The sequence below is a fragment of the Lemur catta genome, chromosome 8, assembly GCF_020740605.2.
Source record: "Lemur catta isolate mLemCat1 chromosome 8, mLemCat1.pri, whole genome shotgun sequence".
In the NCBI taxonomy this organism is placed as follows: domain Eukaryota; kingdom Metazoa; phylum Chordata; class Mammalia; order Primates; family Lemuridae; genus Lemur; species Lemur catta.
The window spans coordinates 81,866,050-82,010,228 of record NC_059135.1 but is presented as its reverse complement, the minus strand read 5'-3'; the positions used below and the strand labels follow the sequence as shown (position 1 = coordinate 82,010,228).

The window sequence follows — 144,179 nt, the reverse complement described above, 5'->3', positions numbered from 1 at the left end:
TTGCAGCCCTGGCATGTGCACAAGCACCAGGTGTGCAGTCGGCACCGGATACGCCCCCTTGGAGCCCCTCCCCAGGACTTGGCGTGCGGGGATCTTCTCACCGTCCTATCTCAGCTGTCACAGTCCTGGCCTCTAAGACCACTTCCGGGACCACCCAGTTCAAAAGCAGCTCACCATTCTCCACCACTTTCTGGCCCGTCACTTGATTTATCTTCCTCACATCTCTCATCACTACCCCAAATTATCTTTTCCTTTCTTTGTTTATTTCTCTACTATTTTTTTTCTTCCCATCAGAATACAAGGGTCAGGGACTCAGGAAATGTGTTTGTGTTTTTATTTGTTGTATCATCATATCAGGGCCCAGTATCGTGTTGGGAACATAGTCCAGTAGTTTCTGTTCATTTTTTATTGTATTTTAAGAAAGTATCAATGAACAACTAATTGATATTTTCTAAAAAGTGAAACACAAACATGGTCCTTCATCCAGGTAGTCTGAGACACTGGTTCAATGGGGCTAATTTACTATTTTCACATGTACATAAACTGAGCCACAGGGCCATTCGGTGACCTTCCCGGAGGCTGACAAGTGGTTACAACATAGGACCTGAATAAAACCCAGGTCCATGGACTCCTGGTCTGGAGTTCTCTACTCTCCTCCTGCCACTAAATCCCTTGCCTTGCAGGATAATAAATACATTGAGCTTCTCAGACTGTATAGATGTGTGAGTGGTTAAAATTTTTGATTGCAGGTGACTGTCAATGTGCCTCTTATTCTCAATGTTTTCTGATACCAAAACAACAGCTGACACCCCACAAAGTTGTGCTGAAACAGTGGGGGTTCCATCCCTGACTCTGCTGGACAAGGGCAGGATTTTCATTAGTACTGACTTTGCCTTGCTAAGTAAACATGCTTATTTGGTTTTAATATATTAGGCTTTGCTATTCAGAACTAGATTAAGTTGTCAATCATCTCCCCCATATTTCATATTGTTTCCTCTGGGCAGGGGCACGTGTGATGTTACACATGTCTCGCCAATAAAGTAGCCCTCTGGATTGAAATCTGTTCAGGACATATAGCAAGATGTCAAATTAATTGTACCGAAATAATGAGTTAGCACCAAATGCTAATTAAATATTGATGAAAGTCATACTTTCAATTATCTTCATTATGGCCCCATGTTTTATGTTGGCATTAAATGCTTGCAGTACGGCTACGTCTGGTAATTAGCTGAGCACTATAAAAAAAAGCCCGAGTTATTGCCCTGCATATTAAAAGTGCTTAGAAACCACTTGGAAAACGGAAACTCTGAAAAGAGGCAGTACATTTTTTCTGAAAATGTTTGAAATTCTATGAACTTAGTATTTCTTATTTGTAGTGCTAGATATTCCTTTATTTATTTACTTATTTATTTATTTTTCAGACCTGGTAGATTAGAAGTCAGAAGGCCACTGAAGTTCTGGGTGAACTCTGCTGATTCATGTCTTTTCCTACACAGGTTAACTTTTGGCATCTTTTTAAACACCTGTACTGCCTTCTACTTTTTTCCTGCCCGTAGGCCAGATAGCTGCCTCTGGCAAATATGACTGTTATCACCATCGACTGAATTGTGAGCACGGATGCTTCTCACAGCACAGTCCCTGCACCACTAGCCTAACCGTCACCTGGGTTGCTCCTTAATGTGCAGATTCCTGGGCACCCACAGGTGAACCGACAAAGTAGGAGGAGGCCAGGGATATGGACAATAAAGTTTGACAACCAATGTACAACCCAGCATTTTCAATTCTGGCTGTATATTTGAATCGACCTGGAGTCTTTTAAAACATGTTTATTTAATTGGTCTTAAATGAGGTCAGAGTACACACACAGACACACACACATTCTTAGGTGAGTCTAACCTTCAGGTGGGTTGGGAAATCACTGTAATGGGTTTGTTAACAGCATGTGTAGGAATATTATTCAGCCTTAAAAAGGAAGGAAATTCCAGTACTTGCTACAACATGGATGAAACCTGAGGACATGATGCTAAGTGAAATAAACTAGTCACACAATGACAAATACTGTAGCATTCCACTTATATGAGGGAGCTAGAGTCATCAAAATCATAGAGACAGAAAGCAGAATGGTGGTTTCCAGGGGCTGGGGGCAAAGAGGAATGGGGAGTTTTTGTTTCATTGATACGGAGTTTTCAGTTTTACAAGATGAAAAGAGTTATGGATATAGACGGGTGGTGATGGTTGTGCAACATTATGGTGGTATTTAATACCACTGAACAGTGCACTTAAAATGATTAAAATTTGGGCCAGGCACAGTAGCTCACACTTATAATGCTAGCATTTTGGGACGCCAAGGTGGGGGGATCACTTGAGGTCAGGAGCTTGAGGGTACAGCGAGCTTAAATCACATCAGTATACTCCAGCCTGGACAATAGAGCAAGACCCTGTCTCTAAAAATAAAAATAATAATATTAAAGAAAATTTTAAACATTGGATAAAACAAAAATAAAACAAGTATATTGCCCTCTGCTGTTCTTTCTGCTTGGAAGGTTCTTCCCCCAGAGAGCCACATGGCACATTCCCTCAGCTCCTTAAGATCTCAGCTTACATGTCACCTTCCCAGTGCGGCCTTTCCTGACCCCCACCCTATTTAAAACTGCAGCATCCTCCACCTGACTCTGGGACTCCCTATGCCTCTTCTATGCTTTATATTTCTTCTTAGCACTTATGACCAATTCAGCTGTGCCTAAAATGGTAGATCCCATTCCATAATAAGGAGTCAATAAATATTTGTTGAATGAATGATTACATCATTTCATTTTATAGTAATTTTACAAGGTAGGTATTACTATCATTATTGTAGAAATAATCTTAGAACATTTAACTGCAATTATATGATAGAGCATAGACTTAAACTCAAGTGTGTCTGGCTCCTAATCTATGCTTTCCTCACTCATGATGCTGCTTCTTCAGTCTCCCAATTGCATCTTCCTTTGGCTGACACTTGGATCCCCAAAGAAGCTGGGTTAGCTTGTTGTGTACTTTGAAGGGTCAGCAAAGGTGCTTATGATCACCAATAACTCCTTCATCTGTATGCTTGCAATGCTCATGACCACCCCAGCCAAAGCTTTTCATTCTAAATAGGCCCAGATATCTTCTTCCTAAGAGCAAAGCTTGGGTAATGCATTTGATTTGCATAATTTGTTATCTGGAGATGACAAACGAGGTAGGATTTATCAGTCAGAATTAGTGACTGAAGAGGGAGGTGATGTCACCTTTTCTAAGGGTTGTTCTTCCAGATTGAGTTATGGCTGAAAGCAAGGAATGGACATTTCTCATGTAAGTGTTCTGGAGTCCTTGGAGGAGCCAGAACCTTGTCCCTCCCTTGCCATATATCCATTGCCAGGTAAACTCAACTTGGGTGCACCTCTGGCTATGAGTTGATGTCCATCACACGCTGAAGGAAGATATTTGCTTGACAGAGTCTAAGTTTCCCTCTAATCCTGGGAAGTTGTATCAGGATGCAAAACAAATGGATCTGGCTACAAGTAACTATCTCATTAAGGAGACTTCTCCAAATTAGTCACTCAGAGAGGAGTGTGATTAACAGTGAAGCTGCAGAAAGGGGGAGTTGCAGACCAATTCAAAAGTGTGGAGGGCCTGGTGGCTTATGCCTGTAATCCCAGCACTTTGGGAGGCTGAGGTAGGAGGATTGCTTGAGGCCAGATGTTCCAGACCAGTCCGGGCAACATAATGAGATCCTGTCTCTACAAAAAATAAAAAGACAATCATTTGAGTGTGATGGCACACACCTATAGTCCTAGCTACTTAGGTGGCTGAAGCAGGAGCATCACTTGAGCCCAGGAGTTCAAGGTTACAGTAAGCTATGACTGTGCCACTGCACCCCAGCCTTGGCAACAGAGTGATACCCTATCTCAACCAAACCAAACCAAAACAAAAAAAATGTGGGGTATCAGCCCAGTAGGCAAGGGGTCTTTGCAACTCAAGTCTCCAAATTTGTCCTACCCTAAAACATCACAAGGCCATAAAATCAATTCTGGGTGTTTGTTCCTCTAGGCTAAGTGTTGCTCTCAAAATCTCTACTTTTAAGCTATTCATCTGTGTGATGTCAGAAACAGTACAGGATCATGAAAAGGGTATCAGACAGACTGGAGTGAGAATAGCAAAGTGACCTTTGGAAAGTTATTTACGGTTTGTTTGGGTGTGTGCCTTGCTTTATTTATTTGTAAAAACAAAAACCAAAACAGTTGAGTTATGTAAAGGTTAGGGTCGATGTATAAAAAGTGACGAGTACATCAGACACATGGTTGATTCACATTACGCAGTAGTTGCTGCAGTCATTGTTATCCCATTTGGACTTACATTGTGTGGCTCTGAAAAGCAACCTCTGCTGGCCTAGCACACGGATGGTAACCCATGCAAGATGAAGAAATCCTGCCGGAAGAGATGTCTAACCTCAAATCCCAGCCCTCCATTCACTGTTAGTGAGGCACTTTTTTCTGAGGGGCAGTTAGCAAGCATCCTCTTTAAAATGTGAGTACACTCATGTGCTGGTCATTTGCCTGCTGGTTCTCAGATCCATTCCTTTCAATACAAAACAAGCTCAGGGGGAGACTCAGGTGTCAGTAGGACAACTCGGCATGGAGTCACGGAAAAATATGGACTTGGAGTCCGGAAGCCCTGGGCACATCTGGTGAATCCTGACTCTGCCACTCATCGGCTGTGTGACTTTGAGCAAGTTACTTAACTTCTCTGAGCCTCAGTTTCCTCATCTGTAAAATGGAGGTAGTAAAATTCCCTTCCTAGTTTGTGGTGAACTCTAAGTGAAATAATGTACAAACATGCTAACACCGGGGCTGAACTCCAGCAAAGGCTGCTATGGGAATCAACTGCGATATGTGAAAGGGCTGGCAGAGACTCATCGTAAATGCTCTATAAATGTCATTTTAAAAAATTAATTTGATTCTACAGCTGTTGTATACTCACTTGTTGAGTTGAGATAGAAATAGAAGAGAAAGAGAGCATTAGAGAGAGTTGGTTCTGTCAATTAAGGCTTCCAGCTTCAGGCATAGACTAAAATATTCTGTGCTTTAGATACGGCTCTTGTCACTCCTCAACTCAATTCTGGAGTGGCATCTGTCTCACGCAGAGAAAAGCCAAGTCCCCATTCAGTCCATGCATGACCCAGCCCTACCTGCTTCTTAGCATCAGCTCTACCTCAGTCCCCTGGCTTGGTGGGTTCCAGCCTCACAGGCCTTTGTGCCATTCCTGGAGCAAACGCACCTCAGTGGCTTCATGATTTTCAGTTCTCTCAGCTTGGACTACTCTTCCTCAGCCCTAGCTGGCTTCCTCGCTGCACTCAGGCCCGCATCACCTCCACGGGGAGGCCTTCCTTGACACGCTGTCTCTGCTACACTCTCTCACCGCCTCGTGCTGCTCAGCTAACCTTCTGGCACTTAGCCAGAGCATATGGCTGCTTGTTTTATTACCTGTCCACCCCTGTTGGAAAGTAAGCTCCATGAGAGCAAGGACTCGTGGGTTCACTCAGGTATTTAGGAGAGTACTTGATAAGACGTCCGTGAATATGTGTTGAATGAATCACTGAGCCAGGACAAGGGATGAGAAGGGAAAGGGCACCGGCATTGCTGAGGATTCACTGTTCCCTGGGTGATGCGCCAGGCTTCATAACCGCTCGGTAGGGTAGTCACGTTCTCACCACCACACATGTGGGTTCAAGACTCACAGAAAATAAGTAGCTTCTTTCCATGCAAAGTGCAAATGTCCGAAACCACAGCCACGCTCTTCCCCTTCGACCTGCCCTGCTTCCAGTGTAGCCTAACGCAGCGAACGGCAGCAGCATCTGCCCAGTTACCCACACCAGAAACCGAGGCATCCGCCCGTGTGCACGCCCCTCCCTCGCTGCCGGTACCCCCATCCGCCACGAAGTCTTACTGGTTTTGCCTCCCAGATAACTCTCAAGTCCATCTGCTTCTCTCCATCTTTATGGTTAACATTCTAGTCCAAGACATCATTATTGTTCTCTTGGATCTTGCAATAGCTTCCTAATTGACTCCTTTTTTCCATGATTGCCCCTCTAATAATCCATTCTTTTCACAGGAACCTGAGCAATCATTACAAAATGCAGAACTGATTATGCCCTGCCCTTCTCTCTTGCTTAAATATTTCAATGATTTCCCGTTGTTCTAAGCATAACACCAAGGTCCTTAAATGTGGCCCGCCAGGCTCTGGACCATCTTGCCCTTGCCTCCTTTCTAGCAATTTCCACTCTGCTCACTGTGTACCGGCCACACTGGCCTTGTGCCTTGTTTCTAAATACTCCAGGCACCTCTATAGTGCAGTCTGCACACTCTCATTGCTCACCTCTCTTGCTGTCCAGCTCTGTTAGTTAATTTCTCGTCCTTTAAGTTTTATTCCAATTATATTTTGAAAATGTTTCCTGATCCCACAGACTAGACTGATGTGAACCATTAGGGAACAAGTGGCTTCGACTTCAGAAAATTTATCACAACTGTAACCAAGGAATTATGAAATTATGCCTGTCTCTCCTACTAGACTAGAAGCTTCTTGAGGTGGCATCCTCTACATTTATCTTAAGGATGTTTTTCTACCACTTAGTATAGTGCCACACAAAGAAAGCACTTGGTAAATAGTGTTGAATTAATGAATGTGACCCTATTTTGAATGGTGGACCCAGTGGGTTGAGACTCTGGCTTTGAAACCAAAGCTGTCTGGCTCTTTACAACATCAAGGCCATTTCCAGAGGTACCCACCTCAAAAGCCTGCCAAAGGGCTAGAAAGAAGTGGAGCATGGAAGTTCTGGCAGCCTGCTAAGTCCTGTCTGAAAGCCAGGCCTGTGGGGCCAGTGTCAGCCCAGGCTCATGGTGGTGCTATGTTCTCCCCTTACTGCCCAGCTCCTCGACTGGTTTAGATTCTCATTGTTGAAGTTCACCGTTGTTTTTTCACTTCTCTCAACTTTTGAAGCTGTGACAGAGTATCACCTTTCAGGAGGCATGCTGCCTCATTTGGAGCTGTTAAGATAAGGGAAGTAAAAGCTTAATTGGCAAGATTGATGCTGCTGTACATCTGAAATGAGGTGTGCGAGAGGACATTGGATTGGTGATGGTGGCAGCTGAAACAGGCCAGTCTACGCAAGAACAGCCAAAAGTCATCATTCATTCATTCATTCATTCATGTGTTGATAGAACTACTAGGTACTAGGCACGGGATCTAGCATGAAATGTATAACAAGGAGAAAAAAAGAAAAAAGAAAGTAAGAAAGATCTGGCACTGTCCTCATGGATCTTATGTAACAGTGTGAGACAGACAATAAACAAATAATAATTAAATATATAACAACATTAGGTGATGATAAACACTTTGAAGAAAAATAGATGAGGGGTATCGAAGCAAAGCGAGGTTGTTTTAGATGAGTCATCAGAGAAGGCCACTTGAGGAGGTGACATTTAGGCAAAGATCAGATGAAGCAGGCCCTGTGAAGACAGAAAGGTTTCAAGCAGAGGGGTTCAGTGACAGAGAAAGGAGTTTGGTTCCTGCTTTAGTTAGGAGAGACTATGCTTTAACAAATACCATCCACCCCACCACCAAAACTCAGTGGCTTAATACAAAAGGAGTTTCTCTCTTGCTCATAGCACAGACTAGTATGGTTTAGTGGATGTGCTTCCACGTATTGCTTCAGGCATCTAGACCCTGTCCCTCCGGTGCTCTACAACCCTCTGGTGTCCTGAGTCCTCTGCCGGATCCTCTGCACCCCATTGACAGATGAGAGAAATGAGTCATGGAGGAAGTTTCTATCATGAGGTCTGCAAATGGCATGTGTCATTTTCTTATTCCATTGGCCAGAACCCAGCTACACGCCATGCAAGGGAGGCTGCAAAATGCAACCTGGCAGTGTGTCCATGAGGTGGAGGATCCAGGATTGATAAATAGCTAGGCAGTCCCCCAGCATATGCAAAGACTATTCAGAAGGCCAGATGAATTTGAGAGGTTGGACAAGTGCCAGGACAGGTAAGGCCTTTAGGTCACAGTAAGGATTTTGCATTATTTTCCTGAGTAAATTGGGATGCTACCGGAGGATTTAAAACAGAGGAGTGGTGCGTCTGGATTTAAATATTTTAAAACCATGAGCTTGGTGGCACGTGCCTGTAGTTCCAGCTACTTGGGAGGCTAAGGCAGAAGGATTGCTTAAGCCCAGGCATTCAGATTTAGCCTGGGCAACAAAGTGAGACCTTCTTTCTAAAAAATAAATAAATAAATAAATAAATAAATAAATAAATAAATAAATAAAATATTTTAAAACCAACTTGAGAGTTCTTTGGTCACTATACAGTAAAGGCAAGAAACTCTATAGTAATAACTCATGGGAGAAAGGACAGCCTGGAGTAGGTCCCAGCTGTGGTGAAGTGTTGAGATGTGGTCTGACTTGGAAGATATTTTTGGAGGAAAAGTCAACAGGAATTTCTGTTAAATTGGATGTAGAGAGTGAAAGAAAGAGAGGAATCAATGAAGTTCTAGAATCAATGAAGTTTGCTAGATTTTTTTGTCTGAGAAACTAAGTCAATGGCTGTATCATTTACCTGGTTTCAGAGTGTCAGATAAGGGAATTATAATTAATGTCAGTGGAAAGCTAATAGGCCTGGTGAAGACTGGAGGAGGTGCAGGGACAGACATGAAGGATTCTCTTCTAGATGTTGGTGTGCGAAGTCTATGGAGTGGCCAGCTGAGGATATCAAGTGGGCAACTGGAGATGGGGAACTTGCAATGGAAGGAGAGACTGGGCTGGAGATATAAAATGCATAGTTATCAGTGTGTTGGGATACGAAACCAAGAGACTTCATGAGGTCACCTAGTGTCAGTAGAGAAGAACCTTGAGGACCATGCCCAGGAGTACCCCACTGTTTACAGCTCAAATCATAGACCCATGGACTCAGAAATAAAAAGGCTCTGAGAGGTTAGTTATCAGGTCCAACTTCTCATTTATTCAGTAAAGAAAGTAACTGGTCATTACAATTAATGACAACGGAATGCTAATAAGCCTGGAGAAGACTAGAGAAGGTGCAGATAAGGGAATTAAGGTGCAGATAAGGGTGGAGATAAGGTAAAAACCCAAATGCTTAAATTGCTCACACAAGGTCACATAATTTGTGCTGGCAGAATCAGGCAATAATCCAAATCTTTGGGCTACTTGTCTCCTGCTTCTTCATCTATCTTGTAATCAAAGTGATAATTCCTGGGGTGAAGGATAAGAGAGGAGGTCGATGGGATGAAAGAAAAAGAGAGGGGAACAAACTGTGCTGGACAATCTGCCCTCTGCATCTGCTCTCCATCCTTGTGTTTGGTACAGAACACACCTATGTGAAGCATGGGGTCTCCAATGAGCTTTGTAACATTTCAACTATGAGGGGCCTGCGAGAGTGCTGAACAGCAGTCAGTACTGCAGGAGTATTACAGGAAGCACATTTCAGACCAAATGTGGGAGAATATGATGAACCTTTGAAAGAAAAACAAGGGAAAACTTCATGAACTGTCCTCATATCATAAACCAGAAGTTAATCTGTGTTGGCGTTTGTCTGAGGGCTCTAGATTTGGGGTATGGTTGGGGCTGAGGGAAGGTGAGGCCGGGCAGAGACAGGATGGAAGAATGAAGGAGGTAGAAAAGGTAGTATAGGTCCCGCCTAACCGAGCTGGGAGGAGGCCAAATTCTGGGACTGAAAAATGACTATAGGTAGTGATTAAATCAACAGTATGCCAGGAAAATATTCAGAAGGATAAATAAAATGCACGTAGGAAAGAGAAAGATGAACCTTGCCAGGGCAGAGAGGGAGACTATTCCCATCTGCTGTCTCTGGTTGATGCAATGGTTGAACCAGGCAATGACAAATGATTTTTTAATTCTATCATTCCTCCTGCATTTATTAATTGGCAATCTCTTGCAGAGTGGAGCTTTCTTTCTCCTCCACCCCTCCACTTATTTATTGATTTACATCAGCACATACTCATGAGTTCCTATTCCACTCAAGGGTTACAATATGTTATTATTTATTTTTATCCTCTAATTGTCCTGGGCTTTGCCAATGGGAGCCCCTTTAAGCTGGTTCCTATGCCTCTTTGCTGTCCCCATGATTTTTAAGCCTTCATTACTCTTTGGCACAAAAAGGTTTTAGTCTCATTATGAATTTTCTTGCCCTAGCCTTGGGGAGTGCCATTTCACAAGAAGCCTTGGTTCCTCTTAATGAGCCATGGTATTAAGAAAACAAAGATCTGACCTCCAGAGTGTTGTTGCTTCTAGAGTCTCTTCTCGGGCAGTGCTAGAAAATCTAAGCATGTCTGCACACATATACACCTATATCTATCTATTTATTTATCACAAGCCAATTCTATCTGGCACTATGATGTTTATTAGCATTCCATTTGCCTTGATTATAACTCCCTTATCTGACAGTGAAATACCTGACTCCCATTATTCACAAAGTATTTATTCATCTGCTCAATCTCCTGGCCATGCCAGCTGAAAATATGACACTGAACACTCTGGTGGCTCCCGTCACAACCCCAGCCCCACTGAGCCGAAAGCTTGGACCCAACGATGGGGAAAGGGAAGGAGGACACTCCTATTATTTCAGGGGGTTTCTCACATGTGTTGCCAGCTACATCTGTCCTACTCGTCCTCTCTGGTTCCTCCTCTATTGTCCACTCCCACGGCCTGCAAAGCCACTTGCTGAGTCCTCGCTGTTACAACAGCCACGGGATGAACACAGCTTTGCTCTCAGGAGCCAGTGCCGCTCAGCAACCCTGCAGCCAAGGGACAGGGCGCCTCACCCACACTTCTCCTTCTCCTTCTGCCCCTCTCTCCAAGAACGCTCAGCCTAAGCTCAGAGGTGCAGCTTCCATCAGCTTCTGGCTCTCACCTTGTCCTGATGTCTCTCCAATACTTTCATTAAATAACAAACACACCGGCAAAAACAGTTGCAACCGTTTCTGGCTCTTGCATTTCTAGTCATAGAGACTCAAACCTAGTTTACTGGGCACATGAGGAGTGAGGTCATTCTGCTCCTATTCTCTCAGCGCCCCCCTCAGGGTTTCCTGTCCCCCTCCCCCTTGTCCCTGAATAACAAAGCGGTGCCCTGCCAAGCACACTGATGGCTGTCAGCAGGTCCTGCAGGAAGGAGGGTGGAGGGAAGTGTGGCCTAGGGCTCAGCCAAGCCCAGGTCCCCACCTCCCTAACCTGATGATCTTTTGCTGCCTTTAGTGACACCTTTTCACTCAGCCATAAAAGGGAATAAAATAACATCTTTTGCAGCAACTTGGATGGAACTGTATGGAGACCATTATCCTAAGAGAAGCATCTCAGGAATGGAAAAACAAACACCACATGTTCTCACTAATAAGTGGGAGCTAAATGATGGGCACACATGGGCACAAAGAGACATAAAGGACGTTGGAAACTGGGAAGGGTGGAGTGTGGGAGGGGGTGAGGGATAAAAACTTGCCTATCAGGGACAATGAACACTGCTCTGGTGACCTGCACTGTAAAGTCATGATACAATGTGACCATGTACAAAAACACTTGTGCCCCTTTAATATTTTGAAACAAAAAGAATACAACTGATTCTGAAGTTCTGACCTCCAGAACTATAAGATTAAAAAACAAAACAAAACAAAACAAAAAACAGTAGATTGGGTCACCTTGCATAACCAGCAATGCCCTTGGGAGCTCCAGAGCTGTGCCAGCCACAGTGACTCACGCGGAACCCGGCTGACCAGGACAACAAAGCTGCGGGGACTGATGGGATCCACTGGATCACACCATGGGGGTGGTCAGCTTCCATGTCTCTTTCATGTAAAACACAGTTCTGAGTACTTTCTGTGTTTTAGACACAGTGCTTAGTGGTAAAGTTATAGAGTTGAATATTAATAATCTTAATCTTAAAAATACTAAGTAGTTTCTTTCCTCTAATGACTCACTGCCCAGCATAAGAGACACAAATGAACAAATGCTTGCAATGTGTTATATTTAGTGGGATGGCAGAGGTGTGATGAAAACAGAACAAAGAGAACCTGGCAGAGATGGTGAGGAAATGCTTTCAGGACGAGCTCATGAGCATTGGAAGGGGAGCAGGAATTGGCCAGGCTGAGTGTGCAACGGAAACAAAGGCGTGGAGCGGACAAAAACTTGGACACTTGGAGACGAGGCTTGTGTCAACTAGCAAGAATGTCAAGAAACCAGCAGAGTCATACACCGAGGGTCGGCCTGTACAGTACAGATTGGTACAATCCTTCTGGAGGACAATTTATGTTTCAATAATCTTGGCCTTTGACCCATTAATTATACTTTTACAATTTATGCTAAGACGCTAGTCGGTGGGGTAGAAAACAAAATGTATGCACAAAACTGTGTATCTCAGTATTACTTATGATAGCAAAACATTGAAGATAACTTCTTTGTCTAACTAATAAAATTAGGATGGCATATTCATGGGGTGGAACATCACACCATAGTGACTGCAAAGACTTTAAATGTAGTGTTTTAACACATGATTAAATAAAATGGGAAATGTTCACATTTTATTACTGTAGTGCACTGTCAGTTGCTCTCCCAGCATCCAAGTCTCGGCTCCTTCTGCCAAAGCAGCCTGATCTTCCACTTCAGAAATGGGATTCCTCCCGTGGTGAAGCAGTCATGGAGTCTGGGAGGAATAGACCCCACCTCCCCGATGCCCCAGCCACCAGCCCTAGGATGGGCTCTGACTGGTTTAAGCCCAACGGCTCGTCCTCTTCCTCCCGAGGGAGGGACACTCACCTCAGTGGGGCCATGAGAACAAAACCCAGGGCTTCCGGTGCATGAATCAGGGAGGTCTTCTCTTGGTGCCTTTCTGGAGGGAGTGGCGCATAGGTAGGTACCAAACCTGCAATTAACACAGCTGCTTTTGCTGCTACAAATAACGAACGGAGGCTGAGAATGACATCAACCCATGGGAAGGGCAGAGGTGACAGAATTGCAGAGAGAGGGGGATGGATTCCAGAAAAAGCTCTATTTTTGGAATTTTCTATTCTATGAATTAAGATATTTGTTTGATGGCTTAAGCCAGCGTGATTTGGAATTTTGGTTACTTACATTGACAATGTCTTACGTGATACAATCAAGTGACAATAACAGTAAATAGCAGTAAAAGAAACTGGAAACACACAGTTAATTCCCTACTGTTGTCCATAATATATTCCTCAAAATGTTTTCAAAAGTCAAATAACAGGGGAGGTGACAATTGCACTGAAGTTGGAAGATTTAGTATGAGTTGAGGAAGGGAGTGCAGAGGACAGAGCGTGAGGGTGGATGGAGGGGGCGTGAGGAAGGCCTCTGGCAGGAAGGGGCCTGATGATTATAAGGGACTCAAGGACACCTGTGGTGGCTGAAGTGGCAGAACAAAGGGAGGGTGGGGCCAAGTGGGGCTGGGAAATTGGGAGGGTCACATCAGGCAGCTGCTGTCTTTTATGTCAGTTAAGGAGAGGTGTTTTCAGTCTAAGCAGTGGCAAGTCGGTAAAGAACTAGGGAGTTGGGGGACCCAATACTGGAAGGGTAGGGAGGGAGGATCTGATTTACATTTTGAAAGAGAAAGAGAACGATTACACTGGCTGCAGAGTGGAGAATACATTCAAGGAGAGGGTTAGGAAGGAATGAGGCGGACACGTAGGGCCTATGTCCCTGCACCCAGGGGTGGGAGACGGTTGGATCACACATGGCAAGTGGCAAGGGAGAGGTGTGGGTGATGGCCTGATGGACGGGCTATGGGCTGCAGGGGAGAAAGGGATGAGAGCCACCTGCTAAGAATGGCACAGCAGAGAAAACCTGGTTCCTGTTGGCAAGATTATATCACAATGCCTCCATAATCCCCCCCCCAGACAGCTTACCTCCAGAGTTATTTCACATGAAAAACAGAAAACATTTACTTGCATAAGTCATTCTAAGTCGGGTTTTCTATTAGGTGCAGCTGGTAGTTAATTGTGGAGACCGTAATTTGTTTATTGATGGAGAAGGAGTCTTTAGACTTAAAGGGTATGAAACATTTTATTTAATGAGTGCTGCCAAACACTTTCCTTTTCGATGTTTTTTGTGGTCTGTTTTGATATTTTAAAAATTTAATTATCAAATTTATCAGTCTTTTGTTTTATGCCTTATGCCTTAGTGTCATATTTGGAAAGACCTTTTACAGTACATGATTATTCACTTATATTTTCCTTAAAAACTTGGTTTCATTTTTTACATTAACAAACCAGCATGACATATCCACTGTTTCCCCTCCCCCATACTCTCTGCAGATGTTGCTAATTGATCGTGCCACTCATCCTTAGCAAGCATCCACGTAGGCTACAAATCTATGCCCACACGCCACCTTAATTGCTTTCTTGGACAAGAAATAGAGAAATGGAATGATCTACTCTTACCTTTAACAATATTGGTGAAGTACTACTGAGGGCAGACAAGCTGCTATTAATATTTCACATACTAGAAAAGAAGCTGAGAGGAAACATTTTTCTTTAATTGTGTAGCTTCTAGTCTAAAGAGAAAGTGCAATTCAAATGATGATAACTCTCAAATGACAAAAATCACCGATCCACCTAAAGGAATCGATAACAATTACGTAGACAGACACATATATGCTTTCTTTTGTCCTCTCAGTTCCACAATACAGGGTAGTGTTTGGGTACTCTAAGTGTTTATGGAGGATAGATGCCTGTGGTTTTCAGAACCATGTCAATTTAACTGGAAGGGCTTAAGGATGAGATGAGTGTCTCTGCAAAATAGCTCAGATACAGGCAGTAATTATTCATGAATTAGAAACATTTGTGCAGATCTTTAGGCAACAAATGTTCTTCATCAGGATTTGAAGAACCCTAACCCTAACCCTAACCCTAACAGTAAGAGGAATATCAATAGAGGACTCCAAAGTAAATTATCAAGAGCATGGCATTTGGGGGGGATACAGATTTTCCCTTGACCTTCAACTTGGCCTATTCCCTTCATTCTCCCTCTTGTAATCTACTCATCCCCTATTTAACATCCAATATGCTGATGCCTATTATGATTTCTTCTTGCTCTCTGCTTTGAGTGACAAAGGGGCGCTACAGGTATAGCTGCACATAAAATTTAAAAGAAATAATTTTTTAAAATATGTATTGCGTAGGTGCTTTCAAGGCTTACTTTATATTATTGAGTCCTGAAAGGAAATGCCTGGACAACCTCTAAAAGCATCCCTCTAGTCTGCCACTTTGCTGCTAACTGAAGATGAGTGGCTGGCTGCTCTGATGTTATCGATGGTCATACCGCAGCGTAAAGTAGGAAGAAATAAATGGGACTGGGCTTCATTGGTTTAACCTCCAGAAGAATCATGGAGCTAAGAAGAGAGGTTGTGGGAGGGGATCAATAGTTGACAAATGAAAAGAGTCTCAGTCAGTTGGAAAGGGCATTTATTTTCCCGTGACGTAGCAGAATAAATCACTTGTAGAATACAACAACTCAGGATTGTCTTTTGCAAAATAACACTCTCTGTCTTTTCTTTACCTAAAATCTTTGAGAACTATAGCAGAAAGTTTTTTTCTACATTGTATTATTGGGAAAGTAGAAATGTCACTACCCAAATGGATGCTGAAAGAGATGCACATCTATCATCATCGTCATTATCCTGATAAGTATTTAATGTAACTTACAAATACATGCAGCAGTGCTGGGTATCCTGAGTCTGTTGAGTGAAACATGATTTCTCTTCTCATTGAGCCCCCCTGTCTCCCCAGTCAAGAAGCTTGTAGCTTACTAGTATATGGTCTGTATGTTGATTTTTCTCAAATTGTTTCACTCATTCTTTGTGTAAGTCTAATTTATCTTTCATATTAGGAGATCTCTCACTTGGTTGCATATAACATAAGCCAATTTGAAATTTTTTTTTGTTATTCTCCATTTACCCTTCTTCCCATAGTCTCCATCCATTCTCTGCCATCTTGGCTAGTGTCTGCCACTGTGTTGCTCTATGCCCTGGGATGCTGAGCCCTGTGGACTCATTCTCTTGGGCTACCATGTTGGTTGACCTCTGCTTGGGCTTGGCAATGGGAGGCACTGCCAAATACGAGAGCAAGAGGAGAAAGAGGTCGAGTCATTCGTTTCCTTCTTCCCTCTGCTCTCATTTAAGCAGTGGTTGCATTCCCCTGGACCACAGCTCCCACTAGGCTACGCAGCCCTTTCTTCACTACTCCAGCTCTCACTGGCTCTCAGAATACTGTTTCCTTCCCTTATCTTTGGCCTAAGGATGGCAATGGCTTCCAGCTGTTGCTAATCTGTGGGCTCATCACTGTATTTGTCAGCTGTCACTGTGGCAACAAACACTGCAAAATCTCAGTAACTTAAATCCACAGACAATTGTATTTTTCTCATGAAACATGAGAGCTCAGGTCCTATGTGTCTTCTCATTTTGGATCCCAGGCTGAAAGGATATGATGTTCTCATGACACCAGGCAGAAACTCATGAGCGAGCCCAACCCAAACTGCACAATTACATGTGAAGCTTCTGCTTGGACAGGGCAAACGTCAAGTCTACTCACATACATGTGGCCAAACCATGTAACTTGGTCAAACCCAAAGTCAAACAAGTGGGGACACATACCTATCCCACAGGATTATCAGTCCATCTAGGTAACCTCTGTTTCCTGTTAGAACTCTGACTAATACAGTTATCTATAGGAAAAATATCTGTAAAATGGAAAGCTTATTACAGTGATATACAAAGCTGCTTGCTGAAAGGTAGAGATTGCTGCCAGTCTTCAGGAATGAGCCAGAATGAGAAACTTGAGTACTTTCAGGACTTGCCTTTTGTCATCTCTGTTCCTTTCTGTTTGCTTCCCTCTTTCTCTTTTGGCAGGACAGTTTCACTTGCTTCTCTTACTTACGTATTGGAAAACATTGTGGCCAACAACTCCAAAGTATAATGTTTCAAGATAAACGGTCTGCTTGTTCTAACTCTAAATTCTCAGAGAGGGTTTCTGATGGGCCCGTGGGGGTGACATGCTCATTTCCAGTGCTATAGACAGAGCACAGTGGGGAAGGTCACACTGCACAAAGCTGCTACTGGGACCCAGAAAAGTAACTACGTCAATTATGCCAAAGTAGAATTAACCGGAAAGGGCAAGACCATCCACTAATTGCCCACCACACCTGGACATCGTTTTCATCATGGGTTTTCCTTTGATGATGGTTACTTTGTTAAATAGCATTTATTAACTCAGTAAAATTAGTGTTCTTTGTTTTACTTTTTTTGTTTAGTGTGATATTTATTTTCTACTTAAAAGAAATCTGGGTTTTATAATATGAAGTCCCTTGTATATTTTATTTTATCTGTTTTTATTTTTGAGAAATAGAGTCTCACTACGTTCCCCAGACTAGATTCAAACTCCTGGGTTCAAGCAACCTTCCCATCTCAGCTGCACGGTAGCTGGGATTACAGGCATAGGCCACCATGCTCGGCTTTGTCCCTTGTTTTTCAAATCTTGAACTTTTTTTCTGTACAAGATGTTATGTATAAATTTTCGATTTCTCCCCAAAACAGTTAGAAAGAAAACATTTTAAATAGACATCTTTCTGAAGATATGTGAGAAGTCCAATTATCTGTCTAAGTCCAATTATCTGTCTTTATTACTAGCTTTGAGACTAGTAATAAAGATATTTTCAATGATATACCAGATGATTTTGGAGGGAAAGATTTTGAAGAAAAACAATGAAGTCTAATTATTTACAATGGACTTGGTATGTTCACATTGTATAAAATTATTGGCAGCAAAAATAATAAAAGTATTGTACTTTAACATTCTTGTCATCTCTTACTGCTCATAATCCATGTGATATTTACTTCCACCTAAACAACAGTATGAGGCAGGTATTATAACTGCATTTTGCAGATAAGTAAACTGAAGCTCAGAGAAGCTGAGCAACTGGCTTAAGGTCACACTGCTATTAAATGGCAGACTCAAGGCAGAAATCCAGGTTGGACTAACTCCAAAGTCTATGCTCGTTTGTAAGGTATCTAGGATAGTGGCAACCAGAGAAGGCATCAATAAACATTAGCTTCTTTTCCCTGCAAAGGCTCTTTCACTTCTGTAGTGCTATGATTTACATGGTTCTTTCCTAAAGTGAGTGGAGTGGGATTACGATAATGACAGGCTCCATTTGCCACAATGGATGCCACAGGGGCTCTGAGAATGAGTTGGCCTCCACGATTCTATTGGGAGTAGGAGCTGAGCTTAATCCTCTTAAATAGGATTTGTAATTTCTGCTTTGACCAACCAAGTTCTGCAAAATTATTTTATATTTCAGGGACCAGAATAATTTTATTTAACCTCTGTTTGTCATGGGGTAAATGACAAGAAAGAGAGAAAGTAGAGGGCGTCCCATTACTCACATAACCCTGGGGATATTCCATTCATAACTTCATATCCAGCCATGTACTATTTTCCACATGGGTTGCTCAGGAAATGTTCTTATTGTCTTTTTCTTACAGTCGAAAGTTTTATGTATCAGATATAATGGTGTATTTCTTACATTATCATACTGTACACGATTGCAACTCCACACAAACTATATATGCAAACATATATGTGCATATGTACATTCATCTATATGTTAGATTATATGTATAAAAATGAGAAGGAAAACATAGAATAAATATATTTAATTTGTTACCAGTGGGATTATGGGTAGTATTTTTTAATTAAGATTTTTTTTAACATTTAAAAGTGGTGAATTAAATTCAAAAAGGGAACAATTAACGAATACATCATAATGTTTCAGCTAATCAGAATGCACAAAAAATGTGACATCCTGAATAACTGAAGGAAACATTCTCAATCATCTAAAATACTTAAAAATCAGACTAATTTATCTCTGCCAGGACACACACGAAATTTATACTCTGATTCGTCTCTGGAGAAGGACACAAGGTAGCTACAGAAAAGGAGTGGGAGGGAGGGTCTTCCACTGTACACCATGTTGGCATCTTTTGGATTATAAATCCATGTAAGTGCATTACCAACAAACAATAAAGACAGAAAAGAAAATGTATACCCTTTTTCCTTGCCTCAGTAGGTGAAGTAGAATTAGCAGGATTCTTGAGTGTTTTTTTTTTTTAAATCTTTTAAGAACACTCTGCCTCTATTTTATATGAGCCATTTGTAAAACGAATGTTTTTAAGTAAGTAACTTCCTATGCAATTTAACACCACATATATATCACTTAAAAGGCAACAGCTTTATGTGGGCATTGTGGAACATTCAAAAAAGTATAAAATGTGAGCTCTGGCTTTGGAGAACCTATTTTTTATAGGATGATAGAACATATGAAGAAGTATAAGTAATAAGGCAAGCTCAAAGTTGTCCATATGAAGTAATTACTGCAAATCCTAGCATAGACTGAAAGAAACAATTCAAACAGACAAATATCAGAGTGGGCTAGAGTACACAGAGGATATTTTATGCAATGTTTGTATTAGTTAGCTCATGCTAAGGTGCAGTAACAAATCCCTAATAATTCAATGACTTAAAGAACAATGTATGTATCTCTCATATAGCAGTCAAGGGTGGGCTTGGGGTCAGTTGAGTGACTCTCTTCCATGATCAGAAAAGCACTCAGACTGGCAGTTGCTTTGCCTCTTCCAATGTGTCCCTCAGGGCAACTATCCCAGCTGGTGGTAGGAAAAAGAGCACAGAGAAGCATGTGTGTACTCATATGTGGGTCCACTCCTCCAAGTGGAGTGTACCCATCCCTTCTTTTCACACTCCATTAACTGAAGCTCAGCAAGAAGGCCACACCTCACCATGTGAGAGGCAGGGGAATGCAATCTAGTTGTCCAGTCACATACTTGACCCTTCCATTGCAATGGGAGAAGTGAAATGCATTTTGGTGGGCAGCTGAGAGTGTCTATCACAGACACAGAGCATCAATGATTTGGAGGATGAAAGACCGGAAAGAATGGCTTTACCCAGGCAGGAAGAACAACAAGTATAACTAGGCTGTTAAACCTCATCAGGCCTCCATTTCTTAAGCTGATAAACAAAACTTACTCTAGGTGATTCCTAACATTGTTTCTATCTTTTAAATCTCAGTGGTTCTGGAAGCTAACATTCAGCAGGTGTTGTGTTCAGCTGGAGCAAGGTGTTCACGTTGGAAATGGTGCAAGATAACACTTACATTATGTGAGCAGAGTGAGTCTTGAATAATCACTGGATTGCACTGGAGATTTAAAAAAAAATGAAGTGACAAATATTGACCAAGTATCTACATGTGGTGTTTAATTTTATGTGTCAACTTTACTGTATGAGTGATACATAACTGGTAACACATTATTTCTGGGTATGTCTGTGAGGGTGTTTCTTGAAGAGATTAGCGTTTGAATAAACAGACTAGGAAGACCCACCCTCACCAATAGGGCATCATCCTGCCCATTAAGGGCCTGAATAGAGCACAAAGGCTAAGGAATGGCAAATGTGCTTTCTCCCTTTCTCTTTCTGAGCTGGGACATCCATGTTCTCCTGCCCTTGGACATCGGAGCTCCTATTTCTCATGCCTTTGCCCTTGGCCTAAGTTACACCACCAGCTCTCCCAGTTGACATGCTTGCAGAGAGCCAATCATGAGGTTTCTTGGCCTCTGTAATAGTGTGAGCCAATTCCCATAATAAATCTCCTTATATATTTATATATTAATATATCGTATTGGCTCTGTTTTTCTGGAGAACCCTGACTAACATACTACTACATACGGGACACTCTACCAGGTATTATGAAGGACACAAAGAAGTTAACTCATTCTTTCAGAAAATAGATAGCGTACTGCAGATGCTCCTTAACCTATGATGGGGCTAAGTCCTGATAAACCCATCATAAATTGAAAATAGAGTAAGTTGAAATGCATTTAATACACCCAACCCACTGATCATCATAGCTTAGCCTAGCCTACCTTAAACATGCTCAGAACACTTACATTAGCCTACAGTGGGGCAAGATCATCTAACACAAAGCCTATTTTATAATAAAGTGTTGAATATCTCATGTAATTTATTGACTACTGTACTGAAAGTGAAAAACAGAATGGTTGTATGGGTACTTGAAGTACAATTTCTATTGAGTGTGTATCACTTTCCCACACCATCGTAAAGTGGAGAAATCATTAAGTCAAACCATTGTCAGTAGGAGACTGTTTGCATTTATGCGACAGCTGAGTTGGATGAAGAAAAGGAAAGATTAAAAATCAAGCAGAATGAGCTATGTTTCCAGAGCTCCAGATCTCAAAATACAGGGTAGGAGACTGGGGTGAATTTTAAATGATTTTGAATATTTTTTACGAGATTTTTCTCAAGGGAAAAAAAAAAATCTCTAATAGGAGCTTGTTTTCCTGTGATTTGTCTTTTGCAATTGGCAATATTAATTGCCACTCAATTAAAGTTCTGATTAATTAACTTTGGGTTAACTATAGTTTTACTGCAAGTAAAAATGCATGACTTCATCCTTTATTTTACAGGCTAGTTAATTTAATATTCTTTATGAGGTAAAATCAGACCTTGAGGCAATCAAAGTATTCCACACAATTTACCAGTTTCTATGAAAATATATTCTCAGGTGCTACAACCACTTGAAAACTTTGCCAAATGTAGTGTTATGCAATAAATTCTTAGCCAGTCATATCTTTAATGTATTCCAGGACTCTTTGGATGTAATGGCTCTATCCTGACTTTATTTTTCTACAGTTTTAATTTTAAAAAGGGTAGGGTTTGTGGAATTCATAGATAAATTACAATGCTGAGTATTTTGGAGGGAGAGCATTTCCACATTTTCCTGTTTAGTTTTGGCTTTTGCCATTTACTGCTGGGCACATCCTTTGCCTTCATGGAGTCTTGAGTTTGCTTGTCTGTCAAATGAGGGGAATGGAGAAGATAATGTAGGTTGCACTCCATTTGAAATGCTACTTTGTATATCTAATATTGGGCTGATCAGTTTTCTTTATTCGATTATCAGTCTGCCTATGTAATTTTAAATTTTAAAAAGTCCTCGTTTTTTAATTTTTGAACAATTTGTGATTGGGTGCAAAATTAGCTTACATGAATGTTCTTTTCCTCAACTGCAGTACTAAAAAGCAAAAAAGGTTTTCTAGAAATGTGCATATTTGCTTGTTAAACTGCGGTCTGATTTATATTGTGCCAAGTACTATTACTGACAATTATGTAGGCTTTGAAATGAAATTATGACTTAGAAATATATGTGGTATATGTTCTACCCCAATTTAAAAGTGTGCTTATGGAAAACTTTAAAAAAAAATTCCACAGACCCTACTAAAATCTAAGAGTTGCACAAATCAATTTACAGGGTTTTTTCCTTTGCATAGAAGTAATGTTCATATCTCTCAACTTCTGAACAGCAGACAGTTTTAAATCTCATTTCATGTTGTAATAATGATAATAACAACCATAATGGCAGCTCACATTTATAGAGTTCTTACTGGATCCCAGGCTATGTCCCAAATGCTTTATGTGAATTATCCTTTTACTCTATAATCTCCACAGCCAGGCCGCCCCATTTTAATACGTATGTAAGGAAAACCTAATGCTCAATTGGTATTTAACACACTAAACACACACACACAGAACAAACCCTTGTGAGGAAAAGAATCAAGGAGAAGAGAGTCCAAAAAATAACCACTCTGAATCATGTGACAGATCTAGCAAATTCTTTTTATTTACATAGAAATGTGTACACATACTTTCTCTGTACACAGAAAATTCTAAGTTTATATACATATATGGTTCCCACATATTTTACAATAAATAATATTTTACTCTTGTTTCTAGATGAAAATAAAAAGATGTCTCAAAATATTACTCACCAACCACAAAGTTACAAAAGCACCTGATGAACTCAAAGCAAACACTTCAAGCCTGTACTACCACACACTAAGCCTAATACAATTTTTACAAAAGACAAAATTGAACACTGTGCAGGTATTACAAGTAAAACAAAAAAAAAAGGAATGGAGATGTAAAATAGAGAATAGAGCTATTGGCTTTTGAACAGTGTGGTAAGAGCATTTTTGTTGCTCAGGATTTAACTTCCTTCAGTCCTCAATTTAATGTTTTACTTTAGTTGATATTTTACAGAAAAGAAGGGGGAAAGAAGTTAACATCTATTGTAAAAAAAATGACCATTCCACAAGTGTCCCGAGTTCCAGAAGCCCTTTTCCTGGCCAACTAGACCCTCTTTTGTGCTAATTCAATGATCATCCATTCCACCACACAGGACTGCTGTTCACCCCTCTGAGAAGATGACAAGGGCACTGATTGTGAAGTGACATTAATTTGGAAGTAATCTCAAAAGCCTGGCAAGGCAGGTATCTTGGTTGTCAGAACTTAATAATTAGAAATGTTCAGATATAACTTTTAATTTCCACAGAGAGTTTGATTTTTCATTCAAGTCATTAACTAAATTCAAGACCTTAATCTGGAGGCTTGAAATAATGAATCCATAATCCTGGAATTTCCTCCCTCCACTTCCAATTTTTTTTTCCCCATTCTAGCCTAGGAAAGAATTTCAGAGTTATTCTACACATGTTATAAAATCACGCTATCAAATGACTGGGATTAGGTTCTAAGCTATAGGGTGGGGATACAAATTTTACATCATTTCTGATAATCTCATAGCATCCAATTTGGCAAGAGTCTAAAAATATCCTGATCTTCATTGTTGTTAAACTGACTTACACACAGATTTGTTTTTCCAATGCACCAGTACTATGACTCAGATGAGAGTTATAAAAATGGTGGCCAACACAGGGCTAAGTGCTTAAATCACATTCCACTCAACTCTAGCTCAGAGGATAATGTACTCGGTTCCACGGTAACACTGAAACTTCACACACAAGTTTTGAAACGAATTTTACCCTTTCATCTCTCATATCAATAACAGCACAGATGTGGGGAAAAAGACAGTAATAAAAAAAGATTCCAACATCAGAAACAATTCATCTATCAAGTACAATCTTCTCAGTTCCTTTACTGGATCTGCTATTTTTAAGATAATCTTCCAAAACATATTTCAAAGGCAGGCTCATTTCAAGAGCAATGTTTACCACGTGCTTACTCCAGTTCCTTCTTGTCACACTTGGCTACCACTGATGTTTCTTCTAGAGCAAAAGTAATATTTCTAGAACTTAACCACCTTACATGAAAGTGATGGTTTCATAAACAGTTTGACTCTTTAGATAAAGGGACTTATGACCAAAACAAACACATTTTACCTTTAAAGATATTTCTTTTTTTTTTTTTTTAATTTGAGAACCTGATAGGGAACTACAGTTCACTGCCAGAAACAAAAGGGATCCTTTACCATGAAGAGCTGGGCTTATTTCTTGGTCATTATAATTAAATATACACATATATATATATATCCATCCCTCATTTCCATCACCATGGAAAGATCAGCCAGAAGATAAGTATGGGGTCTCACTATGGTAGTTGTAGTCAGGACAGACCTTTTGCACAAGTTTATAATCGACACTGTAAAAGGCGATGTAAATGCAAATGACCTTGAAGGGCTTGGAGCACAACCAAGACACATGGCTCTGAGTCTGCTCCTGGTAGCAGATCTTGGACGGGTCAAAGTTGCACAGGGCAGTCTTCTTTGCCCGGTCTGTTTTTTCATACTCAATGCGACAATTGAAAGATTTGGATTCCTTCGTCTCCAAGGTAGACTGGGGGGAAACTTCAAATTCCACCACCTTGGAGGGGGGTACCAAGCTCACCGAAACATTGCCCAGACCCGTTGAATTATGTCGGAAATAAACACTGAAGGTTCCATTTCCGTGGTCGACAATTTTCCCTGTGATGAGGAGGTTGAGTTTGACAGTTTTAATGTTGGAATGAAAGTCACCCCATCCAAACATTTTCTTAAATTTTCCCGTTTTTACGATTGGCCTCCGTTTAGTTCTTGTCAGTGGCTCCTGAACCTCCGTGATGTTGGCCAGCCAATCCCAAAAGTTTTCCATGCTGTCTGCATATGCCATGGGACCCGGCTTGGGCACTGGAGACTGTTTAACAAACAGGCGCAGAGGACTGATGATCCTTGAGTGCACCACGTTGCCCACCAGTGTCCCCGGAGCATCTTTGTCTTCCCAATCCAGCCCCTCCGTGGCATGCACCGCTTCTTTACCATCGCAGAACAGCTGTTTGGAAAGAAGAAAGAGAAATAAACTTTAGGGTAGGCTTTGAGCTGTACACAGACCCAGGTTAAAGCACAAGGGAAATTCATTCAATATTATTTAGATTCTCACTAAATAGCATTTCACACACACAGCTGAACTCAACAGTGTAACAAGATGAGTATTTAATTTAAATGATGCAAAACTGTGAGTATAAAAATTAAACTGGTGAGATTAAGAACAAAGTATTTCATTTTAATAGTCTGATGTGTTTTTAGTCTCTTTTTCCTAATCTTCACAGTTCTATTTTTCAGATTGGGAGAAGTAGAATATTTCAGACTTTTATTTGATAATACCATTAAATTTGTTAAAGTCTTTTCTTTCAGGTAGAAGACAACTCTAGAATGCTGAAGGTTTCTACCAAGAAGCTAGAAACCATCTGACTATGATAGTAATAATTCTCTTAAATATAATTGGAAGTATGAAGGGTATTATTATGTTCAAAGGCTCATAACATATAATTTCATAACTTTTGATGTAATTCCATCTCAAACTCTATAACAAAACAGGCATGTGATTAGTAGTAGGAAGTTCTACAAAAAGTTTTAGTCGAAAAAATATAAGTACAAATTTAGCTGCCTTTATAGAAACAGAAATAATGTAGAAAAGTATATTTTGAATTAATTAATAGGCTATATATATGATTTAATGAATTTTATTATAATTGAATTATATACTGAAACATAGAACTGCTAAGAAAGTGTTATGTGCATGTATTTTATGGGTTCCACAGTATTTTGGTTCACATCAAAGCCACTGAAACATAAGACTTTATTTCCATTTGGTTTTCCTTTTTATTCTTTTTATAGTATGAGACTTCCCACGATTTCTAAAAATCATTTAGTTAAGTCAATATGGATGTTGAAGGACAGAATCGTTATATATGAAACTGTTGCCTGGAGTGAATATTTATGGATGAGTTATAAAGTCGGGAAAATAGAGGTTTCCAGTAGGAAAACAGATAGCTTCTTATCTATAATGGCACAAACCACTCCTGTAGCGATTCTACGGAAAACTGTCAGTATGATGAAAAGGATGAGGAGAGAAGTGAGGCTATGTTTATGTACTGTTTCTCCCCTGTTCAAACTTGGCAAAGCATTTGGTAAAACTAGTCTCAGATTGTTCCAAAAATTATTGCTTTTAATCCAATTTTGAAAAAGACATAACCTGGATTATAAATATTATTCAACTCTGTGGTCTAGTTTGATAACATGAAGTTATCTTCTGTATGTTCTTAAATGTTTACAAGTTTAAGTCCTAACAGAGCTTTGTGAAAAGTGTTTTCACTTATATCTAGTTCCAAGACCACTTTAGAGTAGGAATCCAAGGACTCAAAATGTTGAGTAGGGTTTTTTGTTTTTTTGGTTGTTGTGGTTTTTTTTTTTTTTTTTTTTTGTGGGAGTTACATAATATACTTCTTCCTTTGATTAATTTCCTGAAGGCTTTTCTTCATTTCTGGAGTTTTTAAAAATTATTTTCTCTTCATTTAAATTATTGAGGTTAGTAGAAAGGCAAATTGATAAGATGCATATTCCTACTTTTTGAGAACTTAAATCCATATTACCTCTTCTTAGGGTCTTATACATCCTGAATTGATACTTCTTTCTCTCTCCTGGTGTTGAACGGGTGGCACATTCCCCAGAGTGAGAGGGATCATTACTCTGGATTTCCGGCTCAAAATATTTCTGGTACTGTAACTACAGTTTTCTAATTTTGAACACTCTTAATTATAAGGTACACAAACTTCATTCTAATCAGCTGGTCATAGTCCATGGAGTTCAGTACCTTTCCTCTACTTCTGACTTCAGTCTCCTGAAAATGGAGGCAGAGTGGTCCAAGGTACGTGTCCCGGCCTTTCTCCAGAGAGAGGGCCAAGGACACAGGGGCAGAAAAGGAGCCTCTTGCTTATCAAGGTCCAATTTCTCTTCTCTAGGATCGTGATTCTTGTTGCCCCCAGTCTATTACCTAGTTTTCACCTGTTTTCAGGATTTTATGAGATTCACCTTGCTCGGCAAATGCTGACAGACACACCTACCATTTGCTGAACATCTGGTGTAAAAGAAATGCTCCTTCTTTTCCTGATTCTCTACTGCCTGATCCAGTACAGCTCACTCCCACTTTCCTTTCTTTCTTTCATGGGGTATATTCCTTCTGACATTTTCCTCTTTAAACTTGATTTTTTAAAAAAAAATCTTGATTCTTACTTTTATGTACCAAGCTACAAATAAATTTTGTATTGGCAGAACTAAAATACATTTTCCATGCAAAAATGTTTTTCCACCCCAAGCACAGTCTCTCCTGCCAGCAGCAATATGCTCTTTTTTGTTTCTTGAGGTGTTTGTTTTAAATCACACATTTTCCTGAATTTTTTTCTAACTGAATCGTTTTCCTTGATTTAGCGCTTTGCCCAATTTTCTCCTCACTTTTTCATTATTGAAAAACTATAAACATTGAGCCCATCATTTAGTTTTGCAATCATACAGCATCTTAGCTGATAATGGTGGATTGTAGAATACATGATAGACACCAACACCTTCTGAGGTTCTTCTCTTATCTCTAGGACTTCCGTTGTGATAGTTCTGAGATCGCTCAATGATAATAATAAATGGCCATTTACTGAGACTTTTTAAAGATCTGAAGATTTTCCTGGTAGTAATTTATGTTGTTGACATAAAGACAGAAGTTGACTCAAACCTATGTAACTCACCTAATAAATACGAGTACATAAAAAAAATCTAAGCTTTTCAAACAGACAAATTAGGTGTGATTATTTGCTTTTACAAAGGTCCTTTCAGAAAAGATTCTCCATGTGAGAATGTAAATTGAAATTTGAGTTCTAAAAAATTCATTCTAACAAACTACTTTTGAGGTCTAAACTTGCTCAAAGAGCCCTTGATTTTGAGATTGGTCTATATAAAAATAATACAATTTAGCTAATAGTACAGGTCTATAGTGTTTCTCTCTTCCAGTGACAAAACTCATTGACAGTACCTTAGACAAAATGTACAGATACATATTTATACATAACATTTGTATATATAAATATATATGAAATAATATGTATGAAATATTTCATATATTTATATATACAAATGTTGTTTATAAATATATATGAAAGCAGATATATTTTTATATTTTAAAAAATTTTGTTGCTTTCCTTAGACCATCATATTTCTAATTTGTTTTGACAACATTAATCCAGTTGGGAAACTGTGTGCAACATCGTCTGTTTATTGCTTTAAAGTACATGGACAGTTCTCACCAGTGCTGATTTCCAAATCTAAGCCCAAATCTCAAAAAGCTGTCAGATAATGATGTACTGGTAGAGGAGTATAATTAAAAGGGTAAATATATTTCTCTGTGAATTTAATAAGATGACAATCGTGTCTCCTCTCCCAATTTTCTCTCCCTTTAGGGTAACTTGTTCAGCCTTCCTCTTGTTATAAATCGTCACTTTATAACATCACTGGTGAGAGGGCAACCTCTTCTAAACCAGGTTTACATAGAAGGTTGTATGACCTAAGTCCCCAAGACTCATGCTTGACCTCAGAAGACCTAATCAGGGAAGACTGGGGGCTGATGAGCAACCCCTGCCCTGTCTCCCACTCCACCTATCCATATACTCCCAATAGGGATGCAGCATGATATGGCGGAAACAGCTCAGCATTTGACACCTGATGACATCATCACTCCTTGCTTACATGTATGACCTGAACCCCAGTTTTCTCAACTATATTTCCTCTGCTGGTTGGCTGTAAGGACTAACTGAAAGAATGGATGGAAATTACTGAGCCTAATCCTTGGCAAAAAGCATTCAATGACTGATGGCTCCTCCATGGTCCAATGGATAGTCTCGTGCTTTCTACTCAGAAGTGTCTCCAAAGGGTTATATGAATTCTCAGACCTCCAGGAAACTGATTAATGGTTAATTGAGCAACTTGTTCAGTGCCCTGTGATAAATTAATGACCAAGTAGAAATCAACCCTCTCAACCCCAGAACATCAATCAAATATTTCCCTATGTTCCCAGTCTCACTGGCATCCAAATTACCTCCAGATCACAGGCACAGGTGAGCTCTCTTTGACAACAAAATGTATTTGTGGATCTTTGATTCCAACCTACCACATGAGTCAGCAAAGGGAGCTGAGTGTATAAAGTGTCTGGCAGGTGCCCTCATTCCTGAACAGATCACTTCTGTGATGCAGCATGGTGGGAGAAGACTGTAGGTGGTTCTGAACCTGTTGGCAAACCACTCTGTCCAAGGCAAGACTGTTAGATGTTATCTATAAAACCCATGGCTGTATCCCCCTGGTTACTTTTGTACTTGCTGGGGCTCTTCATGCTAATTTCAGAATCACTGCTGTCTTTCATCCCATCATATTACAATAGCAATGCAAAAACATTTAACCTCAAGCACAAAATGGAGCTTTAAAAAGGTGAAGAAAGAGGAATTGCTGTGTTTTATCTGTTTGAACATTCCTTGATTTCAACACATTTATCAAAGCTTAAGTAATTTATGTCTTGGCAGGGTGTATCAATTTCACAAAGCACACACATTAGCTAGATACAATGATATCATATTAGCTTTTTTCTGCATCTTACAGAAGAGCTCAAAAAGATTAATAAAAGCTCAAACCTCCATCAATTAAATGGAGCAGGTAGAAGGAAGGGAGTAGAGAAATAAGACTGTGTTTCATTTCAGTTCTTTTGTTTTTTAGGGGGGGAAAGCTGACAGGTTCAAATCATTCATCATAGCAAGCTAAAGTTGAATTTCACTGATAATTAAATGCATTTTTTCCCAGGAGGCAGAGAAGTTGCAATGAATTTTATAGTAGCAGATGTGAGAACTGTCAGGAATTATGGAAATAATTTATAAACTAAAAAGCATCTTCCTCTGCAAACATTGTATCAGAAGAGACCTTTCTTTCAGCTGTACCTGCTATGTGTTTTTTAATAAACATTTTATTTTGGAATAATTTTAGTTTACAGAAAAGTTGTATAGTACAAGGAGTTTCCACACACCCTGAACCCAGTATTTTCTATTGTTAACATCTAACACTATGGTACACTTGTCACAATTAATGAACCGATACTGATACCTTGTTATTAGCTAAAGTCCAAACTTTACTCAGATGTCCTCAGTTTTCCCTTAATGTCCTTTATCTGTTCCAGGATTGCACATTACATTTGGTAAATGTGAAACCTTTAGTCTTGGCTGCAACAGTTTCTCAGACTTTCCTTGTTTTGGATGACTTTGAATGTTCTGAGTAGTACTGGCCAGATATTTTGTAGAATGTACCTCAGTGTGGGTTTGTCTGATGTTTTTCTTGTGATTATAGTTGGGTTATGGCATTTGGAAAGAAAGAACATAGAGGTAAAGTGCCTCTTTCGTCCTTTCCTCTAAAGGGTACGTGCTAAGCAACTTGTCACTGTGATGTTAATCTAGATCTCTTGGCATAGGTAAAGTTTTTTTCTTTTTAAAGTTTTGCTTTTAGAATTCTCTTAAGGCTTGTAAACTTTTGTTAGCATAACCTTAGTTTAACTTCCCTTTAATTCAGTAGTGTTTGGTTTAGGATTGACTTTTTTAAAGTCAGAAACTTTCAAATATTTCAATTTATAACTCTGTTAGCATCACTAAATTATCTGAAATAACCTTAGAGTTGTTTAGGAACTCACAAACCATTTCTAAATTATTCTGGCAATTTTATATGCTATTAATATGTTTGTCATCATTATCATTAGGATTGCTAATTTATTTCATACTCATTCCTTAAACACTGGGCCCACTTTGACAATTGATAGCTTGACAAAGAAGAGCTTATTCCATGAATATCTTTTATAGCTTTGGAATTACTTGCTGACTACATTAGATCGAATGGCCCTTCTCAGTTTAGGAGCCAGTCCATTGTACTTGATTGTGGACATCCAATGAGAAAGTATCAACCTTTAAGTGGGGCATTCTTTGTGGTTATACCTGCTTACCAAAGGCAATGGACCTAATGAAAGAAACCCTCACAAAGGACTGTTCTATAGTCCTAGCACTCTGGTGGTGCAGGAAAATGAATGCTACTTGGTTTCCTTTGGGTTCTATGACAGTCAAATCTTTGCCAGAATATATAGAAAAGGATATCTTTTTTCTATATATTCATCACTGTGATAGCTTTGCTGCTTCTCTGGAGCTACATATCTGGTCCGGCTGGGTCCTAAACTGCGAGGGAAATGATTTCTCAACACTTAGTGAATAAAAAGGAATTGAAAAGCACTTTAAACTTAAGCTTCTAGGGTTCAAATTCCATTCCATATATATATTATGCCAGTATCGGAACTGTCCTAACAGGTGGTATTTTTCTTACTTGAAGAGACAAGGGAAGAGATATTGCTACCTTCCTTGCTGTCCCAGGTGAGTGTCTAACAATTCTAACAGATGCATTTATTTAGCACACATACTGACTCTTCACTTACATGGCACTAGGGGAGTAGGAGGGGCCTGAATTTCCTAAGTAACTGAAGCTGAGCCCTTTAAAGGGCTTAACCCCATTGCCTCGAAATACATCTCTCCTGACTTAGCAAGAACAGATTAGATGACATTAGCACGCCCTGTTTAAGAAACTGAGAAGTCTAAAACAGTTTAGAAATATTTCTGTATAAATATTATTTTATTTTCGCAGGATCAAGTTAATTGCTTTATTGCTTCACTGACTTTTGCCTATACCTGCAATCACAGGAATGCTACTATACTCCCATATTGCACTTGCAAATCACTGGACTGGGAGAAAAAGTAGAGTGTCCCAACCAAGTCTTGTAGCAAACAATCTGTTGCCACATTCTCCAGTGGCTGAATTTACCCCATCAGAAAAACTGTTGCCAAGAGCAAAAGAATGAATGAAAACACCAGTGGCAATGAACTCAATCAGGACAAGTAAGACCAAAGCAGGGAAAAGCAAGGAGCAGGAATAGTAGTGCTTCGATTTATTAGAAGCACTTGGAATCAGGAACACAGACGTGGAAATCTGGCACTGTAACTTAACCATCCCAGCATTCTGTCCAAGCCACGCCCTCTCTCTGAGCCTGCTTTTCTTAATGGTAAAATGGTAAAAGACACAAGGTAGGGTTGCACATCAAAGAGATGAAGGAGGCTGTGACGTGGATTGAGGCTAATTAGAGTGAGGCTGGTCTATACGCAGGGACACTGCAGGTGAATCTTGCAGTATAGAAAAGTGAGGGGACCCTCAACCATGCTCACAAATGCATTCATTCATTTTTAAATTATTTATTCAATAAACACTTTTAAATGTATTCCAGGGGTCCACATCTGTGCTCCGGGCATTGGGAGTACACTGCTGAATAGATCAGACACAGTTCTTATCTTCATACAATTTGCAGAAGAGCAATGAAAAGAAACATTGAAGAAATAATCATACATAAACTATAATTCACTTATTTGTAGTTGTCATAAGGGCCTCTGTCTCTCTCTATATTCGTATATATGTGTGATATATATATGAATATAATCTTAGTATATCAGGAGGTGGGAAGTGCTAATCCTAATTAAGGGAACAAGGTAAGCAATAGGGCAGGGAATGAACAGAATTGAGCAATTAATATCTTTATTCAGGTGAGGGAAATGCAATCCAAGATTTACTGGTTGATAGTTGATAAAGACTGAATTTGTGACAAGAAAACGAATCAATCTTTGTATTTATATTCTTTTATCTCTTGTTCCAAATTGTATATTGATTTGTTTATAATTACTAATAGGAGTGTGATAACATTATAAGACAATAGTTATATTTTTTCTAGTGAAAGGATAATTTGGGTGATTTTTCTCAAAACCATAAACAGCTTCTGATGTTCAGTCTGTGCTGAGTTCCTGCCTTGTAGCTACAGTGCTCGGAAGTGACAGCCTCCACAGATCTTGTTTTTCACCCTTTTACCTCCAAAGAGCTGTCGAAGGTTTATGATATATACTTTTGGGTTCTGGGGCCCTGTGTCATGATTATGGTATAACCCTCTTCTATAACTGTACATAATTAATATGATATATATTAATGCTACTTGATAATTACCTAAGTATGCTCTGGATACATAAGAATATTCTGAAACAATATAGGTTTGTCTTTATGTTTATAGGGATGTTAAAAATATGTTAACAGACAACAAATCTAGCTAATGTCCATGATTTTCATGAGGATTGATGAATGTTTTAAATAAAAGGCAAAGCAAAATAGCCCAAATTTCCCCCATAATCATAATGTTGCAGAGGCATTATACTTAAAGAGAATGTTTTCAGTTTTCTGTTGTTTATGCTGAATATAAAATATTTACAGTCTATACTGGTTTACTATTAAAACACTTGCTGTAACACATACAATACACAATGTATAGACTGCATAGATCACCTACCATTAAGAAGGAAGATCATGACTATCATATAGTACATCAAATACGTAGCCTTCTACCTGACAAAGAAGAAAAATTTGACTTTCCTGACTTAGGCAGAATGAACCGAACGCTCCAAATGTGTGGATTTAAAACCAGGTGAGACAGTTGGCTTTTCCTTGATAACAAGACTGGCATATGCTCCAAGAGATAAATTGATACAGATCTGTACAAATATTTTTAAAAAGCAGCTAGTTTGTCCCTCATGGGTACCCTAAAAGCATTTATTATTGTTCTTTCAGAATGATGACTATTGCTAAGTGCCAGTTTAGAAGAATAACTGTTTTGATCAGTGGATTTGTTTATAGTGTTGTTATTGATGGAATCTATACAGCTGGTCATTAATTATTTCACTGGGGTTATTAGTAAAAGCCAAGAACCCCAAAGTGACCACTGTTCTACAATCTAAAGGTGGCTTGTAGATCCCTTTACAGCTGAAGAATTAGGGAACCAATAATGAAAGGTGGTCCAAAACCTCATTTCTGTTGCTTACATATAACTTGTATAATTAGATTGCTTCAATAATTCTATCCTGTAACTTGCAATTAAAACTAAAACCGCAACCTTCTCAGCAGAAAAATCAAACAAACAAAAACCCCTAAAAACCTTGTCATGCTCAAACTCAACATACCATTAAGTTTTTGCTTGTAAACGAATCTTGGAAAGCATTTACTCTGAGTAGAAATTCTACACAATATCATCGCTGCTGACAAAACAGGAGCACGTATCTGCTGGACAACATACAATGCTATATTGATGATTAGTAGTGTGGCTTGCCCAAGAGTCATATTTCTGGTGCTCCATTACAGAACTGTCACAGCAGATTAAAAGAAGAATGACAAAAAAAGGAATGAAGAATAATAGAATCAAACATATATCAATCTGTTAATTGTACCTATTAATATTTTGTGGCGTAATGTGGCATTGTGTCAAAATTCATTTTGCAAGTTGAAAAACAAATGATTGCTTAGGAGAAGAAAGCTAAAAAGTGGACATCTTTTCTGCTGAGAGTGGCAAATTCATTTTACCTTCCAGATATCTTTTAATAGCTACCCTTTACATTTTTCTAAATTGATACAGGAACTAACAGGAAACATAAATGTGAAGACAGAAATCTTAACACTAAGAGCCAAAAAAACTAGATTGCAATGCTTGGCAGTAGTTTTATTGCTAAGGTTAAATATGGCAATTCTTATTTTATCTTGATGACAGTAATCTGAAAAATCAGTGACACAAGCTTCTGCAAAAAAATCAGTACAAATATACATGTGCACACACAATCTAGACACACAGAAATATCATGTGTGCATGCACATACCATAGTTCTCTGTAAATATTTAAGGAAATGGTGTCAAAGAAAACTTACATCATATTTTGTATTAGAAAGCTTAATTAAAAGAGCTCTTTAGCAAGTTATGAACAGGCGGGAAGCAAATATTAAAGATGCTTTGTTGTAAAGGGCTGCTAAATATGGTATGGTCATATTTCCTGAGTAAAATAGGGTCAAATTGCTGTCTCATTTAATGCAAGTTTTGCAAAGTCAAACAAGGTATTCTTTTGATAATGTAACAGATTGAAACAGTCCTTTCGTTGCTAAGGAGTAAATGACTCAGCATGGTAAGTAGCACTTCTACTTTCATCCATGTGTTTCACTACTTACAAACCCCATCCAAGTTTTCAATGAGAGAGATGAGCTTCACATGGTAAGAACATAAAAATGCTTCTGAAATATTATGGCCTGGGAGAGACAACATGAATCTGCGTCTTGACCACTAAAAGTTGGCATTTTAAAAAGAACACTGCAACAGAGGGAAGAGCAGTCAAATGAGGAGGGTACATGCCAGATGATTCTATTTCCGTGTCACTTTAGGCAGGGTTTCAACGAGGGATGAGGAAATTTATGAGGGGAAAAGGGGAGAGGCCATAGGAGGTGCAGGTTAGGAGTGCATGTGGGTATGGCTTTGTATTTTACCGTCAAAACCATTTGATATTTCAATCTTCAGGTACCAATTTGGAAATTAGCACACACTAGCTGTGCTGGTCAGTTTTATGTGTCCACTTGGCTAGGCTATAGTATCCAAACACTAGTGTAGGTGTCACTAGGAAGGGATTTTGTAGATGTGATTAATATCTACAAGCATCTGCCTTTTTGTTGTTGTTGTTCACCATGTTAGCATTTATTGGTTACATTCTTTTACCAAACATGATATTGGTTAATTTAAAATAAATTTTCAAACTGTCTTAGATACATAGTATAAGAGTTCACTTAAATCTAAATATTCATAGTGTGTTGGGGATTTTTACAGGATCTTCCATAAATGTGTTACTTTATCATGATACAATGGAAATATGTTTTGTAAGATCAGTGACAGTTTACAAACTATAAAATATTTATTTAATAAAAAATATAAATGCATATTACTTGTGCATATGAAATTGATAATTGTGTTAAAATTATTTTTGCAACAATCATTGCTGACATTTATTCTGGGAATTGCAGAGCCTTCATAAATAACCTCATTTGATTCTTACACCTACTTTGGGGAGGTATGTAGGGCAGGAAATTGCCTTAGAGAGGTTAAGTGGCTTGTCCAACGTCCAAGTATTGAGAGGCAGCAATAAATCTAGAAATCAGGTCTGTGTATAAGGTCATTGCTCTTTCCACACGAATACTCTAATGGACCTGACACCAAAAACAAACCAAAAAAACTTAATTAATATGATATATTTGCCTTATAAATAAAAATATTTTTTCTCATACAGTAAAAAGTTTACTCTAGCAAATGAAACTAAGAAAACTGGGAAAAATTAAAGTCTGATAACAGCTGTCAATATTTTAATATTTAATTCACATTTTCTCCCTGTGTAATATAGATAATACATATTTTATATATTATCTTTAATTATTTTTCAGGAAAATATACTGCATTCAGTTGCATAAATAATACATATTTTATATATTATCTTTATTTTTAAGGAAAATTTGTTGTTTTCAGTTGTGTAATAGTTTAAATGCTCTGGAAAAAAAAAAATCTTACCATCACTACAAATAAACTATAAATCCAAACCAGGGTCAATTTTCTCTAGACTTCTCCCTAAATCTGGAATGGCACTTTCCTGTTCTAGTATTTGTCATCAAAGTCCAAATCAGAAGGATCTTGCACTGTTCTGGGCAGGAGCAAGCCCACTGTCCTCTGGGCCTGCTGGGCTAGCAGCCCTGCCCTGTCAGCACAAGGAGTTCCCATCAGCACAGGTCTCTGCGTCCATGGCTCTGCCCTCAGAGTCATGCTTTATGTAAAAAAATATTTTATTTATTTATTTATTTATTTATTTTAGAGACAGGATCTCACTATGTTGCCTAGGCTGTTCTCAAACTCCTGACCTCAAGCGATCCTCCCTGCCCTCAGAGTCATGCTTTTTTTAAAAAAAATCTTTTATTTACTTATTTATTTATTTTAGAGATAGAGTCTCACTATGTTGCCTAGGCTGGTCTCAAACTCCTGACTTCAAGTGATCCTCCAGTCTCAGCCTCCCAAGTAGCTAGGTGAGCCATGGCGCTCCACCATGCTTCCTTCATTTCTTTCCTTCTCTGTTCCTTTCAGTCCAGGCTGGCAACAGTGCTGGTGCTATAGAATTCTAAAAATGTTGTCAGTCTCCCATGAGATTCATGGGAGTCCACGCCACAGACAAGAGGGTCCTCCGCACGTCTTTTCTGGATGACCGTATCTCCACTGCAGGATTCTGCTGAGGTGGCAAATTAGATCCATACATTGGCAAAAGTTGCCCAGTCACACTTTTGGTGTTTTTTACAGAGCAATCAGTTGACCTTAAGTAAAAGAGATTATTCTTGATATGGGGGTGGGCCTCACCCAAGCAGCTGGAATGCCTTAAAGCAAAACTGAAGCTTCCCTGAGAAAGATGAAATTCTGCCCCAGAACTGCAGCATCAGCTCCTGCCTGGGAGTTTCCAGTCAGTGGACCGGCCTGTGGATTGTGGACTTGCCAACCTCTATAATCACGTGAGCCCATTCCTTGAAATACAGCTCTTTAGACGTCTCTCTCTCTATCCTACTGGTTCTGTATCTCTGGAGAACTCTTGATTTTAATAATTATGCTCATGTGTGAACATCTTATTTTCATGACCCAGTTATGCCTCTTGAGTTCTTGTATCCTCTACAGACCCTAGCAAGAGACGTTCCTCAACTTATGATGGGGTTACAGTCTGATAAACCCATCATAAGTTGAAAATATAAATTGGAAATGCGTTTAATACACCTAACCTACTGAACATCAAAGCTTAGCCTAGCCTATTTTAAATGTGTTCAGAAAACTTACATTAGCCCACAGTTGGGCAAGATCATCTAAGGCAAAGCCTATTTTATAATAAAGTATTGAATATCTTACATAATTCACTGATGTTCTACCAAATGTGAACTGCTTTCACACCAGTGGAAAGTTGAAAAATGTTAAGCCAAACAATAGTAAGTTGGGGACTGTCTATGTAGGAGTGCTTGATGGTGACTTAACCACAGGTTTAGATTCAGGGTCAAGTGTTTCTCCATGTTGCTCTCAGAATAAACCATCAAAGTACAGTCATTGTACTTGCCACACTTTTTATTATTATCACTTTTTTTTTACTTGACTGTTCCTCTTGTCAAGTTCTTGAAGGCAGCTACTTTACCTTATCCGTCGTGGGTCCCTAACCCCTCTCACAGTGCCTGATGCATAAAGTATCTACCCAATAAAAAATTGAAAAAATAAATCTGACTGGCAGTGTGTAACTCTCTGGACCTTTCACAATTCTTATTTCCTTAGACTTTACTCTTAGACCGCTTGGGGAAATGTTTTAAATCCTAATTAAAATTTAGTCGATAAAGCAGTCAAGTAGGAAAAGTAATGGAAATGGGGAGTGAGGAGTTAGAAGTTTGGGAGAATGGAACAGACTAATAAGTAATGATAATTTAATAAAATAATGAAACCTAAATCAAAACATTTTTTCATAATATTGGAAAAGGTTGGTAATAACTATTAAAAGGATTAATTTACAGAGTGTATAAGAAATAACAAATTCTATTACTTTCAAAGGATAATCATCCACCACCCATAGGCCAATGTTAACTCACAGTTCTCTATTTTTAGTTCACACTTCATCCAGAGTTTAAGATCTATTTTATATATCTAGCTTTCTAATAGACAGATGCACTTTAATTGAACCATGAAAAGGACACAATACCAGTTTCACACTTTGCAAAACATAACAAAGTTCCTCCATGATAGTGTAAGTAGTAATTAAAAATGAGGAGGGAAATTTTTAAAAATGGAGAGAGAGGACTGTGAGCCCTTTGTTATAACCCAGGTGACTGCAACACTTCCTCATACACTCTCTCCTGAGCTGCCATTCTGCTTGCACAACCTCACGAACCTTGCTGACAACTCACACAGCTAAGGTATTCATGCTGGGAGCTCTCTTGCAATCATCTGATATTTGGCTGAGATCAGTTGGGGCTTCTTTCTTGGCGTCTGCAATTATTCGCAAACAATATCAAAATCAAAGTCTCTGCTGTCCCTCCGGCAATCTCTAGCAGCCTTCCCGCCCTTCCCACCCAACAATGCCTCCTCCCACACCTGGTTCAGAAGTCATGGGAAAGGTCCAACAGGACAGTCCTGGAATTAGGAGATGGTTCAGAAACACAGGCAGGGACACAGGCTCTGTCTTGCCAGCATTTCATGCCAAGATACACCCACTGGGCATATGGCCCAGTGAGTTTTCTAAACTGTAAATCTGATTGTGAGACTTCCCTATTTAAGGTCCTTAAATAGCTCCCTATTACCTGAGACAGTGTTTTCACACAGAGCAAGTCAACCCTTTTCCCCCGATAAAGTAAGCTTTTGCAGAATCCCAATATATACGAAAGATACAAATGCCAGTTATTAATGCACAATTATATATGAGTTCAAATGTGTAACAATTGTTATTATAAGCTTCATGAATAAGAGAGATAAGGATCTTGTTACAAACACCACACTGGAAATCAGAGGTTACAGATGATAGTCACAGTCAGATCAGCCTCAAAATAGCTCATGGCAGCATCTCTTCCACAAAGTGTCTCGCGATGACTTGATAGACCCGGTCGCCCATCACCTCTTGGGACCCTGCCCTTATACTCATATAATAGCACCTGAATTGGTTTGTGTCCCTTCATTAGGCTGAACTCCCTGAACATAGGGACATTTTCTTATTCTTTATTTTCAAGGCCTGCACAATAACGTACATGTGTTTAGTAAACACGTGTTGCTGAAAATGTGTAACCCTCCTTGCGAAGCTCCAATATCATTTCAATATTAATTTAATGATTCAGTGGTTAAATTTTGCCCTGAGATTTTATGTATTTATTGTCTTTTCTCCAGAGAGTTCCCTTGAGCTTTTATGTACCAGAAAATCATGCTTTGCACGCACCCAAATGAAGCTTAACAGAATGTGGTTTTCATAGGGCAACTGGAGAGAAGAACCATGTGGGAGGACGGAACAAAGTGAGATGCTGCAAGCAATGCCTGATGGGGTCCTGGTAGCTCTGGCCCTTAAAAACTTAAACATGATCCCATCCTCTGGGCTCCAGAGGAGAAGGGGTGTTGGGCTTGGTTGAGGGGCTTGGTCAGATTCAGAAAGAGTCCTGGAAAAGGGAGGCTGTGGCTCCCCACCCATGAAACAGGGTGGGAGAGAAAGATTACAATGAGCAGTATCCTCGGTGCCCAGGGGAGAATTAGCACAGCATCCACTGACTGGCCAAGGAGTGGGTAAGCGTATCGAGGAATGTCCATGCCAAGGCAAAGGACTAAGGAAGGACTTATCCAGATAAGTCACAGCATATTGTAGGGAGATGTGATTATTTTAGACTAAAAGTTTTCTGGACCTAAATCACAAAGGTAAATGCTCCATTTCTCACTGTACTGCATTTGGCTTTTGTAGACAAATTTAACAGTCTATTAAGTAAGCCAGAATACTTAATATCCAGTGGAAACCTCCCCAGTGTGTTATTGGGCAGGGAGGAGCAACCAGTGATTCACTAGGTCTTTATGTACAGAGAAATATTAAGACACAAGCTAATCCACTTGCTAATGAAACTCAGTTCACTTTGGTGCTCACAGTGACTATGATGTACCAGCCACAGTGGTGACACCTGGCAACAGGAACGTGCAGTGGAATGGATGAAGCTGGGCATGCAGGGAGTAGCTCAGGGACGGGTACTTGGCAGAGGGAAGAAGTAACCAGAAAACAAGGTTATCCAGCCACTCAGAAGCAGTCTTGAAATGTGAACTTCTCCTTAGGAATGTCCATCTCTTGTGCCCTTGTGCGATGACAGAGTCCTTTGTGCTTATTTCCCTTTTGGCTTCCCTCTCGCCAACATCTTCTCTTCCCTTGGCACTTTCCCATTGAGTGCCTCTCCACCCGCCACTGGCTCAGCCCAGAACCTCGAGTTCTTCTGGAGACCTCTCGTATTCTCACCCTCCCACATGGAATTCATTACTAATTCTTATATTCTGTTTTTTTTTTTTTTTTTTTTTTTTTTTTTTTTTTTTTTTGAGACAGAGTCTCACTTTGTTACCCGGGCTAGAGTGAGTGCCGTGGCATCAGCCTAGCTCACAGCAACCTCAAACTCCTGGGCTTAAGCGATCCTACTGCCTCAGCCTCCCGAGTAGCTGGGACTACAGGCATGAGCCACCATGCCCGGCTAATTTTTTTGTATATATATTTTTAGTTGGCCAGATAATTTCTTTCTATTTTTTTTTTTAGTAGAGACGGGGTCTCACTCTTGCTCAGGCTGGTCTCGAACTCCTGACCTCGAGCGATCCACCCGCCTCGGCCTCCCAGAGCTAGGATTACAGGCGTGAGCCACCGCGCCCGGCCTAATTCTTATATTCTGTTCCAATCCATTTTAAATCCATCTACCTCTGTCTCCTTCAATGTCAACATGACCTGTCTCCTGGATGCCTTCAAAAACACTCATGTCCAATCTTGCCCTTTCAATCTCTCCCCACACGACATCCAGAGTGAACTTTATACATCAAGGGCACAGCGTTTGGACATGAAGTTGAGTGTCTCACTTGTAGGAGGTGTTTAATAAATATTTGCTGAGTTTCCAGAATTTCCATGTATCCCAACTGCAAAATTATACAAGTTATGAAACTGAGACAATTAAAATTAAGAGAAAAGTCTAGAATTGAGGTCTCTGCATTCTTGGTTGAGTGCTCTTTCTAGTATTGGTAGAATGGTAGACTGGTAAGTATCAACAAAGACATGGGTGCAGAGGTGAGATGTGAGTGTACAGCATGTGAAGATGATGGATGGTACAGCTTCTGTGATGCACAGACGGAATGATGGATACTGATAGTCTTTTATCAGAATGTGTGAATGCTCCTGATTGTTTTCCTGAGTGTGTCTTCATTCCAAAGGCAAATACTGCTCTGTGCCTGAATGCTGCTTCTTCCCTAATGTCCTTTTGCCTAATTACCCCCTTGTGTTTTCTACATCAGGGAAGCTATTCCTCACTATTAGGACCAAGCTATAATTCTCTAATACATACACTCTTGGATCCTGTGAGGTAAGAAGTTTAATCACTCTGCTGGAGAGACCACGTGTAGAGACCCTGAAATTCCATGAAGATGAAAAAGGCCCAGCTGAGTCCGAACTGCCAGCCCTTGCTTCCAAGGCTTGGGCATGTGAATGAAACCATCTTGATCCCTCCAAATCAGTTCAGCTGCCACCTGAGTCCTAGGGGGTGATCTCCGTCAATGCCCCAAGGAGCAGAAGAAACAGCCAACAAAGCCCTGTCCAAAATTCTGACCCATAACATCATGAGATATGATAAAATTGTTGCTGCTTTAAGGCATTAAATTTTAGGGGTAGTTTTTTATGCAGTCTGTAATCAAAATATAGAGGGTATGTGTAACTCTATTAGATGAGGTGATAGAGTAGTAGCCACAGTGTGCAGATGCTAACCAGGTGATCAGAGCTTTGCTCTGTAGATGAGATTGTCTGAATGTGGAGTGACCTACAGAATTAGTTTGCATAGTTCAGTCCTAAGTCATTCTGATTTATGGAGCCCACAAAAAGCCCAGGGTCTGCCTAAACTCTGCTTCCAAGATTTCATGGTCCTTGATGAGTCAGGTTCTTGAAAAGTCCAGACCCCAATCCCTGGGTTTTCCTGAGCACTGTCACCCAACTGCTGGCATGAATTCCACAAGAGACTAAGGGCATTTTTGTGCCACTAAAGAATTGATGCTCATTTGTCATCAGCCACTATAGGGTTTTGGTCAATTTATATATTTCAATGATAGACAATATAGGTATAAGAGAAGTTTTAAAAGTATCCTCAAATGCTAAGTAATCAATAATATATTTAATATGCTCACAATAGATATTATTTTTAGACATAGCATATTTGGTCTTTAGATATATCTCACTTCTCATCTGGCTACAATCTAATTCTAAAAAGTATGTGCCGCAGGATAACTAGATATTTGTAATATTTATAAAGGAACCACATAAATAGCAGAGGATAGCAGAGAAGAAAGTAGTTAGAATAGGCTTGGTTTCTTAAGTCAGTTGTCAGAGCTTCAAGAAAGCCTTTTTTCAAATAAACTGAACTTTTTTTCCATTTTTGTACACTGCATCCAAGTTATATTTCCATTTCATGCATATTCTTTTTAAAATGTAAGTTTCAAACAAGTAATTAATGGATTATTAACCTCTAACACCATGCTTTCCTCTTTTCCATATTGTCTTCTTTATAATGTTTTTGCCTGATTTGCCTTCGCAGTTTGCTCCATGAACATGCTGTGCTTCTCAGGCTACGTCTCCCAACATAACTGAGACACTTAGGAGCAGCCATCTCTTCTGGCCACCACGGTCAGTTATAAGGGGGCTAAACAGTGTAACTGCTGATCACCCATTTCTTCACCAATTGTGCACCTACAGGGAAAAACTCAAAAGTGTAGGAGTCTCTCCATTACCGGCCTTTGGTCAGGCTGAAAGGTTAAGTTATGTCTAGGAGTAGGCTGGACTGGGTATGCTAAAGATCAACCCAGATCCTCTGATGCCATGTGAATTATGGTTTAACTTCTGAGACAGTTTGTGAGAATCAGGAACAGGATATTCAGGACTCACAAGCCTTATAGCCTGGCTTTATTGTGTGCATTTCTGAAGTATCCTCCATGAATTAACAGTAGAAATTTGCCATATAAATTATATATTCTAGATTGTGGCCATTTGTTGACTTTTTTTTTTTTTTTTCCCATCAATGATGTGACTACCTCTAAGCAGTGAACTACAACAGTAGCCAGGTGAGATTTGTAGTGGTTCGCCCTGTGTCTAAGTATGGAGATAATAGGTAGGCAGACCGTGGCTTGGAAAAGGGATGAAATTTCTAACCATGAGGACTGCCCATCAACACAACAGCTTGCTCCAGCCTGTTCCCTCTACAACAGTGTTAGGGGTTGAGCTGTGTCCCCCCAAAACTCTGTTAAAGCAAAATTAAAAGGAAGACTAGGACTGAGCAAACAAAATCAAGCATGCCTTAAAAGCAGCTTTAATTTTGCTTAAACTGCAACCATGAGTGAAACTTAACTTGTGTCATTTCTGGTAAATGCTTGTGATAAAGAAAAACAACTTAACCTAAGCCAATCAAATGTAGCCAAATAACATACAACTATGTGATCAGAGCCTAGCAATGTAAAACAAAAAAAGATAATTCACAATTTTATGATTTTTTTTGACTTTAGGATGGTGTAAAAGCGGTAGGCATTCAGTAGAACATCAATAAATTACATGAGCTATTTAACCAATCAGCCATGTGCTCATGAGGGCAAACAACTGATACTCTACGGTACACTGTTGCTAGATGATTTTGCACAACTGCAGGGTAATGAAAGTGTGTTGAGCATGTTTAAGGTAGGCTAGGCTAAGCTATGATGTTTGTCATGTCCAGTAGGTTAGGTGCATTAAATACATTTTCAACTTACAATATTTTCCAGGAGGTTTATGAGGACCTAACTGCATGATAAGTTGAGGAGTGCCTGTACTTCGTTATGGTGGCCCTAGAAAACTGATACAGATAGTGAATTTCCTTCTTCATCACTCAAGATGTTAAAGCAGAGTATCTGAGATTTTAAGGGAAATTCATAAATCCATTAACAGTTAACTTAGGGCCGGGCGAGGTGGCTCATGCCTGTAATCCTAGAACTCTGGGGGGCCAAGGTGGGTTGATCTCTCAAGGTCAGGAGTTCGAGACTAGCCTGAGCAAGAGTGAGACCCTGTCTCTACTAAAAATAGAAATAAATTATCTGGCCAAATATATATAGAAAAAATTAGCCGGGCATGGTGGCGCATGCCTGTAGTCCCAGCTACTCAGGAGACTGAGGCAGGAGGATCACTTGAGCCCAGGTGTTTGAGGTTGCTGTGAGCTAGGCTGATGCCACAGCACTCTAGCCCAAGCAACAGAGTGAGACTCTGTCTCAAAAAAAAAAAAAAAAAAGAGAAGAGTTAACTTAGGAAATCTCTATATTTCTTCCGGTCCCAAATTACCTTCATTTTTAATATGGCTTTGCATGGTCTGTAAATGATACTTGAAGTTTTAAGAACATGTATCTACTATTAGTATTATTATTTAAAATTGTTGCAGAAGTTCTGGCAAATTCAATAAAGCATATAGATCTTGTGACTCCACTTGGGGCAAAAAAAAAAAAAAAAAAAAGCAAAAACCAATAAAGCATAAAGAAAAATAAGTGGAAAAACTTCCGGCAAAAAAATGACTACATTATAATCATGCATCACTTAACTACAGGGATATGTTCTGAGAAATGTGCTATTAGGTGATTTTGTCATTGTGTGGACATTACAGAGTGCAGTTACACAAACCTGGATGGCACAGCCTACTACACCTCTAGGCTCTATGATACAGCCTATTGCTTCTAGGCTACAAACTTGCACTGCATGTTACTGTACTGAACACGGTAGGCCACTGGAACACAATGCTAAGTGTTTTTGTATATGAACATATCTAAACATAGAAAAGGTGCAGTAAAAATACAGCATTATAATCTTATGGGCCTAATGTGTATGCAGTCCTTTGTTGACTGAAATGTTATGCAGTGCATGACTGTATCATTACCTGCTAAGAAAAATAAATTGTATCAATATGAAATCCAAGAATATCAAATGCAAAGAATTCCAATTGATAAGAGTCCAACAAAGTGGTTAGATGAAAGAGCAATAAACAAAAACAGTTTTCTGTATTTTAATATTAACATTAAAATGTAGTTGAAAAAAATGTTGTTCATGGTGGCAACATAACATTTAACATATAGGAATAGATTTGACAAATGTTTAGCACCTCTATGAGCAAACTTACAGAATTCTGCCAAGAGAAACACAGGAAGTCTACACTAAATGAAGATATACTATATGCTTGCCTGGGAAGAATGAATAGTGTGAAGTTCACTTCCATCCGAATAAATGTATATACATGTAATTTGATTCAAAAATACTAACAGGATTTTTTTTCAGAACATTAAAAATGATTTTAAAGTCCATTCAGAAACAAAAGAATAAATATTAAATATCTCCTGATATCAGAAACCTGACTAATGAAATTTTTTTTTTGTTCCAGAGTATTATGGAGGTGCAAACGCTTTGGTTACATAAATTGCCTTTGCACCGCCTGAGTCAAAACTACAAACATGCCCATCCCCCAGGCAGCCTGCACTGTACCCGTTAGGTGTGAGTTTACCTATCCCCTCTACCCCCCTCGCGTCTATCCAACACCCGATGAATGTTACTTCCATATGTGCGCATAAGTTTTGATCAATTAGTACCAATATAATGGTGAGTACATGTGGTGTTTGTTTTTCCATTCTTGTGATACTAAGAAGAATGGGCTCCAGCTCCATGCAGGATAATACAAGAGGTATTAGTTCACCACTTTTTTATGACTGAGTAGAACTCCATGGTATACATATAATGGTATACATATACCACATCTTATTGATCCACTCATAGATTGATAGGCACTTGGGTTGTTTCCACATCTCTGCAACTGTGAATTGTGCTGCTATAAACATTTGAGTGCAGATGTCTTTTTTATAGAATGTCTTTTTTTTTTCCTTTGGGTAGATACCCAGTAGTGGGATTGCTGGATCAAATGGTAGTTCTACTTTTAGTTCTTTGAGATATCTCCATACAACTTTCCACAGAGGTTATACTAGTTTGCAGTCCCACCAGTAGTGTATGAGTATTCCTATCTCTCTACATCCCCACCAACATTTGTTGTTTTGGGACTTTTTGATAAAAGCCATTCTCAGTGAAGTTAAATGACATCTCATTGTGGTTTTCATTTGCATTTCCTTGATCATTAGAGATTCTGAGCATTTTTTCATATGTTTATTGGCCATTACTGACTAATGAAGTTAAAATGCAAACAATAAACTGATAAGCTATCTGATATAACTATGGTAGCAAAAAGCTTCATATCCTTATCATATAAAGAGATTTTACACATCATTAAGAAAAGAAGCAAAAGTCCAAATGGAAACACAGTCAAAAGATAAAACACACAATTCACAAGAAAAGACACACAAATAGTCAACGAATACTGTGGTAACCAGAGAAGTATTCAATTAAAAATAATGACACAATATTTTCCAAAAATTAAGTTGACATAGATTTTTTTAAGTGAGAAAACCAGTGCTGAAGGTTGGGAAAGTGACTGGAAGAATAAACAGCTACAGTCTTTCCAGAGAGAAATTTAGGCATATGAATCAGTAACCTTAAAAAGCATGATACCCTTGAACACAATATTCCAAGTCTAAGAATTTACCCTACGGCAAAAATGATGTCCAAAGGTATTGACGTATGGAAAGATATATAGACTAATGGAACAGAATACAGAACCCAGAAATAGACCCACATATTTCAATATAATTTTGACAAAACTGCCAAGGTAATTAAAAGGGTAAAGAGTAATTTTTTAACAAATAGTGTTGAAGCATCTGGATATCCACATTGAATAAAATGAACTTCTTATACCAGACACAATGATGAAATGGATCATAGACCCAAATGTAAAAGGAGAAACTGTAAGACTTCTAGAAGAAAAAATAGGAAATAACAATCAAGATTTCAGGATAAGCAAAAATTTCTTACATGGGATACCAAAAACAAACCAGAAAGAAAAAAACCTGACAAAATTGACAATGTCTGCTCTTTAAAAGATGCAGTTAACAAATGACTACTCGGGGGGCTGAGGCAGTAGGATTGCTTAAGCCCAGGAGTTTGAGGTTGCTGTGAGCTAGGCTGATGCCACAGCACTCACTCTAGCCCGGGCAACAGAGTGAGACTCTGTTTAAAAAAAAAAAAAAAAAACAAAAAACAAACAAAGACAAGTCAAAGACTGAGAAAACTTATTCACAATACATTTATCTTGTATCTAGAATATAATAATTCAATAAGATAATCTAATTTCAAAAAATGGAAAAAACAGTTGAGCAAAAGAAGATTTAGTTCACTAAAGATATACAAGTGGTCAATATGCTCATTACAAAACGCTCCACCTCATTAGTCATCAAGGAAATAAAAATTAAAACCACATGAGATAGCACTATATACCCACTATAACGACTAAAATTAAAAAGACTGGCAGTATCCAATGGTAGTGAAAATGTGGATTAACTAAAACTCTTACAGACTGCCGGTGGAAAAGTAAAAGCAAAAAGCAACTTTGGAAAACAATCTGGCAGTTTCATATAAAGTTAAAGCTATACCTCCCTTAAGACCAAGCAATTTTACTCCTCGGTACTTATCCAAGAGAAATGAGTATATATGTCTAAACAAAGACTTTGACACAAACATTTATAGCAGTTTTATTCGTAATAGTTCCAAACTGAAAGCAATCTCAAAATCCAAATAATGGGCCATCAACTATAGATTATTAAATAATGAATAATCAAATGGAAACTAATAGATAATTAAATTAAAAATAAAAACAATAAAACTATTAGATAAAAAGTAATTATAGAGAAAATATAAACAGATAATTTCATACAATTCACTAGTATTCAGCTTAAAAAGGGACAAACTACTGACAAAATGCAAAGACATGAATGAATACCAAAAGGACCTCACAAAATAAAAGAGTATATACTGTATGATTCCACTTATATGGAACTCCAGAACAGGCAAAACTCATCTACAGGCAACTCAGTGGCTGCCTTCCAGTGGGGGTGGAGGGGATTGGGGAGGTAGTATTGACTACAAAGGGACTTAAGAGAACTTTTTGAGAAGACGGAAAAGTTTTAAAAACTTCGATTCAGGTGGTGGTTACACATGTGCATGCATATCAAAACTCTGGGAACTAATTCTTAAAATAGTTTAATTCTATTATATATAAATTATACCTTCTAAAAGTTGATTAAAAGTTTAAAGAAAAGATGCCCACAATTTATGTATAAGCATGTTAATTATAGCATTATTCATAATGATAAAAATGTACAGTATATACATTTAATGGAAACATTAAATACAATTTGTATAGTGATCTATTAAATTATGTAAATAAAGATCATTTAATATGAAAAATAAGATACTGTTAAGTGGGGAAAAGTGATATACTTTTGTAAAAAAATAGTTTATTTACACACTAAAAATTATTGGCAGGACATACACCAAAGCATTAACTGGTTATCTTAGTATAATGGATTCTTGGTATTTCTTAATTTCTTCTTTGTACTTATCTCTATGCTTCATTTTCTACATGAAACCTACACTATTTTCTTTAATTTGAAAAAATAAACAATGCAAGCTATTTGAGAAAAACAAAATAAAAATAATAAACTAATAGATAAATAATTCTCTTTAGAAGAAATATAAATGGATAATGTTAACATTTAACGAAAAGTTCAACTTCACTACTAATCAAATAAGTACATAAACAACAGATGCTTTTGTGACTAACAAATTAGCAAATATGTAATGTACAAAAACAACAAATATTTTTCAGAATTATATGAGAATATTTACTACTTGAAAGGTTATCTCTCTCACTTTGTTATAGCAGTATAAATTAGTAAAGCATTTCCAGAAAGCAATTTATAATATGCACAAAAATCTAAACTTCCTCATTCCTTTTGATGTAATAATTGCACTTCTAAAGTGTCCTTAGGAAATTTTCCACAGTGTTAACTGTGACATATGCACAATTACATTCACTACAATGTTATTTATACTATGATAAACTACAAACAACCAAGATCTCTAAAAATTGAAGAAAATTCTTAAATGATTTTGATACATTTACTTAAAAGTTTATTATGCAGTATTTTTAAATGATATGAGTTTTAATAACATAGAGAATGCTTATTTTTATAATATTAGGTTAAAATAGTTACAAAATTGTATATAAAGTATTACTTCAACTGTACTGTATATTCAAATGAATGGAGAAAAGTTAGAGTGAAGATCCTAAAATACTTATAGGTTATAACTTGGCAGAAAGGTCCCTGATAAGTTTTAATAGTCCTCTTATTTTTAATATATTTCTATATTTTGAAAATAACAATAAGCAGGTATAAATTTAATAACTTCTCCCAAATAAGATTTTAAAATTAAAATATGCCTAAACTCAGGTAACTTGCTATCTAAGGTAGGATAATTTAGTCTTCTAGTTTCTGGTGAAATTGAAAAGGGCAATGAATTTTGGGACTCAAACTACTTCCATGCCTAAGATGTAAACAATTAGGGATTTAACAAATTTAGATTTGCATATCTGATGCCTAGCACCATATCTAGAAAATGATGATCGGCAAATGCTCATTACAATGAACATAAATGAAAAAAAAAAACCCTGTAATTGTATATATTAAATAAATGTGCATATGTACGTAAATATATACACACACAATATAAAGCAATCTCCCCAATTGATCAACAATATGTAACAAAGTTTCAACAATATAGGTAGAGAAAATTGGAATGAATGCAAACCCATTTTGCAGTTGTCAGCAAAGTGCAAATCTTAATCTTCCGTGGGCAGAAAGAATACAAATGTCTACTGAAATGAAATGCTGTCCTGTAGCCCTGGGAGAAAAGAGCAAAGGGTTTTCCCCCCCTTATAATCATGGCTGGCCCCAGGGAGGCACTGTGAAAAAAGAGAAAGTAAAGAAACAATACAACCTGGGTTACCAGTTGATACCTTGTGAATAATTCATTAAGAATCACCCTTAATAGAGCTGGGGAAGAGAAGGCAAGGCATTTTTCTCTCTCGGCTTTGTGCATTTTCTAGAAGCTACTACCAGTTAAAGCAGCATCCAGTGCAGGGGATGGCGGAGGTGACCTAGGAGCAGCAGCGAGACCAGATGAATAGGAGTAAAGAAATAGGTTAATGGAGCTAGTCTGACTCAGGGGTGGGAGGGAGGGCAGCCCTTACTGGGCCAGGCCTCTGAGCTGCTAGCATGATGGTGTTTTCTGTAAGAGTTAAACTGAGGCAGAGCTTGGGGTGAGTAACTTTCTTACCTGATCCCAGCCAGGCTCCACAGAAAAGGACCAGCGGCGGAAACGTGCTCATGCATATTTTCTTGTTAATAGCAATCTTTAATTGAAAATGCTGCAGGAGGCCAAAATATAGTAGGACATAAGCAGAGGTTTGTGTGTTAATATGTGTTAGGGCTTCCTCAATGCATGCTCAATGTAATAATATAATGTTGTTCCATTCATGTGCCCTTGTGCTGGCCTGTGCAGTTTGTGGGCAGCACCGAATTCTGTTTCCCTATTTCCCAGTAAGCCATGTAAGGCAAATAGTAATAACCTCATTTTGCAGATGAGAGATCAGGGCACAGAGAGTTTAAGCAACTAATCCAGGTTCCCTAAGCAAGTGAACCCTGGAAAATAAACGGAGTCAAACTCCCTTTATTACCCATATAAGGGATGTATCTAATAGTCCATTTTAATCCAGCATTCAAACCATTTTAAATATTACCTGTGGGTTTTCCTTTAATTGTATAAGCTGTATAATAACTAATCCGTTAGTAAAATACATACTTAGCATTATAAACATTTAAAAAATAAACCTTAACAGTTCAACGATCCTTTCATCAACATCTGGTTTCTCAAATTTCTATTTTGCTGAAACAGTTTATGGTATTGTTAACAAGTACTGCTGGATATCAGGCCACATAAATATTTAATACCACCATTAATTTCTGAAAGGAAAAAAGAGAACTTTGACATTAGGTTTAAATGGATAAGGAATTTATTTCCCCATATTTTGCACTGATAATTAATTTGAGGTTCTTGCATTGAGGCCTCTCGTCTATGACTGATTAGAATTTTTGACATGGCTCTTTAGGCCTTTCTGTTCACCTTTAAATATAGGCTTCCCTCCCCCTCACGCAAGACATAAAAATGGGAACATCTAACTCTATCAGACTAGCACCTGCTGACCATCCGTCTGTTGGACTTCTTAGTTAATGTCCTCCCTCCTGCTTGTTTCTTGGATGCCTGGGAGATTTCACTTTACATTTGCTAAGACTGGTTCATTAAAATACTAATTTTAAACTGTAATTATCTGCTGGTTCATATCGGTGGTTGAACCACAGTGGCGCTGATATCTTCTAACTGCAGGAGAATTTCACATCTGTTCTCATCCCCTGGAGCCTCAAGCAAGACGTGGTGCTGGAAAGGAGGCTGTTTGAAAGAGATGTAGAGAACTGTGTTTTAAGACAAGCAACAAAGGCAGGCAGGGAGAATTGTAAATATGGTAAATAGACTCCATTGTAAAACTATTCATGATAATACCTTCTGGGTGAAAAAAGCAAAAGCAATCAAATAGGAAGCATGCAGGTAATAGTCCTGCTGTCAGGTTGGGAGGATTTTAACTGTGGAATAGCTAATCTAATTCCAGGAAAATGTGCAATCTGCTGGCCCAAGTGGGTGGGCAGTGGGGTGGGGCGGCTTATTCCTTGTTTTATGATAAAGGTCAATGATATCATTAGTCTGGAGTGGCATGGCCAGCCTAGGGAATGCCCACTGGTTGCAAGAACTGAGCCCAATTCTCAGATTTAAGGTGTAAATATGTGAGAAATCAAAAAGAAAAAAAAAAAAGGCAAACTAAGGAAAATAGAAATGGTAAAAAGGGGAGTGGGAATAAAAAGATGAATAGGAACAAAGAACAGAGCAAGGGGAAAAAACCACCTCCAGGGGAGAGCAGCCACAGTTTTTGAGCACCAGCTGCATACAATGTACTGTAGGAGGGAGATTCCAGAGGAGGGCCATTTACTGCCTGATGATTTGGGTCTTTGGGTGAGGTGGCATTATTTGCATGGTGCAGATGAAGAAACTGAGGCTTGGAGGGATCCAATTCTGGGTTTGAGACCCTACTTGTCTAATTACATACACTACCTCTTTTCCATTATATGACGCTGCTTTTCAATATTTCAGAAAGATACAGAGATGAATACGACACAAATCTTTCCTTCAAAGAGCTCAAGGTCTGGCATACAAATCATAAAGCTGTGTCATCCGTATGCTATAGAAACTCATCTCATCCGACTGAGGGTCTGGCCGGCTTACAGAACCCGCCTTATGGCAGGTGGGGAGATGCGCTAGATAACGTTTCACTTCTACCTGCCTGCCGCGCCCCGGCGCCGGCTTTCGGAGGGGGCAGGCCCTGCTGGCTGCCTGTCACAGGAGGGATCTGTTACTCTGGTTTAAGGCAAAGCAAGTGTGGAGGAATATTGGGAGAAGTCTCTGCAACACAAAAGCCATTTGATCACTTTTTAGATTGTTTCTTTATCTTTTAATAGATTCCATACTCAGGTCCTGGCTGACACAAAATTTTAAAATTGGCCCATAGTATCTTATCACCTCATGGCTCCCAGCCCTACCCATCCACTACCAGGAATAACTACAGAAAATTCAAAATTTTTTCTCGAGTTACCATCGCACCCTCAACCGCCCCTCCCCCCCCAAATAGCCTGAATAAATTAACCTGAAGAAAAAAAAAGTAACGATAGAAGCATAGCAACAAATGAGGCCAGAGGGGCAGACTGTTTTTTGACAGAGAATATTCAATGCTTCAAATACAGTCTAAAATGCTGCTGCCTTTGTCTACACTGTCTAAGAGAAGCAAATTGGCACGTGCTACAAAGAAAAATCAAGTGAAAGACCTTTAAATCTTTGAGCAGACTAATAAGAGCTCTAACAACGGCCAAGGCAAAGGGAAGATAGAGAAGTTGAGGAAGGAGAAAGGGTAAAAGAAATTCTCCTCTATCCTGAGTGGACAAAGAGGTGTAAAAAGAAGTGGGAGTAGAAAGCAAGTGAGAGCTAAATCAAGCTTAATGAGTGAGAGCTCAATCAAGGGATGTTCTATTGGCAAATTAATTTGGATGTCATTTAAGAAAAATGGTGCTTTGGCTTTTATTTATATCTGCTGGAGAGAATGGACCATGTTCTCTCCCCTGTGTTAAATAACAAGTATTTAACCCAGGAACTTAAAGTCCATTTTTCTTTTATATCTCCAGGACCCAGTGACTGAACTGTTAATAATTTAGCTAATTGAGTAAAACCTAATGCTTCAAGTGTTGAAGCAGGGAAATAAAAATTCAAGATTTCCTGTAGACATGGGATGCATAATATTTAATGCTTCAGAGATCATTAGTAAAAGAAAATATTACAGCCATACACACCCTCTGAGAGTCTAATGAACGTCTCCCAGCTGCTGTTGAAAAATCAGCAGCAGCATCAGTACCAATTTCAAGACAAAGCACAGCTGACAGATGTTTGAAGGGATAAATCAGGCTGTACAAGGATTAAAATAATAAGTCCCCAGTGCCTTTTAAAGGCAGAGGTGCCACAGTAAACTATTTCTAGCCACTTGAGTACAAGTGAAAGATGGATCCTGAGGGTCATTATCCAGCAACCCAGTCAGTGTCTGAGTGGCTGGTTTGTTACTAAAACCTAGCAAGGCTTCTGCCCACACCAAGCTTTAAGGAAGAACAGCTTTGACTCTTACCTCTCTGTTTTAAGGGAGTCTCAAGGATTCTGCTTTAGTTACAATGTTTGAGACATGATGTGACTAAATGTGAACTGGGCCAATATAATGGAACATGATGGCAGTGATTCTTTACGTACATGTGAGCATATGCTAGCATGATGGTATGGTTATTATAAAAAAGTATGGTAAACAGCCTCCTAGTCGAGAAACATGCTCTTACTGAGAATACATTATGTGTCTACTCATCTACCCTATTTATCCTTTAACAAGGTGGGTTAAGGGGGACCTTTACAAAAATACACACGGTTAAGCCTCATTCAAAACTTATGGAAACCCTGGGACTCACAGGGCTTTTCCACACCCCCACCGTGGACATGACTTTATCACGGCACTTACTAAATTGCACCGTAATGGTTTGAAGGCATGTTAGTTGCAGTACCCTCGTCCATGCCCAAATGTGAGCCCATTGAAGACAAAACCTGGATCTGAGTCACCTTTTGTCCCTGAGACCCTTAGAAAATGTCTGGGATACAGGATATTTGATAAAAGTCTCTAAGCCTGTGGTTCGTCACTCTGGCCTTGTGTTAGAATCAGTGCTTTTTAAAGTACAACCTACAAACTGTCAGGAGTCCAAGGTAAATACTTCTGTGTTTAGAAACTTTTATAGTAACTTGACATTGCAACGCTATCCAATCGTGTCATTTTGAATTTTCCTAGAGCACCAGTCTGGAAATTAAAACAAACAACAACAACTGGCCATTTACACAGATGGTTTAAAAAACACTGTCTGAGAAATTTGATGCCACCTCAGACCAATTAAATCAGAAGACAACGGAGAGCCAGCCCATCTCTAGGCTATTTAGCTCCTTTAGGAGATTCTAAGGTGGTGACACTGAATCAATCTAACAGCTGGTTCAGCACAGGTGCTAACCAACCAGAATGCAAGCTGGCCAGCACCTACCAATCAGAACGGAGGCAGGGTAATCAATCATTACCACATCCCAGTACCAGCCGAAGGCCACCTTGCCTGTCAGAGCATCCCAGCGGTATGACTTGCTCACTGAAGATGTCTGAGCTCATTTGGATAGGTGCAAATGCATACACAATGGTCATGAAACAGAGTGAAGCTCCATCCTGGAAAGGATTAAAGATATACTGGGGTTCAAATTACATCTCTCAAAAGGTGGCAGCCATCTAGAGTGAAAGACTACTGTGAGCAGTTACTGTGTCTTGTCTCTTAATATGAAAATAAAGGATGTCTACGCCATCAGACTTCTATACTCTGAGAACTACAACTATAGCAAGCTGATTTTATTCAACAATTGAGGACCTATCAACTTATTTTTGATATTTTTCAGGGCAAGCACTATTAAGCATTACCAACCTTATATATCTCTTTTTAGATTTGTAAATCATTTGAAATTCATGTAACAAACCTCCATGTAGTAAAGATGCAAAATAATCCTATTCTAGATAATTATAGTATTAATACTAATATTAATAAGATCTTTGTCTCTTTCTTCTTGATTTGAGATATGAAATTCTCATACTAAATATATATGTACAATTTAAGTAATATTTCTGACATCTTGAGACAATAAATAATCATTTTTAAGAGAAAATTTGGTTTCTTAGAGTTAAGATAAACCAATGACATTTAGGACTGCCCTTACTTTGGCAGTCTAAAGGCTCAAGAACCATCTCCGTCTTAGTAGAGTTTCCTCAATAACTGATTTCCTTGTGCTGCCATTACGATTTGAGAAAAGTTTCCATTATCTAATTGAATTCCCCATGATATCTTGAATTTGTTCTACACCATCACTGCCAGGTTGGTCATCTTGCCTGTCTTTGAACACGTTGTGACAGGGAGCTAACTACTTCCCAAGGGAGCCTATTTCATCTCTAAATTCTCTATTAAAATTCATACTTCTACTGAGCTAAAATCTGTCTGCCTATAACTTTATTCTGTGGTCTTAGTGTTCTTTGTCTCTCTTTCTGGAGTATTAAGGAACAAGCTCAGTGATTCTTCCACTTAATCAACCTTTATATAGCTGCAAATGATTTTATTATTGAGTCAGCCCCTCTTAAGACCAAATGTCTCTACTTCCTTCAGTCATAAACCATCCCTCAATTCCAATAACCGTCCTGGTGACTTCACTCTGATTGTGATCCTGTTTCTTTATATTCCCCATAAAAAGTAATGTCATCAATTCATTCCAGGAACATTTACTAAAAGCTTACAATGTGGCAAGGATGGAGAGTTGAAAATAAGGAGTTCTGCTCTATAGGATACAGCTTATGTATCAGAGTGTTTACAAGAAAACAATCTACTCCTGTCTAACAATCACAGAACACATTGTCTATTAATATAACAATAACACACATTTACAGAAATTTTTCTCCATGTCACAGACCCTGTGGACCTCATTTGGACCTCATGACCACCCTGTAAGGTAGGTATTATTATTCTACTATCCTTATTTTCCAGATGAGGGGATTGAGGCTTAAGGGATTAAGCAGGAAGTGTGGGCTAGAAAGTAGCAGAGCTACCGTAGTCTACATCTGCAGTCCTCAGTCCCCAAGCTATGGACTGGTACTGGTCTGTGGTCAGTTAGGAACCAGGCCACACAGCAGAAGGTGAGCAGTAGGTGACCAAGTGAAGCGTCATCTGTATTCACAGCTGCTCCCCATCACTCCATCCCTGCCTGAGCTCTGCCTCCTGTCAGATCACCAGTGGCATTAGATTCTCATAGGAGCATGAATCCTACTGTAAACCGTGCATGCGAGGGATCTAGGTTTCAGGTTCTTTATGAGACTCTAATGCCTGGTGATCTGAGGTGGAGCTGAGGCGGTGATGTTAGTGCTGGGGAGCGGCTGCAAATACAGATTATTTAGCAGAGAGGTTTTACTGCACAATAAATGTAATGTGCTTGAATCATCCCCCCTCCTAGCCCCCTCCTGTGGAAAAATTGTCTTCCATGAAACCTGGTGCCAAAATGTTGGGGACCACTGGTCTACACTAACATGCTGTAGAAAAGTTAAGAAGTTGTTTAAACCTGCTAATCAACTGACCAGATTAACCAATGCTCTCCACTGGGCCTGGCTGATGCCAGAGTACCCAGAATCTTCACTAGGATCCAACCACCTCTCTTGGTTTTTATGTGAGACAACTATTTGTCCCCCTCCTGTTTATGCCAGTTATATTTTTCATTTTAATTATGTAATTGAATAAAATATTATGGAAGCCAATACAATATGACTGAGAAAAGAAGTTATCATTTTTATGAATATTAATTTGAATGCTTGGAGAAAACTTGTTGCAGGTGAGACTTAAACAATCACTGTTGAAATAAGTGAGGGCAAGAAAACTGTAAAAGGAAAAAAGGAAAAAAAATGCAAAAATTCTAGAAAGATTTAGATGGACTGAAAGATGCCTTTAGGTACTTTCTCCATCATAAAAAGGAAGCAGCAGCAGTGACAGCTAGAAATCTTTGATGATTCATTAAGGATGGGGTTTATTTAAATGAAAAAATGAAAAACTCTAGTTAGGGGACCCATATTCAGAGGGATGGGATTTCACACATTGTTGTAACCAATCAGAACACACACCAAACAAAGGAGAACAAAGGCCAGACGTGAACCACAGATCCAGCCATACCAATGTGTACTGGGTCCACCCTCAAAGGAAATGGCTGATCCATCATCAAAAGATTAGTGAGAGAATGAACCTTCAGAGTTTAAGTCAAAATGTTTCATGTACATTGGATATTTTTATGAATCACTCATGGTCCTGATCTGGGGGGATGAAAGCTACTACACTAGGAGGTGGAGTCGGGATCTAAAACAGGGTTGTCTGACCCCAAAGAGCATCTGCTTGACATCTGTGTGCACTGCCTCCACATGCTTTATGCTATCACTTTCTTCTTACTAAATACCACAGTCTATTAATATAGTCTAGGGTTGCATAAGCATTCTGGGAAGCTTATGCACATTTGGAAAGCTTGCGCCATATTGATGACTCACAACTTTAGTTTATTTTCAACTAAAACTTTTCTATACTTGCTAACCATATATCCTTTATCCTCTGGTGGTGGTGTTCTTTTTGTATCCAAGTGCCAGGCCTTAAAATTATCCCTTGTAACTTTCTTCTTTGTGGATTTGGCCCATCATTCTAGCCTGCTGAGATCCTTTTGAATCCTTGTCAGCCAACATCGTCCCTCTTGTCTCTGAGCCTCATGTCATTAGCTAATTTAATAAGTAAGACTTGTGTCTGCCCTTTTAAAATCCGACCTTGTCAGAAGACTCCCTGGACAGTCAAGCTGATTATTGTAGATACTTGCTCCATTTTTCTCTTGCTGGAATAATTTTTGATGGCAGTCACAAATCTGACTGTCCCAAGATGCCAGAGCTGTCTTCTCTCGAAGAGTCTCACGTGTGGCACTGTGCCTGTCCTATATCTACAAGTGCACTTTGCCTATCACATAAGGCATGTAATAAATACATTTAAGTCAGAGAATTTCATTGTTTTTCTGGCATAGGACAATGAGGAAGACCTATCTGGAAAACAACAACAACAACAAAACAGCTGTTGCTTCCCCAGTCGTTATATACATTAACCGCTTCACAACTCTCACCAAAGCCATGAACTCAAACTTGAAAGAATGAGCGAAGATGAATTAAGATATTTTGGAAAGTATCTGAAAATACAATTGAGCCAGCACTCTTTCTTACGTCAGGATTTGAATATTGCAAAAGACTGTATTGATTGCCTAAATCTAAAAATAATTCCATTAATGGAAGCAGATGTAATGTGATTTAACATGCAAATTAATGCTGCATTCACTGAACAATATTAAGCCAGCCTATTAGCAATTTGACTGAAAATGGCTAATAAATTTCTAGACAACTTTTCTTCTTCCTCTACAATCTTACTGAAAACTCTTGAAAAACAATAAATGTCTTTTAGTTCTGAATATTCTACATAGCAGTCTAGAAATAGGCCAAAGCTGATGTGAGGTATAGTGCTTATTATTCTTTGAATGTTGTTCTAAATTAAGGAGACAAGTTGCAGAAAAGTTAACTACTGTGAACTGGAAAACCTCCAATTAAGTAGTTGGATTCCAACCTCTCCTTGACTCAAAGGCTGGAGGACATTTATCAAAGCATAAGGACATCAAGACTGAAAACAAGGGCTGTTTAAGACAACAAAAAACTCTGATTCACTCTCTTCGTGTTGACAAAATATACTCTATGCCCACAAACTGAAGCTGTGTCCATGCACACACAAACCAATTTAAAACAAAAACAAGTGAGCATTTAAATTTAGACCAATTATGACAGCAAAAGCTGTGTTCTCTGGCATTCTACCAAACAAAAAGCTTCAGAAACCAGTGCTTCAAAAATTCCCCTGGTCCACACACGTATGCTAGCAGCAGGGACTGGCAGCAGAGCTAATTCCAATCAACGAGGAAGCTATTTAGGTCCCACAGAACTGACTCCAAGAGCCCCTGGGGGGATGCTGGGGTGCCAGCTCACAGTGCAGCTCCACGTGTGATGGGACAGCAGCCCCTTCCATGCTCTCAGGGAACAGAGGCAGCTGCTTGAGGAGGAGACCAAGGCAGCAACGGGAAGGCTCAGACTGCATCTTCTCTCTCACCCTTAACCCTCCAAGCAGCCTTTGCAGTTTATGTTTTAAAAATTTTCTTTTATTGTGGTAAAATAGATATCACAAAATTTGTCATTGAAACCACTTTTAATAGATTTTACTTTTTAGAGCAGTTTTGAGTTCACAGCAACATTAAGCAGCAAGCACAGAGATTTCCCATATATTGCGCCCCACCACCACCACACAGGTGGTCTCCCCCCATTATCACCACCAGTGTGGCACATTGGTTACAATCGAGGAAGCTACACTGACCCATCATTATCCCCCGAAGTCCATTAGGGTTCACTCTTGCAGTTGTACATTCTATGGTTTTGACAAATGTATGACATGTATCTACCACCATAGTATCATACAGAATAGTTTCACTGCCCTAAAAATCCTCTGTGCTCTGCCTGTTCATCCCTCCTGTCCCTCTAACCCCTGACAACCACTGCTCCTTTTACTGTCTTCCTAGTTTTGCCTTTTCCAGAATGTCAGCTGATTGGAATCAAACAGTATATAGCCTTTGCAGATTAGCTTCTTTCACTTAGGAATATGCCTTTAAAGTTCCTCCATGTCTTTCCATGGCTTGATAGCTCATTTCTAATATTCCATCGTCTGGGATGTACTGCAGTTTATTTGTCCAGTCATTTACTGAAGGACATCTTAGTTGCTTCCAAACTTTAACCGTTTTTACTATGCAATTCAGTGGCATTAATTGCATTTACAATGTTGTGTAACCATCACCACTAACTATTTCCCAAACTTTTCCATCAGTCCACACAGAAACTTTGTTCCCCCTGGTCCTTGGTAACCTACTTTTTGTCTCCATGAATTTGCTTATTACTGATATTTCACACATGTGAAATCACACTATATTTGTCCTTTTGGCCTGGCTTATATCACTTAGCACACTGCTTTCATGTTTTATCCCTGTTGTAGATGTATTAGAACTTCATTCTTTTTTTATGCCTAAATAACATACAATGGTCTGCATGCACCATGTTTTGTTCATCCATTCATCTGCTGATGGACGTTTGGATTGTCCCCACCTTTAGCAATTGTGAATAATGCTGCAACAAAGACTGGTGTACAAGTATCTGTTTGAGTTCCTGTTTTCAGTTCTTTTGGGTATATATCCAGAAGGGGAATTGTTGGGTCATATGGTAATTCTATGTTTAGCTTATAGAGAAACCACCAAACTTTTCCACAGCAACTGCACTATTTTACATTCCCACCAACAACACACAAGGGGTCCAATTTGCAGCTTCTCTTGAGGCCCCAGCAGAGTGGTTAGCTCAACCGAGGGGTGCACTGATGTTACCTGGCCTATTGATTAATTGGCATTTTTACTCTACCCCAGACTCTATACGATAAATTGTACCATAAGCTATTATAATTTACCACCCTCAGACCTACAGCTCTCCACTGGAATTTCCCTCACTTAAGATTTCTGTTTCTATGCTGGGGCCTCATTTACTCACCTACTAACATAACCTCGATCCACTCATCCTCTGTTTCCCACTCTGCTGAACCAGCCCAATTCATCTCTGACTCCCTAACTCCCCAAGCCACCAGTCCTAACACTTGTCCAAGTTGGCGTCCACATCCACCCACTTCCTCAGCCTTTGCCTGACCTTACATGGGCCACTCGGCATTTCTTACTGATATCTTCCCTGCTTTTTAGTTAATATTTATATTGCTGCCATATTCCTAGAGCCAGCTCCCCTCTTATGAAAATGAGATGAGATGCTTCTTTGGACTCTGATATTGCAAATGCTGTCTTATCACTGCACAATTCTATTTAGAAATCTTAGCCAGAGAAAGAAGGTGGACTAATTAATGGAGGTTTTAAGGGAGATTTCCTTCCTTTTTTCCTAGTACTTATACCTTCCTTTCATTCATCTATCTGCCTCCACCCTACTTGATTATTTGCTGCCATAGCTGTCTCATGACAACAGCTTCCCAACTTGTGTCTTTGCCTCTAAATTGCACTTCAGTCAAGATGGAAAAATCCATCTTGTTGGCTGCGATCATAGTATACCTTTTTCAGTGCAGATTCTTTTACTCAAACCTATCAATTGTTCTTTAGCTCCTACTCAGTAGGATTCAAAAGCCTGATTCAAGCAGTTCCGGCCTCTCACAATGGCTGAACCCACATTTCCCACGGGATCTTCCACTAACTCTTCCCTCCAGCTCCTGCCTGCCCGTGCTGGGCACATCCCTTTGCATTCTGGCTCATGACTTGGTCTTTGTGGTTCCCATTCACCGCAGTCCTTTGCCTAATAACTTCCACCTTTTGTTTAAGGATAGCATTTCTATAATCACTCTAGCTAGAAGTGAAATGTATATCTTCTGCTGGTCCCGCACAGTTTGCACCATTTGGCTTACGTTTAGCTTGATCAGAAAAGTATCCAGGGAGTTTGGGGTATCACTAGAAGAAGGCAGATGGGTGGCTGCTAAATGGTCTCATATCAGGGCACCTTGGGGCGTTCACCAAGGCCAGGATCTGATCCTCAGTTCAGTAGGCTAGGGAACCTGACTTTGAACACTACTTTCTGGGCAAAATTGTCTCGCAGGAATACATTCGCATTACATCAGCTTATGGAACTGATGTGTGTGTGTCTGTGTGTGCCTGTGTGCACACACACATTGCAGAATGCCATTGAATTAATTAATTTACAATGACAGCTATAACCTACAAGGAGAGAAGCATGTATGTCACATGAATAGAAGAGTCTCTCCCCAGTGGGTAGACTTAAACTAGAAGCCAATTATTAATAAGAATATTTAGTGAGTGCAGAATCAAAACAAACTGCTGGCTCAGTGAGCCAAAATGGGGATTCCTCTGTCACAGGGGCTGAACTGCTCATAACCTGAGGCCAAAGATCACTTCCTGCTTCTGGACTTTGGAGTTCCCTCCTCCCTGGGCTGAACAACTTCTGTTGATTGACAGTTTTACTCAGAATGGCCAACAAAACCAATCACCCTGACATTACCTTCCACCTTGAAACACTGAGGAGCCTTTGAGTGGAGTTTTGTGTTTCCCAAATTCTGCAGCAGCACTGTGCCTTTGGTTTATCCCCTGGTTCAACCACTGTAGATACGTCTGAGTGCATCTTCTTAGTTTACCTCCCAGAAGACAGCACGCCCCACACCCTCCCCTTCTGCCCTGCCAGTGTTCTTGGAGTAACTTTACTGTCCCCTCATGTACTGGCTGCTCTGTGCTACTGACCACAAACTCTGCTGCACGATAAATGGCTGGGCCAGGCTCTCATTTCCAGGTGAATAGAAAACTCCACGAAGACGAGGCCAACACCTCATAGGACTGTCTGTACCATGCATGGCCTGGCACGTAGCAGGTGCTCAGCCAGGACTGTTGAGAAAAGCAGCACACAAAGGCTTTACTTGTAAATGCTCTGTGATAAATTCCCTCTAGTCCTTCCTACTCTCAGATATGTCTACCATCGGTGATTGCCTTGAGATAATTTTAAATGTTGGTTGTTTTCAAGTTAATGTTCTGAATGAAAAAATAAGTTAAATTAATTATCCAGTGCTCCCAGGTCTTAAATAGTTAATTTTAGAGAAACAGCCCTTGCTAAGTGCAAAGGAGCTTCCTTCTGGGAGAAAACTAGACTGAGAGGCCATTCGAGACCTGCTTCCACCCTGCCTGCTGGCTTTGTTCACTTGGAGCTGTGACCGGGCTTTGACTGCTGCCCTTAATATTTGGGTCTGACCTCCCTTGATTCAAGCAGCAAGCCTCAGCAGTCACAGGACAGCATGCTGAATTTTCTGGGAGGATTTGTTGTTGACCCAAATGGTCTGAAGAGGGGCCCTTCTATGTTGGGAGCTTCCAGAGGAAGGGAGACAAAACAAAAGCCGAGTGAACTTCCGCTCACTGCTGTGCCGCGTGGTGCTGGGTTATCTTGCATGCTCAGTGTTCATCTCCTGATTTCAGTGAGGGACATGGAAGGCATAGGGAAGGAGAACATAAGAAATATCAAACCCTTTCTAAAGATTGGCTTTAACAGCACTTAAAATCAATTATAGAAACCTTTTTTTAAAAATTACAAAATTAGTGTACAGAATCTCCATTCACCCGAGATCCCAAGAGACTGCCATCACGACGTGTGCTCTGCGATGACGCTGTGGGCCCAGACGACAGGACTGGGGCAGGACAGTGGGCACAGGGGAGCCTGCCCAGCCTTTTGTTTCACACCGAGTCACAATGTGCCCGCCTGGGGAATCCAGCGTGTTTCTTATCAAACCTTTCTGTGTTCCGTGTAAATTACTGAACAATCCTCCAGATACTGATTTTTATCTCCTCACAAGATAAATATTAGTTTCTACTGGCACATTCTTATTCAGTGCACCACTCTCAAATTATGTAAAAAAACAAACTAGCAAAAAAGGCAAAAACACCCCACTACAATTAATGGAATAAAACAGGCCAGAGGGATCAGCCAAAAGAGCATCTTTCTTTTTTCTTGTTGTTATAAAAGTGTAGGAGCTTAAATATATGTCCTAAGGCAATAAATCACTCATTTGTACTATAATTATTGCTTATTTCAGGTCTCAAAAAATTCATACTGGAATAAATTAAGTTTAGTTTTTATCTCTGCTTCTCTCTGTTGCTGTGTGTGTGTGTGTGTGTGTGTGTGTGTGTACACGCTGGGGCAGAAGGCATACTAAGTAAAACAGCAGATAAAATCTCAGCATCAGATCACTACAGTATGATTTTTGTATTATTGGGTCCCTATTTTAAAAATCATTTATTCCTTAATTTTTCATTCGTTCAATAAATATTTACTAAGTGCCTGTCATATACTCCACTCGATGTTGGGATATATTATCTTCTTTTAGCTGAACTTCATATCCTGAATATCTTTGAATTCCTAGAGATGGGGCAATGCTTCTCATATAAATAGAAGAAGTCCCTGCTTCCAGCACTTTAGGAAGAACCTTAAAGTCTTTTTGAAGATGATATGCAAGGAGAGAATGTTGGACTCTTCTAACACAGGGGCAGGAAGCAATCTGTGTTCACTTGCCCATAAATTAAAAATAACACACATTTCTGCAACTGGCCTGATCAGAAAACAAGAAGTGAGGTACTAAAGATCCAAGTTCACCTTCTGGGATAATGGTGTTAATTCAATTGAATTACTTTGCTTTCACTATGTCCTCTCACTAAATTATCTAATTTGTTTCAATAGATTTATGCAAAAGAACACAAGAACAAGATTCAGCACCTGAAAGAAATTAGACCATGTACTAAAACAACCTGCATTCATGCCAAATGTTGTAACATCTAAAGGCATATATATATAATATATATGCATCCGTTTTCCCCAAAATCGTTGATGTTCATTAGCATCAGCTCTGTGATTTCTTTATCCAGAGAAACAGAAAATTGGAGAAAGCATTACACGTGTGCTTTCATGTGGTTACAGATCCAGTAACCTCATTAATACTTACAAAGTTAGTTAAAATGCTTATTAGCACATTTTTCTCACACTTTTTAATGAAAATCTATAAAGCGTTGTGGTCAAAATATGAATTTAGAAATTAATTTCAGATGTTAGTAAAGAGATATTGAACTAACACAAAAAAGACCAGAAGAAAAGAGTTATTTTCACTATATTAACATGATAACTAACTGATTCCAGTTTATCATAATTTACCAAACAAGTTTTCGTATTTTTGATACAATTATACATGGCTTCCCAAAACATTTCTAAAAAATATTTCATAAAGATAAACTGCTTCCAGCAATACAGTGAACCAGGTGTTGTTCTGAGGGACTCACCTGCTGTAGAAAAGATCCTAGTTAGAGCATGCTTTTTGATGATCACAAAAACCCAAACCATAAGCTGTCCAGAACTGGGAATGGTTGGCAAATGACACAGGGGAGGGGAGAGGGTTGCCCTGAGGTTTTATGCCTACAGTGGCACAAGAAGTTAGATATTGAGCCATGGGCCAACAACAACATAGACAAGCTAAGCCTGAAAATCCCATGTTGAACTGTGACCCTCAAAGGAGCCAAATGGTCCCAAGTGGATGGAGATCCTTGATTCACAGCAGAAGCAGACAGGAATAATCTCTTCAGGAAAGCATCACCTCAGGATCCCCAAAGATGAAAAACAGAAAGCTCACAATCAAAAATCACCCAGCACAAGAAGAAGCAAGCTTCATGAATGAGACTCAGAGGAAATCACAAGGGATAGATTTGGACCCCCAAGGACTGTAAAGACTGGAATTGTTGGATACATAATGCAGAATGGTTACAGGTGACCAATTTGAAGAAATAATAAAGACAAGAGAGAAAATAGAAAGATCAAAAAGATCAAAAAGACAAGCAAGAAACAAGGAATTATTAGGCATGACCAAGTAGATGTATAAGAAAATGAAACAGAAACTCTAGAAATAAAAAGTATTTTTGGATAAAAAGACAAAAGCACATTTGGATATAGCTAAAGAGAGAATTAGTGAACAGAAAGAAAAATCTAAGGAAAACACTATCAGTATAAAGAGACAAGGAGATGAAAAATATGAAAGAAAAGTTTAAAAATATGAAGTGAATGAAAAGTTCTAACATATGTCTAATAGAATCTCAGGAAAGAATAGAGAGAAAGGAGAGAAAATATGAAAGTGAAATTTAAAGTAAAATATGGGTTATTTATCAGTGATGGAGACATTGCTATCCCATCAACTCTAAATACACCCATCCCGACATGCTGATAAGAATTATATTTCACTGTAGATCAACTACGGTTATGCTTTTTTTTTTTTGCTTGAGTACCTGTATATTTATTATAATTGATTATAAGCTAATTGCTCTCTTGGCACATAATTTGTTATCTATTAAGTGGATTTAAAATTTTATTTTTCACTTTCAGCTCCACATTTAAAAAGCAGAGGCTATTTTGTCCTAGACATACACAACTATTTATTTATGTACTGTTGTTTAGCGCAAGGTTTCTCAACCCTGATTGCAAGCTACAATTACTTAGGGAATTTTTTTTTTATTTCAGCATGTTATGGGGAATACAAATGTTTAGGTTACATATATTGCCTTTGCCCCACCCAAGTCAGAGCTTCAAGCATGTCCATCCCCCAGATGGTGCTCACCACACCCATTAGGTGTGTATATACCCATCTCCTCCTCCCTACTCCCATCTGCCCGACACCTGATGAATGTTATTACTAAAAGAATAATGCCCAGCCTAGAATCTTGTACCTACCCTGCAAAACTAAGTTTCTTATATTAAGTAGAAATAAAGAACTTTTCAGACAAATATAGACTGGGAGAATTCATCAAGACGAGACCTGCCATCCAGAAAGTACTCAATACAGTGTCACACATGGATCAGCACAATAAACACTCACCAATGTAAAATCATCCAAAAGCTAAAGGTCAAAGGCCAGATACCACAATGGTTCAAGAGAGAAAACAAAGCAACAAAGCTCAACTTAACAGGATGAACTTAGGGAATTTTTATAAATTATCGATGCTTAAGCCCTTCCTGTAAAGATTTAATTGGTCATTATGTGGGTCCATACATCAGTATTTTAAAAAAGGTTTCTTAAATAAAATACAAGAAGAATCATATTGCAAGAGCAGGATGAATTATAACAAAGTGAACACACCCTGGTGCAGGTTTATTTACCAGATGCATTCTCTGCTGAATTGGAGGGCAGAATGCATCAGTGTCAGAGGTCAAGTGTGTTGATGGACAGGTTTACAAGGAAGGAGCAGACCGGGGCTGGGAATCCTCACAATGGCCTTATCTTGGTGGTAGAGGGCTTTCCTGTCTCCACTTCTGGACTGAGCTGCTTCTTTCATATTCTCCCTCTAGAGGTCTAGAGTCACCTAAATCTCCATGTCTTTTCTCTCCCAGGTCCAGTATAGTTACTAGGACCCCTCTCCAATCTCATCAGCCACCCACTCACCAGAGAGTAGGTTGTGAACTTTACACCAAGGGCAGAAACTTTTCATACCAGCTATGCAGTAGCCTCTGCACAGTGGGGTGGGATGAGGGCTGGGGAAGTAGCTAGACTGGCTGTTCTAATGTTGGTTCTTAACTATTTTGGTGTTTTCCTGATGATCTACTTTTGCCTTTTTCCTTATTGACTTTGGAGTTTCTTTGGAAGCTATATTGAGAGAAAACTGTTATGATCTCCCATATTTCTGGCTTTAGTTTTCTATTGACTTTGGAGTTTCTTTGGAAGCTATATTGAGAGAAAACTGTTATGATCTCCCATATTTCTGGCTTTAGTTTTCCTATCATGTTTCTCTCTCCAAAGTTTCCTTAAACTTTCTGGCCCCACTATTGACTCCATTTTTTTAAATAGCAATGTTATTGTTGCATTGTCTTTGTATGGATATATCTTTTTTTATTATTTCAGTGAGACCATGAGGGATGGGAGGTAGGTAGGTGTTATGGTCTGTATGGTTGTGTCCCTCTAAAATTCATTATGTTAAACCCTACCCCCAAATGGGACAGTTTTAGGAGTTGGGGCCATTGGGAGGTAATTAAGTTTAGATGGGGCCATGAGGGTAGAGACCTAATGATGAAATGAGTGCCCTTACAAGAAGAGCAAGACTAGAGTCCCTTCTCTCTGCCGTGTGAGGATTCATCAAAAAGATGGCCATCTGCAGAGCAGGAAGAATGCCCTCACCAGACACTAAATCTGCTGGCACCCTGATCTCGAACTGTGAGAAGTAAGTGTCTTTTGTTTAAGCCACCCAGGCTGTGGTATTCTTGTTATATCAGCCGGAGATGACTAAGACAGCAAGCATGCAGGCCTTCCCTAGACTCCGACTCATGTTACCCTGAATAGACCCTTATGACCAGTTCCAACAAATTAACTGACACAGCTCTAGTTCCTGCTCATAGAGCACAGTGTAAAGCACTGTGACATAGCGGAAGGAAGACCAGACTAAAGTGTTGAGGCCGAGGCGATGGTTCTAGTCCTTACCCTAAAATAAACTTGTTATGAAACTATGATCAAGTCAGCTGGTCTTTCTGGGGCTGCTTCCTCATGTTTAAAATTGAAGGGCAACTTGTTAATATTTATCGAAATTAGTAATACACTTAACTTTCGAGGCAACAATCCTTCTCTCAAGAATTTATCTTGCAGGTATAACGGCACATGTGTGAAATGACAGATGGATAAGCCTTAGAGGAAAGAATTCCTTGGCCTGCGATTGAAATGACTCAAGTGTTTCAAAGCACTAAGAAAATAGTTAAATAAGACTGATCCATCATACAATGAAATGCTATGACACTGCAAAAAAGGAGGGAGCTTTTTATATACTGATAAGGAAAAATCTTCAGGACATACTATCAGATGGAAAAAGACAAGGTGAAGAAGAATGTACACAATCATACGCCTCCCCTGTGACCCAGCAGTGACACTCCTAAGTCTTTACCCCACATAAGAATCATCTGAAGAGCTTTTAACAATATTGATGCCGTGGCACTTCAAGGCAACTTTCTTAGTCTGTTAAGGCTGCTATCACAAAATACCATAAACTGGGTAGCTTTTAAACAGCAGAAATTCACTTTTCACAGTTCTGGAGGCTGGGAAGTCCATGATCAAGATGCTGGTGGATTTGGTGTCTGGTGAGGACTCGCTTCTTGGTTCATAGATGGCAACTTCTTGCTGTCTCCTCACGTGGTGGAAAAGGTGAAAGAGTCTCTTTTGGGCCTCTTTTATAAGGGCACTGAACCTTTTTTGTGAGGGTCCTAATCACTTCTCAAAGTCCTCTCCTCTGAATACCATCAGAGGAGTGTCTTAGCATTTCATTGTATGATGGATCAGTGTTATTTAACTATTTCTTAGTGCTTTGAAACACTTGAGTCATTTCAATCGCAGGCCAAGGAATTCTTTCCTCTAAGGCTTATCCATCTGTCATTTCACACATGTGCAGCTATACCTGCAAGATAAATTCTTAAGTTTGGGGATTAGGATTTCAACATATGAATTTTGGGGGGGGGAGACACAAACATTCAGACCATAACAGCAACCTATAAGATTCACAAATATGAACAGATAGCAGACAATCAACAGAAATACGAGGAAACAAATGGATGGAAAGTAACCCTAAAACTTCTGAATATTATCCTTAGAAAACTTAGGAAGGCTGCTGTACCTACAAAAAAAGTGAAGAAAGTTTTTGGAGCTTAAAAAATATGATTGCTGAAATAAAAGTCAATGAACCACCATATATTATAATAGAGTTAAAACCAACTCATTGATTTGGAAGCTCAAGCAAAGAAATTTCCAACAACCAAAACCAAAACCAAAAAAAGATATAAGAAATTAAAGAGAAAGTTTAAAATAACGGAGAATGAATTCAAGAGGTTTAATAGTTGACTGAAAAAAGTCCCAAGAAATGTGAACAGATAGGAAATAGAAAGGAGAGAGGGACAATAATAAAAAATAATGGAATGAAAATATCCTAGACTGAAGAAAATAAGACCATTCATATTGAAGGCCTCATCAAGACTAAGTGAGGTTGATGGAAAAAAGACAGATTTTTGAACATGTTCTGTTGAAATTTCTAAAAAGACAATTTAAAAAATTTCCAGAAAAAGAGAGAGAGAGAAAAATGAGGTCATCTCTAAAGGAAAGGGACTTAGATAAACAGCATATTTCCCTTTAGCAACAGTGGACACTAATACTCAAAGAAGCAAAGATTATTAAAAAAAAAAAAACTCCCTGAGATAATGACTATGAATTTAGAATTCCATTTTGAAACTATTATTTTATGTAACATTTTCAATCATACAAGTTTCTCAGAAAGTTTATCGCCCTCACAAGCTCTCCAAAAACATTACTCAGCTGGGCTCTCCAACAGCACAAACAAAAAAGACATATAAAAAGAGTACATGAGTCACAAGAGGAGCAGTTGAACATGACTTACAAAAGAGAAGAAAACTCAGAGGAAATGAAAAGAGAAACCGCTGGACCCTTGTGCTTGGGGCATTGTCCTGGGCGTGGCTAGAGATTAGTGTCTTAACATTGTATTTATTTCTCCATAAATCCAACAATGTAACTTGGTTTTGTAGTAAATATTTATAAGAGCATAATCCTGTTAATGCCTTTTAAAGCTGGTTCAAATGCTTTGAATGAACCTATAGACTAAACATAGAGTACGTAATGCTAGTCACAGAGCCCAGATAAAGGGAAGGAGAGGAGATGGGAGACAGTCCCATTAGATTGTATAGTTCCCAAATCAGGAAGTCAACAGCTACTCCCTAAAGTTGGTGGGGAAAAAAGAGGAAAATGTAATTTAGGTTGTAATGGTAACCCCAGAAGAACTACAACACAAAAACATTTTTGTATTTATTCCTGTGAAAAAAAATTGGATACATAGTAAGAAAACTAGCTTTATTTATTTATTTATTTATTTATTTATTTATTTATTTATTTATTTATTTTTGAGACAGAGTCTCACTCTGTCGCCTGGGCTAGAGTGCCGTGGCATCAGTCTAGCTCACAGCAACCTCAAACTCGTGGGCTCAAGCGATCCTCCTGCCACAGCCTCCCAAGTAGCTGGGACTAAAGATGTGTGCCACCACTCCCAGTTAATTTTTTTCTATTTCTAGTTACCCGGCTATACTTTTCATTTTTGATCTTTCGTATGATTTGAGTTTAAAAAAATCTATTGAAAGACTTCTCTTATCAATAAAGGATTACTTAAATATACTGAAGTAGAATCATACAATGTAATATTGTGTAGCCTTTAGGAAAAATGAGATATATTTCTATATGTTTTCGTGGAAGGTTGCCCACAATTATAAATATACTGTAAAAAATGGAATTTGCAACATACTATAGTATCATCTTCATTAAGGTAAAAAAAATTCCTTCATATATCTGTGTGCGGGTATATATGTAAATGCACATAAAAATACCAAGGAGGAGAAACTACAGACTGAGGCCACTGGGGAAGGAAGGAATCATTCAGAATTTACTTTTAAAATTTCTGAATTTTTAAATGTTTGTAATATGTAAATATAATGTGTAATATGAAAATATTGCTTTTAAAATAAATTCTATGCTTTATAAAAAAATTTATAAATGTAGAGGGTACAAGTGCAGATTTGTTACATGGATACACTGCATGGTTGTGAAGTCACCTGAATAGTGTACATTGTACCCATTCAGCAATTTTTCATCCCTCACCCCCCTCCCACTCTCCCACCCTCTCACCCTTCGGAGTCTCCAATGTCTAATATTCCACTCTACATCCATGTGTAAATTCTATCCTTTTTAAATTACAAAGGTAATGTGTTATAACAAGTAAAAAAATGATTTGGATGTATTGTGTTTACTTTCTTCATTTAAAACTTTGAATGTTTAAATATATTATTAAAATCAGAACTTTACTTTTTTGTTTTGATAGACAAGTAATGCCAATATTATTTATTAAATCAACTATTTCCCTTGGAATGGCAACACTCTTGTCATTATATAGTAACTTTCCACATGCACTTATATACGTTTCTTGGTTTGATTCTATTCCACTGCTCTATTTGTTTTTTCTTGTGCAAATACCATTTTTTTTATTACGTTGGCTTTAAAGTAAATTCCAATACCTGGTATTACATGTGCCACCTCATTATTCTTTCTCCCACATATATTCTTGGGAATTCTTGCATTTATTTTTCTATGTGAACTTTCAAATCATTCGGTCTAGTACAAAAAATAAATCTATCAAAATTTTGGGGGATTAGATGAAACATGCATTGTTACTGTAATAAAAAAAAATGAAAAAAATAAAAGAGTCTGTACAGATGGATGAGCAGAGGTCAGTTCCCACCGCTGGAAGGACAGCGCGAAGCAGGTCTCCTGCTGCTGGCATGAAGAACACAAGCCGTGAGTGTGAGAGAATCCCATCTCATACACACAATGCTCAGGAAGAGAAAACAAGTATGCTTGCAACGTCCTCACAGGCAGACCACACAAACAAGTGTGTTTGTGGACGGCTGTGTTCAGCGACCAGGGCCTTCATAACCTGAAGAAATGAACTTTAGCGAAGCACAGGCGTTTCTTAGGCAGCTCTGAAGGGTGGTGAGGGGCAGGGCCACATGGTCAAGGCTGAGGGCAGACTGGCCTGGGACTGGTGGTGTGAAGACGTCAGTCACGGTCATACATTAACCCTATTTATGTAACTGCAAAATGGATGGCCCAGGTCACGGGAGCTCTGCAGTTACATAGAGAAAGAAAAGGAGCTTGCAGCTCTCAGGAGGACCTGTCATCCTAGGGGCAGCTAAGTGGGCACAACTCAGCAGGCAGATGCCACTCGCTGGCGCTGTGGCAAGAAAGTGCTGTTCATATCCCTGCTCTTCCATTTTCTAGTTATGGGATCCCAGGCTCTGTGAGCTTCAACTCCTTTATCTGTAAAATACGGATAAAAATGCTTATAGGTAGAGCTGTTGAGCATTAAATCATACATAAGGCACCTCAGACAATGCCCGACACATTGGAGGCTCTCAGGAGATGCTAGACGTTAATGACAATCAGAAATGTACAACAGACAGAAACAGGGCAGAGAAGGTAGTATGTAAGAGTGTCTGCAGTAGAAGGAAGTGTTTACATGTGAAATTGAAGGACGCATGCTGGGCATTAGTAAATACTTTTGTACTGTGAAATTCAAAGTTGCCAGAGGAGGAAGGCTGAGCAGACGGCTGAGAGGAGCACAGGAATTCAATTAGAAAGGGCCTGCATACTAGGTCAAGGAATCATGTTTTATATTACAGCAGTTAAAATGGAGAATAAAAATAAGATCCATGCTTTATAAAGACCCTCCTGGCAACAATATAGAGGATGCACTGGAGGAATTTGGAGGTAGGGCTGTGCAGTCATACTGCAGGCAGGAGGATCATTTTATTTTATTTTTTCAAGTCACAGTGGGAGAGATATGATGTGCACAGGAAAAAAAAACTAATTAAAAAAGAGTATGTTTAATAGCTTCAGAGGTGACACAAACTATGGGAGTTAAGGAATCTCCCTTGTTAGGCTCAGCCTTGCTCTCTTACCTTTCTTCTCTACCTGGAAAACCTAAGACTGATAAAGGCTGAAACTTCCCCAGACTGAGTAACCTTGTCAGCCAGGGGATAATGCCTGTAAGTTTGCAGAATTTAGATGCAGCAGGTAGATATGAAAGTGCAGCGTGCTTTGAGTATTCTGCCTCTATTGAATTTGCAGACCTACAATAGCAATGGATGGAGCATGGCTATTTTTGCTTCAAAGTCAGCTGCTTGATGTAGCAGAAAGAGCATAGGCTGCAGACAGCCAGGCTGGGGGTTGAATTCTAGCTGCTCCGCTTATACTGTAGGTAAGTCAATTAATTTCTCTCAGAAAGTCAATCTCATCTGTTAATGCCTCTTTCACAAAATTCACATAATAGTGGAAGTAGACAGGACATCACTAAGCAAGTACATATGAAAGAATGATACCTGTAGCAAAGCAGCAGGTGAGCAGCAAGAGGATAGAGAGTAACTGAGAACTGTTTTTTCTATGAGGTGGTCAAGGAATGCACCCTTGAGAAGATCATATTTGAGCACCTGCTTGCAGGAAGTGAGGAAGTAAGTTTTGAGGATATTTGGGAAAAAGAGAATTGTAGGCTTAGAAAACAGCAAGTGCAAAGGTCTTGAGGCAGAAGAAAGCTGGGCTTTGGGAAAGGAACATCAAGGAAACATGTGGTCCGAGTGGAAGCAGGGCAGGAAAAGTGGTGGAGGTGAGTGCCGGGAGGCAGTGCAGGCTGGACCACGGTGGGATGTGCAGGCAGTGTGGAGACTTACCCAGCAACCATGGCTAGGCATTCGGGCCAGCATCTCCTCTCACTAGAGGGATGGGAAGCTGTCCTGAGTAGTATCTGACCTGCCAGAGCATCACTAGGGCTGCGGTGTTGAGTGCAGACATTAGGGGGCATTGGGAGAAGAGATCATTCCAGTAGTTAGGAGACACTGCAATGATCCAGTTGAACACAGTGAAGGCCTACTCTAGGCTGGAAGGTGGAAATGTTGTGGAGTAGTTTTATTCTGGATATACTTAGAAGGTCATGCTGACAGAATCTGCTGATGGATGGCCAAGGTGTGATCTTTAGCTCCAGGGATTTTGCCCATCTTATAAAAATAAAATAAAGTAAATAAAGTGCCTACAATTGCTTGAAAACATTAGTCCCTCTCCACCATCCTTCGAGGTTCTGTAGCCTCTGCAGCTGCTCAGCGTATGCAGAACATAGCCAAGAGTGGCACCGGGTGATTTTTCAGCTATTATCTTCTGCCCCCTGTGTCCTTGACTACTGGTTTTCTGGGTGAACAAAAACAAAAAGGTTAAGCACCCCATTATTTTATATCTGTCACCAGGGCAAGCAGAGCCAAAAACTGCTTGAGACAAGATCTTTTCTTTCCTAAAGGAAGAATGAGGAGATTCACTGTAGGGTTTCACATGAAAGCAAAACTAAGCAACACAGACATAAACAAGCAAGCAGGCAAACTAACTGCTTCTCAAGGCTCAAAGCCTTCGTCCAAGTCCCTTTAATGAAGCCTTGAAAAGCAACAAGCAGCAGTGGCAGAGGATTTAGTTTCAGAAGAAAGCAATGAAAAGAAGAAAATCATTGAAGATTATAAATACTGGAAAATGGATGGAAAAATCATGGTTAAGTGTACTTAGCAGAATACCTGGCATTTGAGAGGAAAAAAAATAAAACTCAACCTATTTGGCTCAAACTCATCCCTAAAATCTAGTTTTCAATGATCATGCCAAGAGCCCTCTCTTCTCAGAGTGGGGTTTTCATGTTATGCCAACTGTTGGGGGAACAGCCTTGGTTTTTCTTAGTATGGTAGTTTTCCAGGCTGCATCTCCACATGAACACTGGTCCTTGCCCTTTCCTAGGGTCAGGCATCGACACAGGCCTCCGGTTTTAAGTCATAAAGGGAAACTGCGGTGTACTGGGCTTCCGCCTCCTGAGGGCGTTGGCACTCGGTTTAATGCTCACAGTACCACCCTAGTTATCATTACTTCCACTTCCCGGAGGTGGTGCCGGGGACTCGGAGAAGCTGGGCGCTCGCCCAAGCACCGGGGCGTCACCTCACGCGGCTGGGGGGGCCCGAGCTGAGAGGGAGCCCCGGCCTCTCCTCCCGGCCTCTCCTCCCGGCCTCGCCCGCCTTCCTCCCGCACGTGCTCCTCCACCCACGGGTATTTTACACTCTCCGGCCCCCCGGATTATTTCACCAATACTCCTAAACCATTCATGGCATGGCTTATTAATTCTTTTATCAGAAACATTTAATCAACTTTAGGGAGTGCTGCATCCACTTGGCATGACTATTTCCCGCAATCATGGCCACGTCTGCAGTTCACGGTATGAGACGAGGCTCCGGAAAGTGACGAACTCGGGTGCGGTCTGACGTCACCAAAGCGCGGCTGGTGAAGGGGGTGATGGTGCGCATGCGCGGGCGCTGGCAGCCGTGTATGCGGGCGGCCTGCAGCCCCCGGGGCAGCGTAGTGGGGCACTGCTCACTGCTGGATACCTGTTCTGTTCACCCTAACCATTTTTCCCCTTGAATTATTTATTGTTATTTCTACCTTTAAGAAAGGTATGGCCAGATGAGGTGGCTCACGCCTGTAATCCTGGCACTCTGGGAGGACGGGAGCGGGGGAGGGATTGCTTGAGGTCAGGAGCTCGAGACCAGCCTGAGCAAGAGTGAGACCCCCCCCCCCCCCCCCGTCTCTACCGAAAATAGAAAAATTAACCGGGCGTGGTGGCACGTGCCGGGAATCCCAGCTACTCAGGAGGCTGGGGCAAGAGGAGGATCACTTTTGCATCAGAGTTTGAGGCTGCAGTGAGCTACCATGATGCCACCGCTCTCTACCCAGGGACAGAGTGAGACTCTGTCTCAAAAAAGAAAAAAGAAAGATAAAAAGGAAAGAAAAGTACAGCCTCACAGGGTGGTGGGAACCTGAGTGGGTAATAACCTATGCCTGCTTTGATGTGAGAGATTTGGTGAAACGGCGAAACTCCACTACTCATAACTGTGTGTGTGTGTACGTGTATTTTCTTGTCCAAAGTAGTCTGTTAGTAGCTCAAGAAGAGAAATGTTATTATTAATTAGTGACTCAACTAAACAAACAGCAATGGAGTGCTTGTTGTTCCACATACATTATGCTATGTCTCTTTGAAACTAGGCACTCGTACACCATAAATAGTGTTACACACAGTTGAAAACCAACCTGTGAATGGAAGAACCTACACCAGCGGCAGCGTATGCTGTGCGCTGGGACTGCCGGGTTACTGACCTGTCCCTGGGTCTGCCGTGTTACTGACCTGTCCCTGGGTCTGCCGGGTTACTGACCTGTCCCTGGGACTGCCGGGTTACTGACCGGTCCCTGGCTCTGCCGCTCCACAGTTATGGACAACCCACTCTTTCCTCCATTAACAAACGGGAGCAGCGAGAAAGAAAAGCCAAGCCATAGTACAATTAAAACGTAATTTATATTTGCTTTAAAAATGTAGTCTGCAATATAAACATGGATTGCGTCTACTTCACAGCAAAAGAGTTAGAAGATCATTTAATTACTGGAATACTTTATCCTATGATTTTAAACCTCCACAAGTTTTAAAACGTGCAGTTCTGGAGGTAATGCACTACAAATATTGACAAAGTGGCTGATGTTTAAATTTTTCATCTGATGCTTTGTGTTGAATTGGACACAGAGCCAGCATCTCTAAACACATGAGACAAACTCACATATTTATCTATCGAACCCAGTTCCTCCCTAATGCTGCATTTTACTCATATCCATCCCCATCTGGGATAGATATGAGTTTCTTGGGGGAGGATGGAGAAAGGAGATGAATCCACAAAATCCGATTTCTCTTATGATGCGGGTGTCTGAGTCGGTAAATGGTTGTTGACTTGAAGGCAATTAATTCATTAATAGAAGCTAAAATCTTGCCTTTTTGTTTTAGGTAAAGTTCATGAACAAAAACTTGTTCTTCACAGTTTTAATTCAAGATTGGGGCAAAAGGATGTTACAGGCTATGCCACATAATATTTGGCATTGTAGATACACTGCTTTTTATTCTTGGGTTTACCTCATATTTGTCCTACCAAACTATGTATATAGTTGTTCTTTGTATTTCAAAATAATCTCAGACAATGAATTGTTTTCCAGCTTCAATGATCAGTGGCTTTGACAGCCTCTCTGTGCTTTTTTATTTTCCTGCATAAAAAAACCCATTTACTGTGTATAAAGAATTTTCAAAAGCCCAGGTAAGAAGTATTATCATTGTTCCAGTGTGCTTGCTCCTGCTATTTATTGTCATTCACATTATCTCCATTTATATTCTTGTTTCAAGATGTATGAAGTTGTCTCTGTGCTGCAATTTCCTGACTCTATCTTGATATTCTAGGTTTTTACATATTGACTTTTTCTCCTTAGCAGCATTTGTAACACCTCCCAAAGTATGGCAAATTTAAGAGTTTAATTGGTATAATGTTGATTTATTTCCCCTTAGATTATTAACCAAGATGTAGAAATTGTGTTACTAAATTGGACTATTACTATACTGCTATACTTTCCTCAGGATTTCTAGACATTAAAAATATTCAATCTGTAGTGAACTAAATTGCTTAATTTGTATCTTTTTGGAAAAACAAAGACAAATACACACACACACACACACACACACACACACACACCCTAACATAGCACCAAAGATCAAATTTTATTGGTTGAGTCAATGAGATGTATTTTTTTAAATAAGCAATTTTGAGTTCATAGCAAAATTAAGCAGCAAGTACAGATTTCTCCCACAAATGCATGGCCTCCCCCATTGTTAACATCACACACTGCAGTGGTACATTTGTTACAGTCAATGAACCTATACTGACACATCATTACCACCTGAAGTCTGTAGGATTCATTAGAGTGAACATTAGGGTTTGCTTTTGGTATTGTATGGCATTGTACGTTCTATGAGTTTGCACAAATGTATGACATGTACCACCATTGTAGTATCATACAAAATAGTTTCACTGCCCTAAAAAAATTCTCTGCTCTGCCTATTCATCCCTGCCTCACCCCCAACCCCTGACAACCACTGATCTTTTTACTTGTCTTTTGCAGATGTCATATAGTTGGAATCATATAGTACGTAGCCTTTTCAGATTGGCTCTTCCACTTAGTAATATGCATTAGAGCCTCTTCCATGTCTTTTCATAACTTGATAGCTCATTTATTTTTAGCTCTGAATAATATTTCATTGTTTAGATGTGCCACAGTTTATCCTGTCATCTATCCAAGGAGATTTTGGTTGCTTCTAAGTTTGGGCAGTTATGGATAAAGTTGCATCCATGTGGAGGTTTGTGCATGAACATGCATTTTCAACTCATTTGGATAAATATCAAGAAGCATGATTGCCAAACTATCTTCAAAGTGGCTGTACCATCTTGTATTTCTACCAGCAATAAATAAAAGTTCCTGTTATTCAACATCCTCGCGAGCTTTTTGTGTCAGTATTTTGGATTTTGACCATTCTAATAGGTATGTAGTGGTATCTCATTATTTTTTTTTTTTAACTTTTGCAATTTCCAATGACATATGGTGTGGAGCATCTTTTCATATACTTCTTTGCTATCTGTAGAGATTCTTTGGTGAGGTGTCTGTTAAAGTCTTTGGTCCATTTTTAAATCCAGTTGTTTGTTTTCTTACTGTTGAATTTTATGAATTTTTTTGTATATTTTGAATAATAGTTCCTTGTTGTATGGGTCTTTTACAAATATTTTCTCCCTGTCTGTGGCTTGTCTCCTCATTCTCTTGATAGTGTCTTTTGCAGAGCAGAAGTTTTTAATTTTAGTGAAATCCAGCTTAATGATACATTTTTTCATATTATTTAACCTAAGCAAATTTCTGCCCACCCTATTTACTCCTATTTTTTGTGTCCTTGCCAAGGTTTCCAGAAGACAGAGGCAGATGTTACTGTATGAGGTCGAGTGAATGAAAATATAAAGTAGTTGGAGACTCAAGGCTCTAATAATGTCAGGCTGCCCAGATCCCAGTCCTGGCTCCCATATTTCCTAGGTATGTGATCTTGGGTAAGTTTTATAATATCCCTGCTATGGACTGCACTGTGTTCCCCCTCAAATTCACATAGTGAAGCCCTAGTCCCCAATGTGGCTGTATTTGGAGATAGGGTCCCTAAAGTGGTAATTAAGGTTAAATGAGGTCTTAAGGGTAGAGCCCTGATCCAATAGGACTACTGTCCTTATAAGAAAAGGCAGAGACACCAGCGACCCCTCCCCCTCACCCCTTAAGCATGTAAAGGAAAGACCATGTGGAGACACAGGAAGAAGACAGCCATTTATGAGCCAAATAAATAGGCCTCATCAGAAATCAACCAGGCTGGCACCTTGACTTTGGAGTTTCAGCATCCAGAACTTTAAGAAAATAAATTTTTGTTGTTTAAGCCACTTAGTCTGTGGTATTATTTATGGCAGCTCTAGAAGACAAACGTAATCTCTAAAACTGGTTTTCCATCTTCTGGATATAAATATAGCACATATCTCATAAGGACCATTTGGATTAAAAAGAATGACATTTCAATGGACTTGGCATAGTACCTGACATAGTACCTAACATATAGAAATATCTCAATAAATGTTAGCTATTATTTTCTTAATAAGAGGGTGCTTAATCTACTGGCAGACAAACTGAAGGCTTTTACCTGAAACACATTCTTCCTTAAGGGATAAATAATGCTTATAAATGTAGAGTATAAATTTAAAAATTCCTATATAAAAATACTGCCAGAACAACAATGTAGATACATTTATTCTCTGATAGAAATATCTGCCATTATCTAGACATCAATTTAATTATAAATTAAAATAGTGAAAAACCCAGATGTGGCTTTACAAAATATTTTAATAACTTCTGTTTTCATCGTTTCCTCTAAATGTTGGGAATATCCAGACATAGTCAAAGTTTCGCTAATGTCTTAACATTGCTTCCTGGTATGCTACTTCCTTATATCTTACTTAAGGTCTCCTATGAATCTAATTAATTTTCTAGGATTAAGAATATTATGATTTTGCTTCTATTTCTTTTGGTATATATTTCCCCAATTATTAGACATGATTATCTTCTGGAGAAAGCCACAAATTACTCTGTATGGCTCCATTCTTCTCCCAAACTAGTCAGAACTCCCCTTATGTTTTGCAAATTATTCCATTAGAGGACAAGTTATTCCCATTGTTCTTAAAAAGAAAATGTTATTTCCTCTATTAAAAATGAGATTGCTATTGAATCTTACTTTTAGTTCTATCCTTTTCTAGATATATAGAGTTCTAATATCTTTCTGAGTATTTTTTTGCACAAATTGGATTTACTTGTTCCGTAAAAGAAGTGATATTTCTTCTTTTATAAAATGAGATTGATAATCAATAGGTCTTTCTTTACAATTAAAAGCATAGTTTTCAGTACACACTTGCATACCAAGACTATACCTTTAAGTAAGGAGAGGAAGTAGAGAACTTGGGAGTGTTGGAGGTAAGTTTCTTGGCATTTATTGTTGATAGATCCAGATAATTTATTTCTACTCCGCTTGTGCTAAATGGGAGAACTGTGACTAATAATTATGTGTCCTTTTCTACCTTTGGATTTTTGTTTTAGGGGAGATTTGCTAAAGGAAAGTTCAAAAGATTTTTACCTATCCAAAATAAATCTTTAGATCTGCATTCCTCTTCCTGTCCCATCTGTATTTCCTCAAGTTTTTCCTGCCCTAGTAAAGAACACCAATAGTTTCTCAAGTCAGAAACCTGGCAGTGATACCTCCTACCTTCAATTCCCTGCATACTCACATTCAGTTCTTCAGATGTTGTCAATTCTGCCTTCAGACCTTATTTTGTGCCCATCTGTGGCTCTCTGACTTCACTGCCACTACCTTCATCCGAGCCAACAGCGTGGTGCACTTGAATCACTCAGTTATCCTCACAGGCAGCCATTCTGCTTCCTATCGTCCCCTTCCCCTCAACAGCTTTAGTGCCTTTTGGAAAACAGAAATCAAACTGTCACTCTCTGGCTTAACCTTCTAAAATCTTCCTGCTGCACTTACAACACAATCTGAATTTTTTTGCTATGGCCTAAAATGTTTTCCAATAGTTGATCCCCTCCTGCCTTCTGACATTATTTCTTCTATAGTAACACACTTCCCATGGCAGCACACCATGTCTGAGCTACACTGGCCTTTAAATTCCTCAAACTGCCAAGCTCCCTCCAACATGTTGCAGTTTTAAAACATGGCCTTGTATCTTCTGACACTCTTCTCTCATGAAGAGTTGGCATCTAGGTCTCCCCTGTTAGAATCTGGGTAGGTTTGTGATTGCTCTGGTCAATAGAGCAATCAGAAGTGATGTTTCATGATGTATTAGTCTGTTTGGCTGCCATAACAAATACCACAGACGGGGTGGCTTAAACAACAGAAATTTATTTTCTCACAGTCTGGAGGCTGGAAATCAGAGCCCAAAGTGTCAGCAGGTTTGGTTTCTTTAGAAGCTTCTCTTTGGCTTGCAGATGGTCATTTTTTTGCTGGATCTTCATATGCTCATCCCTTATCTGTATTGTCTGTGTCCTATTTTCTTCTTCTTACAAGAAGTCATACTGGATTAGGGCCCATCCATCTGATCTCTCTCTTTTTTAAATCTTAGTTACCTCTTTACAGGTCCTGTCTCCAAATATAGTCACATTTTAAGGTCCTGGAGGTTAGGACTTCAACACATGAATTTTGGGAACACTATTCAGCCTACAGCCCTTCTGGGTGAGGCTATCAATGGCTAGGCATCATCTGTCATTCACTCTTGAAGCCCTGAGCCACTCTGTAAGAACTATAACTACCCTGGGGCACCATGCTATGAGGAGGCCCAAGCCAGTGGAGAGGCCATTTGTAGGTGCTTGGGTTGATGGCCCCAGCTGCCTTCAGGTCATGCTAACACAAGAGCCAGACATGTGAGTGAAGTCCTGATAGCTCTAGAGGATTTCAGCCCACAGCTTTCCAAGTTACCCAGAGGTTGTAAATCTTCCCAGCTGATGTTCCATACAATGTGGAGCTGAGAAAAGCCACCCCTGTTGTATTCTGTCCAAATTGCTGACCCACATAACCCATAAGCACAACATACTAGTTGCTGTTTTATGCCGCTAGGTCTGGGGTGGTTTGTTATGCAGCAATAGCTGACTGTAAAACCATACTGGCGTGTTCACACAGGTTCTTTTCTCTCCCTGTCATGTTTTTCCTACATTCTTTGTTGTCATTCTTCAGGTCTTTTCTCACCTCCTTAGAAAGACCTCCTCTGAATGCCAATGTAAAGTGTCCCCTTTCATTGTCTTATAGGCCCCTATTCTCCTTTAGAGGGTCCACAAACATTTATCATTATTTAATTGTTTCTTTTCATTTATCTATTCAGTTTCTGCCTCCTTCATTGTAGTGCTTGCTTTTTAAGAGCAAGAACCACTTCTCTTTTGTTCACCCTGCAGAGATGTGCTTTGTGTGCTCATAATAGGATGCTGTGGAATATCATAACCCATAAATAAATGACTGTGTGTTCAGTAATGCTCTGTTCTTGCTGAAAAAAAATCATTGAAAGCAGACTGATAGGATTTAGGGAGAAGCTCAGTCAAATTGAAGCAGTACACTTTTATCGTGTTCTTGCTCTTGCCAGCTCTAATCTAGGAACTAACAATGCAATGACGACCAAGGAAACCCAAATGTATAAATAGACTTTCTAGAGGACAGCACTGCGGCAACTCACAAATAATCTACTGTTTGGCATAGTCTCCCCAGGGATTTGACAATTTAAGGTAAGAAATTGCTGAAACTATTGGGTTAAAAATGCTAATTACTGTCTGCACTTGGTGGGTAGGGCTGAGTTTCCAAGTTCTCCAGTAAACACCAGGCTAAGCCTTAAGTCTGTGGACACTAGAGATTATAGATTTTGGAAAACTTGATAGATCTGCTAAAAACGTGGGAGGTCAACAGGCAGAGAGCCCTGGGACAGGACTGGAGACTCAGCACCCAAGATCAGCCTTCCTGTATACAGTAGGGCCAGCAGACAGATCACCACAAGCAGGGGACAGCAGCACAGTCCTAATCAGGTCCAGCTTCACAATTCTGGAGAGTTACTTCTTTTTGAAATAATATTTTTTTGTGGACTCAAAAGTTGTACTGTTGTTTCCAGCTACTTCTGTCATTATTCACAAGTTCTACATTGCCTCAACCTTTGATGCATGAACCTCTGCCAAATTCTGAAAATGATATCTGTATAGCATTCTATGAGTGGGCAAGTGTGAATAGATACATGGATGAAAAGGAAACAGAAATAAGAAAAATGTGACTAATGTGGCAGTGTAGGTTAAAAAACTGGCTGATTGCTCCCAGACATGTCAGTTTAAACCCAGAGGGTGTCAAATTGGAAACAGGAAACTACGGATTCTATTACTTTGCAAGTTCACTGATCTCACACACAGGGTGACAGAAGAAGAGCTCTGTGATTAGGGAAGCAATCATCTTGGGCAATCAGAAATGTTTTTAGAGTCCTGTAGAGAATGTTGGCCCACAGAAAGTCACAGAGAAGAGGAAAAGGCCAGGAAGCTCCTCTAGTGACCAGCCATACACACCGCACTGGAAGAGAGTGGAATAAAAAGGAACAACCTTGATTAGGTAGGGACAACAAGCAGAAATACTGATGCGTGAAATTGTGAAGGAGGGGATTCTTTTCAGGAGATGATCTCCTCTCAAATTCTGTCAGTTTCAGTCTCGAGGCTGTGAATTTCTTTCTGAGTGAGGTAAGATCTCAGGCTCTGTCAGGCACACTGGCTCAGCCTTCGGATTCACCTGCCTCCAAGCTTTGCTAAGTCCGCCCTGCTCTTCTTCTGACGTGTCACCTTGGCTTTGCAAGCCGCGTTGTGTTTTCTTTTTAGCTTCTCATTCTGAGTCCAGAATCTTTTTAAATGTTTTTAAAATTCTGATTCCTAGGCTGTGGCCTTGACCGTTTCTTCTGAAATCCTAATAACTGGCTCTTTGTAATTTTTTTTTATTATTATTTCCAAATATTATGGCAGTACAAATGTTTTCGGTGACATGGATCACTTTTGTTATGCTTGAGTCAGGGCTATAAATGTGCCCATCACCCAGATAGTGTTCTCTGTACTCGTTAGGTAGGTTTTAGCCCATCCACTACTCCACCCTACCTCTGCTAAAGATTTCCACTGACTTTGACTTCCCTCTGTACACCTGTGCACTCATCGGTTAGGTCCAATTTAATAGCAAGTACATGTGTTGTTTGTTTTTCCATTCTTTCAATACTTCACTTAGGAGAATGGTTTCCAGTTCCATCCAAATTGTTATGAAAGGCCTTAATTCATCCTCCTTCGTGGCTAAGTAGTACTCCATGGTATACATATACCACATTTTGTTAATCCACTATGTATTAATGGGCACTTGGATTGGTTTCACATCTTTGGAATTGTAAATTGTGCTGCAATAAATATCCTAGTGCAGGTGTCTTTTTGATAAAATGAATTCTTGTCCTTTGGGTAAATGGCCAGTAGTGGGATTGCTGGATTGAATAGTAGGTCTATTTTCAGTTCTTTCAGGAATCTCCATACAGTTTTCTATACAGATTGTACACATTTACAGTCCCACCAACAGTGAATAGCATTCCTTTCTCTCTGCATCCACATCTGCATCTATTGTTTTTATACTTTTTTTTTTTTTTTTTTTGAGACAGAGTCTCACTCTGTTGCCTGGGCTAGAGTGAGTGCTGTGGCGTCAGCCTAGCTCACAGCAACCTCAAACTCCTGGGCTTAAGCGATCCTACTGCCTCAGCCTCCTGAGTAGCTGGGACTACAGGCATGCGCCACCATGCCCGGCTAATTTTTTCTATATATATTTTTAGTTGGCCAGATAATTTCTTTCTATTTTTAGTAGAGACGGGGTCTCGCTCTTGCTCAGGCTGGTCTCGAACTCCTGACCTCGAGTGATCCACCGGCCTCGGCCTCTCAGAGTGCTAGGATTACAGGCGTGAGCCACCGCGCCCGGCCCTGTTTTTATACTTTTTAATAAAAGCCATTCTAACTGGGGTAAAGTGATATTTCAGATATTTAATTGTGATTTTAATTTGCATTTCCCTGATGATTAGTGATATTGAGTATTTTTTCATATGTTTATTGGCCATTTGTCTCTCTTCTTTTGAAAACCTTCTGTTCATATCTTTTGCCCAATTTTTAATGAGGTTTCTTGATTTTTTTCTTGCTGATTTGCTTCTGTTCTTTGTAGATCCTGGTCATTAGCCCTTTATTGGATGTGTAGGATGTATTCTGTAGGTTGTCTATGTGCTCTATTGATTCTTTCCTTAGCTGTGCAGAAGCTTTTTTATTTAATCAAGTCCCATTTATTTATTTTTGTTGTTGCTGTGATTGCCATTGAGGTCTTCTTCAAAAATTCTTTGCCTAGGCCGATATCTAGAAGAATTTTTCCAACATTTTCTTCTAGAATTCTTATGGTTTCATGACTTACACTTAAGTCTTTTATCCATCTTGAATTAATTTTTTTGAGTGGTGAGAGATATGGATCCTGTTTCCTTCTTCTGCACGTGGCTATTCAATTCTCCAAGCACCATTTACTGAATAAGGATTCTTTTCCCCAGTGTATATGGCTGTCTGCTTTGTCAAAGATCAGTTGGCTGTATGTGGATGGTTTTATATCTGGGTTCTCTGTTCTGTTCCATTGCTCTATGTTTCTCTTTTTGTGTCAATACCTTGCTGTTTTGGTTATTACAGCTTTGTGGTACAGTTTGAAGTCTGGTAATGTGATGCCTCCCAGTTTGTCCTTTTTGCTTAAGATTGCTTTGGCTATTTGGGCTCTTTTCTGGTCCCAGATGAAGTGTAGAATTATTTTTTCTAGATCTGTGAACTATGACGTTGGTATTTTGATAGGATTGTATTGAATCTGTAAATCATTTTGGGTAGTATGGACATTTTAACAATGTTGATTCTACTGATCCATGAGCATGATATATTTTCCATTTGTTTGTGTCACCTGCGATTTCTTTCTGCAGTGTTTCATAGTTCTCTTTGTAGAGATCTTTCACCTCCTTGGTTAAGTACATTCCTAGGTATCTTATTTTCTTTGTGGCTATTGTGAATGGTGTCGAGTCTTTGATTTGACTCTCAGCTTGTCTGTTATTGTCTTTAAGCTCTGAGATTCTTTCATCTCCCTTGTCTAGTCTAGTCTTAAGACTTTCCACTGTGTTTTATATTTTCTTAAAAGTGAATTTTTCATTTCCAAAAATTCTATTTGTTTTTTTTTTTTCTAATATGTCTATCTCTTCAGGGGAATTTCTCATTCATTTCCTAAATTGGTTTTCTGGTTTCTTTGAGTTGGTTTTTCATTTTCTCTTGGATTTCATTGAGCTCCTTTATAATCCACATTTGGAATTCTTTATTTGTCATTTCAGTATTTTCATTTTAGTTGATATCCATTGCTAGAGAGCTGGTGTTCCCCTTTGAGGGTGTCCTTTGACTCTGATTTTTCATGCTTCCAGAGTCCTTTCACTGATTCATTCTCATCTGGGGTAGCTGTCACTTCTGATAATTGGATTTTCTTTTGTTTAGATAGAGCTCCGCCCACCCCAACTTATAAAGGAGTGTCCGTAACATATATTGGGTAAGAACCTTTAGCTTTGCTTGTGGATGATTTAATGGTGCTTTAGTTTCTGGATGGATGCCTTGGTTATAGATATCCTTGGTGTGGTGGCTCTCTCAGTTGCTAGCTGTTTGTAGGCTGTAGCACTGGTGAGCTATACATGAGGGAAGATGCCCTGTCTCTCTTTGATGATGAGGTAGAATGGAGATCTTTTAAATTCTTTCTCTTTCACCAGTCCTGTGGTTGTCTTAACAGTGTGAATTATATAGGTGTGCCCAGTTTAATCTTTGAGCCAGTAGGTGGTGCTTGTGGGTAAGAATCAAGCACACCCTGTATGACTGGGTCCGTAAATGCTATACAGCGCTGTACAAATTGACCTCCCTGTCAGTAGGTGGTGCTTGCTGGAGGGAACAAGGTGCAGTGTTATTTTGGGGACCTGTGACCAGCTCTAGCCCCTCAGGAGGAGCACTCAAATACCCCAGGTGGTAGGTGGGGCTCTGGAACTTACAGGTGAGTCCTTATTCTTCACCATAGCAGAGGCCAGTGGGGGAGTGAGGTTGGGCAGGGTTTGGTTGGGTGGGCCTGCCCTCAGGCTCCATGAAAGCTGTTAAGGTAGCTGTCTCAAATACCTTATATGGCATTTTTTCTGGGGTTGGTGGCGGGAGGGGGGGGGAACACTTAAAAAAGTGGATTGATTGAAGTAAACTGTTTTATATGATTTTTCTTGTGCACCCATCCCATATCTACATAGTCTATAATGAATTGATTTGAAGGAGAAATCCCCTTAAAGATGTTTTTTCCATTCACTGAAAAATTTCTGATATTCCTTAGAATGAATGGTCCAATGAGAAGTGTATTTAAAGAAATCAAGATAAACAGAAGTCTACTTTCTTAACTGGGGATAACTTAGAAAGAAAGAATGGGAAGTTATAGATATTGAGAAAGAACAGCTGATTTTACACAAGGTTGAATGGATATCTGTATGTTTTATTTCTGTATAAACCTAAAGGGAAACCATTAATCAAATCTTCAGGTGACTCAAAATTGGGAGAAAAAGTTAATATGTCAGGTGACATAACAAAGAATCAAAAATATCTTGAAAAGCAAGAAGGAAAGAGTTGAAACTAACAGAGAAATATAAAATCTTGCACTTACACTTGGAAAAAATTCTTCAGAAATTGTCATTTCAAGTGAAAAAATATCTGAATGTTTAATTGTCCTCTGGCTGTGATTAGGAAGGGATATAACATCTAAGAAAGCTCTCACAACTTTGGCTGCCTTGTAAGTGTAAATCATATAAAGCCATGAATGGAGGCTACTGTACCCACAAGGCTCAGACCGTATCTTGATACTCAGGATTGATTCTAAAAGGGGCATGGAGTAATAAGCTGTCTGTAAAAGATGGTGACCAGCATCTTGTAGTGTCCTGAAAATGAAGTCAAAAATGGAGGAAAGATTTGCAGGTGTACATCAGAAAAGGAGAAGACTTAGGGGAAAATATGAATGCTCTCTGTTAATATCAGAAGAAATGTCAAGTAGAAGAAAAATGAGATGTTCTGGATAGTGTAAAGGGCAGGTCCAGAATGCACACAAGTCATTGAGAAGAAGAATTCAGGTAGGAGATATTCAATTCAATAGAAGTCTGACTATCTATCACAGTCTGAGCATCAGGAATACAAAGATAAATAGGGCTTAATCACTGTTGTCCAGGTTATAATTTAGAGGGGGAATAACTGTTCAATATGATAGGTGGCATAAAGGAGAAACAGTCAAGCTGGGGAAAGCACAAGGGAGGAGGGTGTGCTTGAGTTAAATCTTAAAAAATGAATACGTCCTTGTAGAATGATGTAATATGGAATAGGAGTGAGCTTAGAGATGCGAACACCAGCTAAAAAGATGACAGCAATAAGCCAGAGGGAGTCAATACCAGTGGTGGGAGAACTGGAAGAAGTATAATGAACAGGACTTGGTGGCTGATGAGGTGTAGGAGGCATGAACCTAGAATGATTCCCAACATTTTTGTTCGGATGCTCAGATGGCGGATGGAAGAAATGTGGTGAGCAGGGTTAAGAGGAGAAGACAGAAAATTCAGTGTTGGGTAAACTGAGCTTTCAGTAGCTCACAGACATCTTGATAAAGATGTAGAATGAGGAGATATAAATGAGAAAAATGGTCAAGGCCAGAGATGTAGATTTAGGGCTTATCCGTTTATAAAGCCTTAATCTGGGGTGTGATCAGGAAGATATCACCACCTAAGAAGTCCAAGAATAAAAGTGTGGTGAAGTCAGTAGTCTGAGGTCAAGCAGAAAGGGAGTTCTGTCAAGTAAGAAGCATAGACATGCACTGTTCTGGTGAATCCATGACAATGGATGCTTGAACCTGGCAATGATGGATTTTATGAGTTATGAGGACATTAGCCTCCTCCAATTCTGTGACTATGAAAAGAGGTGAAGGTTGAGTTGATTCTTGTAGAAGGCTATAAAGCCTTATAGGTGGGATCCTGTGACAGTGTCTGATTTTCACTTTTCCATGTCTCCAATCCCCACATGTTTGAATACATATTTTACAGTGAGTCTGTCTCTGGACTGTCTTGGCCTCTCAGGGTCATTCTCTCCCAAGTCAAGAGCAGTGTGCTTGGATTAGTGAGAACTGGATGTTCCCTCCAGCTCTTGAAATTGCTGGTATCCTCATCAGTATCTATAAAATACTTACATGATTTTTAGGCAACTAAAAGGTGGAGAGCTTTTTTGAGTCACTATGTGGCGTGTTATCCTTTGAAAGATGTTGCTAGTCTATTTGTGATTAATAACCCATTGGTCAACACAAAGAAGTGGTTCCATTGCCTTGTTAAACAGAGCATCTTCACTTTCATACGTAGACACAGCCCGGTACAGTAAAAAGAAAGCAGAGTTCAGATTAGGATATGGGTTCCAAATCTAACTTTATTACTAAATCTATTTTCTTCATCTGTAAAATGGGAATGATACATAGGTTATGAGGCTGTTCTGGTGATAAATAAAACAATGAAGGGAAAAACACTTGAAATAATGCACAACACTTGGTGGACTCAACCCCAAATGGTAATTACTATTTCTAATTTTATTTTAGAAAACATATTTCATCTCACCTCATTGTGTGCAAAAATCTTTATCTAGCCTTTAGAGATATACCTATTACATCAGCCCACAAGGATAAAAGATTTTAAAGCAAAAAAACATTGTCGTTATTCAAAGGATTTTCAAGGCACTGATAAATGGGTCTTTTGTCCAATATAGATTTCCTCGATCACTTCAATGCTCATTACAGAAGTGCCTCTGTTCTATTCTCTCTTTTACAGTTTTGTTCCTACAACAAAAGAAATCAAAGCACCCAAGTTCAATGTGATGCAGTGCAACTCTGATCTAACTATACTGAAACAAAGACTCAGAACCGAGGGACCGTCTGAATTCGCTCCCCTTGCTCTGCCCAGTTAGTGCTGCATGTGGGAAATGTTATCGCGCCTGCCACCTGTGCCACAGCTTCAAAGGGCGCAGAAACAGGTGATTGGGAACTTTGTCTTGCATCAGCTTCTTTGAGGACGGACAGACGTATAACAGCACCACAGAGACCTCGTCTGCTTGCTACCGACACAGACTCAATAGACAGTACAATGGAAGTCAACAAGCCCTGAAAGACATATTGGCTCCAAAAATTAATAAGCTCCTGGAAAACAGGGTCTATTTTTTTAAGAGGTGAAACTTCTGAAAACAATGGGTTAAAGTCCACAAAGGATGTAGGATGGTAAGTTTGCATATTATTGCTTCCACGGGCAATATTTTATTACCAGAAGGCAGAAACTACAAAGTTTTGCATCAGTAATACAAAGAAAATAACAGCAACAATAACCTTCACCACCCCCACCACCATAATAATAATAATGTGCTTTCATTCAACCAAAAAGTGATCACTGAATTTCAAATTAAATTACTGGAGAGGCACTAGGGAGAGGCACTGGAGAGAGAAAGAGTGCCACAGCCCTAGTGGAAAGGAAACCATTAGACTTATATAAACGCTATAGTATTTGACACCAAAATTATACACATGCACATATACACACACAAATTCAGAAGAGGGAGAAATAATTAATGGCTGGATGGTCAGGAAAGGCTTCATATGAGAGCAGCAATGAAATGCAGTGAGGAGGAGCTACTCTGTAAATAGAATATGGAAGGAACTAAGGTATGGGAGGCACAGAAAAGGAGAAAGGGAAGGAAATGGCCAAGGGAGGAAAAGGCAAGTTACCCCTGTACCGCATGGGTACCCACAGTGGAAAGCTAGGAGGCAAGGCCAGGGCAAGATGGTGGGAGCAGGTGACTGAGGGACCTGGATGCCAGGTTGAGGAGGTGTGCCTTTCCTTTGCAGTTCAGTTGATAGGAGGCCATCTGCTCTCAGGCAGGGAAATAACACATGATCAAGGGGGTGGCGCATGATTAGCAGTAGTGAAGCTACCGCAGGTCCTCTTATTGCAATGAGGTACGATCTATATGTATGTATTTAGAACAAAAAACAAACATAAGCAAAGAAAAAAAATAGTGGCATTGTAAGCAATGGATTAGAATGAGAAGAAAAAAGAAAAAAAAAAAGAAAAAACCAGAAGCGTGGAGATCAGATAGAAAGCAGGTTGGAAGATACAGTTCTTGACCCTGGATTTATCTGAATATATAAACTTGGAGTTTTTTCTGGGACAGCTGTGGTGATTTTGCCCTAATCCATCCATCTCTGCTCACTGTAATCTTCTGTGTACAATGGTGCAAATTTGCACAGTGACATTCCATATCCCCGGAAAGAAGCATGTGGACTGGCCCATACTGGGCTCAAGCTCACACTCAAGTCTTCAAATTAGGGCCCTGAAACCACCAAGAACCTGGCCAGCTGGAGATCGCAACTGTGACGATGAAATAGAAAAGGATGAGGCTAGAGCAGATTTTAGTAATTGGGTCTTAGTTAACGTAGGAAGAGAGGGCCCTGGGACCACTCACTAGTCTATCCTTTGAAAATGAGTTCAGACCATGAGGTAAAGTATTATTTTTCAACTTCTGGCTAGAGGTGCTCTGGAATCGTACTCTGTTTTATGTTTCCTCTCTTAATATGCCACCAGGTGTACAACTGTTCTTGAACATTGCTTGTTTGTTTGCACACCTTTTCAGAAGATTATCAAAATGTGATGAGGGGTTCTTGTCATCCTGAAACGAATCAGCTAATTAAATTAATTTTATCTTGAGTATATTGCTTAGTCCAATTAAGTTACTAAGCCAATCACATCAGAATAAATCAACCATATTGTTACATAACTCTTTTTAATAAACAGAGTTATAATTATATGAAGGCAATTCTGAGGATGCCATATGCTACAAAGCAGGGAATCTAATTTATTTCATTGATTTGGAGAGACAAACTCACTCATGTGTAATAACTTTTATCATCCAAAATTTTAATTCTTATTGTGTTATAAAGTTTAAAGTCTCTTGCTTTATAGATCACAGTAAGAACTAGTTTGCAATGGAGCTTGGGGTGGGGGTAGACATTACATCTGAATACAGCGTGCATGAAGCCATGCCGTAAAGTCTGCTACAGCAGTGTAGGAAACAAGCTTGGATTCCTCCTGCACTTTTGAACAACCAATATAGTAGAGATGAGAGTGCGGGATGGTTGGGAGAAAAATATACCTTGAAATAGATCCTTCCAGTGGAGAACCATGTTGGGACAATCCTCTTGCTTCCCGTCTCCTTCCACATTTTCCTGGCAAGTCATAGGTGCTATGTCAACTCCTGGTGAAAATGACTTATTTTAAAATATAACAGAACAGAAATTCCACTTAACAGATCTGAGAAAGGAAATGAAAACACCTTTGTTTGACAACTTGGCAGCTTCTCCACGAAGGCTGCTGACTTTTCAGCTTTGTGGATGGGATGCGAGAGCAGGCAGGGGAGTTAGTCCAGGGCTGAATGATGTTCACAGGCAGTTACCGTCTCTGGTGAAAAGTGTGCTAGAAGAGCGTGGGCATCATTTGCCCAAGAGATGGAGAGTCTGCGCAGCCTCACACAAACTCATTCATTCAGCCACTCAGACAAGGATGAGCTCAGAAATGCTAGTGGAAGAATGTGAGGCCAGAGTTCTGGAGAGCTGCGGTGGCTTCCCTTCTCTTTGAAATGACTTTAGAGAATGCTAAAAAACCAGAAATCACTTCTCACATTTTTTCCCTTGTATTTCTCACTGATGAAGTTCTGAAATTGTTTGGTCCAAAAATCCCAGTGATTGCAGGAAGAGATACACAAACAGATTTCTCAATTGTGGATGGCACCTCTTGTCATTTAACTAATTTCCCTGTCGGCAGAAGTAGTTCCACTCATAAGTCTTAACATGAAATGACATAGAGACAAATGTTCTAACTTAACTAGAAAAAAAAAAAAACTAGATTAAGGCAGGAAAAGTAGCAGAAATTGATGTGAAAGCAAGGTGCTTAGTGGATTACGTACTTTCTGTAGTGGTTACCTCTAATCCTACTCTGGATGCTGCCAGAAATAGTTGCATATCACCTACATTGGCTTCTATTTCCTTCCTGCCCTTACATAATTCATTAGATGTAGAATAGACAGAATTAGAGGACCCCCAAAGCAGAGAAAGACCTGTGTTATGTTCGTGTTCAATCTGGGCATTGATGTGGAGAATGTTAACATGGTAAAATGCACTATTACTAATTCATGGTTACACCTTCCACAAAATCAAACATATTGCTCTCTCTTTAGTGGGCTTGCAGAGTCAATCCCATGCCATCATGAGCCTGTGATTTTAGCCAACTGTCAGCCTTCCAAATGAAAGAGAGCAACACACAATTTGGCTCGAATTGAACGAATTCATTACCAAGGTATTAATCCCAGGAATAATGAGTGTTGGGCTCAGAATACAGATTGTTTTATTGATCCTCAACAGCTCCAGATCGGGAGTCTGACAGCCTCACCGATGTGAGACGCCTCTGAGCTGACACTGGACTCGATCTTCAAGGCACTTCACTGCGAGGAGGGGCTAGAGCCCTGCCGGCGGTGTGGATGTATTCTGGAACCTAGGAGTCCAAATACTGAGGAATTCTGGGGTGAAGTGAGGGTTTTTTAGCAGAGCATATTGGAAAAAATAGGTTGCTTTTGGATTAAAAAAAAGAGATGAATTTGTGTCTTGTGGGAACATAAGAACATATCGGAATATATTTCTGACAGGTACTTTCTCACTAATATATCCGCCAAATATTCATTTCAAAAGCCCAAGTATGACCATAGAGTCAGATAGGATGAGATTAAAGGTTTCTTCCTGAGGTTCTCAAACACACCAAGAGTGTCCAGTAACAGCAGCGGGTCCCACAATATATGAATGTGACAGGAGAGTGTGTAAGACACCACAGGGCAAGTGGAGGAATAAGGCAAGTCTCCAATTTGGCTGAAACTGTATCCCCTCCCAGCAAGCAGGCATCTGCCTTTGCTGTTGGGCCCAGATCAAGTCAACTTTATTTGATGAACCCCTCAAAAAAGAAATATTGACCTAATTTAAATCCCGACTCTAGTTTTGCAAAGTAAACAGTGTTGTTGAAACCCAGGTTCCAAGGGTATTCAGGAGGCCTAGAGACTGACCTTGAAAGCAATGGATTACATCACAATAGAGACATGATAGTGGTTAAAAATAACAGCACATATTGATTGGTCTCGGATATGGCAACCACAAACAGCAACCATATTTTTATTGTACATTTTCACTTCTAAATCCACGTGTATTAGTATAATTTAGTGAGATCATTTCTTATGTGCAGGACTATTCCCTCTGATAAACATTTATAACCCAAATTTCAAGAAAATGGCCCAAAGAAAGCAATCACAAATGTATTTCGAGAGCGTTATGAGAGTTATGATGGTGTCAAAGTAGTTCTTTTGATTGCTTGTGAGAAAGGCAGTTACCCTGCAGTGATTAAATAAAGTTCCTTAATGCAAGGAGAAATGGACTCACACATGCCACCAGGTATCTCTTTGAAGTCATGGTCATCTGGGTAGGATCTACTTTGGGCAAAAAGGCTGAAACTAATCTCCAGCAACTGGGAAACTGATAAATAAAAATGTGGCACATCCAATTATAAAAAGGAATGAAGTGATACCTGCCACAACATGGGTGAAGCTTGAAAACATCATGATTAAGTGAAAGAAACCAATGAAAACAACCATGTATTGTATGATTCCACTTATACAAAATGTTCAGAAGAGGCTAATCCAAAGAGAAGTAAACTAGGGGTTGCCTAGGGCTGGGGGAGGGGGAAGAGATGGAGAGTGACTGCTGTTGGGTGTGGGATTTCTTTTTGGGGTGATGAAAATGTTTCATGATTTCACAGCAGTGATGGTGGCACAACTCTGTGAACATATAAAACCCAAAGAACCATACACTTTGAAAGAGTGAATTTTAATTGTTTGTAAATTATAACTCAATGAAACTGTTATTAAAAAAAAGACTGAAGGTATCCTGTTATTTTAATTTTTTTTTACTGTGTCTTTAAATATCCTACTCTCTTTATGAACATTATTATGGAGTGACTTGGCCATAAAAAAAAAATATATGATTTCGGTAGGTAGGTAGGTTATGGATTTGTTGTGTCTATTACAATGTACTTTTCTTTTATAAGAATTTTGTCTCCATAAATAAAACGAGTGACAGTATTTTTCCTCTTACTAGTACAGATGAATAGTATGTGAATTATGATTGGCTTCATAATGGATCTCTTTTCTGTCAAAAGAAATAAAAGTGAAAAAGAAAGGACAAGTCTTTTTCAGAGGGAACAAGTGAAGGAGAAGGGTAATTTATTGTTATCTTTGGTTTGGGTCTATTTCACATTATTCCTTAGAGGCTTGTATAAACAGTCTGTTCCACCAGTACCCAAAGCCACCTCTTGTACTAATCTTTTCTTTGATTTGGCACTGGGTAGGTGTCCATCTGATCCTAGGTTCCCCATAGCTGCTGATGCCTTCAATCGGCTACTCCTTGTGTAATCTTCCCTGGGTCTCCCTCCTCCAGGTGCCCCGGGCCCCCTCCTCTTCTTGAGCCTCTCTTGCCTTATGGCCCTGATGGAACATGCTTTCCAGTCTCTCTCTGTGTCTCAGGCACTGGTCCTTGAGGTCTGGCTTCTCCCACTGTGGGCGGGATAGAGCTCTTCTTGGCTGTAGGCCCATCATGTGAGGGCTACGAGTCAGGCTCACTTCTTCCCTGGTTGGGTGGGGGATCTCAGCTTCCAGGGGACTCTTCCCATCTCCATGCCCACATGCCATGGGACAATGAAAGAATCACGTGTTCCTGGAGAGTCTAAGACTTTTAGCCACACAGGCTTTAGTGCAAAAATGTGTGCCCAGCTGTCAGCTCTCCACGTGTGGTTGGCAAAGCAAAGGAAACAGCTGCAGCTGCTGCAATGATGAACACATGAGCCCAGTTCTCACCAGTGCTCTGCTACTGCTGTCCCCAGACTGACAGAGAGCCCTCTCAGGCTGCCCTGCTCATTGTCTTGGTTGCAGCCGTAGCTGGGCATGCCAGGTGCCTAGTTTACTGGGGAAACTGAATGAATAATGATTCTTGCCTTATGCTGGGAAGGAGAAGCAGAGTGAAGAGCCATCCCCTGAAACAGGACCAGGTAGGTCACAGGGTTTGCACTGGATACTAACAAATTGCTTTCAAAAGTGGTTTTACTAATTTATACTCTCACTAGCAGTGCATAAGAGCGTCAATTTGCCTGACTTCTTCCAACACATACATGGATATGGAATAGAATCTTATTGCTAATGACTATTGGTGAGGTAAAGCATGCTATCAATTGGGTAATAGCCATTGAAGTTTCCACTTTCATGCATTGCCTATGCATGCCCTTTGACTTTTTTTTTTTTTGAACTGGGTTGTCTGCCCTCTTTCCTTATGGATTTGAAGTCGTATATAAGATGTTATTTTTATAATACTTTCCAGTAACAGAAAAATCAGAGAAATAGGAAAATGCAAAAAAAGGTAATGGACAAATAATTTGTGGTGTATTTATATAGTGGCAATCAAATACATGGACCTGATCAAATTAAAAAGCTTCTGCACAGCCAAGGAAACTATCATGAGAGCAGACAGATTACCTACAGAATGGGAGAAAATATTCACATGCTATGCATCTGATAAAGGGCTTATTACTAGAATCTATTTAGAACTCAGGAAAATCAACAAGAAAACATCAAACAACCCCATTAAAAAGTGGGCAAAGGACATGAACAGAAACTTTTCAAAAGAAGACAGACTAATGGCCAAGAAACATATGAAACAATGCTCAACATCTCTAATCATCAGGGAAATGCAAATCAAAACCACAATGAGATATCACTGAACTCCAGTGAGAATGGCTTTTATCAAAAAGTCCCAAAACAATAAATGTTGACGTGGATGTGGAAAGAGAGGAACACTCATACTCTGCTGGTGGGACTGCAAACTAGTACAACATCTGTGGAAAGTAATATGGAGATACCTCAAAGAGCTAAAAGTAGAACTACCACTTGATCCAGCAATCGTACTACTGGGGATATACCCAAAGGAAAAAAGACATTCTATTAAAAAAAAAAAATCTGCACCCAGGTGTTCATACCAGCACAATTCACAATTGCAAAGACGTGGAAACAACCCAAGTGCCCATCAATACATGAGTGGATTAATACAAATGTGGTATATGTATACCATGGAGTTCTACTCAGCCACAAAAAACAATGGTGATCTAGTACTTCTTGTATTATCCTGGATGGAGCTGGAACCCATTCTACTAAGTCAAATACCACAAGAATGGAAAAACAAGCTCCACATGTACTCACCATCAAATTGGTATTAAGTAATCAACACTTATGGCACATATAGTAATAACATTCATCGGGTGTCGGGCAGGTGGGAGGGGAGAAGAGGGGATGGGTATATTCACACCTAAGGGGTGCAATGCATACTATCTGGGGGATGCACATGCTTGAAGCTCTGACTCTGGTGGGGTAAAGGCAACATATGTAACCTAAACATTGGTACTCCATAATATGCTGCAAGAAAAAAAAAAAAGAATCTAAAGAAATTGCCATATCTAAATAGCAAAAGGAGAAAATTTTACTTACTGACTTGCTGACTTGGATTAACTTTCAGAAATCAAAGATAGCAGAATAAGAGGAATCAATATACAAAGCAGAGCATTCAGTTACACTAAAGATGGCATTTTTTTTTTTTAAATTACACATTGTGGTTAGCAAGCTTAAGGAATGCTCTGTGATTATATAAAAAAAAGAATAAAAGAAAAGTAGTTTTATACCTTTTGCTCCTTTACTACTTCTCTTACCAAAAGGCCACAATTTCTTATAACTTAGTTCATCTAGTTCTAAATTTTTAGGTTTGATTAGTCAAGTTATTATTAATGATAATACCTTATATGTTCCTTTATGTTTATCAAATTACTTTCACATACTTTATCTCATATTATCAACATATTTCTTAAATTTTCCAATACTAAATCCTGAATGTCCAAAATAATCAAATAGTAAATTTTTTATTTAAAAAACACAAAATTTAACACAAATTCAAGAAAAAAGTTTTCCCTATACTTTATCTTCCATCTGACTCTTCTACCCAAGTAGAATTACTAGTTTAAAAATAAAACAGCAAGAATGTTCAAGGTTTTGAGGATAATTGCTTGAAGAACAGAGGGAAAAAAAAGTGATGATTTTAAATCACAAATAGTTAAGAGCACAATTTATAGTGTCACAATAAAATAATAAATTTCACTGACATGAAATATTTCTCTTATGAAAACATCACAATCTAAGTTTTGTTCCTCATAAGAGATAAATTTAAATGAGCAAATATTTCTCTGCAAGCTTCATGTAAGACTAATGCAAGTGTTTCCTGGTATCTAAAGCAAACCAATAGCAGGGAGTGTCTTGCTTATATTAATATTACCCATAAATCTTGGAGAAGATAGGCATTTTACTGATTAGGAAGCATTTCAGTTTAAACATTTTTCCCTCTTGGTCTTGAAAGAAAATACACAAGTAAAGCACACAAAGTGATGTTCAGGGTGACATGAGGCTCCTACGGGATGAAAATAATAATGCAATCTTTTGTTGCTTCCAAAATACAGGCCGCCTTATTTTATTCTTTTCCATGGTGAAGACTGAAATGATGCTTCTTTTTATAGTTCACATTTACTATACTCAAAGAAGCATTCTGTGAATGAAAAAGTTGTGTTCTGATTTTATCTCTCATGGAATTAAAAGATGACTTGAAATATATGCAAATATTAATAATTTAATTCTAAACATTAATATACAGTCCAAATATAAACTGTGGTGCAATAAGATGAAGGATTAAATAATTTATCACTTTGGGGTATTAAAATAAAAGAAGCTCATGAAATTTAAAAAATTATCTAGTAAATAGTGAAATTGTAGAGTTACAAACATTGTGGATCTAGTCAGCAAGTAGAGTTATAAATGTGTACCAGCAGAGCAGAGTTTCATTCATTTATCTAGTCATTCATTCATTTACCAAAGCATTCAGCAAACATTTACTGAGTGCTGCTACAGGCCAGGAACTGTGCTTGAGTATCACAGACAAAAAGGTGAATCATACAGTCCTTACTTATGAAGGCCTTATAGGTTAAGTAGAAGATGATAAATCTACTGGATAATCATATGACTTTAAAAATTAAATTACAAGTAAAACGAGATATGTGCACAGCCCCAGTAACTTTAAGACAACCAAAAAAAAAAAAAAAAAGAAATCTAAATATTATAGGCTAACATCTGAACCCCACCATGTTTGTTCACAAATTATTTTCCTCACCTCACTCTGATGATTTCCAGAGACGATTCCCTGTAGATAAATTAAAATTATACTTTAAATTACTGTGAATTTTGTTTTACAATGGTAGGCCCATGAATTTACTAAGTTGTTCCAATATTGCATTTCAGAATTATTTCTTGCTTTGAGAGTTTTTATTTTTAATAAACAGCAAGTTTATGTCTCTCAATCCAATTTTTTTAGATAAAGCAAACCTGTTCCTAGTATAATCTTTCCCATCTTTTTAAAAAATATTCCAAGAAAAATCTAAGTCAATTTACATCTTTTAGGGACACAGTCTCCTGTTTTTCTTAAATCTCTTTCAAAAGCTGCATTATAATAACATAACCATGATCTAAAGAGGGAAAAAAAGCTTCTTGCTGAACCAGACAATGTTAAACGGTGTATTGCCAGGGTGAGCCTTAGCATCTTTCTTTTAAAATTTATACCTTACTATTTTAATGTCATTGTTATTCAAACTATTAATACGCAAAATAGGAAATAAACGGTATCATTGAGTTTTCTGTTCTCTCTTCTGGGAACAGATTACCTTTCTTCAGATATTCCCTGTTTGGCTTCTTCATTTCCCTCTGGCCTTCTCCTCCCATGCTCTATAAAACAGTGCCCCCCTGCTCAACTCCACACCCATCTCTTTCTCATTTACTGGTATATTTTCCTGCATAGCATCCTTTACTGACCAACAGTTACCTGATGATTTATTGCTATTTTCTGTTTCTTTGCTAGAACATATCCTCATGAGAGCAGGTAACCAGTTGTCAAATGAACCAGGATATCTTGGGACATAGAAAGTACTTGGAAAAAAAAATATATTTGTGCAAGGAATCAGTGGGCAGTGTAGATAACATATTAGAGAATATACCTTGTACTCTCTGAGATCCAGCAACCCACTGAAGCCCAGATGAGAAAGATAATATTTAGAGAAGATACTTTAAGGATATATATCTATATATTTTTCTCAGTTGTCTAACATATCCTCAAAGTGCATTAAAATTTGGAATGTGCTATAGTACACATGGACTACATTACAATATCATCTCAAATAACAATGTGCATTGAATTGCCTCTTATTATCACGGCTTCAATCTGTTAGTCAGGTTTTATGAGAAACAACCATATAAATTTTATTTCCATATTGGCTGTGAAACTATTGTGAACATTTCTTTTATTTTACCTCCTTAAAATGCCCTCATAAATTTTTTCAGAATTTGGAACACGGACAAGTTTTGCCTCTCTGGGAAATTGGAAGGTTCCCTCTTCAAAGGAGACATATAATTTCATTATATTTCCTTCTTTTTTCTCGGGGAGGGGGCACTAGTTAAAATAGTGACAGCTTTCATGATGAATTTATAATAACTGTATTAACTTTTATGGTTAAAGTATTTGTTTATCCCCTCATAACTCTGTTTAGATTTTTAAAAATCAATTTTACTGTATTTTTTCTTTCCAGGGTATCTTCAATTTGTATTTGAAAGGTTGTAAATCATACTGGATTTAAATTATAATACTAAATCCTAAATGTAATACTCAATACTAAATGCTCAATACTAAACTGAATAAAAGACATCACTGAGATTGTGGGGAGATAACCCTAGGAATATCTGAGATACTTAAATTACTTTTGAGTTTGGTTTCAAAGATACATTGAACTATGAAACGGAGGCCCGAAGGGATGAAAAATAAATTTTGAAAATAGAGCAATAAAAATGATTTAATTCTAGCTAACAACGTGGTATTAAAGGCCTCCTATATCTAACAATGTGATAAGGAAATATAAAAAGAAAAAGTCCACATATGATTTCTTTTACACTCAAATCTTATTTACTAGATACAGGATTCTGACAAATCCCCCATTTTCTCTCAGCATCAGACTCCTTATCCATAGATTGAAAGAAAAACACTATCCCTATGGGGTGGTGGTGGGGATTGGATGAAATAATAAAAGTCAGGCATCTAGTAGAGTTCCTGGCACAGAATTAATGATGGAGATTTCATCTCTTACCTGATGCCATTAAGTCTGGTGTGGCCAGTTCCAAAGAGACATCTATATCTGAGACGTACAGCATTATACATCTCACACACACACACACACACACACATACATACCCACAACTTACACATTTTTAAATAAACTTTTTATTTTAGAACAGTTTTACAGAAAATTGTGAAGATAGGAGGGTCCCCCCACACCTAATTTCCCCAATTTTTACCATCTTACATCAGTATAGTGTATTTGTTATTATCAATAAGCCAATATTGATACATCATTATTAACTAAAGCCCATACTTTGTTCAGATTTCTTTAATTTTTCCCTAATGTCCCTCCTCCCTTCCAGAATCCCATCTGGGATACACATTACACGCGGTTGTCATGTCTCCTTAGGCTCCTCTTGGCTACGGCAGTTTCTCAGACATTCTTTGTTTTTCATGACCTTAGCAGCTTTGAAGACTACTTACTGGTCAAGTTTTTGTAGAGTGTCCCTCAAGTGGCATTTGTCTGATTTTTTCTCATAATCAAACTGGGATTATGTTTTGGGGGGAAGAATACTGCACAAAGTGCCATTTTCATCCCATTATATCACGATATAAAAAATCAGCATAACATCACTGTTAATTTTAACCTCGATCATCTGGATGAGGTAGTGTCTGCCAGATTTCTCCACTGTAAATTCATTTTTTCCCTTTTCTATACAGTATTCTTTGGAAGGAAGTCACTGTGTACAGCCCATGCTTAAGTTATGTTCCTTCTCTTTGAAAGTGGAGAATGGATATAAATCATTTGGAATTCTTCTACATGGGAGATTTGTTTATTGTCCCTCATTTGTTTATTCAATAATTTATAACAGTAAGGACTCAGGAATATTTATTTTATATTTTGGGTTATAATCTAATACTAATTGATTTTGTTACGTCCAGGTTCTAGAATGAGTTATTTCTCCAAGAAGCCTTGATTCTTTGCTTTTATGGTGTTAGAAACCAAGATCTGGTTTCTAAGCCTGCTCATCGCTACCAGGGTGTTGCTTCTAGGCCTTCTCAGCTGGTAGAGCAAGAAAATACGTATGTGTATACTAACTCTTGTATATACCCATATATCTATAAATATTTCTATATGCAGCCATCTATATTAAGCTAAACATGAGTTCATACTGATGTCTCCAATTCTAATTCATTACCAAATGGATCATTCTAGCCTCCTCCCCTTGGTATCTGTAAATTCCAACATCAAAGTGAGAAATATAGCTCCTACCATGCACTGTACATTTACTTAACTGATCTATTACAGTATACATGTATAGTGATAAGAGAATTGTTAAACTGTACTCCTATGGAAAACAACTTTCTTATCTAGAATACAGTGCTCATATACAATTTCTTGCCTTTAGTTTTACAAACTCCACTCATGTATAAAATTACTTTGGTCAGCAACCATCCCCCCACCCCCTCCTCTTCACCCTTCAGTGAGGTGGTTCAATTTTTTGTTTGTTTTACACCAGGTCTTGCTACGTTGCCCAAGCTGGATTCAACCTCCTGGGTTCAAGTGATCCTCCCACCTCAGCCTCCTGAGTAGCTGGGACTATTGCTTCAAATTTTTAACAGTTAGATTATTTTGTCATATTCTGTATTCTATCCTGAAATCCCCCAACCTCTTTAATTATTTAAAAAAAATTTACATACAGAAAGATTCAATCTTCATGCTGCAAAATTAGTATGGACTTTACCAAATGCATTATGTCATGTATCCAGTATTACAGTATCATACAAAATAGTTTCACTGCCCTAAAATATCTCCTGTGATTCACTATTCAAACCCTCTCCTTTCCCTTGAACCCTTGGCAACCACTGATCTTTTTTACTGTCTCTGTATTTTTGCCTTTTCCAGAATGTCACATAATTACAATAATAAAAAGTGTGGCCTTTTAGACCGGCTTCTTTCGCTTAGCAATATGCTTTTAAGAATCATCCATGTATGTTCATGGGTTAGTAGCTCAATATTTTTTTAATCACTGACAAATATTTCATTGTAGGGATGTACCGTGGTTTGTTTATCTGTTTACCTATCAAAGATCAGCTGGTATGCTTCCAGTTTTTTGTGATTATAAATAAAGCTGCTATAAACATTTGCATATAGGTTTCTGTGTAGAAATAAGTTTTCAAATCTGTTGGGTAAATACCTAGGAGTTCAATTGCTGGATCATTTGAAAAAACTATATTTAGCTTTGTAAGAAGGCTGGCTTTCAAAGTGGTTCTACAATTTTGTATTCTCTTCAGCAATGAATGAGCATTCCTGTTCCTCTGCATCTCACCAGCAAGTGGTATTGTCAGATTTTTTGGATTTTCCGCATTCTAATACACATGTAGTGGTATCTTCTAATTGTTTTAATTTGCAATTCCCTAATGACAAATTATATTGAGTATCTTTCATATGCTTACTTGTTATCTGTATATCTTTGATGATGAAGTGTCTGTTCATATCCTTTGCTCATTTTTAATTGTTTTTTTATTGCTGAGTTTTAAGAATTCTTTGTATAATATATGTTGCATAAAAGTCCTTTATCAGATATATTTCCTCCCAGTGTATGGCTTATCTTTCTATTCTTTCAATGGTGATCTCACTGAGTTTTCAATTTTAATGAAATCCAAGCTATCAACTTTTTTATTCAAGATTATGCCTTTGGTTTTGTGTCTAAAAATTCATCATTAAACCCATAGTCACCTGGATTTTCTCTGTGTTTTCTTCCAAAAGTTTTATAGCTCTGCATTTTACATTTATGTCTATGATCCATTTGGAGTTAATTTTTTTGAAAGGTGTAAGCTCTGTGTCTAGGTATATATGTTGCATATGAATGACCAATTGTTCCAGCATATATTTGTTGACAAGGTTGTCCTTTCTTCACTCATTTGACTTTGCTCCTTTGTCAAAGATCAGCGGCTATATTTGTGCAAGTCTACCACAGTATCTTGAATACTACAGCCTAATAGTAGGTCTTAAAATCGGGTAGTGTGAGTCCTCTAATTTTCTTTCTTTTCTTCAGTTTTGTGTTTATTATTCTAGGTCTCTGTTTTTACATAAAAACTTTAGGACCAGTTTGTCAGTATCTACAAAACAGCCTACTGGAATTTTAATTGGTATTGAATTGAATCTGTAGATCAAGTTAGGAATAAATGACATCTTAACAATATTGAGTCTTCCAATCCATGAACATGCACTATCTGTCCATTTATGTAGATATTCTTTGTTTTCTTTCATCAGCATTTTGTAGTTTTCCACATATATATCCCATGCATATTTTGTTAGATTTATACTGAAGTGCTTCATTATTTTTAGTAATGTTGTAAATTGTATTTTTATGCATTTCACATTCCAATCGTTCTTTACTGCTACACAGGATAGAAATGGACTGTTGTATATTCACCTTGTATCCTGAGACCTTGCTATACTCACTTATTAGTTTCAAGAGTTTTGTTGCTGTTGATTTGCTGAGATTTTCTAATTATACAATAATGTAATCTGTGAATAAAGAGAGTTTTATTTCTTCCTTTCTAATATGCCCAACATTTATTTCCTTTTCCTGTCTTATTATACTAGCTAGAACTCCAATATAAACTTTTTTAATTTTGATCAAAACATGCAAACATGCCAATCTTTCAGTGTCAGGCCAAGACCTCTTCTCTAAGAATGGGCTAGGTGATGGGAGTTATGTGTTATATTTCTTGCAAAAACCACATTTTCTTTAAGATTTCCAATGCCAGTTCTTATAACTACCTTCCAAATGGGACATATTTGCAGAGCAATCTGGGTGTAGAATTCGATAAAAATTTTAAGAAAGTTTTTTACCTTTTTTTTTTCAGTTGCCTTGCCCATAATATTTTTCCAGCAATTTTTTTAAAGTAAAATTTAGTCTTTTAAAACCACTCAGCTGAATTTTTATGAATGAAAATCTCTTTGGACTCAATTTTTACCAATTCACAATAATAACTGAATTGCAGAATCAAAGTAACAATTAAAAGTGGCATAGATACAAAAGGGAACTGATGTGATAACAGCAACTCTACAGGCAGGAGCAAAAGCTCTCGGAAAAGTATCTAATGGCCTCAAACTCTCAGCCTTCTACAGGATTAGGAAGCATGTTTGACAGAGGACGTCAAAGCCACTAGTTAGACTGGCAAACCAGTTAAGTAGACTTAGAGGTAATTTATTATATTAAGATATAGCCTTAACTTTGGACCAATAACAAATGAAGCAACACTCAGCAAGCATGTGACCCACTCATTTTAATAACCAAACTCCCGCACTAAGCAAAGTCATGTAACACATAGTCTTCTTTTTTATTTTGTAGAAGTGTGACCGTCCATAGAATCTGAAGCAATGTGACTATAACAGAAAAGACCGAACATGGGTTTAAATTTACTACAATTCAAGAGCAGCAAGAAAAGGGAACTAGCAGTTTGTAAGAATTATACTGAGCTCTCTACACAGAAATCTCCATTAATTTAAACAAGCTATATAAAGTTCTTTGGGGCAAGAAATATGCTTTCTATTTCCTCATATTCCCCACTGTGATGGCTGTGTAATGGGTCAGTTTGGCTAGGCTGGGCTACATTTCTCAGAATTTCCTTTCTTCTGTGTTGGGTTATATTGGCCATCAGAGAGATTCTTGTGAGATCTGGAAGGCACAGGAAGGACACAGCCACTGAGTAGCTCACACTTGGTGCCGTGGGTCTGCTGCACTCACATGAAGCAGCAGCTGGGCCTGCAACTCTTCCACCTGCCCTTGGATCCTCCTCCACCTTCTCTGATGCCTGTGTCAGGTGTGTGTGTTTAACTCCCTAAACAAGGGCTCTAGCTTTGGCAAGATACCCTTGTAACCATGGTCAGAGTTAGCAAGTGCTTACATAGGTTTCAGTCCATTCTTGGGTGCCAGCTCATGTGTGCCAGTTCCAGCCTGCCAGTGATCTCCCTTCCTGACTGCTTGCCCTGTGGACTCTAAGTCGCAGCATCAGACACAGAGACAGCAGCTTTACAGAGACTGATTAACTCACCCCCAAATTCTGTAAGGCCAAATCCCTATAATAAACTCATTTTATGCATACACACAGTTAAATATCTCACTCTCTTATATATGTGTGTGTATGTATGTGTATATGTGTGTGTGTGTGTGTGTGTATATATATGTCTGTGTATGTGTGTGTGTATCTATATCTATTTCCCACTGTTCCTGTTGCCTGGTTGAACCCTGTCTGAAACACACACCAATGAGTCACGTTCTCCCAGAGTCACGTTCCTGAGTGACAGGAATCGTGGCCCAAGAAGCACCATTGTTAACCACCTGTTGTTAACAGGCTGTGTGAATGACAGATGATGAGGCACAAGGATGAACCAAAGATAAACCTGTTAAGACTCTCAGATAGACTCAAGGTTTTAGGGAAATTTCTACCATCTCCTAAACCCACAGACTAAATCTCATAAAAGAAGCCAAAACCCTTTTAAGATAGAAAACGCCAGAAAAATGAAAAATCAGCATTGAATAAGTATGCACTTCTTTTGTCAAAACTGATCTCTGATTTTAAATATCATTCCCTGGGCTCTATGTATAATGTTATTAAATATTTTTACCGAGGATATATCTGGGGTCCTAGGAGGTCTCTGCTTGAATTCTGCTCTGGCTTCAAGGATCACATTTCTCTATCCTTATGAAAGTTCTATAGAATCACAGAATTTTTAAAGTTCATATACTATCTCCTCATTTTGACTTGCTCAGGATCACCCAGCTAATCGACAGGAAGAACCAAGACTAAAGTTCAATTTCCTGCCCCCGATCCAGAGATGCCCAGAAAACAGCGTTTCTGTGCCGGCCTCATATCTCCCCCTGCTCCAGGCCTGGGAACTCCTGATGAAACAGGCCCTAACTCTCATATGTCCTTGGATTCTCAAGCTATATGCTTACATTTGCAACTGCCTAGCTCTCAGTGTGGAAAGACTCATAATTAGGAACTGGGGCCTGACACACCTAATCCCCTGACTGGTTTACCTTGCCTGGAGAATTCTGAAATCATCAGACTGTGCTTACACCAGTTGTACCTCGCTGAGGACACCAGCAAATAGTTCATTCAGATGTGGTTCTAAGCCACTCTGTATCACAACACACTCTGTCATGAAAGTGTTTCCTCTGAATACCTCGACAGACACAAAACTTACCATCCCAGGTCCTGAGCCAATTTTGTGGCCACCCACCCTTAGTTATAAAGCAATTTATGGCCACGAATGCTGGGGGAAGAATAGATTGACATTTGAACACTCTTCATAACTCCTTTAGAATCCCATAAGACTCTGGTGCATGGTTTTTAAGAACATTAATTTTTGTTTTCCTTTCTTCGTTTTTTATTAACCGGCATGTCATTTTCACAATGGTTCACAACTACCTTTGATAGTGGGTGTTTTTATTAGGGTGGCACATTTCACAAAATATTTTAGTATCCTATATTAAGGCAGTATGAGATTTCAAATAGCAGAAGCATAATTACCATAGTGGCTTAAAGAAGCATGGATTCAAGGAACAAGAAGTCCTGGGGCCAGCAGGCTAGCACCAGCACAGAGGCTCCACAATGCTGCAAGAGACCCACACTTCGCCCATCACTCCTCTCTGCCAACCTTAAGGTGTAGCTCTCTGTCCATGCTTGCTGCCTCATGTTCCCAGGATGGCTGCTGCACTCCCTAGCTGCAAGTCTATACTCTGGGTGGGAAGGTGGAAAATGGGCAAAGTGCCAAGGACAAATGGCACACCAGCCAAATTTACCCTTATTCTAATAAAAAAAAAAAAAAAAAAAGCAAAGCAAAAGGTTTCTCAAATAGCACTTAGCAATTTCCATGTGAATGCCACTGGCCACATCTGTGTCTTATAAGCCATCCTGAGCTGGAATTTTACACAAAACAAAAAGGTTATGGATAGAGATTGTGACAGTCGGCCAATAGTGTCTGTCACAGACTCCTATGCCACTATTCTCCTATAAAGTGTTTAAATTAATAATTATTCTGGATAAGACTTAAAATTCAAAACCTACTTTCAGAACCTTCTTTTTTTTAACAAAAAGTTAAAACTCATTAAATTTGTTGAGTCCCAAAGAACTGGAAAATTAACAAACTCAACTCTACATTAGGCAAATATCCACCTATCTAAGGTGATGAAGCAATGGGATGAATAGGTACCCACTCGCCAACTACCTAATGAGCAGTCATACACTCATCTGTAAACCATCTCCTTTGTTCCCTGCTGCATACTGAGTCTGTCCTCATTCTCAGTGTATGCTTCAGTTTTGAGATAGCTCACCCTGACCCTTTAAAACAAACAAAGAGAGCCTGTATGTTGGAAACATGCTCACCAATGTTGAAATCCTGGGAAGGATAGAGTATAGGGAGCCACCTCTTATCCACTGGACAAAGTCCCTGCTTTGGAGGGGAAATGTTGTCAGCGTCCTTAGGTCCATCTTTCCATTCTCACCCAATCCACTTGCTGAGAAAACACATTTCTTCTCCTCTTAGAATCTGTCATTAAAAATCAGAATGTGTCCAGAAGAATATTTTCTAAAACTAAGTAGAACCAGTTCCCTTTAGGCTAGTTTTTCTCAAAGTATCATCCCTAAAACCTGCATTAGAAGTCCTTAGATGCTGCTTAAAATTCGTTTCCTGGGTTCTACCTTAAACCCACAGTATCTATCTCCCAGGCAACAGCTCAAGAACCTGCATTTTTAGCAATCACCTCAGGTCACTGTATACTAAACATTGAGAACTACTTTCTTATACTAATATACCAGACTCATGGACAGGCTGGCAGAGTTCCCAGTCAGACTGGACATGGACCTTCTATCTGAAGCCAAGTGTGGGTGGGAGAACAATTATTTCAATTCTCAACAGAAACTAAGCTCAGAACAAAGGCCTGAGCTCCCTTTGCCAACCAAATATCCAGGCAAGAACAGCCCCTTGACTAGACCTAGACTCTGCAGCATACAATCCTCCAACTGATTAATAACTCTGCCAGGTAAATGTCTATCCTAAGCAGGTCAGATTCTCAGAGTGCTGGAGCTAGCTCTACCTGAAGCTCAGAGATCTGGAAAAGTCCAAAGCTTTTGTCCAGACCTACTGCTGCCATCTGCCCCAACCCTCATGTCCATTTGAACATATCCAGTCTACTGCAGTCTTCCCTACCCGGGCTCTGTCTAATTTCAATGAATCTTTTCACCAGTGATTTCTCTAAAAAGTTCTCTGGCTGCCCACGGCTAACCCCTACACCAAATGTATTCACTGGTCCACATTAGCTGATCTCATCAATCACCTATGGCTGTCGGTTGCTCTAACAATGGGGCAAACTTGATGCCCGGTTCCTTGACCAGCTTCCCAAGGGTCAGAGATCAGGACACACTCCTAGTCACATTTATGCATCTGAGCTTTTCAATGTCATTTGGTTGCATTTCTTTATGGCTTTGAAGTTTCTTGGATACACTAATACATCTGCTGTACCTCCTGTTGGATTCAGGCAAGACGCTGAAGCATGTTCTGTCACACAGAAAGGAGTGCTATTCTGAGAGAGGATGCTGAAAATCCGAAGGGGGTTTCCTGTGTCATTTGAAGCTGAGAAAGGAGGATCCTGGATTGGGATTTTTAGTACCCAAGTACATCTTCTTCCACCCCCAAAGTTCACTAAAATAAAGTTGGGAAAGTGATTTTCTGGCCCCTTACAGATACAAGAATATTTAACTTTCAAAGATTCTGGTTGGAGTAGGTATCTAAAGCAAAATATATTTCATCTTATGCATTCAAATACATGTATTATCTGAAGATAAAAGAGAAGGTTGGCAGATTTAGCTAAAGAGAAACCTAGAAGCCCTGAGATTTAGAAAACGAAAAGGCAGGGGTCTGAAGCTAACCATCTAAAGTACTGATAGGTGTTCAGAGAGGATGGCAAGGGAGTAATGCTAAACACACAAAAACGCCATCACATTTCAGAGAGTAGGTTGGTGTGTCAAGACAGAACTCCTGGATTAGGCTGGTTAAAATCCAGAGTAGGATAAGCACAACTGAAATTTACAGAATTTCTCCCCCAGCTTAGAGAATCATAGATACGCAGAACTGGGAAGTAGGCAGGGCAGCATGGGTTCTCGGAGAAAGAGCTTTGCAGGAATTTCTGTTGGCAAGGACATTAGCCGATTCAGAACTGTGTGTACATGAGGGAGGAGAAAGGAGGAGGTGAGAGGACAAAAGTCACAGCTTTTGCTTCTTTTATGATACTCCTTCAAGGTTATCTCTGACATATGTGGAGACGAGAGCCCTGAACTGCACTCTATTGTATCATCGACAAGGGTCAACTTGAGATCTTAGGACTCTACAAGCTATGACATTTGTCCTATTTCCAGATATCACACCGATACTGGCACTTCACTAGCCATGGTTCATATCTTACTCAAATGCCTGTAACATCCCCAAATTCTTAATATAAATCTTCAAATCTCTCACCAGTAATACTCAAAGATCACAGCTTTTGCCCACTGCAGGCACTAATAAAATACTGCTTGTCCACTGCAAGCATTTCATTTAATAATATCTTGGATACAGTTGCTTTGGTTCCACATCACCTCAATATAAATCCCAGAAAAACAAACAAATCAAAATCAAATATTATGGAAGGAATTTGCTTTATTACTTGGTCACATGCCTTTACCCTGTCAATTTTGGTCAACTCACTTAAATGTGGTACCACATCTAAGAAGGGTTTATCATATCCCAATATTTTTCTTATTCAGAACCCAGAAGTAAAGTTGTTCCTGGATGAGAATGCAAGTCCCTTCTGTGACAGCCCAAGTTAGGGGATCAGAGGATGCCTTCATCAAATGGAGGTTGTAGGCTGTGTCTCGATTAATGAATAACTGTCTGAAGATGATACTATTCAACCGAAAGTAGATCTACCCCTTATCTACTGGAAACATGCTTGCTTAGTACAATGAGAAGAGGCACTACTCCCTACAGACCCATGCTTGGCTCCTGGAGTCAGGTCACAACTATTTATATGCATCATTATATTACATTGTTTCTACATTCATACACATAAGAGCTTGGGGATGTCCCATTGTTACAAATAAGTTACGGTGTTTATTAGTAGATAAAGTGATGACTTAAAATCATATCTGGTTTTTGGAGGTTTTCAAAGTCTCAATCATGAAATAATCACTTTAATTAACACTAAATAAAAATCTGATACATGGTGATTAGAATTAAAAGATAGTAAATTAAGCTATACTTAAGAAAGTGTCCTTAGTATACAAATACCATCAAATTAAACCTGTTACCTCACCAAAAAGTATATAAATAAATGAAATAAGGAAACTAATTATAGAAAACAGTAAACTATCAGAATTAAACATAAGATCAGAAATCTTGATAATAAATTTAAAATGATTGACTGGCTAAACTTTTATTTCCATGATATTTTATCAAATGATTGAATCTAAACTTAGAAATAATATTTTTCTATATTATTTATTTATTCCTCTAATTATATAAATATCAATATACTTAAAAAGGACAACTGCAGGCATATTCTACCAGAAACAAGTGAGTCAACAATAATAAGAAGAAGACATTATAAAGCATTGTAATGTGGATGTTGATGAATGAACATCAAATTTTATTTTGTGGCTCTCTATATTTACCTCCAAAAGGGCACACAATGGGATCAAGTAGTTCTTTGGCTACTGAGAATATTCTTTCTTCGTCCCAGTAGACAAAAACAGAGTTAGGCTCGAGAGAATCAGGCAGAGCAAATAACAGCCTGTTTTAGGGCAGCACTTTAACCTAGGTGTAGAAGTCCTGTCTCAAAGGATCCTTATGGTCACACTGTTAAGCACAGGAAATGTTGCCTATGTAAATTCAGAGTTAAAAAACAAAGAGGCATTAGGCAAACTTTGAAGGTGATCAGTGACATTGAACCAGCAGACTAAGGACTTAGATTTAATATGCCACTCAGACTTTTTCTCTATAATGTATCATAGGTAGTTTTCTATTGCTCTGAAGCATAACCTATCGGGAGTTACGGAGTGATTTCTCTCAATAGTTCATTCATTCATTCAAGCATTTATCTGATGCTCAATATGTGGTTGGCTGTGGTGTTACAGAGACTGACATCTACATTCTCTGTATTCATAGATTTCACTTGAGTTAAGTGGAATACACAAAGAAATGCACCCACAGTTAAAGTGCCATGAGATAAATGCTAGAATGGAGGTATACACAAAGGTTCAGGAGACCAGAGAGAAGCATGAAACAGCCCTTTAGGGGAGGGGTCTGCAAAAGCTGGAAAACCCTATCATGACCTAAGGCATTTCCCTTTCTGATTACCAGCAGTGTAATTAGGGTATCTACAGCTCTTTCCCTAGGGGCTGGTTTATATCCCACCCACCAGGAGCCAGGGCTCCAAAAGCATTATAAATTCATAAAGCCAAAAGACATCTAAGAGACAATCTGGTCCAGGGGTTCCCAAACCTGGCAAGGCCCCAGTATCACCTGGTGCCTTGGCCCCAGCCCAGAGATACTGATGTAACATGCCTAAAGGTTCTGAAAATGTTCTCTTGCTATGGCTCTTGCAGCTGGCCCATGGACCAGCACTGGGGAATCACTGTACCCAATCATTTCAATTTTCAGAAGGAAAAGTTTAGAGGAAATTCATATCCATAGAACTAAAATGCCTTCAGAAAATCAGTGTCATAGACACATTAGGACAGCAATAGTGAAACATCTAGCAAAGGAATTTTTAGCCCAAATACTTTCCCACAATATTTCCAAGGGTTCTGATATAATCCATATATAATAGGCATGTGGACCATTTGTAAAAAAGAATATAAAGCCAAAACTATATAATAGGTGAGAAAATTTCAAGAAAATTAGGTTTAGTAAAGGCACTTGTTGCAACTAAGCTATAAGTTAGCTTTGCTTTGCTCTTCCTAGTAGGAAAATTATAAAAGAGAACACCAGATTGAAACTCTCATTCTTTAAATAAGGACACCTGATTTATCAGGAAAAAATATTTTTTTCCCTAGCAATACAGTCTAAGGAAAAGCTTAGCCTAGTGCCATGCCTACCATAGACACTTAGTTTACTATTGAATGAACACATAAAAATATGAATACAAGAATTACCAATAAATGTTTTTCCATGGCCATTTCCTACATTAATCTATGGAAGCTAAGAATAGATTAGAAAATAAGGTCTCGGCTTGTTCAGGGATTTGTACAGAGAATGGCAGTAGCATAATCTACGTCTATGACTTTCAAGGTAAGGACAAGCCATCCTCCTGCCAATGAAAAGATACAGCCTTTTATGCGGTGGGAAAGTTCAGCAGGAGAGTGTTACTGTGTGCACATCTGTGCATATGTATAGAGGTAGGTGCAGGAGTGAGCTGGCCTGCCTGAGGTGCCCCTGACACACACACTCTGAAGGCTACAGGAGCCTACATGGGGGCTCATTCTCCATGTCTACAAAGGGCTTGAGCAGCAGCCCAGCTGCTGTCCACTGTGGTTCTCAGACCTTATCCCAATAAGTAAGGGCATTATGCATAATTATAATTTCATGAAAATATACTTCAAATTTGAACACCACTAGAGATTCTGTCTACTTTTCTATTACTCATGTTTATCTCCGGACGTTAAGATGCAACTCTAGTAGGACACTTTCAGGAATATTTTTTTTTAAATGAGAATTGCCTTAAAGGAAAAACTTAATTAAAAATGCATTCCAGTGTAGAAGTGATTTATACAATTTATGAAAATAGAGTAATTTCATAGTTTACATTTCAGCAAACTTGAAAATCTGCAATTTTTCAATAAAAAGGAAATGCAATTTAGCTAAGAGTTGAACTTGATAGTTGTAAGCTACTTCTAAAAAAAATCTCAACAACACTGAATCAAATTTTATACTCAAAACTACTCCTGTCAGTTTTGATATCCAAAATATAATCTAGGCTTGTGATAAACTTTGAAGAATATGATCCCACTACCTTTTAATTGTAACAAATTTGCATGTCAAGTGTGATTTAGTTCACATTTTTATTAACCGACCAATATTTATGATTGCCATTTTCAGTTTTATTTGCTGTCTTCTACTGAGTAATTTTTCTCTCATTACTGCATTTTAAAATATGGAAATTAGAAGGCTTTACTAAAACTTTCCGAGCCAGCCCTAACAACTGATAAGATCTGTACCTGAGGCAAAATGAAATGTGTGACAATTTCTAGTAGGGAGGGAGATCTTGTCCAGGCAAAGAATTTTGGGGGATCATTCATCATTTATTTCCCTTAAAAAGGAAAACTTATCAAATAGAGATGTTTGCACTGGGCACAGGCGTGATAGAGTTGGCACTCAAAAAGATTGGTTGAATTGAACTGAACTGAAGGAAATTTGCCTGAGCTGGAAAAACAAAAGTGTTAAGAAAGAAACTGGGTCTATGCAAAATGCTGACCTCTTCCCAGCACTTCAAGGACAAAGGATTTAATTGGGAGAGGCCAGAGGTCCTTGGTTCGGCCTTTCACAGAGCCACAAATCACCTACAGCAGGCATTCTTAAATGGGGTGCTCTTGCTCCCCAGGGGACATTGGCAATGTCTAGAGTCATTTTGGGTTATTCAAGTGGGAGAAGGTGCTACTTACTGTACCTAGTGAGTAGAAGCCAAATGTGCTGTTAAACATCCTAAAATGCACAGGACAGCGTCTTACAAGTTGTTTGGCCCAAAATGATAACAGTGCTGAAGTTGATAAACCCTGCCCTACAGACCAACCTGACAGACAGACGGCCTCTGCTTTCCCATTCCAGAAGCTAATTTTAAATCTATTTTCTAATCTAATTAAGTTATAGAAGAAATGAGAGCACACAGTAAATAACTAAACTTACATACTGGATTTTTGTTGATTGTATTATTTTTAATTCTTCTAATATTTGGTAACTTTCAAGATTTTATGTCTATTTCTTAATTTACTAACATTAGACAGCTTATATTAACTTCTTACTATGTAAGATAAAGAACTCAGCATGCCTGCCCACCTTCACCTCTTGTATTCCCTTCACTTCCAAATTTTTATTACAATTTTATTTTAGTTCATCAATATTTATTATATTACACTCCCTTCTGAAGCAATATTTAAATCATTTGTGCTTTGTGCATAAATCCATTTCAAACACAGCAAACTATTTATTACAGCACTTATAAAACTGAGATTATTTCAGTGGAACATCCCGAAGAGCCACTGTGCAACCTGACCACAGAAGGAAATGGAACCCCACACCTTCCCGGGACAGAGCCACACTCAGACTTGACTGCAACTGTATCCCACATCGTCCCTTTGTTCTGTATCTCTCTTGCTTTGAAGCATCTCTTCAAGGATCTCTTCACATGGAGAGTGCAGTAACTCCCTTGAGATCTTTGCACACCTCAAGTATCATTTTTGCCTTCTCTGACTTTCTCCTCCTCTTCTTTCTTCTCCTCCTTTTTCTTTCATATTTGATTGATAATTTGGCTGTCAGTTCAATACCTTTTTCCCCTCAAAACTTTAAAGACATGATTCCATTGCTTACAACATCCAGTTGTCCAGTGTGGCTAATGAGATGTGAGACATGGGTTTTGGGTAGGGGGTGGTCAGTAATCTATCTTGTTTCTCTGAACACTCTTAGGACTTTTTATTTTTATTTTTTTTATTTGAGTGTAGAAATTTCACCAGGATTTTTTTTTTTTTTCAGTCAGATGATTCAACACTTTAACTATGTCCCTCTCCTCATTGCCTCTGTCATTTTTTTCTGGAGCTCCTCATTGGACTTTCTAGATTTATCCTCTGTGACTCTTAACTCTTCTCTCCTATTTCCCATTCTGATCTCTTTGCTCTCTGTCACGGGAAGTTTCCACGACTTTAATTCCAGTTCACCAGCACGAGATTTATCTGTATTTGTTCAGCCTTCCTGACTTTTTATTTTGTCAGTTATATACCTCATTTCTAAGAATTCTTTCTTGTTCCCCAGTTGATCTTCCTTCATAACAACTTGCTTTTATTTTTAGGAAGCAGTTTCTTCTTGAATCTCTGAGAATACCAATTGAGAATTTTTAAAAATTATAATCAGTCCTTCCATCACTGCCTTCCTCCAAAGTAAGCTGTTCTGTTTTCTCTTTGTCCTTTTTTTTTTTTCCTGATGATTTCTCTTAAGTGTCTGGTGATTTGGGTGTCTGTGTCTATTCATGAGTGGAAGATCACGTTGATTAATGTGAATGAACACCTGGATTGGGTCTTCTCCGTGGCTTTTTGGGTCTGTCCCTCTAACAGAGCTCCTTTAGTGGGAGTGCTGATGGCAAGTTCTCCAAGGGGAAGGCACAGTGTTGACGGCCTAGGACACGTGGAACTGTCCATCCAAGTGTTCCACCCTTCTCAAGCTCGGGCGTATGACCCAAGCAAACCAGGCTCACTCAACCAGGACATGACACCTTAAATGAAGTGAAGCAAGGATTGGAGAGGGACAAAAAACAAAACAAAACAAAACAAAACAAAAACGTCGGCATTTATTTATCATCTGGGCTAATTGATAATCTCCTGATACCTAGACCCTGGATTTTGTTCTACACATGATTTGTTCTCTAACCTTTTCTAGGAACTTGCCTATCATAGTGAATTTTGTCCCTGCTTAAGTGAGTCAGGGTCCATTTCTGTTGCTTGCATACAAAGAACCTAAGCTGATACAAGGTGGAAAGGAAAATTGGCATTTGTTAAACTAATGGCATGTGTCAGGCATTTTACATTTTTGTATGTAATCAGCATAACCCTTTGAGATAGCTATACTTACCATTATTTTATAAGGAAAGAAAATGAAATTTAGTAAATTTATTAGCTTACCCAAGATGCCAGAGAGAGCACCGGAATCCAAGTCAGTCTCACACCAAAACCTATGCTTTTTCTTCCACTCTGAAGTACTCATGGCTGCAGTTAGGAGTATGTGATAAATATTGGATGAGAGATTTAAGGCTGGGAAAGCCAGGAAGGGGAATTTAGACTCACTGTGCTAAGAAAAAGAGAATCGCAACCCAATCTCATTCTTAATAGTGGAGAGGCATAGTAAATCAAAGGAGAATTTAAGAAAGATGATTCTGCCATACGGGGGATGCATTGAGAAGGCTCATGCTGGGATGAGACACGCCAGTAGGAGGCTGTGGAAGTGATGAAATGGCTGGAGATGGAGAGAGACAGTTTACAGAGGGATTTGGAAGGAAATTTCATAGGATTCTGTGACTGAATGGATATTATAGGGGATGAGGAATGATGAGCCAAAAATGACTACAAGATTTCCAGTTGCAAGAAGGAAAGCTGAGGGAATGCATGTACTTGCCTCCCTGCCAGAATCCCAATGAAACGAACCAGGAATGCGAAAACAAGTGAATGCAGAGTCTACAAAATCTGAGAATCTCTGGAAGATACAAAGAAGAGTGAATCAGAATGATGGAAAAGCCAAGCGTGCTGAACAGCCTGTAACCAAACGAAGGCAAAGGAGAACAGCGCCTGAGCAGGACACCAAGGTTTATTCCCCTCGCCTGTGAACATCCTTCCCACCACCAGGCTTGCAGCAGGAGCTGTGAGCGAAGCAGGCACCAGGACAGCTCCCAGGAGATTGCAATGTCCTCCTCTGAGCACAAAGTGCTGGGGTTCTGGATGCTCACCCCTCGCCCCCAGGCTTCATTCAGTTTGCATCACTTAGTAACTTCTCTGCCACAGAAGCCTTCTATTCACAGTGCTAGACCTACAGGGAGAAGGAAGGCAGTCCCCTAGCTAACCACCTTTTCAAAAACAATTAACATAATACAAACTTGGAGGGAAAAATAGGGTGTAAGTTCACAGGTATGTAGGAGGTTTTTAAAAATTAATGGAATTGTACATACAATTTTATGTTCAGTAAATTTAAAGATACACAACAATGCATAATTTTCTTTAAAATTAATAAAAGTGATTCAATAAGCGTTGAAGGAAAAAATCTGAATAGGTAAGTAGCCATAAAGGAAATTTATAAAAGACTTCCTTTCTCAAAACAAAAAGGCTCAAATTGGTTAGAATGACTCCCAACAAACTGTCAGGGGAAAAACAATTGTCAAGTATTTTAACTTGTCCCAGGACTGAGAGAGAAAAAATTAGAAGTCTTTCTAATTATGATCCTAGCATAATCCAGATGCAAAAACCTGGCATATTTCACTGAGCCGTGTTTCACTTATGAATATAGTCAGTGTTCCTAAATAAAATAATAAAAGCATATGTGTAAAATAAATGAAAATACTAAATAAGTAGTAAATAAAAATAATAAACTTTATAGTTAATAAAGTTTATGCTAAAGTTAGAAACAAAAAAATGCTTAATTTCAGTTTTATTCAACAATGTTTTGAAGGTTCTATCCAATTTACTAGGATAAATAAATTTTAATGAGATAAAATGTTCATTAAACAGTCAGATATAAGATTATTTGAAGATGATATGATTGTCTAAACATAAAATCCAGAATCAAATAAATAAACTCCAGAATCAAGTAAAAATTATTAAAACTGATAATCCAGTTTAAAAATAGAACAGATACAAACATAATATACAAAACTAAATAGCTTTCCTTATATTCTAGCAAAAACCAATTTTAAAACATTAGGCATAAAAAAGATATCTATAACAACCCCATGATGTATGAAATATCCAGGAATAATAAACTAAAGAACAATTGTGCAAGAACAATATTATAAAAAAGCTGTAAAAATTTAAAGGCTATAAAAAAAGACAACTGAAAAATGGGAAACTATTTAAAAAGGCAATTCACAAAATAAGAAATATAAATAGTTATTAAATATGAAAACAAACTTTACATTCCCCAAAAGTAATACAGTATACAACACATTTTAAAAACAATGAAGTGTTTTCCTGTAATAGAGTGGCAAAGTTTTTAAAAAATATATCAATATTTAATTAAGAATACAAGCATGTACATACACTGTGAGTAGTACCATATATTGGTGCAATCATTTAGGAAAATATATTTATTAAAATTCAAATTGTACATTCTCAGCATTTTCAATTCTAGGAATTCATTTTAAAGATACACCTACAAATGTATTAAAGAATTCAAACTAGTCAAAATATTAATTAAGGACTGATTAAATATATTATTGCACATCAATGCCATGAAATACTATGAATCCTTAAAAACACAAGTTGCTCTATATCATACTAAAGTGGGCAAAAAAGTGGCTTTTTTATTGCATTATAAAAGCATGTTATGGAGCATTATATTGTGCATCATATCATTCTGATAAAAGCACACATATCTATACTATCTGGAAAGATATACATTAACCTATTAATAGTGATTAGCCCCGAGTGTGAGGTGGCAGAAAATAGGTGAAATTTAAATAGAAATCTTAGGTTGGGTTCCCCAGAAGCAGACACTGAGACAAGTATTAATATTTGAGTGCAAATGATTTATAACAAAAGCACTTCCAGGGAAGTCTGGCAAGAGAGTGGGGCAGCAGGTGAGAGACTGGGAGGAAGCCATGGAAGGGTGTGATTGCAGACAGATTCCCACAAAGGGCAGCTTCAGCCTGTTCCTGCAGGAGCACCCCAGAGTATCTGTTACACCTCAGAGCTGTCCAGACAGCAGGCAAGGGAGCTGGGCTTTTCCCGCTCTGACACTTGTCAGTCATTAGTCAAGAGCTTTGCAGGGGAAGTGAACCGCACCTGTGTCTCTGAGTGCATTCTGGCAAGGCACATGCCAAAAAGGGATCTGGGTGGAGAACCAACAACAACATCCATTACTATATGTGATCTTTACAATAAAAAATGTACACTAAGAAAGAGAAAGAGAGCAAGACAATATGCTACTAGTAAAGCAAAATTATATATTAATGCTCTCAAATTTTGCACAAGTCTGGGCACCTAGTCGACAGCCTTCCCCGCCCGCCAGCTCCTTCTCATATTCCCACTTGTCCATTAGAAACGTAGGATTAAGTGGCCCTTGAACCCATACTTTCTCTATTGTTTTTATCTTTTCCATCTGGAGTGATAAAGGTGAGATTCTGAGAAATTAGAGAGAGCTCTCAAAACCTCTACTGATCCTAGCTGGAGACACATTCCTCAGCCACCAACTTAGCGTGAAAACTGCATAAAAGCTGGGACACTTGGCAACTAGACTCTGTGAGGTTAAATTCTAAATAGAATTCCAGATTAAGGAACACACTCCAGGAATCCATTTGTTCTATTTAACTTGTTTGACTTTATAGCAAACATTATTTTAAAAATGTCTAAGATGAATGAGTTGAGGTTTCTGTGTCAGTGGTAGCTGAGCAGAACGGGATGTTTCCTAGAAATGTCCCTCCAGCACATCATTCTGGGTGTCAGTGATGAGTATCCAGAAAGATGGCACTCATCAGCAATCCCACAATCTTCTACAAAATGAATGCTGCCACGAATTCAGGGCTGAACTGGGTGGACAATTCAAGTTTTACCATTTGTGTGATCTACAATCTGTCTTTGGTGCTTTTGTTGCTTCACCTGTAAAATGCATGCAATAATTATTGCTCTACTTGCTTTTCAGAGCTGATGTGAAGAGGAACCATGACATCACATATGTGAAAGAATTTTGTAAACCATGTGGTGCTTTACACCAAGTCCCTTGTCTTAGCACAAAGACTCCAGACATTAAAAAGAGGGAGGTGATGACTTCAAGATCTGAATCTATCAGTGCTGGAAGGCACTTGATCAGGAAAGACATGCGTGGCTTTAGACACGTTGAGTGTGAGTTGGTAGCAAAACATCCAAGTCATAATAAGCTGTAAATTATAGAAACATGGGCTTGGAGCCTGGGCAATGGGATAGGAAATGAGACACAAATTTGAGAGTCATCAACCCAGGAGAAATAGGTGAATTTGAGACAACAGAAAACACATCTTTGAAAACTTCTCCCTTTCCATTTCCATTGCCATATTCCTTAACCCACTCCAAATGTCTCTTGTTCAGACTATCCAAATGCAAAACTTTAATAATAAATATTATTATCACTACTATAAAATGTTAAATGGTTCCTTACAGTCCCTATTTGTTTATCGTATACATTATCCACTGAAAAGATCATACGGATTCTCATACTCATCAACCACTTTCACTAGTTAAACCTACACGCACAGATGAGAAATAGAATTCTAAAAGACAAATAACATGAGTTTTTAACAGCCATATAAATTATACATGTGGTCTTTCCCTTTGAATAAGCTACACCATTTCTTAAATTACTGTTTTGAGTGAATAAATATACATGCTATGTAACTTAAGGTAAAATTGATGAGATGTAAAGATTGTCACTATATGTGATAATGCTTGAACATCATAATCTTGCATATTCTTTCATGAAGAGATTTACACAAATGTTTTCACGACCTTAGAATCACTTAATTTGGCCAAAAAACAGCAACGTCACAAAGTCAAGGTTCATTTGTAGAGACATTTATGGTGTTTACAGTTGAACTACACCCCAGGACGAGTTAGTCTGTTTCCCTTGGATCTTCTCCTAAGGTTAGGACTATTGGTGATTTTATCCATCTTTGATAGGTTTCATAGGCCAGTTTTTTATCTGTTTTATCTAGAAATTTTTGTAACATTTACATTGAATTCCTGAAACCTTTGAAGTTAGTTAAAAATATTTCTCATTTAAATAGGTTATATTCTATTGGGGCATACAAAAGTCACTTGCTAGTTTTCTGGTTGAAGAACAGTATTAAGCTGCGATGTTGCTTATTTTAAGAATTAGAATTTAACTGAGAATCAATTTTTTTTCTATTTAAATTGAAGCAATGACTAGATGCTGGTAGTTTACAATTTAAAAATGGCAGAGAGGGGGGAAAACCCTGAATACACCATTTTAATTTGAATTTTATTGATTTCGCTGATTATATGTGTTAAATAAGTGCTCATCAATTCCCTGTGCCTAGTTTCACTAAATTTTCCTTTTCCATAAGCAGAGATAACAGTAATCAGTCTCATAGAAATTTACCTCTATGTATCATTTGTGATATGGTTAGCAGCATAAAACGCATGTAAAATTTATATTTAAAACAATTATGTTTGCATGCAAGATATATTTTAAAATTTTCAGTAACTAAAGATGAAAATCATAAAAAGAAAAATATCCAGAATCACTGTTACAATACATGGGAAAAAGGAAAGAGATGTTAGAAATAATTTTTCATCTAATTTGTCATTAATGACTTCATTTTATAGATGAGGGGTCTGAGGCTGTTAAATGACCTATCCAAGATACATACACTCACACATGCACGCACACACACACTCACACGCTTGACCAATTCTATTTTGTTTACCCCTGTTTCCTACATGCTTGTTACAGCCTCAGTGTAAAGTCAGAGTCAAAACAGATGGTCAGCAAATATTTGTTGAATGTTCAATTTTTTACAAATAGAACTCAAGTCTTTTGACACCAAATTCATTGTTCTTTCCAGTACATGGATGGAAACATCTAAAATGTCCTTCTCTATTTTCTAGCCTTACTGGGAGAACAGAATGTGATAAATTGTGTAAAAGAAACTTGAAAATGGGCAAATATAGGCAAATAAAAGACAGCATTATTACCACTGCAATTTAAGCTTATAAAATGAACCACCTCTCTTACCATAGATTCATACTTTTAAGAAGAGAAAATTGACAAGAATAGCAATTTTAGTATATGCGCTGCCGAAGTAAGCCCAAGAATGGCTATTTTTAAAACAACTATTTGAACTTCTTGAATGATCAGACTAGGAAAAAGAAAAATATTTCCTACAGCATTTGCGTTTAAATAATGGAACTTTCATTTTTAATGACAGTTCTACAAAGAAACATAATTCCATATTATATACTGATCTCACAGCATAATGAACCAAATATTTGAGAGATTCTATCTAGATTTTCATAAATTAAAAATAATATGGAAGTTTTCGGTCAGTAATATTTTAGAATTCTTTCTATAATATGAAAATCTATACTGTAAATTGCTTTAAATCCCTTTTTTATTGAGCAGAATTCTGAAATAAAGAATGAAGTTGTCAACACCACTGGTCAATCACAAGTAATAAAAAATTTAAATAGCTTGTTAGTAAATAAAGACTTATAAAAACACTGACTAGGGCACCTGAATTTGGCACAATTAAAAATACTCATGAGGAAACAATGTTACAAAATCTTATGGCAGTTAAAAAAATAGGTTAATTTGGAAAATATTATCTAAAATAATTGAAACATATTATAACTTAAATTATAACCACTGTGCAAGTCAAAACTATAGGGTTTTGCCTGTTTAGTTACCAAGTCAATAATATAGAAATTAGTTTGTTAAATCACCATTCTGTATACTACTATAGGGATACCTAGAAAGTAACCCCACATGGGTGAGTGCTCAAAATCATGTGGACAAATTTTTTAAAGCAGCTTTAAAATAATTGACTCCCAAATCAAGATATTAAATGCCAGCTTCTAACCAGCAATAATGCTTATGGCTAAGATAGAAATGAGATTCTTTACAGAAACGCTGACACAGCCTTAACTGTAGGCACTTGAGTGTGCAGCTATAATTCTTTTCTCAAATTTTACCCAGCAAAGCTTCAGGTAAAGGAGTCCACTGAATATGTAAACAGAAAGGGACAGTCCTAGAGCTTTTACAATATCACGAACCTGTGACCCATTTATATTTGTCTTTGATTGCTACCACTAAATGACTAAATCATTCAAGATGTATTGATTAGCTCTTTAATAGATAAAAGGTGGGCAATGTATTATTAAAAAAAACAACATTTCTTAATTTATTCCATTTGCAAGAACTACACATTTTAAGCTGACAATGTAAACCTCTAAAAGGTTTTTCAAAAAAGCCTCTGCCTTATTTAGCATTCTGACCACTAATCAGAAACAATAAAAAAAAGAAAATTAATAAAAAATATAGCACAAAGATTAAGAAATCTTTTCTTTTCCATTTGGAAATCTATTAAACAATAAAATAATTTTCCAAGAGGAGTCGGTTTCCTGTGTCATCATTTGAAACTGGACCAGATAACATAATCTTAGAATAGGCCAAGTGAACACAACTTTTAGTGAAAGGTGGGTGGCTGGAACAGAGGACTTAATTGTCTAATCCTAATTCTCATTTTTAAAAATGTCTAAGATAATGACGCTCATAATGAGGAGTTAATTCTAAGCTCAGCCAACTTTAAGTCATAACCATGATATAGTGGTATTTTTTCCCCTCTGCATTGTTATCTAGCCAACACAGGACTATTGATCCTACACTGGGAAACACTGTTTTGATGTTTATTGATTAAGCTGTGTGAGGGAAATTGTGATTTTTGAATGGAAGACAGTCATGAGTTATCACTTCTTGTAAATACAGGATAGTGAATAAATATGAACATCACACTAAACAAACATTAAAATTATTAATTTGTTAAGATAAACATAAATACCTCTAATAAGTTGTGTGAGACAATCTTATATAACAAGGATGAACTTAAATTTTTACCATTTTCCATCATAAGTTTTCTGATTTTATAGGATTCTAAAAATTTGCTAACTTACATCACTTTTAGCTTATATTTTATACTATAAACTCAGCATCGTATCACAGAAAAACAAGTTGAAATGTGTCCCAAACATTTTTTAAATCATCACTAAATGTTATCTTAAACTCTAGCTAATCATCCATTTAAATTAAAATTTCATCTTTTTACAATCTGCATTTTACTTAAAGGCAAAAATCACACTTATTACCAGTTACAAATTATCATGTAAATCTGTAAGAAATTGACATCTGGTGAAGTCTTTACCTTGTATCATGTCATGAAACAACACTCATTTTGTTGTAATATTCATTTCAAATGCTAATTTTTTCTTCATTAGAATGGCAGAAAGGAAATAATGTACTATTAATATTCTTATAAAGAATATGTTGCTGAATAAGGATTTTTTTTAATATTTTCAAGATGGATATTTAAATTTTGCAAATGCTTAGTAATCCTATTAATTAGGTACAGGAACCTGTCTGTTAAAAGTACTAGGCACAGGCCAGGAAAACTGGGCAAGGACAGGTAACGTATACATGTTCTTCACAGGCTACCTGCAATATTTATCAATTCAGCTTATTACTTTCTTAAAAGTTTAAATATCACAAAAATAGTAAAAAAAAATTCTAGCTATTGTGACAGTATCATACGGTTAGTGACTTATTTGGGCCAAACTTCCTATGATTGCTTTCAGATGAAACAGGCAATTTTCATACAATTAAATTTTCAGTATGCCCAAATGAATCCACTACTCATTTAAAATATTTAGCATTTTAGAAAAGCATATTGTTCAGGCTGGCAGTGAAGATGGAAAAGTAAAATCCAGTTGCAACACAATAATGCAACTCCACTCCTCACCCTCAACAAATTAAAAAAAAAAAAAGACTTCTTTTAAAAAAAAAAAAGACTTCTTTTTTTTTTTTTGCTTTATATCAGCAGAGGGCAGATCTTTTGAGTACATATAGTTCCTAGGAAAACAAAAGGCTAGCTTCAAATCTAGAAAACATTTTCTCAATTTGCTGTTAGGACTTAACAAAGAAGTACAGTATCAGTTGAAAAAGAGGTAGAACAAAACCATGAGCCATTCAAAGGAGTAAATTATAATCTGTCCTTTTTGATACCTGCTGGGGTGGGGCTTGTGGTAGGACTGGGGAATGTTTCAATTTAGATCTACCCTGCTCAGCCACTCCGTTTTCCTTTCACATGCTAACCCCCCTTGTGCTACAAGGCTGGCAAGGGCTCTAAGAATGTGGAGAATGTAAACAGCCTTTTATTGTCCAAAAGGATGGCAGTGTAAGGAATGTGAGCTTATCACAGGGCTGCAGCTCCCACCTCACTTACCATGATAAAGTGCTCTAGGAAAAAAACATTACAACCCAAGCACAATCCAAAAATGGATTAGAATTTGACATAAGCTTCCTTAAAAACTAATCAATCAATCCATGCTGTAATGTTAGAATCTAGCTCTTAAGGAGGGTGTATAATCCCTTCAAGATGTATTTCCTATTCCCTATTCCCTATATAGACTATGGTAGTGTGGGAAAAAAAAAAAAATCTAACATTTCCAATATAGCAGCTTATAGGAGAACTTTTACCTAACACATGTCAAAATATATTTCCTCATCTGTAAAAGTCTAAAACAGTGTTTATGGAGCAGATACACAGTTCATGATCATTAAACGCAAAATTAATGAGCTAAGATTCATGAACACATTCTGAAGCCCCTATATAAGTACCTGATTTTCCCAAGCTCTTCCTTTACACATGCCATATAAATGCCGCTTTGTATGATCACCTTTTATTAGAATCCAGACCAAAAATTTTTTTAAGCAATTGATACTAAGGATCAATGTGGTATATATTTTAGATTCATAATGTCTAAGATGTAAAATTTATTTTAGCATGCAATATTGTAGCCAGTATGTGCTAGCTCATTCAAGGACATTTGAGAAAAATCACTGCATTTTCTTCTTGATGCCATTGAAGCATTTCTGAGTTAACGCTGTGGAGGTGAAGCCAATCTCTGCTGTAACTAGAATGGACAACCGGCCCTTCAATGGCCTCTCTCCTTCACCTTTTAGAAGTCTCTTCCACCCTCAAAACTTGCAAAGTGCCTCAGGTTCTACAACGTCATACATGTCATAGAGAAACTTTCATAAGTTACTTGATTTTCCCTCTAAAAAGAAGAGAGAGGGAAAAGGGGGGAAAGAGGGGGAAGAGATAGATAGAGACAGAGAGAGACTGTCATTTTTACCTAAGTGCTTGGGCAAAGTCTTAAGTATGAGGACCAAAGAAACCCTGGCATCACGAGAAAGCCCTCTTAATAGCACCGCATCAAGCAAGGTGCCAAGTGAGCAGGAGAAATCCATCACAGAGGCGGACAAAGCCAAAGCATTCCCAGTCTATATTTTACTTTAAAAGTTTCTTCTTGAAGGTCTTACTTTGGATCTCCCTTAAATATAACTCCCTAGCAAGGCATGCAGTTCATAGGTATATCCCGAGAGCAGGAGAGCTAAGAGAGTCACAACGCGCACCCCGAACCACCTTTGACTACCCTGCAAGCTCCTCCGTGCCCCGAGCGGTCCAGATCTCCCGGAAAAGACCGCTTGGAGCTGCCCGGGAGGGCTCTCCTCGTGGAGCTGGGCGTGAAAGTTACATCCTGCGTCCCCAGCTGGCAGAAAATCCTATCCCAGTCCCCAGCGCCAGACGGAAAACGAGGAGAAATTCAAGCTGTCCCTAAAATCGGTGGTTTGCCTAAGTTTTTCCCCAGCAAGGCGCCACTACCTGGCCCTGCGACAGCCGATGCACGATGCTCTGCTTTGGAAGAAGTGTTTGTGGGCATCAGAGCAAAACGCCACGTGAAAAATAAAAACCACCAAAAAGGTGTTTCAGCCCATCCTCATCATATCCATCTACTCCCATCCTCTCACTGACCGCTTATCGATAAACCCCTTCCTTCTCCCGCACCTTCTTCCCCGCTCCCTTCTGCCTACTTTACCCAAGCCCTCGTCCCAACCCTTGCTGAGCCCTTCGCCGCCTCTAGGTCCCTCTATTCCGTTCCTCAGTTTTTCCCCGTCAACCTCCAAGGCAACCCCAAACTCCTTCCACCCCGCGCGCCCCCAGCCCCACGTCTCAAGCAGCCCGGGCCGGGCTCAGCTCCCGAGTCGGCCGCCGGCGCGGTTTTCCCGCCGAAACGCGTCCCCAGCGCGTGTGGCGGCGCGGGGGCCGGGCACTCACCAGCTGCAGCAAGCCGGGGACCACCACGAGGGGCAGCGGCCGCAGACGCATGGTGCCGGCTGGCGCGGCTTCTCACGAGCTGCGCGCCCTCGCCTGCCTCTCGCGCATCTCCACCTCGGGGGGCAGGACTGAGGATGCCAGGGACCCGGCGCCGCGCGTCCCTCCCGGAATCCGAGCGCGGGGACAGCGCCGCGCCGCTCCGGCCGGGGGGCGGCGGGGAAGGGGGAGGGCGGCCGGACGGGAGGTGCCGCTCCGGGCCCCCGCGCGCCCTTCCTCGGAGGGGGCCGGAAAGGCGTGTGCGGGGCGGCTCGCGCTCGGGCACGCAGTGCGGGCTCCGGCCGCGACTTGGGGTGAGAGCCGGGGGCGCCCGCGGGCCAGAGGCGGCGGCTCGGGCGCTTCGGTGCCGGGTTCCCGCGCGAGGCTGCTCCCCGGCTCCGATCCCGCCGGCCGGCCGCCTGGCAGAACCGAGCGCGCCCGGCCAGCCGAGCCCCGGAGCCCCGCGCGGCCGGGTGCCTCTTCCCGCCCCCGCCCAGCGGAGGGCCGGCCCGGGCGGCTCGGCGGTGCCAGGCGCCCTGCACACTGACTGGCTCTCGCTTAGATGGGAGGTTGGGGGTGGAGCGGGGCGGGGGGAGGAAGGGTTCTCCCTGGGTGGGTGCGGCGAGTGCGCCCGGAGGGCGCCCGGGGGAGTTGAGAGGGGAAGGCGACGGCAGGGTCCCGGGGCGGGGCGTGGGGGCTGCGACCTGGAAAGGCTGGAGCCCGGGACGCCCGGGAGAGCGCCCTACTCCGCAGCGGCGCCAAGCTCGCGGAGCCGCGGGCGAGGGGTGCAAAGTGTGCTTGGTACTGCTGGAAGGATTCTGGGGTTGAGAAGGAATGGGGACCTCGAGAGAACAGCGGCAAGGCTGTGAGAAACGGAACCAGGTGTAGAGGTCCGGCTTACTCCGGTTTGGGGATGGTATAGACAGCTAGGTGTGTCCTGAAGAGCGACGGAATTGCGCTGCGGGGACCTTCTGCCCGGGTGTCAGAGAAGCGGGATAAAGACAGGAGACCCTCCCGCAGCCTCCCACTCCGGAAATCTTGGAGAAGGGTATTTTCGAGGCCAGGCGAGGCTGCAGACCTGGCACCGTGAGCCTCGACCTCCGTGTTAACTCTCCATTGGAAAGATCTTTGATCCTTCACCTTTAACTATCTTTGTGCTGAACACTCAAGTGCAAAAGTCAAAGGCAATAGGGCTCGCAGACCCGCACTACGTTTAAGGGGGATGAAAATTTAGGCATCATCCATCAACCCCTTTATTGAGCAGTTGGGGAACCTAAGGTCCAGAGAGGTAAATTCACTTCTCCAAGGATGAGACGCTAGGCGGCTGCTCCAACCGAATAGGCAAGGCAAGGCTAGTTCCTACATCTGTTATAGAAACGCAAAGCTCTTACGGAAGAAAAGCATGTGGAGGCAAGGGAGTAGAATTGCAATTGATTTCTAGGCTTTAAAGAATGAAACACAACAAAAAGGGCAGTTTGGGTTGCAATTTTAGGGCAAAAAAGTTTCCTTTTCCTCTTCTTACCACCCTCACCCCAAAATAGAAATGAAGGGGAGGTTGCTAAGTCTTTTAGTGGTCCAGGGCCACATTTGAAGCAGAGCAGCCTTGGTCCTAGGTTTCAAAGGCAGGAGGATTGATCTGAGCAGGGCAAAGTCCTACTCTTCCTTTCACTGGGTGCCAAGATCATGCAGATGAGGAGGGAGGTTATTCCAGAGTGTTCTGGAATCCCAGTGTGAATTTGGGAGTGTGTTGTCCCTGAAGGTGCAAGTGGGTTTCTCTCCAATGCAACTCCATTCCAGGTAGGGAGGGAGAGAGAGGCAAGCAAGGCCATGCAGCCTCCTAACCCCTTGCCAAGCCTGACTGTGGGTTCTGTGGCGAAGGACACACGGGCTCTCTCCCACTTCTGCTCGTCTTCAGACTCTTCCTTTGCCTTGCAATGGACTCAAAAACAAACAAAGTCACCATTTGCATATCTAAATCCATAATTCATCCTCTCTGCCCTTCACTCCCAGAAAAAATTTTCTCTCTTTACCAAGGCTTAGAGTTCTACCACTTCTAGAAAATTATTCTGTCCTAGAAGCAAAAATAAAAGGATTTCATAAATTGAAAGGGTCTCTATTGGCTGATCGTCTTGCCCAACTTTGGGTCCCTGGATAGTGCTTCATTTTATTTACAGACACTATTTGGAAACAAAAAGGACTTAACTGGGAAGGGTGTGTCAGAAAGAGAGGAATCGCTTTCTGAGGAGGTGCAGCTGGAAAGGGAAGGAAGCAAACTGCTTTGCAAGAGGCAGCGTTTCATTTAGACTCAGTGTCTCTGCCTGGGCCTCAGCAGACTTGTCTATGGAATCGGAAGGTGAGATCCCTTCTCCATTTAGTGGTTTGCAATTCTGTTATCACTAACTCTAAATGAAGAGGGCATGACTTAACACATGATGGAAATAAATTGAGTGGTTTAATTACTGAAATACTTTTCCCCCTCAGTTTGTTCATCTTTCTTAAGTCATTTCTGTGCTTCTCAGAAAGTTGTACATAAAGTTTCAAAGTAGCACCAAAACTTGGATATGTGCCCTTGTAACACTATTCTCACAAAGGAACACCCCAAGGTAAAAGCTAAGGGACACCTGAGAACTTGCATGTCCCAGTGACCAGCCTGTGTAAAAGAGAAGCACAACGGACCCCACTGGTATCACTCTGTTTATTTATAAAGTGACTACCGATCTTACTGATTTCCCCAAATTTTGCTGCGTAAACTACAGGAAAATGAAAGGAAGGAAGGGAAGGAGGGAGGAAGGAAAGAAGGAAGGAAGAGAAAGAGGGAGGGGGTGGGGAGGAGGAAAAAAGGGTGAGAGGCAGAAAAATAAACAGAAGCATTTAATACGTTGTCCTCCAAAAGCATGCAGTCTGGAAAACATGTAATAAAGAAAACACAGTAGACAATACAGGAAAATATATGTAAGTGCTGCTTAGTACAGTTGGAGAAAGAAAAGATCGTCATAGGCCAGCATGAGTGCTTCTTGGAAGAGATAAAATGTGAGTTGGCTCAGATTCCCAAGAATGGCTAAGACTAATGTATGTGGCACATGGAGGAACTGCGTGAGCAAAGGCAGAGCAGAGGCCTTCACTGGGCACCATTGAGAGATGGACAATGAGCAGCAGACCAGACTGGCCGGAATAAACACGTCGGGGGGAAAAGTGAGAAGAAAGATAAGTCAACAGCCACAGTGTAGAGATCTGGGAGCACCATTTAGACTTAATGTGCAGGAAATATGGAGTCTTAAACCTTTTTTGGAGTAGACAAGTCATACATCAAGAGGCATAAAGATACAAGCAGTGGTCATATGCAGGATGGTCTTGAGGAAGAGGTGGCATGAGGAGATGGTCATGGGAGTCAGAAAGAAAGGAATGCAGAGAGGTGGGTCCAAGAGCTATTGTAAAGGGACAGTGAACTGAACTTGGGGTTTGGATATTTCAAAACTTTCCTGGCATATTAGAGGAACTGTTTTTTAAACATCACCATTTTCTCTCTCTCAGTGTCAGCTGAACAACTAGAGAATCAGATCATTGCTTTCTCATTTTGCAAGGGTGCTTCTCACAGTGTGAGAGGAATGAGAATGGTCTTTTCACAAAGACCTGTAGCAGACTGTGTAACCCTCCAAATTTTACTGCCACACGATTGCATTGTAGTCTTTTAAAAAGGCAACTTGTGGGGATATGTTCAATGCTTTCTGAGCAAATTTGTCAACTTGTAGCTCATCCAGATCATTAGCTTTTTCTTGTGCTTCTCCTCTGTACTTAACTTTCTCATCCGTTACTGTTCATTAGCATCATTGCTGAAAAGTGGGTAAGAAAACAGTATGCAGTGTGGCATTTCAGAGTCACAGTGGATATTAGATAGTATCCAGTTGTTTCACTTTACATTTAAGGAAACAGAGGCTTGGAAGGATATGTGATTTGCTTTCAGGTCACTCAGAGAGGCATGGGCAAATCTGTGACTTGATTCAAGGCCCTGAGATCCTCGGTGTGCTGCTCTTTCCAGTTTATCACACTGCCTCAGGTGTTTTTCAACTGGCCAGCAGTGATAAAAGTTTTGATGTAGTGAACACATGAACCTCTAGCTAATAAGAGATGTGGGAATGATCTGTGGATGCTAAAAGCCACAGTGTCTATCTTATTATTAGGAAAAGAGATTTGACTATATTAAAATTTAAGCATTGATCTGGCAATCATTTTAGAAGAATGAGAAGGAAAGCGAAGTGGCACAGCCTAGGGCTCCTATGCAGCAGCCCTCAGAGACCTGGGACTCAGGATTCCAAAACATGGCAGCACAAACCCTAAGGATAGAGAGAATTCTCAGGGAGCATTCCAGCCTCTTAGACTTCTGCCATAAGAAGAGCCGGTGGGCTTTTTGGTAACAATTCTTAACTAAAATCCTTTTGAGTGGCCACTTTTCTTGAGTAATTGGACATGCTTGAGTCACTGTTTAATAGAATATGATGCCGTATTGTATTGAATCTCAATGCTGATTGCACAAGAGAATCATTGGGGACTTTACATATCCCTGAGAGTGGGCTTGAGCATTGATATTTTTTCACCCAGGATCTTTGAACATACAGCTGTAGTGGAGCACTACTGCTCTACCAGACACTTGGGTTTGTTTTCTCCTTCCTTCCCCCCTCCGTCCCTTTCTTCCTGCCTGACTTTCTTCTTTCCACTACAGAATTGTAGCCTGAGCAGCTGGAACACACTGGGGTTTTACCAGAATATCATTAGGACCTATTTACATTCTTGGTTCTGTAGGACCTTCTCAGGAGAAAGAATTGGACATTTTCTTTGTAAATATTTGGCATGCTTGGGAGATTTATAAAGTTCCATTGCATATAATTATCATTTGTTCCAGGCTTAAACACATCATTCGTCTGTAGTGAAAATGCTTCTTTCCCCACCTTTAGTGGCTGCAATACCACCTCTTCATTATGTCTTCACTTAGATGCTGGAGGAAGTAACAGGAGCGTGTTGGCGCTTGACGCAACTGTCAGCAGCTCAGAGGAGAGGCTAGAGGGGAAGAGAGGCAGGCAGGATCCCAGCAGACCCCGTGATGAGAGGGCAGCTGGGTCAAGAGAATATCACTCAAGACTGACAAGGCAGCGAAGAGCTTCTTCCTGAGTGCTAATATCGCATCTCTACCAAATCAGACTGATTTTTATAAACCTGTCATTATCTTTCCATGTGTGTTCCCATGCTTTGTCCATGGATGAGTGATTATTTAACTGAATAATTGCCTTTTCTACTTGTACATCAAATATGATGGCTTTTATTATGAGGGAATCATTTAACCTGCTTCAGATGTTGCCTCACGTATGGAGAGAAGGCAAAGGGAACAGAGCCACAGAGGGTTAGACTTGGAACCTCTTGCTTAGCCCCTTCAGTTTATAGATGAAGAAACTGAGTCCCAGAGAGGAACAGTGATGTCCCCAAAGTCACACAGCCAAGTCATGGAAAATCAAGACTAGACCCCAGAGTCAGTGGCTCTTTTGACTCTGTGAGGCTTACTCTGTGGGGTAGCTACCTGGAGAGCCTACAGCCTGCCTGTACCACCACAATTATGAACAGGACATCAATAGGAACGCACATTTATAAAACACTGCCTTAGCTAATTGAATGTCAATTTCTCAATTTGAGCATGCATTACTTAGGGTTTTTAGGAGAGGAAAGATAAGAAATTGGAGTGAATGCCAGTCACCTCTTCATGCCTGCACTGACTCCCCACCGTGTGTTAATTATATTAATAAGGCACTTTTGGTTGCAAGTGTCCAAACACAGCTCAAACAAGTCAAACAACTACAACAGAAGAAAATGTAATGGCTCATATGAATAGGAAGTACAAAGGTTGAAGGTAGTTTTAGGCAATTTGAGGCTTAATTTAAAAATTCTTGAGCAGGATACTGGGTCAGCCATTCTGAGTGTGTAAAGTCCACTAAAGTGGACTGAGGGCAGCTGCTGCAGAAAGCTTGAAATTAGACCCCGGAGAGCAAAGAATGAAAACCTATCTCCTAGAAACTAATTTTTAGGTAAGATCCTGAACCCCCTTACCCCCATCACATGGTCTTTCCTTGCTCAGGTGCCAAGTTTTCTTTGATAGGCCCCCAAATGACTCTCATCTTCTAACTTCTCACACCCACACCCCTGCTTTCTGGAACTGCCTGGGCCCTGAATACTCATCACTTTTTAAAATACAGACCCACACTTGTAGTAGCAGATGAGCTGAGATTGCAACATGTGGACAAGGGCTGAATAACCACATGAGCAGCTCTTTTTACTACTTCTTACCTCTAAAGGAACATGGAGTTGCTCCTTATGCAACAAGGAAGTCATTACTTGTCAAAATATAGCAGCAGCTGCATATACTAGCAGGTGTAACAACACCAAGACACTATCCGCCAGCTTTAGGTAATTATGATCTGCTTTTTGTTTACAGCCTGGTTCTTAGTAATGTAAACGTTGCATTCTGAAATACCTGTGCCCTGTAGCAGGATCAATGAGTACTACGAGGTGTGACATTTTGAGTCTCCTTCATTCTTTTTGTGAAGTGCGATTGGCATAGTCTATTTCTTGGTCTCTGTGGACCTCGGCATTACCGTTCATGGGCTGCTTTCAGGTTTTATTTTAGTCTGAGTCAAATGTATGGTTCCTTCCCACCTTCCAACAGAGTTGTGTTCGGAAACAAGTGGGCTAATTTTCCTACCAGGATTTAGTAAATAAATAACAAATAATCCCAATTTCTTAGCATTCAGGGGCTTCTATTTTCTTCCTTGGCTGATCTAAAATGAACTTGCATGACGCTTCCCTGGCAGAGTAATAATCACACCAAGATTTTTTTTCTCCATTTATTGGAATATCTTGAGTGCTATCTACTGGACAAATGTGGCATTGCCTCATAAAGCGTGAACTACAGGCAAATGGTCATGGCTTTTAAGGATAACTTTGTGTGGGGGCTGAATGTATGCCTTACGTTTTAGCACATTCAGGACCTGCCATCCCAGACAATGTCACTTCCTGAGATTGCTCATTGCCTTTGAGATCAAGAAATCCCTTCCTTAAGAGTCACACGAGTTATAAGCGAAATGAAATGGGCAAGTGGGTGCCTGCTTGTCCTTCCTTGAAATGGTTGAGTATAAATAGCTTAAATCTAATTTACGCTTTGCTGAATAATGTGAATGGATAAAAATAAATCGTTAATTTCAAATGAGCTTAGCTATATACAATCAATCAATAGTCCTATGTCTTCGTATGTGCATAAAGGAAGAACAGAGAACTTTAAAAAGTTCTTTCTAATTATTTTGTGCTCAACACTAAGTAAAATGTACACACCAATATAATAGAATTGGTCAGAATACTTGAAAGCAAACAATACATAATATTCAGTATGAGTTAGAATTCATTCAATTTTTACTAACCAATCCTATTCTCTCCCCAGGATCTTTCCTTTTTAAGTATCCCAAGAAGTACATTATGCTATAATCAGATTTACAGAAAAGAGCATATCAGCAGGGAAGGTAAAACAGTGAGCAACTGGGAGTCAATGCCAAGTGAGAGGAGACATAGTCAAAGAGCAAAAGGATCTTACTTACTGTAGCAAAATGAACAATTGCCTCGTTTAGGACAAATAGCTATAAGGCAAGACCCAAAGGCAGGAGATCACTATTGATTATTGGGAAGTAATAAAGAGAAGGGCCTAATGCATTCACATTAACTTAGGCAAAAATCTAGATTGTGACGCTGTAGTTAACAGGAATTTAATGTAGGCATATAGATTTAACAATAGACAGGGAAATGAAATGTCCTATCTTATTTTTTAAGTTGTTAAAATGCAAGTTATATCTTTAACTCAATTATTTCAAATTGTTTCTTCAGTCGTTTGGAATTATTTACACCATTTAATACCTACTTCAGGTTGTATTCTATTTCAGATTGTAATTTAAAATATTGAATATCTTGATTCTGGGGCTGTATGATATATTTAACTTATTCAGTTATCAGTATGTTATTAAAAAATTCTAGATATAAACCTTTTGCTTGAAATGAGAGAACAAAAATTAAAAATACATAACTATAATTTTAAACCATTCTGTTTTGGCAATGGAATATTTTCTAAAATCATTTTTATAGATGAAAGTAGGAATCTCACTAATGCTTATTTTTTATTTTCCTAAACTGAGCTTTCAATTTTTTTAACTTCAAGTGCTGTACCTATATTATCATTGTATAACCAATACAGCGATCTTGTAAGATAGATATTAGCTGAAATTTGCAATAACAAAGCTAAAAAATAGAAACATCAAGTATTTTGTCCAAGATCACACGACAGGACCCAGTGTTTGGACCCAGAAACCCTGGAGCTGTCACTCCTAGACATTACACAGCATTGTCTCCAACTGCATTGCTGTTTGCTTCTTGTGAGTGACATTCCAGATCTGCCCAAACTTCTCTTCATTTTTCCTTTCTTTTACTGGGACTGCACAAATGATGAAAAAAGTAGCATGTAGTATGGTGCTGCAAAAGAAGGTGCGTGTGTGGTGGGGAAGTGGGGAGATAGGGAGAGAGAAAATCTAACATAATGTCTGACACTCAGTGGGAATCCTCCCAAAGCTTGTTAAGTCTTAACCATGTGAATGCTGTTTTCAACCAGAAAGGAGGTATGTTCTATTTTTTCATTTCACTAGTGACCCCTGTGATGGTTGCTCTGTGTAACTCCATCAAGCTGGGACCCATATTTCCCAATGTGTTTTTCCACGGATAACTCTGGCCAAAGAGTTGGCCAAAGAGGAACTTACATGAGATTTGATCCAGAAGGTAGGAGCTCTGTAGCAGCCAGTTTTCTGTAAAAAGTCTTCTCAGTTGCCCAGGCTGGAGTGGCTCTCAGTGGCTATTCACAGGTGCAATCATAGTACACGGCAGCCTTGAACTCCTGGGCTCAGGCCATCCTCCTACCTCAGCCTCCCAAGTAGCTGGGACTATAGGAGTGCCCCCCGGCACCCCGGCTATCCCCTCTTTCATTTACAGCTTAAAATTGGTCATAATGATCACAGTTGGTCAATAAGCACTGAGTCCTTCAGTCCCATTAATGTCAATTGGCTGATCATCTGCAGCTAAAATGCCTTCCTCTAGGACAGCTATGCCCCTTTCTGGTATATAATGGAATAAATATCACCACATGAGTATTTCCTGAATTTCTCTTCATCTGCTAAAGACGATTCTGCCTGGACCTGCGGATTCCCCCACCCCCTACCTCCTCTTTTTCTCCCTAAGGAAAGTCCTAACTTGTCAGACTTCTTAGACCTCAGTGGTGGTGGTTCAAGGATAAATGGGGAGTGAAGCAGAACCAAATGAAACCTGTGGTAGTGAGGGCTGGAGGAGTTTTTCAGAAACTGTTCAAAAGAGAAGTGGAAGTAGTTTTAGTATAAATGCATTGGAAAGGGATAAGAGATCTTAAAAAATATTGTACAGAATATACAACCCTTTCATAGTATTCAAAAAAATTAAGAACCTGAGTTATTTTGAAATTAATTTTAGATGCATGGATTGGTTTCTTCAAATTGTGGTTCCTCTCTGGGACTGAACCGTGTGGACTGTGGTTTTGTAAAGTTCCCACTATATAAATAGGCTTCATGAATATCACATGGTCTCTAAATAGGCAGTAAGAACAAATCACCCAACCCTCTCAAATTCTTCAAGACCTCAACACTTTTCCTGATTCCAAATTAATCTTTTAAGTATTATACAAAGTGCAAAACTGCATTCCAATCTATAAGTGTTTCTCAAAGTGTATTATTTTAGGAAACAAGGTCTAAAGAATTCTGAGCTCAACTAAGTCTGGGAAACATATTGATTCATTCAAGGACTATTTAAATCTCTTAATTTTTTCTTGACACTTTTTGAGGCTGCTTTTTGGACTAGGGCGATCCAAAATATGCTCTGAGGGGCCCAAAGAGAACCACATGGTAGCCATGCATTCCTGTACAGAGGGGAGGTTAAGTTGGGCCATGGGTAAAGTCAAATATGTCTGGATTATTGTCTCTTCATTGATCATGGGAAAGGAATAATGGGGAGTAAATCATGTTGTACACCAGTGGTCCCCAACCTTTTTGGCACCAGGGACTGATTTTGTGGAAGACAATTTTTCCACGGTGAGGTGTAGGGGTGGGAGGTGGCGTGGGGGGTTGGAGGTAGTTGGGGAGGAGCTCAGATAGTGATGTGAGGCAAGGAGTGGGGAGTGACTATAAAAACAGATGAAGCTTCCCTGGCTCAACTGGTGTTCAACTCTGCTGTGTGGCCTGGTTTTTAAGTTTTATGGATGACAATTTTTCCAATGGGGGTGTTGCCAGGGGTGAGATGGGTAGAGATCAGCTGGTGATGAAGGGCCCAGTTCCTAATAGGCCACAGACGAGTGCTGGCAGCGGCTGCGGGGTTGGGGACCACAGCTGTACACAATAAATATATACAATTTTTATTTGTCAAAGTTGTGAGTTGAGTTGGACTTATATATTTGACCTGGTAAGAGACAGACCAGCGTTTGTTATGTTCTATTTTATCCCTTAATAAGAGAAAATTAAAATCAATGTGGAATAGGAGTGGTTTATTTTATTATTCTTATTTTTTTGTATATAGTAAAATTCCCTCTTGGTTATGTATGTTATCATGGGTTTTGGCAAATGCCTACAGTCATATATTACACAGAATGGTTTTAATTCTCTCATAATTTTTCTATGCTATCTCTTTGTAGTCAGCTCATCTCCATGACACAAACCTTGGTAACCACTGATTTATTTCCCATCCAAATAGTTTTCCCTTTTCCAGGATATCAAAAATTATGTAGCCTTTGGGATCTGGTTTCTTTGACTTAGCAAAATTCCTTTAAGTTTCGTCCATGTTATTGTATGAATCAATAAGTACTTCCTGTATTATATTTTACAGATGTTTCAGAGTTGTTTATCCATTCTCTTGTTAAAGGACTGCTAGGTTCTTTCTAGTGTTTGGTAATTATGAATAAAGTGGTGTGAACATACGTTTTTCAATTCACTTGGGTGGGTACCTAACAATGGGATTGCTGAGTCATATGCTAAGGATATCTTTAACTTCAAAAGAAATTAACAAACTATTTTCCAGAGTGTCTGCACTATTTTGAATTCCCACCAGAAGTGTATGAGAGTTGCAGTTACTCTTCTTCCTCAATATTTCATATTATCAGATTTAAAATTTTTTAAACCATTTATCTCTGAGAGAGATTTTAGGTGTTCTCACCACAAAAAATGGTAAGTATGTGAGATAATGCATATGCTATTTGGCTTGATAGAGTCAGTATTCCACAGCGTGTACAAATTTCAAAACATCATGTTGTTTGCAATAAATGTATACAATTTTATTTGTCAATTAAAATAATAAAATAAAATTTTAAATCATCCTATTTTTTCTGTGGTGGCATCTGTGTTTATAATTTGTATTTCCTTAAAGGCTAACGATGCTCAGCTTACTTTTATGTGCCTATTTGCCATCCATATACCGTCTTTGTAAAGTGATTATTTAAAGGTTTTGCCTTGTTTTTATTGTGGCTTTTGGGGTTTTTTAAATTATTGAATTTGGGAGTGTTTGTATACTTTCAGTACATGCCTTTCATCAGACATGTGATTTACAAATATTTTCTCCTTTTCTGTGGGTTGTCTGTTAAATTCTCTCAACAGTGTCTTTCACAGAGCAAAAGTTTAAAATTTTGATAAGAGTCCTATTAATTAATATTTTCTTTACTGGATTGTGTTGTTTCTAAAAACACTTTGACAAACTCCATTCAATACAGATTTATCCTAGAAAAGTTTTATACTTCTACATGTTACCTTCGTATTTCTGAACATTTGGAGGTTTGTCCCCTCCCCATATGGATGTCCAATTATTCTAGCGCGATTTGTTGAAAAGATTTTCTTCATCGAATTGTCTTTGAATTTTTATCAAAAATCAGTTGACTATATTCGTGTGGATCTATTTCTGGGCTTTCTATTCTGTTTAATTGATCTGTGTGTTTGTCCTTTAGATAATACGCTATTGCCTCACTTACTGTAGATTTCCAGTGCATCTTACAATTGAATAAAGTGAGGCCTCTGACTTTGTTCTTCTCTTTTTCAGAGCTTCAGAATTGTCGTTTCTAGTTCCTTTGACTTTCCATGTAAGTATTATAATCAATATGTCAGTATCTGTTTTAAAAAATCTTTCTGGGATTTATATTGGGATAGCATTTTGAACCTATGTATCAAACTGTGGAGAATTGATGGGGAATGGAGTTTTGAGGAGTTTTGATCATCATTCTTTAATTAAAACAACAAACAAACAAACCCAAACAACCAAACAACAAACAAAACCCAAACCTTAATGGCTCCCTTTTATGAGAAGGTAGAGTTCAAAGTCTCTAGCCTGACATTCAAAGTTCTTTATTGTTCAACAACAACCTATTTTCCCAGCCATATCTTTTATATCTTCTCAACCTAGATTTTCAACTCCAGTAAAAGCAAATCACTGCTCCTCCAATATACCTTGGCATTCTCATGCCCATGAATTCTCTTCTTTGCCTCCTCCCAAATCCTGCTTCTCCCTTTATTTCTATTCAAATCCATTTTCTTTGTTTATTTTAAAATATTTACTTGACAAATAAAGATTGCACATATTCAAGGTATACAACGTGATGATGTGATATATGTATATATTTTATAATGATTGCTACAATCAAATTAATTAACACACCTATCATCATCCATGCTGTACACTTGATTAGGTGAACTTTCATTTAATCTCTTTGTGGTGATTGTGCATTTCCAATCTTCCAGGATGTCTAATATTCCCCAGTCCAGAGACCCTTTGTTTTATAGTTTCTAAAAGTGAGGAAGGAAAACTGGCCTATCTGTATGGAGTTGGGGAGATGATTTAGGGAATATCTATTTCTTAAACAGACTTTGAACTGATATTTCTGTTTCTGGCTACATCTGAAGCCATCTCTTCCTGAGCCTTTTCTGAGACATAGAAATCTGTTTTCCTCTCAACTTTAACACGGTTGACTTAGGATTCAGCTTTCTCAAATCTGCTGAGGCAGTTATTACAAGTTCTGCTTTTCTTAATTTGTGTTTTTAATCCTTTCCCTTTCCCACTATTTTTGATCCTATGACTTTAGCCTTTAAAATTAAATTTTTTTTTAATTCCATTTATGGTTGTCTGAGGAGGAACTGAACTAGGTAGCTATGTTCTGTTTGCCACATCTAACTCGAATTCACGTTTTATTCTTTCCTGTCTCATATCCTCGTTTATGCTGAACCTGGTTGTCCTGTTTCCTTCATACCCCAGAGCAGCTGCTCGGCGTGGCCCATGTTGCCAGACTGGTTCATTCATCTGACTGGTTCAGGGCCCCATTGTTTCTTCCGAGTCTGTCCCTGTCTGAACCCTAATAAAGCACAGGCTTGTTTTCCTCTCCCTCAAGGTTTCTGGGTCCACGCTAATCCAGAGATGCAGCTGGCCTCTGTTTCCAGTTCCCTAAGCGTTCCCTGATCTGTAAAATCTTTCTGCAATTCTATGCCCAGAGGCTCCCAGAACAACAAATGAAATCTGCCCAGGGCACGTAGAAGACAAACCAGCCCCAGGGAATCTTATCTCCACCCAGACACACACTATTAGATAATTTTTATATGTGATATCTTTATAATTACTGGGGTTACTATTTCAATTCTAGAAATGTTTTTCTCACTTAACCACATTTCCTTCTTTAATTTTTTTCTGTTCTTCTATATTTTAAGAAAAAATGATTTCCCACTGCTGCCCTTTCATTTTTGGTCAATATCTCATTTTCCAAATAAATTACACTTTTTGTAATTCTAGCACCTTACCATATTTATACACTATTTTAGAAATAACGACCCATCCTTTTACCTTTGGGAATATGACTTCACTACATGAAGCACGCTTTTTACTTACTTTTAAAGTTTATTAATATTTTTCTAATTATGAAACTGATGTTATATCCATTGTGAAGCATGAAGTTCAGGGAGGTTAAGCAATTTGCCTGTAGTCATCTATTTAACTAATGTCAAACTCAGTATCACATGCATGCTGTTAACTCCTCTGCTATCCTGCATTTTATTAACCTAAACTGCCTTTTGCAACAAAA

The 144,179-nt window shown here is 39.1% G+C and overlaps 1 protein-coding gene across 1 annotated transcript; it reads right to left on the bottom strand.

The window, feature by feature from the left end:
• Nucleotides 1-22,783: 22,783 nt before the first annotated feature.
• On the bottom strand, nt 22,784-130,149 carry NXPH2 (neurexophilin 2). Its single transcript, XM_045558792.1, has 2 exons — nt 129,950-130,149; nt 22,784-25,292 (listed from the first exon to the last, which is right to left on the bottom strand). The coding sequence occupies exons 1-2, from the start codon at nt 129,998-130,000 to the stop codon at nt 24,549-24,551; spliced, it is 795 nt and encodes a 264-aa protein (XP_045414748.1). The 5' UTR covers nt 130,001-130,149; the 3' UTR covers nt 22,784-24,548.
• Nucleotides 130,150-144,179: the final 14,030 nt, after the last annotated feature.

Bases quoted from the DNA above. Each gene is read 5' to 3' on its own strand.
- NXPH2 (XM_045558792.1), bottom strand. From the start codon at position 130,000: ATGCGTCTGCGGCCGCTGCCCCTCGTGGTGGTCCCCGGCTTGCTGCAG. The intron at 25,293-129,949 runs GTGAGTGCCCGG...CTTTCCAAACAG, and splicing joins TCCCCGGCTTGCTGCAGCTG to CTGTTCTGCGATGGTAAAGA.